This window comes from Mugil cephalus, chromosome 20, assembly GCF_022458985.1.
Source record: "Mugil cephalus isolate CIBA_MC_2020 chromosome 20, CIBA_Mcephalus_1.1, whole genome shotgun sequence".
Lineage (NCBI taxonomy): Eukaryota > Metazoa > Chordata > Actinopteri > Mugiliformes > Mugilidae > Mugil > Mugil cephalus.
Window position 1 is genome coordinate 15,372,720 of NC_061789.1, and position 142,534 is coordinate 15,515,253.

General features: G+C 43.1%; 7 protein-coding genes across 17 annotated transcripts; 2 read left to right on the top strand and 5 right to left on the bottom strand.

The window, feature by feature from the left end:
• Positions 1-31,542: 31,542 nt before the first annotated feature.
• On the bottom strand, positions 31,543-46,595 carry trip10a (thyroid hormone receptor interactor 10a). 4 transcript variants are annotated; one of them, XM_047572665.1, is made up of 16 exons: positions 46,307-46,595; positions 41,295-41,410; positions 40,605-40,661; positions 40,126-40,273; positions 39,512-39,574; positions 39,146-39,250; positions 38,902-39,030; positions 37,941-38,087; positions 37,650-37,838; positions 35,287-35,451; positions 34,994-35,017; positions 34,232-34,341; positions 33,864-33,996; positions 33,019-33,107; positions 32,803-32,936; positions 31,543-32,422 (listed from the first exon to the last, which is right to left on the bottom strand). In XM_047572665.1, exons 1-16 carry the CDS (start codon positions 46,328-46,330, stop codon positions 32,271-32,273), a joined length of 1,785 nt encoding a protein of 594 aa, XP_047428621.1. In that variant the 5' UTR covers positions 46,331-46,595; the 3' UTR covers positions 31,543-32,270. The 4 variants fall into 4 exon arrangements, with proteins under 4 accessions (XP_047428621.1, XP_047428623.1, XP_047428622.1 ...); XM_047572667.1 differs by lacking the exon at positions 35,287-35,451; XM_047572666.1 differs by lacking the exon at positions 34,994-35,017.
• Positions 46,596-46,838: 243 nt separating this feature from the next.
• LOC124997812 (hemicentin-2-like) lies at positions 46,839-79,373 on the bottom strand. Of its 6 annotated transcripts, XM_047571813.1 has the most exons (32): positions 79,193-79,372; positions 78,439-78,717; positions 78,033-78,347; positions 77,611-77,922; positions 77,403-77,480; positions 76,689-76,967; positions 76,283-76,597; positions 75,861-76,172; positions 75,653-75,730; positions 66,639-66,914; positions 66,232-66,546; positions 65,810-66,121; positions 65,434-65,679; positions 64,891-65,211; positions 64,565-64,798; positions 64,225-64,443; positions 63,811-64,044; positions 63,471-63,689; positions 57,472-57,762; positions 57,096-57,341; positions 56,553-56,873; positions 56,227-56,460; positions 55,887-56,105; positions 55,472-55,705; positions 55,132-55,350; positions 49,664-49,975; positions 49,288-49,533; positions 48,736-49,065; positions 48,411-48,644; positions 48,071-48,289; positions 47,440-47,730; positions 46,839-47,316 (listed from the first exon to the last, which is right to left on the bottom strand). In XM_047571813.1, the coding sequence occupies exons 1-32, from the start codon at positions 79,242-79,244 to the stop codon at positions 47,138-47,140; spliced, it is 7,971 nt and encodes a 2,656-aa protein (XP_047427769.1). In that variant the 5' UTR covers positions 79,245-79,372; the 3' UTR covers positions 46,839-47,137. The 6 variants fall into 6 exon arrangements, with proteins under 6 accessions (XP_047427769.1, XP_047427772.1, XP_047427771.1 ...); XM_047571816.1 differs by lacking the exons at positions 63,471-63,689; positions 63,811-64,044 and having other exon boundaries at positions 79,193-79,373; XM_047571815.1 differs by lacking the exons at positions 55,132-55,350; positions 55,472-55,705.
• Positions 79,374-79,553: 180 nt separating this feature from the next.
• On the bottom strand, positions 79,554-83,333 carry angptl6 (angiopoietin-like 6). The gene is made up of 7 exons (XM_047571819.1): positions 83,071-83,333; positions 82,099-82,568; positions 81,859-81,996; positions 81,566-81,773; positions 80,545-80,738; positions 80,103-80,373; positions 79,554-80,015 (listed from the first exon to the last, which is right to left on the bottom strand). Exons 1-7 carry the CDS (start codon positions 83,132-83,134, stop codon positions 79,831-79,833), a joined length of 1,530 nt encoding a protein of 509 aa, XP_047427775.1. The 5' UTR covers positions 83,135-83,333; the 3' UTR covers positions 79,554-79,830.
• A 1,447-nt stretch (positions 83,334-84,780) lies between these two features.
• ppan (peter pan homolog) lies at positions 84,781-91,243 on the top strand. Its single transcript, XM_047571923.1, has 13 exons — positions 84,781-85,000; positions 85,278-85,448; positions 85,707-85,808; positions 85,893-85,943; positions 86,135-86,305; positions 86,513-86,589; positions 86,851-86,958; positions 87,244-87,367; positions 87,453-87,531; positions 87,732-87,861; positions 87,962-88,116; positions 88,197-88,616; positions 90,018-91,243. Exons 1-13 carry the CDS (start codon positions 84,986-84,988, stop codon positions 90,989-90,991), a joined length of 2,577 nt encoding a protein of 858 aa, XP_047427879.1. The 5' UTR covers positions 84,781-84,985; the 3' UTR covers positions 90,992-91,243.
• A 1,460-nt stretch (positions 91,244-92,703) lies between these two features.
• Positions 92,704-95,748, top strand: eif3g (eukaryotic translation initiation factor 3, subunit G). 2 transcript variants are annotated; one of them, XM_047571797.1, is made up of 10 exons: positions 92,704-92,823; positions 92,910-92,956; positions 93,732-93,820; positions 93,953-94,012; positions 94,110-94,214; positions 94,643-94,838; positions 94,960-95,076; positions 95,176-95,312; positions 95,451-95,557; positions 95,641-95,748. In XM_047571797.1, the coding sequence occupies exons 1-10, from the start codon at positions 92,801-92,803 to the stop codon at positions 95,654-95,656; spliced, it is 897 nt and encodes a 298-aa protein (XP_047427753.1). In that variant the 5' UTR covers positions 92,704-92,800; the 3' UTR covers positions 95,657-95,748. The 2 variants fall into 2 exon arrangements, with proteins under 2 accessions (XP_047427753.1, XP_047427755.1); XM_047571799.1 differs by having other exon boundaries at positions 94,960-95,070.
• A 1,362-nt stretch (positions 95,749-97,110) lies between these two features.
• dnmt1 (DNA (cytosine-5-)-methyltransferase 1) lies at positions 97,111-108,098 on the bottom strand. Of its 2 annotated transcripts, XM_047572271.1 has the most exons (35): positions 107,899-108,098; positions 107,420-107,456; positions 106,750-106,857; positions 106,413-106,650; positions 106,230-106,302; positions 106,063-106,144; positions 105,938-105,978; positions 105,811-105,865; positions 105,626-105,709; positions 105,432-105,541; positions 105,220-105,338; positions 105,034-105,126; positions 104,792-104,943; positions 104,410-104,597; positions 104,024-104,038; positions 102,923-103,103; positions 102,702-102,799; positions 102,362-102,509; positions 102,151-102,266; positions 101,871-102,072; positions 101,638-101,771; positions 101,383-101,562; positions 100,681-100,905; positions 100,415-100,607; positions 100,184-100,274; positions 99,961-100,101; positions 99,578-99,860; positions 99,319-99,460; positions 98,990-99,156; positions 98,695-98,872; positions 98,413-98,608; positions 98,161-98,324; positions 97,896-98,012; positions 97,528-97,621; positions 97,111-97,424 (listed from the first exon to the last, which is right to left on the bottom strand). In XM_047572271.1, the coding sequence occupies exons 1-35, from the start codon at positions 107,943-107,945 to the stop codon at positions 97,387-97,389; spliced, it is 4,530 nt and encodes a 1,509-aa protein (XP_047428227.1). In that variant the 5' UTR covers positions 107,946-108,098; the 3' UTR covers positions 97,111-97,386. The 2 variants fall into 2 exon arrangements, with proteins under 2 accessions (XP_047428227.1, XP_047428228.1); XM_047572272.1 differs by lacking the exon at positions 104,024-104,038.
• A 2,616-nt stretch (positions 108,099-110,714) lies between these two features.
• s1pr2 (sphingosine-1-phosphate receptor 2) lies at positions 110,715-126,687 on the bottom strand. The gene is made up of 2 exons (XM_047571647.1): positions 125,903-126,687; positions 110,715-113,882 (listed from the first exon to the last, which is right to left on the bottom strand). The coding sequence occupies exon 2, from the start codon at positions 113,754-113,756 to the stop codon at positions 112,641-112,643; it is 1,116 nt and encodes a 371-aa protein (XP_047427603.1). The 5' UTR covers positions 113,757-113,882; positions 125,903-126,687; the 3' UTR covers positions 110,715-112,640.
• Between the last annotated feature and the right edge of the window lie 15,847 nt (positions 126,688-142,534).

A 142,534-nucleotide genomic window follows, 5' to 3' on the forward strand; every position in this document is an offset into this window, starting at 1 on the left:
GAATTACAGCCATTTTATTCCAGGTGTAACTCAGCAAAAGCAGATAGGAGCTAACAGCTAAACGGGCTCTCACTGTTAAATAAGATTCTCCACAGTCTGCTCGCTCACTGCCAAAACGGAGAATAAAAAAGATGATTGGACTCTCCAGCCAGCCGCACAGAAATAAAGTCACGGCCTACTCGGAATCCGCAGACAAATATGAAGCAGGGCAAAAGATAGCTCACCGGAAAAGTGTTTCACGATTATCATATAACAAAGTTACAGTTTGACCAGCGCACGAGGGTCAGGCACGACTGGTTGTGGCCAAGATTGGTCACAGTTTTCCATCAACAAACCTGGGTCCTTAACAGAGGACTGGGCAGGAAATAATGAGTGCACACGGATAATATGGTCTCTGCAATCAACCACCCTGAAAAATAAATCCTAGGACAATGGAAAGATGCACTCATCTGAGAAGTGAGAATGGAAAAGCTATACACTGGGTCAAAACTGAACCAGAGTAAAATAAAAAACACATTTATATTAAATGATATGATAAATTTGACCTGGAGGACAATACAATACAAAACAACAAAAAAAGAAAATGCAGTCTCAATAAATAAACGGCTCTGAAAAAGCTCATGCTCTTATCGTTTTTAAATTTTTATTTATTTTTTTTTTACTTTTCTCTTTGCTGCCTGCAGTATAGCCCTCATACCACACCAGGCAAATATTAGCCTCTTCAAAGATTGTGAGTGTGCTATTGTACCAACCAATGTTCAGACCAAGGACCTGGAAGTGCAGCGATACTCACAATACACATCCTTGACATGAAGACCAGCTCAAAGTTGTAACCCATACGACCCCTCAGATCATCTCCCGTTAATCCCCACTTGTGGCTGAGCAACAATATCTTTCTCAGCACAGGATCGTGTCGAGACTAAGATAAGAAATGGATTTAAAGTAGTGGTTGTGATTCAGGGGGCCTGAAAATATGGTGAATTAAATATATATTTGCAGGCAAACTTTTATATCTAAAGACAACAGATTCTTTTTTTTTTTTCAAATAGTTAAATAGTGATAGAGACGCGTGAAATACAACTATTAGCAACTGCCACAACACCACTTTCACTACTCTTACTAGAAAATACACTAAATAATATATTAACACAATATGTGTAAGTAGAATATGTAAGTGGAAACTTTCACTGTTGAATGCGTACTGTAACTGATTGGCCACAAATTAAAAGTGTAGTGTCAAGGTAAAAACACTGAAAATGTAAAAGATGTTAACATAAATTTGTGATGATTAGCAACTGGTTAGTATGATCAAAACTATTTGACAAAGCCTTGTCTTAAGAAAGTAAAGAAAGCCTGGACTAATATGCGCTGCTTGGAATTTCGCACAGCACAAAACAGTACACGAGCTAATGAGTTTGTCGCGTGTGGTTAATCGCGGGAAGAAACTTCAACTGGAAAACTCTCAACCATTTCACCATTTGAATATTTCATCAAAGGGGTCAGTAGTTTCTGCTAGAGAAGATTTTCTTATTGCAGAATTGTACGGGTCCCCACGGGAAAAAAGAGAGAAAAACATTAAAAGTAAAATTGCCCTGAATAATAAATAAGAATACTAAATTTGTATTTGGAGAATGTATTAACCCACATGAACCCCACACCATTAGCAGCCTTTATTAATGCAGCCCTGAAAACCAAATGGAACAGTAGGCTGCGCCGTGGCCTCGCCTGCTTGATTTACTTATTGGCTATGAACATGGATACGCACATGCACTCGAACTGATTGAGTGCGGGTGTCAGCGATAGACCGGGTTTGACAGAGTGCGTAGCTCGAGTTTCACAGACAGGAGCAGAGATACCTCCGACAACTGAAGAATTAAGAAGCAAACCCAGTCCCCACTTTAATCACGCTGCAATCCGCGGGAAGAAGGGTTTGTTTTGATGGAAACACAATCATCCGTGTGAGTGCAGCTGGTCCTGAGATACTCCTCTTTGATTAAACTGTAGCGAGGAAGCAGAGCACTCATGGTTTCTGTCCCTTCTATTCATCCAGCAGTGTAGCTACTTTCATCCTCTCACAGGCAGGCTCGCGAATGGCCCCACTCTTGCTCCACACGTCTGCTGCTCCGCTCCTTCCTTCACTGTATCATTATGCATCACCTTCCTCATTAATTGCACCCTCAGTCACACTCGGAACAACACCTCCTTCTCTTCAGATTCACAATAAACAAACTTTTCCTCAACTCTGTGCCCCTTGAGGTGATGCAGAAGCACTCTGCGCAGGGCTTTGAACATTTGTTTCCTCATGATTAAACATAACTTGCACTAAGTTTCTTTATCCCCCCCAATCCCCATATTTCATATTCACGTTTGAACTTAAAAGGGCTGCAAATGTGGCAAGTTGAGGAGATGGAATAAAAGGTTAGATTTGCTCATCTCAGAGTACCTCGCTCATTAACCGTCTTTTGAACTTTCACTGATGCAGAACCCATATCCTTAATTCTATTAGGCGTGACTTTATGAAGGACAGTAGAGTCTTTCTGAGCTGCAAACATGGGTGATTCAGTTTTATAACCCCGATGTCCTGACACCGCAGAGGCACAGAGGTGTGCAATGAGAAAGCGTGGAAGTGAATGCTCTCTTGGATCTCTCTTTGGTAATTACACTAAAAGGCTGCTTGGCAAATGAAATGAAGTTGTAGGTGTGCTGTGCCTTTAAAGAAAAGAAGGTCAGAATGCGGATACAAATTGTACATTACACCTATGGGCAGAAATGAGCAGTAAGAGTCTAACGACTCAGTATAATTGACAATAACTTTTAGAGGAAGAATGTTGACAAATGTGCAGGAAGAGACGCAACAAGCAATGTAGATACCATTCAGTGCTACCGTATCAGCCTTTTGTTGGTGTCTAAATGCGAACTGAAATAGCACATATTGTATTAATCTACTCAATATGCAGAGGAACCTTTTTAATGCATGATGGAGATAGGAACTGAACAAATTTCTGCCTTCTGCAATGGCTCATACCTATTTGCAGTTGATATTCACTTGCAAAAAATAAAAAAATAAAAATAAAAATGCCAGCAAGATTTAAATTTGCATCAGTCACAGCACATTACATTTCAGATAAAGAAAATATACTTTGGTTAATTTTGCAATTTGGATAGAGTATTCAGGAATGTTTGATTTTTCATACATGGGCTCACTGCCCACTGATGCAAGCACAAACAAGAGCTGAAATATGTGTAACACTGACCAAAAGGTCAAATTTTGGCTAACGGCAGCCTATAGGCTAATTAGCACAAGGAAACTAAAGAGCGGCAGAAACATGTGTTAGAAAGTTATTATGTCATTACCCTCAGAGCAAATAAAGTACATTTAATATGCATAGTAGATTCTGTGAGACGTGAGATTTTCTTTTTACTTTTGTGATGAGGACACTGAAGCTCTTTACAAACAATGAATTCTCTCAAAGCAGTAAAATCACATAAATTGACATGATGCTATAGTGTTGGGTTTAATTTTTGTGAATTTCATTGTAGAAATTCAAAATACCAAGTCCCCATTTGGCAAACTTAAATGTTGTAATTGTTGAATGCTGAAATTGTTGCGGTTAAAATTAGCTTATTGTTGTCAAACCTTTGCGCAAGTACATGTGACCTTAGTGATGTTCTGCCTCACATCTCAACTTCCAAGAACTACAGCTCTCGTAAAAAGTTTTTCCCTCTCTACAGATTTTGTGCATCGACAGGCAAACACATTAAAATGTGACTGATGTATGTGTCACCCTGCACATGCACCACAGCTTTAAAACTTCTGACATTGTAAGTAAATATCATTGACCATCTTGTGACAATTCAGTGTTCTGCTGGGAAACTTTTGTACCTGGCATTCGCATGGCACTCCCATAGCTATGACATTCCTTGATGTCAGCAGCCGTCCCCAGCAAGATGCAGCCTGACACAGACACACACACACAAAAATGATTTAAGAACAACTAAAAAAAAATTTAAAAACTTGAAAAAAAGCACAAAGTGTTGACCTGGCCTCCAAATTCACTAGAACCCAAACTGATCAAGTATCTGTGGAATGATCTAGAGACCCCTCCCCTCAACCCATAGGACCCAAAGGCTGTTTTGGAGGCACAAGGGAGACCTACACAATATTAGGAAGGCGGTCATAATGTTATGCCTGGTCGGTGTATATTGTCTATGTGCTCCCTTGGCCTTTGAGAATATTCAAGGTGGTCTCCTGGCAACCAGCCAGTGGTGTGTCTAAGGTGGATGATGGTGAGACTCTGCAGAATAGTTGCCGTTCCAAGCAACTCGCATGGAACTGATTATTAATGCGAATGAAGATTATGTACAGAGCTTATATTTAGCATCAAGACTGTAACTTTGTCACTCCCAGCGGATACCACAATCTCGAGGAGTGACAATGCTATAAACACAACAGATATAGACTGTAGAGTTTACAAGTTGATGCTGAGGTGGAGGTAAAGCCGGTGGATGAAATGTTTTTCACACATTATGCAGTATGGGTGATTTTTTACAGAAGCATTCCTCTGCAGCATTCCTCTACCTGAGTCTTTTAGTATTTATATGTTTTTATCGTATTGGGTTTCGTTGTATTGCGCTGCAGCACTGCAAATTTCTTCTGTGGGAGGTAAACAAAGAAACCTTGAACCTTGAACCTGACGAGACCAATTCGCAAAGCCAGGTAGCTGTTTGCATTTCTAACAGCACAGACCACAAGCTGTTATAAATGAAGAATTATGAACATATGAATCACACAGGCTAAGCACTGCTTAACCTAGTTAAATGCAGAAGGTTTCCAGATTTGGACTATGACTTCAAAGGTTTTTAAATGACTGTGTTTTTGCAGCTCATGAGCAAGTTTGGACCATTTAGACAGAACAGATTTGACTTTTTCAGAAGCGCTCCAGTATTTGTCGCAGTACTTTTTCATAGGCTGATATTTAAACTTAGTAGGACCCGATGGACGTGTTTATAGAAATAGTTCCAGGTTTCTGGCAAGGTGTAGGTGTATTAAATACTCCCAGCATTAAAAATGCAGGGCATGATGAGCACCGATGGAATATAAGCAACTTCAAAATGCGGCACTCTAAATTAGAAAGTTTGGGCGAGAGGAGTGAAGGGTTGAGTGGCAGACAAAGTGAAACCCAGGTTAGGTGAGAAGTGAGAACACTGTCACATCACAGGCCTTCCACACTATATGTCATATGACAAGATGCCGTTCTCTCAGCCACAAGATCAAACGAGATGGGAGGAGGCAGATCTCCTTCCTCTTCCTATGCCCTCTGTAGTCTTTGACAATTGAATTTGTTTTTTTTTCTTTCCAAAAAGAAAATGTCCTGTCAGGGAACACCACGGGCAATGACCAAGGGAATAGCGACTGGGGTAGCCCGTTTCACAAGATGTAGTGTTATGTGACTAAAATATGTCGCACACCAACATCAAAAGAGGCACATCGAAAGGGTGTTGCTCCAGCGTTTCAAGTGTCTCGAGGGGTGGACCGCACAGGCTCAGTCTGTCAAGTTTTCATACTGAATTAAAACTGATACACAGCGTTACATATAACATATCATCACACTTGCTGTAACTGATGTGCAGCACATCTACCCAGCCAGGGTTGAGTGGCGTTGCACTATATGGTGAACATATTCACATACTGTGAGATAATATCAGCCATCGGTGCAACCTGCTGTTTCTAATTCCCACCTGTCTCAACAGATGTTTACAGATGGCTTCACCTCAGATCAGCCCTTGTATGAGTGAGGAGCAGAGTAACACAGGCATCACACACACAAAAAGCTAAGGCTGCAAAACACTAAAATAAAAAAAACATACTGGGCAAAGTCATATATACCTGTGGTAGACAAACCTAGGAAATGAGTTTCAGGAGTAAAGGCAAAAAAACTAAAAAAAAAAAAAAAAATGTATTAGAAGAAAGTTCAACAAAGAAAGTGATCATTCACATGGACGAACACAGATTATGATTGGTGTAGGTTTTCTTAAATGGAGAACTCTGGAAGGAAGGGACTAATGGCTGGCATGGATTTCACTAAAGTGCCCTTGATTATATCTTTCAAACTAAAAAAAAAATAATAACTTCACCTCAGTGGCACAAGGGGGATTTTGTTACAACCAAGGGAGTTGAAGGGGTCAGTCTGGAAGGTGAAGATAAATTGGTTTATAAGGTTGTCAAAGAAGACTTCTTTTGAGGAGATCCCTGAGAGTCAAGCTCCAAAGCAGAAATGATGAGAAGAATCCACCAACAGAAAATGGATGGATAGAAAATGTTTGTCGTCCAGAATAGAGTGGGGATAAGTTTTTAAACCTGATCAGCTCAGCCTCAGCTACCTAGACCTCCACTGTAATCTGTTCCTGTCAGGTTGTAAAAGGAGGTGAGGACCCAGGTGCAGAACTAAAACAAACAGGTTTCAAACAAAAGGTATTTCATAATTAACAAAAAGCGCTGCACATGGCAGGTAAATACAAAACTCAAAAGAATCATGACATGGCAAAATCATGGAGGCAAGACAAATGACATGGAGCAACAACATTAGTAGATAGCATAAAGAAAGGTGACGCGACAAGGAACAAAGGGAAGACAGGGCTATAAATACAGGGCTGAGGGATGATAAGACACAGGTGAGAGCCATGAGGATAATCAACAGGGGTGAAATCAATGAACAATCAAGGGACACACAAGGAAACAGACAGGAAAACCAGAACTTAACAAAATAAAACACAAAACATGATCACAAAATAAAAGACAGACATAAACTCTGACAGTTTCAACATTTTCCTTACAGTCCCAGACCTACTTAGCTGTCACATGTGTCGTATCTCTTGTACAGTATGTTTACATAGCTGTCAAATATTTTTTGGCTTCACATCGTTTCCACCACGACCCCAGTAATGTCAAATTAGATGACAATAGACAGATTCAACAACCAACAAACTGCTGGTCAACCAAAAGGAGCAAGGTAAGTTAAGCAAAATTCAAAAAAATTAGTATAACTTTGCTGGTTTGTGCACCGTTTAGCCTGACATTTATATGAATAGCAAAATTAGTGGGGCAATTTCATTACCTGCTGACTATACTGATAGTCACCAAATGTCAAATTAATATGCAAATGCAATATAAACAAAGAGTCCAATTAAATTAACTCTGAAATAGCATTTTTATTATTGAGTCTGCAAGAATTTTCAAACCTATTGCCTATTGCCAAATTGCCAAACCTATTGCATATGAATCACAATGACATCAATGAAGATCCTGTGAGAGGCTACAAAAGCAGTTGTCGACCGAATAAATTCACAATGTTTGTATAATGATGGGAAGGGGCAGAGTGAAGAGGTTTTCAGGCATGGTTTTGTACCTCTGGCATGACATGTGATTAAAACTGTGGAGACAGAGGAGTTGATATTTTCTTAAGTCATAGACATAGACACAGACACATAGACACTGACACAGACTGACATAGATGGACTTTTTTGTCACTCAGGTATACAAAAAGTGTAATTTCATTATGTATTTTGCATCAGCTCAGCACAACATTCAAATATACAGCAACCATCTAGCTGTAGAAAGTGTAAATCTCTTAAATGTTAATATATTGTTTAGATTTATTAGTACATCTTAAATAGATTGTATTGTAAATTAATTGTACCTTCACCTCCAAACTTGAATTTATATTGCTTTTATGAATGCTCTGGTATATTTTGAGGCATCTCTCTTTCTCTGTCCCCACGTGTTTTGCCCGACGTGTTAGTTCCAATTGCGCCAATACAACCATTGTATAATTCATGCCTATAGAATACATGTTCCATCTCAAATATTGCATAAATCTTGATCAAAACCTCGAAGAGAAATCAGTCAAGAAATAAATCCATGAGGGTGGATTCACATTAATGTGATTATTTTTCAACTTGCTTTGGAAAGAAAAAATCCTACTGAAGTATGTTTTTAATAAATATGCAAAAAAAAGTTTCCACCAGGGAAATGCTGCCTTTTCCAGCCTCCTCTGCAACTTGACGGTGCCCCACCCCTGACACCTTCAGAGCCGCACAAAGTAAAGGTAATTAAAAAACAGTTGCCTCAGCCCCACCCGTCCATAAACATTGCAGACTGCACGCAACGGGCTACATTAATATGCAAATTGAAGCATGGACTGTGATCAGGGTGCTTTACTGATCCAGTTATTAAATTAATTTCCCCCAAAACAAGCAGCAGGAGCTGCTGAGGTAGTCAATGGGTTTTCCCTCTATCTGCGCATATTAATGAACCTTTATCAATTTTACATTCATCACAGCGGGGAGATGGAGGGGACTGTGCGCGATGGCGCCGCCTCCCCTGTGGCAGGCCACCACGCTCTGCAGTCTCAGTGATTCACGGGGTCGTCCATCAACCCGGAGCTACCCGGGGACACAACAGGACCGGGATCTTCATATCGCCCCGCAGCCCTCCGCTCTCAATCTGCCTGGGGCTGAGCGCACAACTACACACCGAGAGGGCATGATCGAGTTTTTGCAGCAGCAGCAACAGGTGATGTCACACGGCAGCCAAAATGCTGCAGTCTCCGAGGAGCGGCACTGACAAACTATTAAATTTGCCGGTGGTAGTAGCAGACTGCAATCCAGTGTGGATTACACACACACACATGGCTACACACTGTAGGAGTCGTAGAGTGCTACGTTATGCGACTGGACGCTGGCACGCACACACAAGAAGAAAAGAGGTCCCATTGGCAAGCCTGTGACGCTTTGCGAAAGAAAATAGAGACGACAGGCTGGTGCTGTTTCTCCTGGTAGAGACGGAGACAAACACAAAACCAGTTTTCCTCAATATGAAAACAACTGACTTCCAACAATCAAATTAGCGCGAAAAGCACAAAGACGGTTTCCTCCTGGGGACGCGTGGGAACAATTGGACTGTTTGTTTTGTTGTCTTCTTTTATTTGTGTCTGAAGTGACCTTGGGCAAAGACTGGAGTAAGGGGACATTAGCAAACCAGCAACCATCGTTATAGCAATTACCAGGAAATCACGGGGCCACAGGGAGCAATTATGTGCTTTGTGTTTACAATCCAGCATAGGAGAGTGGAAGGGGGAAACGTCTAAGAAGAGAGACAGCGGACCCAGATCCAGGAGAGGAGACAATGAAAGAGCAAGGTGGAATATTAGGCGGCAGAGGAGGCCTGCAGTCAGGTGTACGAGAGGATTCAAGGGGAGGAATTTGAATGTCGTGTAAGTGGACTCATAAGTGTATTCTAGTGAACAGCGGCGAGAGAAAGTGGTGGAACAAAATAGCCAGTAGCTCCTCTCCGGTCTCTGGAGTATGTGATAACTTGGTCCTTTGAGGCATAAATTTCAAATGTTTTTGTGTCCTAAGTGTAGCTGCAAACACTGCCAGATGCGAGTGGCGACAAGCTGGCCTGGCAACACGGACAGACTGAGTTTGGGCTCTGCTGATAAGAATGAGGTGGAGGAGGTCACGGAGCTCCCTGTATTGAGACATAACCGCCGGTCAATTCAATTTCCTTAAGGACACAGGAGTCCAAGCCGCAATCAGAACATTTCATATCACAGCCGGGCTCCCATTGCCCTTTTCCCAATCTCGGCGGAGAAGGACAGCAGAACGGCAGAGGAATGAGGGGGAGAAAAGAGAAAGAGAGAGTGTCACGAGATAGTTGTCAGCAGGGGTGGGAACTTTAAAGGTTACTGCAGTGGCCTGGAAAATCTTAATTTCCTGACAGCGTCATTGTAACCACTGATTAAGCTCCAGCTGATCTCAAGAGGGAACGATGGGAGGAACGTCGGAGAACGCACTCACAAACACTTTCAGTAAAGCTTCAGCGTTCAGACAAACAGGCCAGCGCTGACGGGATGTCGTAAAAGAGGAGAATCAGCCTCTCCCCGGCGCTTTAATTATTCATATCAGCGTGTGCTTGACTTTCAGAAGAGAGGAGGAGCGGCGTACATGGAGGCCACCCGGCGGATCAAACGCCACGCCAACAGAGGATCCAGAGACAAAGGACACGAAAGCAACCTCTGATGCAGAGGGGGGAAAAAAAGTGAGTGGTGAATGGGAAGAGTTGAGGGATGGATGAAGTACACAGACCAAATATTTATTTCATAATTGAGTGGGAGCTCTGGGGTGCCTGTGGACCTCCACAGACCCAGAACAGAATAAAAAGACTTAAAGTTAGCATCGTCTGCCTAAGATGCCTTGCTTTCTTTTGGAATTCTAAATGGCCATGATAAGTTCAACTCTCTTTTGCACTGACTCGACCTCTCTAATGAGAGGATCGTGACTAACAGAGAGAGGGGTTAGAGTTACAGAAAATATAGCAAAGTAAGGAGTGGTTCCTTAGCTAAGTTAAAAGTTAGGAGTAGAGATGGATAGAGAGGCTAACACAAGTCAGTGATAAAAAACCTGAGTTCAGGCTACAACATCTGGATGAAAGCGCTGACATAATGTGACAGAGCTGGGTTTCATAAATGTCTTTATTTTGGACGAGGAGAACAAAGCGGGGAGTTTCTTTATACTCCATCACTCTCAGTTTCTTTAGCAGATGTGCATTCTGTGTACATTTGCGCAAAAAGGAAGATAAAACGCTCATGTGGTCTGGTTGAACAAATCAACTTTGTAGCTGCGGCATGCATGTGTATTTGTGAAGAAAAAATAAGACGATCCGGCTGTCAACACGCAACAGAGTAGTTTCTTTGGACATGCGGGCTTACGCAGCATAAATCACGCTGTCGAGGCTAATTCCATGCTTTGAAAATCAATAGTACGTGGGATTTCTGTCAGACAGCGCAGACAAGGGGCCCGCACGGGTGGGCGGCGGCTGGTGTTAAAGTTGCAATAAAGAAACTGGTTGTCGAGAGAAGTGTCAACAGGCCCTTTGTCGCGGCGGCAGATTCATCAGCAGCAAAAGTGCGAGCCAAAGACGAGAGGGAATGAAGAGGTTGTGATGAGCAGTCGAGTAAAAGAAGAGCGGCTGATGAAATGATTGGAGTGCTTAGAAGTAGAAAAGGGCGATATATGGGCTCGTTATCAGGCGCCACCGAGCCAACTGCAATCATGTGTGTTTGCTTATTTAGAGTTATTCAAAAAACAAAAAAAAAAAACTCAGCCTCTGGTGGTAGAAATCTGCAATCGCATCTGTCTGAGAAATGTTTTGACCCTTCACCAGTGTTTCAGTGTCTCTCTTTCAATACACAGGTCGAAGGCTCAAGGCTCTAGTATGGATGCGACAAATATAATATCCCAAAGATGGCCCAAAATGTGCTTTTTGCCATATTTCAACACTGGCTTGCGGTTCCTGAGTCTTACTAATAACTCTTCAAAGTACGTACAGTAGAGCACCCAATGATTATGCAGTGCAGTGTGTTCCTAGTACGAGGAAGATGCGAGACACCCAACGACATTGTCACTCCGAAGACTTTTAAACAGACTTCAACAGCATCAATTCAACTATATGAAAGCAAGGTTTTTCTTATCTGCCTCCCTTTCACCCCGTACCTCCGTCCTCCCTGCTCCCCCTGTCATCTTCTTTTCTCTCGCATATGTGGTGACCGCCCGGCGCGCTTTTTCGTCCCCTCTTGGCAAGCCTTCTGACTAGCTGCCTTATTTTCTCTGTAATGTTGTCGGGAATGCGGCAAACCCTTCCGTGGGTCACTGCTTTGAGGTTTCATTGCCTGACAGTGAAAAAAAAAATAAAAAAATACCAAAATTGAAAGCAGAGAATGTTATAGAGTTTCTTTCATGCCCCGATGTGCAGATGTAGAGAGTCGGGGTGAACGCAGGAGCAGACTAAGAGCCTCACAGAAGACCTGCGCTTTTTGAAGTCTTTACAAAGAGGGAAGACAGACAGTCAGAAAATACTCATACGTGACCACGACAGGTTCAGCACTCTTTTACAACCTTCCGTCGCACTAAAACACAGCGGCTGACAGCGGCTGACAGGTCCCAACGCGGGAGCCTGCGCAGAGGAGCGCGCGTTTTCTGTGCGCATTCGAGACTCGTGCACGGCAAACATGAAATCAGGTCTGTTCCTACAGCAGCACATCACTGTCATCAAGACTTCCTTTGCATAATGTTGTGTAGCTGCTGTTTCAGGCTGCAGGGCCACGTGCGTCTTAAAATAGACATAAAAAGTGTGAGAACTATGAAACTTTAAAATGTGCCCCGTGCAGTATAGAGCGCATACTGCATGTGGCAGGAGTGCATCACGTCTATATAGGAGTGGGAGTCCATCTGTGTGATGTGGCAAGTGAAATGTGAGAGTGAGAGATTGAGGTCATCCTCCATCCCGATCATTGTTACAGATGGAAGGGTTTTTCCAAAAGGCTGCCACATCCTAAAGTGAATCTCATCATCACTGTCTCCCGCACACTTTTAAATAAGTGGTGACATTATTGGGACAGACAGCATGAAAACCAAAAGCCTTATTTCCTTAAAGAACAATAGGGTAAAAAAAAATCTCTATTTCCTGACCCCTCAGCGTCATTCATCGTGAACAGTCTTGATGTTGTTACAGTCTAAATGCTTTTTCCTCAGAGTGGATAGCCATTGTGCAAAACCAGAAACTCGAGCGCGGCCGCGAATTGTTTCCTCCTTACTTTCACAGTCATAGCTGAACAAAATCGGTTCCCGAAGCACAGCAAAAAGGTTTCTGATGAGCCTTCACCGCATTAATTAATTCAATCTATGTTTGTCAGACAGCCGTAAAAGCTGCACTACGCCACCCACATAACAATATGCCATACCATCCAGCAGAAAAACTTTCTCAGCACACCACCACAGTCTCAGATATCTAATTATAGACTGTTCTTTTGATTAACATGGCCGCTTTAAATAGGTTCTGGCCTACTTTCTGGACGTATAATGGCGTTTCTTATGTAAGTGTGCGGGAGCACAAACAAAGCAGGCTAAAGGAGAAACACATGATTTGCATTACTGTTATGTGATATGCACATCTGTGCCTCACAGGGCTCCACGGATGTAATCAACCTCCCAGCTGCTGTGTTTCCTCAAATGCATCAGTGTTGTTGCAGGACTGTGACAGTGAAAGAATGAATTGCATGAGTTTCGTACGATGATTTTCCCTTTTGTACTGTTATTGAATTTCTTTATTTATTCATCTGAGGGAGTAAAATCAATACTAGAACTTATTAGTTTCAAACAAAAGGGGAAATAGAAATCCTGATAAAAAAAAAAAAAAGCTGTGATATATTCTAATAAATAAACACTTCAGACCTGAAGCTATACCTCCTCTCGTTTTAGCAAACAAAACCACACTACACGGATAAAAGAGATATAGAAGCATCCTCTCTGTGTAAGTGTAAAATGAGAACCACAGGGGATATTCTTGGCATTGGAGTGGAACAAAGGCCCCTTACCTGGTTTTCATGGTGTGTTCTTAAAAATAAAGGCAGACATCTATATCTATAATTGGGCTGCAGATCAATTTTTCCTCTACGGCAGCGAACTGCCAGACTCTCTCCAAAAGCATCTGCACCCGCATCGGCTGCGATGTCGAGCGGAGGGGAATAAAATGATAATGGAACAGAAACACACCTCAACTTTCAATCCTCCGACAACTTAATGGAGATGTGTGATGTTAAACTTCCATTTCATCTCACCGCGGCTTCCGTAATGTTTGCTTCAAAAGTGTCTGCGAGACGTCTTGGCAGACAAATGTTGCTCACTGCTGGGGCTCATTTGAATTTCAATGCAGCGTGGAGGAAGGCAATAAGAGGCAGGGAGGTGGGGGGGAAATGTAAGGTGGCGAAGGGCGAGGCGGCAACAAGTCCAATCACACGTAGATTAGAGTCGTTTGTCTCAGTCGGCGGGGCACTCATTCAGTTGTTCCGACGCTGTTTGCTCTGAAGCAGAGCAAGTATTGATTCATCTCTCTTCGCGCCATATCAAAAAGAGCAGACAAGGACAGTGAATAAAATGTTCCCACGAAAGCCGCCGCGCAAGTGAAGACGGCGTGTGCTGCGGCACTTCTTCTAACGTAGCCGACTAAGACGGTTAATGATACAGCGCGTCAAATGGACTCTGCCACAGCGAATGAATCGCATTGCTGCAAGGTTTAACACAGAAATAAGCAACCGAGAGAGACACAGCGCTGCAGTTTCGTCAAGGCCTCAGATAATTCAAGCGCTCCAAGATTGCATCACTGACCCTGTCACAGTGGGATGGCAGCGCGGGACAAGTGGTCTTGTCAAAAATGCGCCAGTCGCTTGGGGTTTTTTTTTGTACACGGGGAGCTGTCAAAGTTGCTCAGAGGATAAGAAGATCAGCTTTTGTCCTTCAGTCTGGTGAACATAATACGGACAAATAACAGGTAAACGCAGGATGAAAAAAAAAAAAAAAGGCAACACAAAGGATTTGGGCTCCCCGGAGCTGGCGAAGCTCTGCCGCTACAGTGTTTGTCCTAGACGGCGTGGAGAAAAGAGGTGGATTATTTGCCACAGAACTGAATCCTGCCATTAAGAATCCTTTTTGTAACCGTGGCCTTCCAGACACACATGTGCATGCGTTGGGGTTGCACACGCTTGCACACGCCCCAGAGTGAGCAGGGAAAAGAAAGGGGGAAAAGAGGAGGGAGGGTGCGAGCCAGCAAGAGAGCAATTGCTGTAAATTGTCCACAGTGATACACGCTAAGTTGCTGACTCATGCACGGTGCCCAATTACATCCCAGGAAAGCCTGGCCAGCCCTTTGTGACTGAGCTGCAGTATGGGCAGCTCACACAAAGGATTTTAAGGATTTGTTTTTTTTATGTGCTCTTTTATGGAGCAGGTACTACTGGTATAGAGGGATCCCGCTGTTGACCCAGAGATTTTTATTTGTTGAATTTATATCAAACATATAATGTTTTCCGCACCCGCGGGAGGAAAAGACTGTGCACACACGCAAATAAATATACGTATAAACGCGACTGCTACGTTAGGAAGTGTAAATAGCACTGAAGAGAGTCTAAATTAACAACAGCTTCAAGCGACGCATAATTGGTTTTGGGAATGGAACGCGAAGTAAAAATAGGGGGATTAAATGTTACCAAAGTAATAGATTGTGCTGAGGCGTAGCGGAACTATTTCAAAATTTAGGGTTGGCTGGATAAAAATATGGATATAATATGAAGCCACTATGGCCCCTGCAACACAATAACCCCAAGCGCAAACTCTGGGTCGGCGTAAATTGCCACCACAACAGCGCTGCTTTATAAGTCAGGCTGTAAAATTGTGCGACAGTCTCCCCATATTGTCAGCGCAGCCAGATAACCGGGCTGTGCGCAGTCACCTAAGATGGAGAGGAATGTAATCTGTTGAATGAGACAAAGCTTTAAAATAAAACTCATTTATTTCCCCTTGGCATTTTGCTTTGTCTGCAAAAATGAGGATTTGCGGCGACTTCTCAGACACTCAGGGCCGCTGGTGAATGAAAAGAGTTATTATTCACATCACAGTGGAGTCCACACACAGAGAGCGACAGAGAGAGAGAGAGAGAGAGAGAGAGAGATTCACCGGCTTAGAGGGGTCGCTCTGCTGTAGTTGCTCATCCATTGCTTTTCTCCTGGTTGGTGTCAGGAGACCCATGATGGAAAGCCAAGAAACTAACAAAAAAAAATAAATAAATAAATAAATAAACAGGGGTAAGAGCATCCAGAGTAAGCAGGTGGGCAAATCTGACTGCACCATCTACACTCAACTCAGTAACTCCTGGAGTGTAATAACAACAGTGCAAAACCAAAGGTAGTCCTAAAAGAAAGACAAATTAATAAATAAATAAAAAGTTGTTCATCTTCCTCCTACCTTCCGCCATTGATTTCCATCATTCAGAACGGCGATGTCCAAATGGATTACTGACTGAGATGTGAAACGTGCTTGAGATTAGGAATTGATTTGAAGCAACGTCTTGTCCTCATTAATTTATCTAAGTTTCATGCATTGCATGCTAATGGGCTTTAAGGACGTTTAAGGAGCATACGCTTCTGAACTCAGCAGCGGCTTTAATTATATTAAACTGAAATAATATGATAGGAAATAAAGTTAAACAGTAGCGAGTCATCACATAATGGACATGGGCCTTCTGAGGGTGTCCTGTGGTGTCTGAAAACAGGATGACCTTTGGGTCCTGTGGGTTGAGGGGGAGGGGCCTGTGCGGATCATCACACAGAAACGTGATCAGTTTGGAATCTAGTAAATTTGGAGACCAGGTCAACACCAAACTGTTTTTGCGTGTATGCCTGGTCTGGTCTAGGTGGTTGGTACATGAGCAGAACAGCAGAACATTCTACTACCCTTCCTGCAATTTTTCTTGAATGCGTAACCTGTCAGCGCATGTCCCATTAAACACAGGATTGGTTATTGGCAATTTCACAAAAATGAAAAAAAAAAAAAAGAACAGAAATGTGAATGAAAACCAATGTTGCATTTAATTTGCCTTAAGGAAAGTATGTGTGCGCGTGAAGTGTCCATTTGGACGAATAATGGAAAAGAAATATGAATCTTGCAAGGAGAGAGAGCATGAAAAATGGGAATTTTGATCACCATCCGATATAATCTGGCTCATGCATTATGAATGAACTGGAGGAGGGTGACTGGCTCCCTAAACCATCTGCAAAAGTAGCAACAATTAAGAAACCGAAGGGGCGAATTTGCATACAGGTTTATGGATTAATTTACGCGATAAGTAGGAGTTACTTTGAGCCGAGGGTTGTTTAATTAACATCAAGAGGTTTTTCAGATGTGCTACAATAATTCCCATAATTTCAGCTGAACCATTTAGACAGCAGCCCCCAGCCTCCCCAAGCTTTAGCACCCCCACCACCCCCACCCGCCCCCAGTCATACTAAACCCAACATTATCATGTATATTTCTGAGCGAGCACAGACAAGTGCAGCATCACCACGGAAACCGCAGTCGGCTCCGAGCAAAAGTATTGCCATGGGAGCAGAAAACCTAACAATTATGGAAAATGCAGCACATTAAATATATAACAAAGCACTGAAAGTGAAGCTCCATTGAAGCCCAAGTTCTAAGCATGTATGTATTTTATTCATTGTGAAGAATATTTTCTTTTCTTTTTTCGTCGCTGCTGTTATTATTAAACTTTCTTTGTGAAATCCAATGTGGGAAAAAAAAGGAACATAGTGACAGCGGCAAAGAAGAAACTACAATGTGTCTCTAAGTGTGTGTGTGTGTGTGAGCGAGAGAGAGAAAGAGAGAGATACAGAGCAGGGGAGAGAAAAACGTTCCACCCCGTCCGCCACAAACATGATGGACTTCGCTGGAAACGCAAACTGACAGGCGTGTTTAATTCCCTTGCAATAAGTGAAAATTGAACATAGTAAATAAACACTGACAAGGCTTTTCATCAACAGTACGAGCTTATGATTAACCATCAGATTCGGTAAAGATATTAACTTATATTTATGCATGCGGTATAGTAAAAAATGGTTGCAGCTGCCGAAAACACATCATTTATATATAGAATATACCGCCTATTGCACCTAATTACAGCAAATATGAATGTTAAACTTGACGAGACAAGCAAATTAGTTGTATCCTGTCATGCGTAATTAGAGCTGATTTATTTCATTTTTTTTTGTACAAGATTCTAAAAAAGCAGTTTCATCTGAAAAATGATTCACATCATAAAGCAATGACATTTCTACAGAGTAATAAAGTTCCAGCTGTTAATCACACACTTTACTTTACATACATCCCTGTTAACAATGAGGGAAATAACGCTCACTTCTGAGTTGATGCAAAGTTAACCCTACTCCTTATGCCATGCAGTTCGTTACCCCGATCTATTTTCTGAATCTATCTGTAGACAGATGAAAGAGTTTCAGCTGTTGATGCAGAACACTGAGGAGGATGAATATTTATGCAGAGGTGCACATGGTAGCACTTCAGTGTTGCAGCAGAGCCAAAAAATGCAACCAAGTCGTTCTCCTCCCCTTTTTTCCCGTCAGCCCCAACAGCCCCTCAATCGGCCCTCTGCTAAAACCCCAAACACACCTGTTTCCCACTCCTCGCTCTGTGTATGCATCGCATGTCCTGCCCGGGCATCAGAGGCGAAGGATCCACTCATATACCCTCCGCCTTGGACACATTCTTTTGAGGAGGCCAAAAAGCCTAATCCATCGGTGAGTGAGTGAGCAAGAGTGAGAGCCCACGTGATCAGAGGAAATTCACAGCTTGCCGTTTATCCTCAGACAAAAGCGCTGGGCAGAATGAAAGCAAAATTGGAGTGCTTGCTGAAGTTGCTGAGAGGGCCCCTAACCGAGCCACAAATTGCTTTCCTCCTCTCCTCCACACAGCCCTAACATGGCTGAAGCCATACATCAATTACCAGCTACCTCAATGGAACATATCTGCTGCTGCAGTGCCTTTTCTACTTTAATACCAAATGAGTGGCGCACGTACTTCGCATGGCAGGTCTCAAACAGACGGCACTGACATGGCAGGTATTCTAAATCTGCAGCCCATCCAGGGGAACTAAGTAGTTGTTGACAACTACTTAGTTCTCGGCTACTGATGGAGAAAGCTGACAAAGGTCTGTGTAGTGGAGTGTGATTCAGCTCACTGATTGAACACGCTGCCTTCGAGCAGTAATGATTAGGTTTTGAGGCATTTTCAGCATCTCGCTTGCCAAGCAGTTTGTGTTTTATGATTGCTCTCTGTGTTCATTAGAATGAAAAAATAACCCCCTCCTCCCCACCCCCCTAGCTTTGCACAAGCGTTGTGCTCGTACTCTGAACCCCCATTCCCAGAAACAACTTAGTTCTGGGCAGTCGTCCATCAGAGTCCAAACACGGACTCATTGAGAGAGGGGAGCGAAAAAGCAGAGCCATTTCATCCAGCTTGCTACATCCAAAGCACTCATATCTTGCCTGGTTCCCTGCCAGGGCAACCAGCAATCCCAAGATACGTGCTAGTCTGTCCTCTACAGCTATTAAAAAAAAAAGTCTGATGTATGCTCCCTGCTTCCAATTTCATCACATCTGCGAGCTCCATTTGGATTGGAAATCTTTGTCTGTGCTGCTGCTGCAACCTTTGATGGACTCCAAGATAGGCAGAAAAGAGGCTGAAGATTAATACAAATTTGTAATGTATGAGGAAGCTGGAAGTGTGTAGAGAGGTAAATGATTGATAACTCACTCCTCGCACATTTAGACTAAGTTGGTTTCAATGTTTTTTTCAGGAGACCAGTAATGGTTCTTCGGGCCTCTGGGAAACCACACATCTTGTGCTTGTATGTATCATGCATCCCTGCCTACTCATTCAGTGGTAATGGAATAGCATGTCTGGGGGTTTGACCAGACGTGAAAGTGCATAGTATATACTGTGCAGGGAAGCCAATTAGCAATTTCAGCAGTTGCTTGGTGAACCAGCACGAAGCAGAGGTCTCTGTTAAATTAAAATACAAACGGGAACTTGCCAAAAGAGGAACGGAGCGCTTACAAATCACATCACGGTCACTTTAAGCACTCTGACTAAAGACGAGGCTCAAAGAAACATTTAAAAAGTTTTATATAAAAAAAAAAGGGAACTTCCTCAAGGGACACCTTAAGTGTTAGCCTAGGGTTATTAAAACACAGCACAATTGTGGGGTTTGATCTGATTCCTCCGCTAGAGACTTTTGTCTAATTGCTGTTCGCATGGGAAAGCTCCCAGCCCTTGGGCGAGTGAGCAGCGCTCTCAAAATCCTGCAGACACACACACACACACACACACACACACACACACACACACACACACACACACACACACGCCCAAACTCCTATACGAGCGAGGATCTCATTCAGCTTTCTGATTTGGTTGAAATATAGCTGGAGAGGAAGTGGATTCCTGTAATCCAAACAGTGTTTAAGTCTAACGGTCATTTGTTTTCTGGGTGTCACTGCTATTTTGTCCTGCTAGTGTGAACACATGTGTGGACAGACAAAGAAGTTCAGTTGGAATTTAACAAGTTTGATTTCTTGTTGCAAAAGGTAGACAAGCTGAGCATCCGGGGCGTGGAGAGGGCAGGCTAAGGAGGGATCAAGCTGAAACAGGAGCAGGCGGGGGGTTTCAGACAGCGACTGGAGCAGAGCGAGACCAAGGAATTGCGCAGACAGGCAGGAGCTCAAAACAGAGTCAAAAATGTGTCTCTTATCTTACATCGAGGTGCTAGAGTCAGGCAGTGTACTAACTGAACAGTGGCTACGATCTGCCAGCGGGGGGAGGCAGGGCTGAGTAGAAGTAGGCTGAGGTGATTGCAGGATGAGTTGCAGCTGGGAAGCTGCTGATGGCCTCTCCTCTGTCTCGGCACACCTGAAATCACTCACCAGACACACATACACTCAAACAGCAGCCGCAACAACACGACTGAGATACAACGAGGCTAGAGAAAGACGGGACACAATGCAAGAAAAGAGGTTTAGCCAGAAGCAAAGATGTAGGGCACCATGTCTGCAGAATTATGTCCAAGAGCAGACGCAGAGGAAAAGAAAAATGAGGGATGACAGCAGTGGTGTATATTATATTATTATTACATTGTTTCCAAGTCCATATCGCTGCTATAGGCAAACTCCTGACAGCTAGGGTCTGTGCTGCTAAATGACATGGTCAGTAGATCTTTAAAGGAAGAAAGAAATGTGTCTTTTTTTTGTATCTTATTAATCAGTCATATTTTCCAAATACTCTAAGCCCACTAAAGCTACATAATATTGTGTAAACCTACCTAAATGCATACTTCTACAAATGGTGCCTCACATTCAATCCTAACTCACTCGTAATGGAATTGTTGTTCTCACTGACAATTTTATGCTCCCGTGATCTTGTTTATCCCTGTAACAGTTTATAACTTTATGAGCACTCTATTCACTCACTGAGGCATTAATTCAATTGATATTTTAAGAGCCAACTCTGTCCATTCTTTTTTTTTTTTTACTCAGTAACAGCCTCTCATACCCATAACAGCTATTTTCTGCATAAACCCCAGGCAGCCTTGAGGAGATCGGTCCTCTCAGAAGAGGTGGGTTTGGTCAAACTTCCTTCCTGTTCAACCTTTAACCCTTTAAGATGTGAACATCCGCCTGCGCATACAAAAAAAAAAAAAAAGGAAAGCAAGAAAAAAAATAGCTTGTGACATTTGAATTACTGTAACTTACCGATGGGGAAGTTGCACTTTCTGGAAAAAAAAAAGCTAGCATTACGGTAATGATGACACACCTCTGCTGTGGGTTGGGGAGAGACGCAAGACTGAGGAGCCCCAGGAAGAGAGAGTTGTTTGGAGGAATTTGTTGGTAAAAAACAAGTTAGTCACAGCCTTGAGATGTGATGAAGGTTTTCTAGACAAAAGCACAACTTCCCAGTGTTCAGCCACATTTTGGATATTGTCAACAGCGCTAACCATTGTGAGTTAATTCAGCTAATTTGTATTGTCATTGATTCTATACGAATGAAATTTAATCGTTCTGAACTAAATCCTCCCCTGTAGTGCTGATCCCAGCTGATAAATGCCTCAGTCTAATCTCATCTCATCTATGTGCTATCATATCTGACTTGTGCCTTGGTCAGTCTTCCTGTCTATTAAACTGTCCTCCCATACAAAAACATTATGTTATGCTGATGAAGGAGTCTGCACTAATTTGTCTGACCTGTTCTCATATGAAGAGATTCACTGCAGCTCCAGTGAGGGTGAATGTGCTCCAGCGGTGACATTTAATCCATGCCAATTTATCACTGCTGCAGCCCACACCAGCAGATGCTACTGGGTGGTATATCGCTTCAGAGGGAACCTCTGGCACAGATAAAGCAAATTACCAGAGTTGTTTCCTCTTTTATTCCTTTTTGTGCATGTACATCGTGGCTGAATGGGTTGCATAGGGGTAGGAGGTGTGTCTGTTCCTATTTAAATAAAAAGTAGAGCATGGTCCTGCTGTAAACCATTGTTTGAACCTTTTATGGGTACGTGGAAGCTGGCCAAGTTTGCTGTTGTGAAGAGATACAGTAATAAATCTCTTCAATAGCCGAGGAGGGAACAGGCTTAACAAAGTTTCCTCAGAGGTTCATTACCATATTTGCTGCACAGAGAAAATGGTTGATGATTACGTGCGTAAGGCCAATGAAGAAGTATTCATTACTTGTTTACAGAATAAGCTTGCATCAAGAAACCGAGTCTAAAACGAGGTCTGTCCTGGTTCCTGTCCTGGTTCACGGGGCTAAACCTGTGAGCTGTAATGGTTCCCCCAAATCACTGCCAACGACCAGGAGGACCTTTTGCATCTACACATCATTGTGACTGATTCTCAGTTAATTCCCTGCAAACAGATTGCAAGAGTGCCTCTCTGTCTCCCACACAAAACCTTATTGAGGTTGATGCTGACATCCAAGGTGTCACACACTCAAAATGTGCACTGACTTTTGCATTCTTGCAAAACAATGTCCGCGCAAAAGGTGGCGTCGTTCAAGTTTGACTGTAAAATCTTTATGTCAGATATTTAAACTATAAATTTGTGTATTTGACACTTAAGCCTCCACTTTGTATTCATTCCTCTGTGTCGTTATAGTACATCTACAGATCTCTATCAGTGATGGTCACTGTCAAGGTTAAAGTTAAGGTTTCGCTAAGGGATTCCGGTCAGTTAAAAGGACGGGAGGTTTTTGTGCGTATGAGAGAACTCTTTGCCTGGACAGCTCATCTTAGCACTGTTATTTATTACATTCACCCTTTCATCACCCTTGAACAAAGACAACAATTACAAATTGTCGAGGTGAGGGACTGTATATGTTGTTTTTACAGGCGAAACATACACATGCTACGATACATTCTGCCTTTTCCCGTACTCCCACCTTTGTACTGTATCTGCACCTCATCCTTCCCTCCTCGGTTCACTTTCTTGTACTCCCACTCCCAGCTCTGGGCACTCTGAGGTCCATGACCCATCAGTTCTGCTAAGACCTCTAAGGGGCCATCCATCACCAGAGCAGCTTTGTAACCTGGGGATAGATTTCCTCTCCCCTTGCCCACTCATCAATCACCAGCGGCTACTGTGCATACCCAAGCAGGCTGCAGAAGGTGGGAAAGGCCAAGCAATGTCATTCACTGGGCCAAGCAGCCACTTGCAGAATTGGAAAAAAAAAAAGGAAGTATCAACTTTAACACTCAGTGAAATAACCTCAACATTGTTCTTCTTATCAAAATCAAATGAATGAATTATGGAATGAAGAAATACTACTACACCCTCTTTGGTGTATTTCTCTGTGAGAAATCCCACCAACAACTGTTTAATATTTTGATGCGTGCACACTTGAGATTGCACAGTAATCCAGGCTCAGGTAGGGGTGCTGCACGCCGTTGTGTCTTTCTGTGACCCTTGTCTAAAACCGAAAGGATGCCCTCTAAGAGTCAGGTCATCATCACTTACAGTTCTCTAAGGGGTCAAACGTGGAATTACACATCACCACGCAGCTTGGACCTATTATTAAGCGTGTTTATGGGTGGAAAGCAGGGCATGACAGCAAAATCACAGTGATGCAAAACTATGCAAGGAATTATGAAAGAGACCCAGGGAGAGCCGAGAATACGGTGGGGGTTGCCACAATCACTCGTGCTAAAGAGGAAACGAGTGCTGATGCAACGGTGAAGAAAGAGCGGAAAAAAAAATAAGAAAGAACGAAAAGCAAGTGTTTGAGAGATGGGGTGCGGCACCTACGAGAAGCCGTGTTGCCTGTCACTGACACCTACACAAAGAGGAAGCAGCGGCGGCTAAGGCTTTTGTCGAGTCGACAAAGCAGAGGCTGAGCACACTGGCTGATGGCGTTGAGTCAGACAGTGCCAGGTGTCCTTTTGACACGGGCGCCACTCCCCTAAATGACTGGGTGAGAGAAGCATGAGAGCATGGCTCCCACCAACACCCTTCCAATTAAAACCACCAATTAATCGGAGCTATTTAAAGGAGCCCATTCATCCCCGATGGCGGATGGAGGCGCGCGCCGACGAGCCGAGAGATAAAAATCGCACATCTCTGCTGTGATTTACCTTTTCTCTGAGCTGCCCTTTGGCATTACCGCTGCTTTCTTTCCGCTGCTGTGGCGCACACCTGTCACGATCATAACACAATTATGACATAAATAACAACCAAACTCCACGGCCAAAGAACATGCATCTTCTTTTATTTATTATCTGTCAAGGCAGTGATGTTTGACTTGGTGGCATGCCTGCAGAATAGCTTACCCGCTTTTGACGTAAACAATGCGAGTTAAGTAAATTATTCACATTATTTCCCTGCAGTATGCAGGCGCAGGTAGCGTACGATTAGATGAGAGAATTTTGATGAAATATTTACTGACATTCAAAATCAACAGAGAAAAGCAAACACATTATATGCATTGACATTCTTCTTCCGGCAGGTCAGCCTTCATCTCTCCATCTCGTAATAGGAAAAGAACTGCTACACAGCCGTGGCCCACTTGCACATCTCTCTACCTAGAAGGTCGCATTAGCCCACCACACCCTCTGGGCTCAGATATGATCAGATTTTGTGTGTGTAATTTCTGTGTGTGCTCAGAAGTGGCTATTAGTCTTTTGCAGTTGAAACAACTATTTGTTCTTGCTTGCACACACCTGCACAAGTATGTCCTGTCCTGGTTGTGCCACAGTTACTAGAAAAGTTAATAAATAAATAAATAAATAAAAGGTATATTGCAACATAAATGGATATGGAATAAATATAGACATAAATGGAATGCAAATGCGAAAGGAACAGAACAACCTGAAACTGCGGCACCAGCCGAGCTCTTTCATGCTCTCTTGGTCTATTTCATCTGTAAAAGCCACATTTCACAGCACCATCAAAGCTCTGGGCCAAACATCTTTCACAAGGATAAAGTAGCTGTCATGGATCGTGGCCTGCAATATATGATGTAACACTAACTACAAAGCTGATGTTAGATGCAGCGTTCCGCTGGATATGATGTGTGTTTATATAAACACCTCAAGACATAGGAATGTGTGTTCCTTTGTATGTCAGTGCCTCGCCTGCGGTTTGGCGTAGTCTGAGCCTGAGAGGAGAGTAAAACTCTGCACTTGGAGCAGTTTGTATTTGGGGAGTGTTTTCTTTAATGATTGCCTCATTTGTATTGGTATGGGTATTTGTAGAGGCTCTTTGTGTCTGTGTCACTTTTTGTGGCTTCTTATTAGAGACGCCCCCCGCCTTCTACCACTTACCCTAAATTGTGGGCCACCACAATTCTGCTTTTTGTTGTATTGGGGAATATGGACTTTCTATTTTGTTCTCCAAGTTGGCCCTTTCAGCACACTGTGTGGAGGGGAAAAGTAAAAATATCCAGTACCAAATGAAAAAGAACAATGAAAAACAGATCATGCAGTGTTATTATCCCACAACGTGTAGAACTGGCTGGCGTCACTCAAAATATTGTGTGTCTGTCACAGTTTCCCTCAGCCCCCAAAAGCATTTGTCCAAACTAGAATATACGGGGAGGGCACACATTTTGGCAGCCTGCATTTTCTCCATGTGAAAAGAGCTCATTAGCTTCCCTTGCCCTCAACTGAGCTTCCCCCGACAGAACTTCCGCTCATTCTGAAGACAATTCCCACCGCCCTCAAACCCACTCAAACCCAAACCATGTGCAAAACTGTGAGAATCTCAAACCTAATTCAGAAATACAACAGCTTAATTAGATCAGTTTCATAAGGAAAGGCATGACCTGGAGATGATACCTGCAGGGGCAAAATCAGAACAGACACATTGTCTCCAGACCAATATATTTCTCTATTGCAGGAATGTTCTCTTGTCCAACCAGTTTAGACAGAAGTAAAAGGTCTGATGAAAATGTTCAAAGTCTTAGCAACCAAACTGCCTCTCTCAGTTTATCACCTCTATTTGAGTGCAATATCTGAACTTTGTGCATACTTATCCATTGAGTACGTGCCAATGTGTCTGAGGAGCAATTATACTGAATCCCCTCCATTCCACAAATATGTCAAATGGGATGACCTCTTTTGCATGTCCTGTAAGTCAATTAAAAACTCTAATTCATCTAATTTAGTGTGAATAGATATAGGCTGAGATATACTCAACTCTGATGGGGCATGTAGTGCTCAAGCAGAGGACGGAAGCAAATGGTGTTCATTTCTCCTTTAACATCTGCTCAGTGAGCTATAAAAGTATTAGAAGGACTGATCAATTCCAACGAGTTAGGGAACATATTAATTCAAGATTAACTCAATGTTGCTGTCGTTATCAGTTTTCACAGAACTGTCTGAATATAAATTGTTGCTTTGAGTTTGCAATTGAACAGTTTATAAGAACTAAAGTTTGGCTCCTGGATAGAGTACGGTGGCCCTGAAGGTCAAAGCACAACAGCATTTCAGAAAACACAACGACATTACAGAAAACACAACAACATTTCAGATTATGGAAAGGGTAGGGACAAGACTATTTGTTTTTGACAAAATCTGTGCTAAAATATAATATGATGTGATTAGTTGTTACTGTACTAGTTACATTCAGCAGCTGCCGACATAACTGTTTTTTAAAAAAATCTTGCCGTGCTGCAACTCCAAATGTTTCTTTAAATTCGATGTTGTGTTCTTGAAGCTGGATAGGACTTTGTTTGCCAGCACAGAGTGTACAGCGAACCTTAATGTTGTTGTCTTTAGCTGAAACAAACTCAGTGTAGTGGTATTTCAGCAGTATTTCCAGCTAGAAAATGTGTGTCTCTCTCCTCCCACATTGCTGTTTAGGTTTGTGACGCTGCATGGTCCTACACGTGAGTTGTCCTCGTGCTGAAAATGTGACTTGTGTCTTACATGACATCACTCCCTCCCCTTTTAAGTCAGGAAAATGGGAAAAATAGCAACTCGCAGTGACTTAGATAAGTAACTTTAATCTTACTAATGGTTTAGAAATTGTAATTGAAAAGGACACACATATAATGTCATCCTTGATATGCTTTTGACCCATCAAGACATCAACATGTCCCTCGGAACTCTGAAGGCAAGTTGTTGTGTTTTCTGAAGTGTCCTTGTGTTTTCTGAAGTGTCGTTGTCCTTTCTGAAGTGTCGTTGTGTTTTGACCTTCAGGGCCATCGTAACAGAGTGATCTGGAGCCCCAGTGTATTTAGGTTTTAAATTGAACCCTTCACCCCTGCACCTTAGAAGTATTCAGCAGAGGTCTACTTCCACTTTTTCTCCACCACAACCACAAGCATCTGGCCCCTGGGGAATCCTGTCTCCGTCTACCTACATTATCTATGACACCATCACTGTTTGAGTCTAACCACAAAACTATTCCCCTGTGTGTTCTTGTCCATGTTTCCTTAATAAATGTTGGTTCTTCACCTACTTCATCTCTGCTTGTTGAAATGTCAATAGAGCGAAAACTAAATGAATCATCTGACCCTTTTATGTTGACCCTTTTAAGTCAGGTTATCACCAGTCAAATGAATAATAAAACACATCTGAGTGTGATGAAAGAAAATGGACATGACTGTCAGGATATCACTGTTAATATATATTTTTTTTTCCTGTTATCTGAATCTGAATTTGCTTAGGATGTCACGTCACTGTTAAGGTCAACCACTACCTGCTAAAGGTCTGGTTTGTGACGCAAAGAAAGGACATCAAGTGGCTTAGCAGAGCCTTAAAGAGTCCCCGAACATATGCGCCTGTTTTCTTTCTTTTTGTATTCATGGCTCCCTTCTACCTATTGGTAGGCTCAAAGCACTTCACAGTCACAATGACACATCTAATCGTTCGTTCACACAGGCACACTCACGTTCACACTCCAGTGCTGAGCACTGGGAGCAAGGCAGCGGCTCAGTGTGTTGCTCCAGGACATTTTGGTCCCCCACGATCAATCAAGAAAACAAAATGTTTAATTTCCTTGCTGCTACAGATCAAAATTTCCATCTCATTAACCACAAGAAACACAAGCTTTAAGACAAACATATCTAAACACAACGTTGACACCAGGCCTGTAAAGGCCTGCAGAACCTTGGTTTTGAAAAGATTTTTCATTTATTTATCTAGAAAATTAAGTTATGATTATTTAATTCTTGTTTTGAAGGAGTTGTGCAGTCTCACTTAGAGAATTTAATGACTTAATACACTGATAACTGTTTACTGGTTATATAGGATTTCCTCTCATGTTAATAATTGATGTCTGAGTAATGAAGCTGGCTGCTGCTGCGCCGTGGCAGTTTTGTGCTACTCTTGGCTCCAGCAGAGCCGAACACAGGCTCGACGGTGGAGTTAAAATACTTTTGATAAGTGAAGCTTATTAAAGGCGCTTTGGTCCCACACACGCAGAATGCCACTGGTGCGTTGGGAACAAACCTCAGCAGAATGATTGTGAGAAGACAGAAGTTGTAAACAGACAGAGAATTGGCCTCAAGCTGTGCTGCTGGAGCTAACACAAGACAGTGATTAATCGGAGGGACTTTCATTTATACAGTATGTCTAAACTAAAACTACAGGTAAGGATTTTATAAAGCAGTTGCAAAACCTTGTTGATTATTTATGAATTTCTTTTGAGGTCCACATCACAAAGCAAAGTACACAGACTGAACCTTAGATATTAATTATTCAGAGATTGTCCAACTAATCTTTTAAATTGTCTCTTCAAGTTTCTTAAAGGTGTAGCATAACCACACAGAGCTGCTGAAAAGCTACAAGGTTCCCCTCCATCATTGTCTTTTTTTCCCGGAGCATCTGCTGGAAGATTGATTTCTTAAATCTTTAATCACCTGTGGTGCAGAAGGCAGAGATATAATTGCTTTTTTTTTTTTCTTTTTTTTTTTTTTTGTAACAGCACCCACCACAATAAATGGGGCAGGTCCATCTCTTACGACTTTATGGAGAAGAATACAGCTGCTGAGTTCCTGCTAGAGAGAGTTTAAAGTGCAGCTTTTATGTCAATGACACAGTGACATTCAACTCAATGAATGTCACTGTGTCAGTGGTAGAATGTGCGCGGGATTCATTTCTACTACATCTGACTCTGCTAAAAGAAACTATAAATTAAACGCAGAAATTTAATCCACTTAATCCACCAGCAACCATTTACCAACGTCACATTCTCTCGTGGAGGATTCCGCTGTTTCGTTCTCAGATAAGGTCTGACTTCTGTGATTTTTCAATTAGGAAAAAAATTTAACTAATCAAAAAGTAAAACACTTTCTGAAATGTATATTTATTTTGACATAATGTACTAGAAAAGCGGTTTGTTTGATCCAGTTCTCATTATGAGTTCTTGCTCATTCACACTGCGGCGCAAGTGCATAATGTGCTTTCTCTTTTTCCAACATCTTTGAAACAAGTAAATCATGTTCATTAGTTGCTAAAATGATCTTGTGGCATATTAAATATGCAGAGATATGTAAGAATAAATTTAAACTGTGTGCAATGGCCATTAAAGTTCTTCTTCTTTTATCTTGTACAGTACCTGGACCAACATTTAAGCCTGGATCTCTTTGCGGGATGGACCACTACAGCAGGTACAGTCATCTGGTGAGAAAATGAATGCTGTTAAATTATCTGTTATGTGTTTTAAAAGGAAAATCTGTAATATTTCTTAACAGGTAATAAATAAATAAATAAATAAAATAAGCCTCAGCAACATCCGGTGTGTTCATTCAAATTTCCAGCCATGTGTTATTTTCGGGTCCTATCTCCAGGCATTGTCTCTGGATGATTGGGGTGTGGCCAGAAGCACTCCAAGTGCACACCAAGTGCATAGTATCTGTTTTATTTTCTGCCATATGTCATTAATATCCCCACCCGGGTGAGCCGAGGTGCCAGGATGCAGCGTCGTCTCCCGGCTGAAGGAAGCCGCAGGATGTCAGCTGGATCCAGTAGCCTTATTGAAAAGCTGACCTTTAACGCATCTTGAGGATAAAGGCTTTGCATACAAATGATGATCTGATTCCTCCGTCATCTGACCAGTCAGTCAATGCCACAGCATGCCGCCGCTGGATAACCCCCTTCAGCCGAGCGGGGCGGCATCCTTTCTCCCAGTGATTTTTTGGATTTCCTTTAAAAATGTGACGGAATAATTCATTGCTTTTAACCAGGTGCCCTGTCTTCCTCTTTACTCGTCTGCTGTTGTGATAGAGATGATGCAAAAAGTGGGGCACATGCCAATTTGGGATTGCTTAATTAGTCGTTACAAACAGTATGGTTCTGAAGCCAGAGCAATATAATCAGGTATGCAAATGCATGGCCTATATTGAAAGCATAATTATGCAGAGAGGAGAGGAGAGAGCAGCTTTACGACACTTTCCTGTGAAATGATGCAACGATGCCACCTACTGAGAATGAGCTGCATGTGCTCGCTTGATAGTCGGAGACCTCTTTTTTTTTTTTTTTAACTAAATAGGAAATTTTGCCTGTAGGTGCTGGATGCAATATCTTCTCCCCGGAAACAATGCAGTTGTATGATAATGAAGCTGCAGTCTCATTAATTCAAATCCATCAGATAAACTCTAACAACCGGCATTAGCTGAACTGTGAGAGTATTTCAGGGAAAACTGGACTCGGTGTCAATAAACAGGGACTATTACGTGGAGCGATGAGATGATCAGGAAAGCACAGGTGTCAAATATAAATACGTACCACATTAGCTGAAAGCAGAGCCTCATACCAGCCCTCATTCATCTTATGGTGCGCGGAGACGCAGTGCTCATGATCACCACCAATTCATTTTGCTGCAGTTTGCAGGTGCAAGTGATATTGATGCGTGTACACAAGTATTGACTTAAATGTCCTAGAAAGCAGGAAAAAGTATTGACTGGATTGCTCTGGGCGACAGAAACTCTTAAAGGGGGTGTTTATAGTATTTATAATTTAGCTGTAGCAAAGCAGCTTAACAATTAATTCAGTTCAGACTTTAAGTCTGTGAGCTGAATATCCCATTAGACCACTTCCAAACATGACATTACCACTTCTAACTTTGAAATGTGTTTCCATTTATTTAGTCATGAAAAACAAAGAAAATATCTTATATAAAAAAAAAGGTATATACACAATGCTTTTAACCAGAAAGGCACCAAAAACGCATGAGCTGTAACCTGAAAGGTGAATGCTTTTCGCTGGCTCCGTAGCGACGTACAAAAACAGGACATGCATCAACTTGAGAATGTGTGGATTAGAAACAGAATTGGATATTCCCAAATGAATCTTATTGAATGTTAACAATGAAAAAGCTGAATAAGCATTTGTTGTGTAGCTGAAAATATAAAAAATTTACTTATACATAAATACAATAGTCTCATATGGAGCACAACTTTAAAATGGCATTAGCTCCTTTTGCTGGCTTACAGTGTGTCTTATTGTGCATAGGAGGAAAACCATTGTAAACATGCAAATGTTTGTGAGCTAGACATTTATATTATATACACATTGTAATAAATATAGTTATGAGCACACTTAAGGCATTTTTGCCCTTGTGGCTCAGTCTGATAGTGTAAGAAAAGACCATTGAACACGCAAATAAACTTCTGTTGAGCCTGACACTTTTTATTTATACACATTTGTAATAAATTATTTTGAGCACAAGCTTCAGGCTGTGGCCGTCAGAAAAATAACAGCTACTGAATGACCTCGCTCCTGTTAAAGGTCGGATATTTACGTAAATGCTGATATGGGTGCGATTGTCTACACGGTAAAGTGTTGCATGCGACGTGCCACGATGGGAGAGCGGTCCACGCACGGTAGAACGTGGCACACTCTGTGGAAATGCGAACCGAGATGGTTCAGATATTTGAGTTTTTTTCAAGAACGGGCCTGGCTTCCGTGGAACAAAGCAGGTCAGTTTTTTTGACTGAAAAAGGTAAACAGGTGAGGTAAGTTCTCATCCTACGTATTACTGGTGTTAAAACTCAGTGTAAATATGACAGCAGCACTCTTCTTCCTCCTCTTCTTCCTCCCACGTAAAGAAGCCAATACCTCATTAGGCTGTGGAATGAGGCAAACACCTTTACCGTGATGGTTCCTAAGAGGTAAGCCGGACGTTATAACCACCCCCCTCCCCCAAAAAAATATGATATTGGAAAGTAAATAAAGTAATGTAAGCATACTGCAGGCACCATTCCCCTGACTATTAGTGATGTGGCTTCTTTGCGATTGGTCCGATGGAAGAACTGCATACAGTTTTGTGAAGGTTTAACCTTATTTTGTTTGTTTTTTTCCCTCGTTCGTCGCGTGTCCATCATTTGTTTAGGTTGATGGTGACATACGATGTGGGTATGTAGCCTTCATCCCCATTGTCCCTGCGCACACGGGTCCAACCGTCCCCTTTGTCCTCTTCTACCACGGCCAGCACCTCCCCTTCCTGCATAGAGATGGTTCCTTCACTGGAACCTGAAACAGACACAGACAGAGGTCCACTGGTTAATAAAAAAAGCTTATGAATACAGTTTATATATATATAATTTGCCATATTTCTCATTCTCCCACAACAGCCCTACCAGAGAAATATGGCAGATCAAATCACAATCTGGTACTATTCAGCTCCAACAACAAAAAAAAAACACGCTCTTTGTTAAGAAGCATCGTAGGACCACAAGGACAGTGAGGAGGTGGCAACAGGGGGTGTTTTGAGACAACAGAGGGGATTTTATTTTTAGGGACCCGTGGAGAGGTCACTGACATTTTGCCTCAAAAGGCTTAGAGCTGAGCCATCTCTTATAATCATGTGTCCCTAAACTCACTCACTCAACGCATAACAGACTATTAAGTACCGGGGAAGTTGTACATGGCTGTGCAGTTCCCAATAGGAGCGGTCAGTTCTTCATCCTCAAAGTCATCATCAAACTCTGCGTAAATGGCTTGGGAGGGATCAGGAGTGCTTTCGTCCGAGTGGGCTCCATCGGCGCTACGGAGACGACACATAACGGTGTCATGATCAAAGAGGACAAACTGTTGTTTTAATATCTAGCAGAGGAGGTTAACATTACCTGTGGACATCGAGGGCACCGTTGTTGTTGAACGTGTGGGTTTTGTAGCGCAGCGTGTCCCCTCGACCTCCTGCTTCAGCCAGCCAAACCTACACGGGCAGAGAGCAACAATCAAACGGCAGGAGAGTGAATATAAATCTCGTTCTAGAGATAATAAACGTAATGATGCAGATATTTGTCATGAGAAAGTCTTTGGAGGGTGTGAAATTAGCAGTCGCTGTTTGCAGCTCGCTCATGGATGTGCGGATACTGGTTTACACCGATTCTAAAGAGGTCCATAGAACAACAGTCGGCCACATAAATAATAAAACTGACTTGGCTTTCTGTATCTTCCCTGCTCACACTGGTCATTAAAAGATATGTCCTTGTGCAGTGGTCCTGGTTGTTCAGTGTAAATGGTCAAAATGAATTAAATGAACCAAAGCCTTATCTGTTATCCGAAGGACTCAAAAAAATCAAGTTAGGAAAGTCAAATAGCCTTCTTCGCTTCTTTTAGCAGATAATCACGTACTTTGTCAGTGTCAGTTCACAACAACAGAAAGGAGAAACGCGGCCAAAAGAAGCACAAAGAAGAAGAAAAAAAAAAAAGACTGTAACCTTAGGACAAATCAATGTGATTTGATGAACTGAACCGTCTTTAATTAAAGATTGCATACAAAGGCTGCTGTCCTGTGAGGCCACGCACAGAGAGTAGCTTAGCACAGCAAAGAGGACAGAGAGGAAACAGCTCCAACAGTTTAAACCTCCAGGTTTAAGGATCCAGTTACCTCAAAAACAAAATGTCCCAATGTCATTATAATGGGTTAGATAGATGACCTTATAATATGAATAAATGTCAGAATTACCTCATACTTGCTCATCTCTCCCCTGAGCCGCTCTATATTCTGGGATGTCTGGCCAATTTGGGACGCCAGACTAGCAGGGTCTCCCATTTGAGGATTTTTTTCATAAACATCTTTCATCTTTCCCAGCGCTTCGCTGAAAAGACACAGACAGGACCAGAGAGAGAGGAACAAGGGAGGAAAAAGTGAAACGACTTTCAGTGGAAATTGGATCCCTGCAGAGCTCAGCGGTGGGTAAACAATTCCAACACACACACAGACGCCACGGTGCTATGTACACTGCATGAATATTAAATCCACACTCCCACCAGAGACGTTCTAACAAAGACGTTTATTAATGCCCAACCGGGTACACACACACACACACGCACCTCTGGTCGACTTCTTTTTGTAACTCTTTGCAAATTTCCTCTAATTTCTGTTGTAACCTCTTCCTGCGCTGCTCTGGAGGGAGATGGGCGAAGTCCTCTGTCACCGTGGGCTGAAAGAGGTCACAGGAAGGGTGGGTTAACACTGAAATTAGCCCGATGCTTTCACAGAGGCTGTGGCAACAGAAGCGAAAAAACACCAAGCTTGTGGTTTGAGTTCAGCTCAGGCGTCAGGGATTAAATGGCAAAGTTCAGTTTGTCCGATTTTGATTCTCACGTTTGTAAAAATTTGAAATTGTTACAAAGTACTGCGTCAGCGAGCTGAACACAAACCCACCACCCACGGACTTCAAATACAATACTGCACACTCCAATCAATTAAATCAAAACAGTCATAATTTTAAAGTGCAAGATCAAAAGTGTTGTCTGAACTTGAACAAGTGACACACACACACACACACACACACACACACACACAAAAAAACAATTACAATAAAAGTGCAGAATTAAGGTTTTGCCAAAATTTGATTCAATTTGCCCTAAACCAAGCATTCCTCCCTTCCACCACCAGGTGGCCACCTTTTCAATACAAACTCCAGAGGACAAGCATTTTGCCACATAATATTATGCTGGATGTTGCATGTTCACTTCCTTGGGCACACGAACACCAGCAGAAACGTAGTTAAGCCATTGTAAAGGAAAGGTGGCCGTTTTTATGTGTCAAACATCTGAGACTCCCAACACCACTTTTGATGTAAATATTACCATGATCCTCTCTGGAGTAAACTTCTAAAAGGGGGGGAAAAAAAGTACATGTATAGGAACATCTAATCATAAACCCAAAAGTGCTTCATGCTTTCCACCTCAAAAAGACTCTCCTTTATTTGAAGGCACGTAAACATTAACAAAACTGCAAGACTGTTACTGGGTGACTATGTGTTAAAAATTGTGTTATTTGAATGAGTAACTCATTCACTCTTGCAGAGGCATGAACACGGGATGATGTGTGTGCCCGTGTGAGTGGAGCTCTTCTGGTACCACCTCCGCTGCTGACTCACCGATCTCCTGAGTGTCCGGAAGGAAGAGATTCTGGGTTTGACTGTCTTATTGATCTCCTTCAAACAGTACGACAGGGGGTCCCGGCCAAACTTGGGGGAAGGGGGTCCGTTAGCGGGTGAAGGGGGGGGTGGTGTGGACAAAGGGGTGAGCGTGGAGGAAGAGAGCTGGGACAGGGGCAAGGCCAAAGTACCAGCACCCGAGAATGCGGTATGCGGGGGGGATAAGGTGGTGTATGGGGGGGGTAAGGGGAGGGGGAAAGAAATAATTGAGGAATGGGGAAAGACAAAACAAACAACAAGGTGACAAGGGAAAGAAAAAGACACCGTCAACACCTTAAAGCACACCACGAAGCCAGGAAGACAACACTGGAGCAAACCCAGCAACATGAGCCCAAAGAGCGTAGAAGCGCAAACACAAATATCTCTTTGGCTCTCGTAAACACACATTTGAGAAAAAAAATAAAGAAAGAAAAAAGAAAAAAACAACTACACAGCAAGCAACCGACCACAGTCCACGCTGGAGCCACAGCAGCCCGACACCTGCATCCAAAGTCAAGTCAGGTTGAGGGTAGAGTGAGCCCCAGGGGGGAGAGACAGCAGGCCAACTGGATTTAACTACATTTGCATCGCTTTAAGATGTTCACAGTTCTTCACAGTCTGTCAGAGTTTTGTTGAATATCATTATCCAAACCTTTGCTGCGGTGATACACGTCTATTTATTAGGTCTCTAGGCTGCGTGAAAGACTTTAAAATCACAAGTACAACAGTGAAAATATCAGCTGCACCGTCGAGAATGAAGTCCGAAGACAAATTAAGCGCCTCGATCATTAGGAGGCGGAAAATCACGTTCACAGTTCACAACCAGCACTTATCCTGTGTCTGACCTACATGAAATATCAATTCGAACCCAAGTACAATTGTTATAAATAGCCCACTTAATTACCACAGTGGGATCTTGCACATGGATTTTTAGAGCTCGATGAATGCCCTGTGTGACCTATTAGGAAGAGGTTAACTTGTCTGGAATGAACTACTTAAAATCCCTATGTGGGAAGGTGGGGGTGGGAGCTATTAACTAAATGACACAGGAGGCTGATGGCTTCTAGTCTTCAATACCGACCGTCTAAAACAGCCCTACAACAAGCTCCCTGGAGCGAATACTGAGAGTTGGAAGTACAACACTGTTATTATGTGAGCATCTACTGGGTAGGTGCTACTTTTCTGGAGAGTTATGGGGATCTAAGTACAGGAGAGCGGTCAAGAACGGGAATGTTCAAGGGCCAGGCATAAACCAAGAGCTCACTCCAGTGAGTATAGTCAGCCTCCTATTCATGCTGCCCAGGCCTAATTGGGAGAGCATGACTGATGACACAGAGCACTGTGCCACACACATACACGGAACAGGAAGAGTGCGCAGCCTGAGCACAGCCAGCAAGACATGCAGAGAGGAGAGAGGTGCTGAACAAGCAAACACTGCAGGGAAGAATGAAGGGATCATTTAGTGCTGGGACCGGAGGAAGGGGCCCATTAGCTGGTTAGTGGTCTGCCGCTCACATCGCTAGTTTAATTTTTGGACCTCAGCAAGAGTGCTCTATTGGGATAAGATAAGATTCATGGTTTATGGTGTAAGCGAAACCCGCTCCCCCAAACGGACTCTGAAGAGCAAATAGAAAAATGTCAATATTTAAATATGCACGGAGCATAAATGTGCAGTTGGACCTGAACCAGGCGTTATTGCTTCCTAGCAAACCTGGTCATTCTAATGTTGATACAAAGATTTGATTGTGGGGCAACACATAATGCCCGGTTCTGGCAGAATAATGGAAGTAGTGTATTTGTGGATGCCTGTAGAGGAAAATTCAATGTTGTTTGGGTCCCGTGCTGATGAAGCACAAGCGCAGCAGAATGCTGACTGCCAGTTGACCTATTGGAAACCACCACAGCAGAGATAGAGAGGGTGTGGGGGGGGGGGGCAAGGTTTATTCACTCACAGCCAGGGATAGAGCCATGCAAAGGATCGTTTCTAGATGTTCTGGTGTGTGTGTGTATAGTGTGTAATATAATGGAAGAGGTTCATGCATTGTGAGCTTTAGAGATGAGAAGGGTGTGTATGCGTGTGTGTTTCGTGTGTGTGCAGTCACGACCACAAGTCCACAATGAGCGCTTTCTGTTGGTGACTTCCTGGCTCTAGCATGAAAGGAGTCACACACTAATCCGCTGATAATATTAAAATCAAATCAGAAGGAGTTTCTAACTCTACAATGTAAAAAAAAAAGAAAAAAAAAGCACACATCCGTTAGTGTGAAGCTAAGTCATTAGACCAAAATAGCACGATGTGTTCTGAGAAGAGTGAAATGTCCTACCTTACTCCTCTTGGTGAAAAGCCAAAAGTTTTTGCCCTTGTTCTTCCCCAGAAGGTCCATGGGGCCTTTAGGCGTACCCAGGCTACTGTCAGAGGAGGCTCGATTAATTCCCTGACTGTAGTCCTCAAACTCCACATCTCCAGGACGCTCAAAGCCCGACTTATTCTGTTCTATTACAACCATGGAGTCCTGTGTTGAAAGCAGTTACAGATTAGGCCAGTCAAGAGTTATTTTACCCAAAAGCTGCGATGCACATTAAAACGCATTTATCATTAACAGGGAGCGACTCACATTCTTCTCGTTAACATTAGTGCCCGCTTTAGTAATGCCTTCCAGGCACTTGCCAATGATGGGCATCACATGCTTCTCTGTGTCCGAGAACAAGACGTAGCCCTGCGCCAGCTTTCGTACTCGCCTCTCATCCAGATCCTGTAATTTCTAGAAACAACAAAGCAACACACTGCCACTATTAGAGATGAGCCAAAGCATAGCACATAATACAGTGTTTCAGTCTCATATGAGGGACAGAACACAGAATGCAGTTTAGATATTTATGACTGTAAATTTTGTTTAACCCATTGAGACCTGAGTTTTTGTTTGGTATGCATGTTTAATTTCTCCATTTCTCTTTATTTGGGATTAGTAGGACCTAAAAACTAAGCGTCGTCTTTGGACAAGACGTAGTTTTTGGAAAAAAATGATGACGCGTGTGGAAACGTGGATTATTTCACTCAATGTTATAATAAAGTCACCAATATTTTGATGTCTGAACATTGCTGTGCAAAAGCAGAATTCTAAATAATGAAGTCCCAGCGTCCTCAATTGAGTACTTGCTAATTAGCAAAGTTATAGCTTATTACTATGGACAAAATTTACACCAACTAGCATCTAGTTATGAGGATGAAAGTTTAAATGAAGTAGAATAAATCTAAATCTTAACGTCCCCATACGAGGACGCAGGGTCTCAGGAGGTTAAAGCTCTCGTACAACTATCAAAGCTAACAGTTTAGCATCTGAATAGGTGATGCAATTATTCAAAAAGTTCCTCTCCAGTTTTAAATCAACATGGGTAAATTGGTTAGTTTATTAAAATAAGAAATATAACGCTCTAAATAATAAGTATATCAATAAATATACAATATAAGGTGTTTATTTTTGTTGGAAAAATAAAGATTCTTTATGTCTAACATCAGTTCACCTCCAATAAATCTTGATGGCAGGTTTCAGTGTAGGCGACAGATGATTCACTTACATTGAAAATGAGTGGCATGTCATTGAAATAGAACTGGTTCTGCTCCTTGTTGTATTTCTGGAGCTGGGCAGCGTAGTCGTTCTTACATTCCTCTGCTACGTGTGCTCTCATGTGAGCCTGCTGCTTGGCCTGAAACCACACGAGGCGCAGACAGGTTAGCGACCGTCTGATCTTCCATCGGCTCACGCCCAGCGGTGCATAAATCTGTGTTGCGCATTTCTTCAACTTCCCATTCGCTTGCTACCTTTTCAACGTCTGCCTTTGTGGCATTGATGTCTTGGTCAGTCTTCTCTGCGTACTGCGCGGCACGCTCCGCTTCTCTCCATTCCCTCTCAAAACGCTTTTTACTCTGAAGTGGAGAAAGATAAAAAAAAAAAGACTACGTTATGGAGTTTTTACTGTTGAAATTAAAGACAGGGACAGGGCTGAGGCTTGGGGAACCACCACCGAACACTGATGGCGTCGTTTCCTCGTGTTCATTTGTTTTTACTATAGACAAATCAAGCCAACCATTTGCTTATGGTGAGTGTTTCCTCATCTTTCATTTTGTGCTCAGCCCAAACCAAACAAAAAGGTTGATTGGTCTTTAAAACTCTCAGGCCAGACTCACGCTGTCGAGCTGCTTGTACGTGCTCTCCAAATTCTGCTGGGCTTTCTTGGCCTCCATCAGATACTGCAGACATTCATAAAAATAGACAGAGTGAGAGTCAGATGACAGGCTGAGAGACAGAGAGGCAGCCGTGTGCAAGGGGCAGACAGACACAAACAATGACCTCCAACAGCTACACAGCAAAAACATGCGAGAAAACAAACAGCAGTGTGTCGGCTTTCGAGACGTAACGTCTTCGGCGAGAACGTGCACACAGCTGCACTGTTCCGCGGCGCGACGGGACAAAGCCCAGGCATTCTTCACAGAGAAATGGCACACCACTGCTCAGACCACGCGTCCCTGAGGACACTCTTAAGTAAGCCTCCTTTCCTGCCACAGCAGTGAGATTTCACACGTCCACTCCTCCTTCGCGTCTCACGCTCCGCGCTCCTCCCGGCAAGTCGTCAGGAACACGGAGCCGTGAACACACACCAGAACCAGAACACGCTACGTGCTTTTGTAACTTGCTCACACAGTGTCTTACCAGTTGCAGGGGAGGGCGCACAAGCGGGCTGTGACTTATTTATGTATGTGGCCGCAATGCAAACGTGCATTTTAAGCCTCGCCGAGCTCACCGTCTTCCGTTCCTGCTTGAGCTCTTGCAGGTACTTGGTGAGGTCGATGCAGATGTTCATCATCAGGTTCTCAGCGATCAGCTCCCTCTGCCCCGCGTAGTCGTTCATCTCGTTCAAGATGTCCAGAAACGACTGGTAGCTGGACAACCTATCACGAAAGAGGAGGGGGGAAAAGGAAAGGGTGGAGAAGTAAGGACACGGCGATGGGACCACTGATAAGATGAAACAAACGCACGGGCTCAAAGAGAAGTCAGCGGTGGGCCAAGTCGTGATAAGAGCCTCATGACTTCCTCATTCCTGCTTCCTTCCAGAGGCATTTAAATGACATCAACAGCATCCCCGCACCGCTGCGTGGCACACGTCACCAGTAACAAAGGGATTCTTCGCAGCTTAACACGTTATTTGTAGCTTGTAGCTCACGTGCGTGTAAATGTAAATCTGTTTGTTTTGCGAGGTTGCGCAGCGGAACGATGACTCACCTGCAGTCTGGCTCGTCTTTGCTGCTTCGCTTTAGGTTGTATTTCTTCGAAAGGTTCCTGCAGACAGACAGTGACAGTGGCAGTGCTTAAAGCAACCGGGGGAGACAAATATTTACATGCTCTCAATGGGACATGACGTTGGAAGGAAACCAAACTATTCTCATGTAACCACTGGATGTTTTTTCACACAATAGGAATTAAAAAAAAAACAACAGCCAAGTACGAGCATATTTAAATGCTTTTCTTCCTTCTTTCACTCTCCCCCTGACCACATCCTGTCTATCATGTGCCAGTCTGCTCCCAGTCTGCTCCCACTTCCTCTCTTCTTCTTCTGCTCCTCCTTCCCCTCTCCCTCTCTCTTCGGCAAAGCTCAGCACCAGAACAGATGTGGGCCTGCAAGCCGGAGAGCTGGAGAGGAAGCAGCATGGAGGAAGAGAAAGAGGAGCGACGCAGGAAGAGAGGGAGAACGGCTCCAGCTGGAGATCTGGGCTAGTGTTTCAGAGACTCTTTAAATTCTGTCCCAGAGCGGTCACATAACAAGCAGACGTTGCATAAACAGCCTTTTGACTTGCGCCCATGCAAATACAAGCACAAACACGCACACTGATGGATTCGAGCGGCGTTTTTCAGCACACACACACGCACACACATGAGGTAGCTGGCACGGAACACAACGAGAGCGAGGCCTACCTCAGTTGTTTGGCATAGTTTTGCTCTATCTCCGTCCTCTCCTTCACAAATTTCACATACTTCTCCACCAACTCCAGGCCAGACTGTGTGTGCTTCTCAATGATGTCATATTGGTCCTGGGGGAAGGAGCGTGAGAGACAAATAAGGAAAAGAAAAGCCAGCACACTGCAGGATTCGGAACACGCGCTACTTTTATGCAATAACTGGGATGTGCCTCTTGAGGTGAGTTGAGTTTGAGGTCAAAGGAGAATCTTGAATGAAAGGCAATAAACTAAACACGGACGAGGTTCGTTCCTGCGCGCTAGATATAATAATAATAATGCTATCCACATGTGCGCACGATCTTGGCGATGGGCTCGAGGCCCCGGCTTTAAATCATGCAGAACCTGCGTTGTTCAAGAGAGAGGACAATCAAAGGGCGCAGGGTCGCAACGCGGGTCACTACTGCTCAGGCAGGAAGATTTCATCTCACCCGTATGTAGCTGGAGTGAACTGTTTGCATTAGCAATATGAAAAGCAGCACAACCACTATTAATAAAGGTCACCATTAAACTATTTCATTTCAGTTTCGTCTAAATCTGCTGATTTTTAATTTTTTTGCATTGCGCGTTATTAAAGATGTTGCACCGCTTCCTTTTTGTCTCACTGTGAAAACGAAGCACATGACACCCCCAAGCTCGGACAAGCCAAGTCAAGTCTGAGAGGCGATACCGACGGCAGTATTTTCACACTCTACACAAAGAGCGATTGCCCTATGCTTGCTTTAGCATCTAGTTTGGGGCCATCATGAAAGGGGATTCCTGACATGCTGGGCCATGTTCCTCTGCACTCCTTCCCTTCAGGTAAAACAATAGAGACAACCCCCCAAATGAATGAGACCGCATTTAATCTAATTACAGAACACAGTTAAAAGTTGAAGTCAGGGGCCTGCAATCCATCAGCACATTAACTCCTAACCACTAGGCACTGTTGGGGTTTTTAATTTAGGGTCATTAGTTATAGAACAGAAGTAATGATAGCCGGCGAAGCCAACTTTCCAATTTCCCAAGGTGCTTGTGTTTTCTTTTCAGGAAAGGTAGCGAAATTAGCAAACGTTTGGGATTTCGGAACATTACAGCAAATGTGACCCAGTTAAAACGAAAAACGGATTTATTTGTCCAGCACAGCCTCACCACATCAACGGGACGGAAGTGTGATGCTATAACATAACATAATGTCTGCAGGAATCAAAATGCAACTGAAACACACATCATTTGGTAGGGAGCAAGAAAGAAGAATAACTACACGAGGCCTCGAACACTGCTGTCAAACGTTCTGCAGATTTTATGCAGGACTCATGCTGAGTGGCTGCTTCAGCACGCATCCGACCCCAAAAATCGCTACAAAATGCCGCTTGCGTGCCCGCCCACTGCTCCTAGCGTGCACAGTCCTGTGTGAACGAACAGACGGGTTAAACGCAGAGGTAGAATTTCCTCTTGACGGATGAATGAAAGAAAGAAAGAAAGAAAGAAAGAAAGAAAGAAAGAAAGAAAGAAAAAAATAAATGATGTATTAAAATACTGTCGCGAGCAAACTTAACAGCGTAACCGGAGAGCCTCGCCAGGCAGCGTGGAATGACATTAATTAAACTTAAACACTATTTTCTAAAATTTTAATTATAAATTGCCATCCAGTGTCTGAGAGGAGGGTATTCATCACGTTACAGAACGACTGTCACAGCACAAATGGAAAGTTATATTTCACCTACAGGTCTTGATACAGGCGTTTTGCCTAGATAACTCGGCTATTTGCATATTCAGTTTCTGAACTACTGATAGGTCCGTAGTATAGCGTATGAAAAAAAAAAAAAAAAGGTCAGCTACTTTGGAGATTGTGGAGGTGGTTAGAAATGGTTAGGTAAGATGTGTTGTGCATTTCCTTTGTGTGGGGTGGGCAGACGGTTTGCTCCCACTCAAAGTCCCATCCCAGTAGCTACACACTTTTGTATACAATACAGCTGGACAGCAATGCATAACTGTTAATGTCGAACTCAGGAAGCATGTGTTAAACAATTGCTCACACGTTACATATCGTTCATTCACTACTTAAATGATGGACTGTACTTCAGCGTACTGTATACACTTCAGTTTATCTACAATAAAGAGATGTGTTCCTTTTCGATCAACGTCCCGCTTCTTTTCTCTGGAATTAAATCAGAAACAGAGTGAAACCAATAGTTCGTTATTGGACGTGTGCCCTTTCTCGGTATTTACACCGGTGAAGAATATTTTGAGGAAGTTGTGTCCCACCGCTGGGCCAAAAAAAAACGTGTTTCACCCATTGTTGCATCCGCACTTTTCAAACCAAGGTAGGAAACAGAACCATTCTGCTTTCCTATCGATTCTTGCTTCTGTAAAATGTCAAATGATTTCTTGGGATTATAAAATGTTCTCAGGAGCCTCTCTACTCAGCCAGTAAAATCAAAATGCTTGAGAACTTAAAACTACTGGAGTACACATATATTTATAGGATATTTACAGGCTACAAATTAGTCTTCACACTTGAAAGTATTCACCAAAACCTCAATTGAGAAATTCACCCAAACAAACTGAAACACAGTTTAAGAGACACTGATTTTCAGTCATTTTAGATATATATATATCTATATATAATATATATAAGCACACACCTGATCATTCAGTAAAAATATAAATTGAAAAAATATTCTACGTTTGATACGTATTCACAGTGTTTGCTACCAAATAGCTGTTGTACACAACAGGTTTCTCAGGAGGAGCACAGTACCGCTGGGAGAAAGTTTCCCTTGTTTCCTAGTTAGCTGAACTCAAACTAGATCTCTTTTATATAGAAAAGGAAGCATTCCATAAATGTGTCGTGGTCACTTCATTCAAAAGAAGAATTCACAAAAGTGCTTGCAGGGAAATAATCAGCATCTTGTCAAACACCAGTGGCTGTCAGACTACTGCAATACATCACCATCCAAAGCCACAGTCAAAAGTATCTTTATAGGTCCCCGTAGACTGGGTTTGTACAGAACTGATTTTCATAAATCATGAAATGATTGCGTGTGTACATAGTATGCATGACTTTTAAATGGCCATAATTTATTTTGAAGAGCGAATGCCTTGTTTGTGGTTAGACTATGGCTTACACGCCTGCTTCTTCAATCCTCCTTATATGACTTTACATACAGTTTAATTGCTGTGAGTTTTGTGTGTGTGTGTGTGTGTGTGTGTGTGTGTGTGTGTGTGTGTCATTTTGAATGGGCGGTTAAATATTCTAGTTCTAAATAAGGAAAGCCATAACCTATTTTTATAGCACCGCTAAGGCAGTTGTGGTGCAACAACAAGTATCATAGTCTACGTTCAAAACTGAGGTCCCAATACTCACATCTAACCTGAGCATGCAAAGTGTACTCCACACCTCACCAGAGAGGAAGTGGCATCAAGTGGAGGGCACATAACTTCAGTGAAAGTCATCGACATACGTGTTTCAGCCCTGACTCACAAAAAAAAAAAAAAGACAGGCCAGGCCCAGCTAGACCTGTCTTCACTCACTATCACGGCTAATTCCTCGACACTGATCTCGCACCCTGCAAACTGGAGCCTTAAAATAGCTGCGGGATTAACAACAATCAGGAGACAGATGCCATCGGGCCGACTTGGCCCGAGGAACGCCTGCATAGCCAAACATTAACAAAACTAATCAAGCGTGCGGGGCTTTGTCTAACCAGACAGGTGAGGCTGAAAAAGCAAATGCACAAAACTCAGCTTTGAATAAAATGATTAGCAAGTCTCAAAGAAAGATGACTGGCTTTGTTTGTTGTTGAGAACCGAGCTTCCTCTAAGACTAGGGAAACAGCTCCACGCAAGGGGACAGGAAAGACTGTCGCACCGAAACAGAGCCTCTAATTTATACTGGGGTGCGGATGTTTCTCTGAATCGATCAAAGTAGGGCAAAACTAATTAGGCTGTTGCACCAGCATATAGGATGGAAAAGGGAAGGGGGGAAGAGGCCTAGGGGGAGATTCTGTAATGAGGTCACAACCTCCCTATCCTCTACTTGTGCACTGCTCCATTTTTACATATCCAGGTTCCCTAAGAATGTGTAATGTGACGACAGAGCATGTTTAGGTCCTGCATGGTGTCACTGCTTTGACTGTTGCATCCAGGAAGTGGCTTAGTGGTTTGCTGCTTAGTAGCAACTTGATTTGTCTGGACCTATTAAACGGGACAGACAGACAAAGCAGTACATTTTAAATAATATAGATCAACTTAGCCTAATACAATCCCGGGCCCTAAAAATGAAACGAAAATTAAATAAATTACAAAGAAATAAAAGGTAAAAGAAATGCAAGAACCACGAGGCTCATTGTCAGTGAAGCTTGCTGCCAAGGCAAATCACAGCATCTGATTAAATCTCCATGGAAGCAAGGTGTGCCTGGCTGTCAACAGGGAAGCATCCCACTGCGTACGACCCACCTCATCACGTTTAAAAAAACTTTCTAGAAGCAGAAATAGCACATTTTTTGCGCTTTGCCTTAAGCCTGATATCAAATTTCCATGGTTAACATCGTTAAGAGTGTGTCCAAAAATACATCCATCCGGGTCATGAGATATCCAGAAATGCTCGGCAAATAGTTCAAGCTTGTTTTTCATTTGGTGCTTGGTGCTCGTGTGATACAAAGTTCGCGATTCACGTTCGAAATTAAGAGGAGCCGAACATCCCGTGTGCAAACCTGGATTTTGGATTTACAGCAGCAGCATGTTGGCAGTGGCCTCCGTTAACTCTGTGTTTTAAATAGCACACTAAACGCTAAAGAAAACGCTGGGAAAAGCGCGTCCGTGAATGCACCGTTCTGCAAGCACAAGCGGGCAATTAGGCTTCAACGTCCCGCTGCTTCTCCAGACCTTTATTCCTCACCAGAGGACGCCTTGCGTTGCCCAACTCCTCAGCGTGCACCCTCCAAGAAAAATGCACAGTGCAAATTGCGAGTCAGATGATGGACTTACCCAGAGTTCCGTGCCCCAATCCATGTTCAGCTTGTTGGCCAAGCTGTCTGACTTTCCCGAATACAAAGAACTTCTCCAAAGTTATCCCCACAGCTCGGATCGGCCCTGGGAAGAGTAATCCCTGCGTGATAAATCCGACGCAACCACCGCCTACTCGGGTTTTGATTTCCTCAACAAATATTGTAATTAAGCATCACAGTTCACTGATTGACTCGAGCTGGCTGTCGTTAGTCTAGTTTGTCCAAATATTTTTCATAGCGAAGGAAACGGGGGACAGACTAGTTTTCGTATCCGCGTCACTCCCAAATCCTAATTCTTAAAGGGCCAGTGCACTGAAACACATGTTGCAGTGGCCAGTGGGTTGATACAGGCAGCTTGGATTGGTTCAAATCATATTTTTGTTTAAATCATACTCTTCTCTGTCTGATGTTCATGAAACACACCGACTGGTGCAGACATCCATAACTAAGAGCTGAAACGTGAAAATACGATGCAACTTCCTTTCCTGTTTGAAAATCAGCACTCACAGTCAGCCGCTTTTGTTCATTTATTTTTTTCTTCTTTATTAACCGCTGCAGTGTCACACAAGCACTGTAAGTATTTTAGGCCTGTACAGTTTTACACATCCAGTATTAGAAGAGAATTAAGATGCAGACAGGGGGTTTCAAGACGAAAAAGAAAGATATCAAAGTTACTTTACCAATAGAAACACAGCATTTTAACATAGGTCTAACTTTAGTGCACCTACTTGATCGTGAACACTGGCAAAGCAATACATCATTATTTTACATGTGTAACTTTATTTACAGGCGGAAAATGACAAATTACATATCAAATTAAATTTTCATTTCCCTCATTTGTCATTATGGACATGGAGATGTCTGACTGCTGGACAAAACGGTATTGTCCTTCTTTTTTCTGGCAAAGGCGTAAAAAGACCACGAATATGCTGATGGTCAAGATGATCACTGATATAATTATTGCCAGCCAAAGCCACGGAGGAAAGTGACCTGCAAAACAAACAATAATCAATTAATCAATATCAAAAAATTACACATATGTGTTCATCTGCATATATATATATATATATATAGTATATTATTCCAATTCAGAATATGTGTCAGTGTCAGTACCTGTTTCAGGAGCGAGAGGGGTTGCTTGGGCGTTCACGTTTGTCACATGAACATGGATTTGCTTAGTTATTTTGCCAAGATTATTGGTAGCTGTGCAGATGTAGGTTGAGCTGGCATTTACTTGAGTAATGCTGAGTGTGTCTGAGTCCTCCTCCAGCACACTGAGCCCATCACTGGTCCACTGAAAGACAGGAGGAGGGTTTCCCTCAGCTTCACAGTTCAGTGAGATGTCGTCGCCCTCAGCTACATCTATGTCCTGAGTATTGGATTGAATCTTGAGCTCAGGAGCATCTGAAGAGATAAACGGGCATTTCATTCAGTTTCATTTCAAATACACACATGACATGACGGTTAACTACACTTATCTAACATTTAACTGAAACAGCAGGACTTTTACTCACATTGTGCAGAAACACCGTGGGTGTTTATATATGCAGAGGTGTTTGGCAGATAAAGAGCAGAGCAACATGTCCAAAATGAACACAGGTTCAACAACATGTAGCGTGGAACAATTGTAATAAATGTGTGATGGGAAATCTTACAGTGCACCACAGTGGTGTATGAGATGGAAGTTTTATGAGGGAGGAATTTAAAATACTTATTTCTGTCATTTTAAAGATTAAAAACTTACACAAAATATTGACACGTAGCGTGTGATTGGCTGATCCGTGTTTGTTGGATGCTTGAAGTAAGTATTCTCCACTATCTTCCTTTGTCCACTGTGGTGGGGCTATGTTTTGTCCATCTTTGAACCAGGTGAGTGTGGGTGTAGGTAGTCCTTCTGGTTCACACTGGAGCTCACCATTCACTTTAACATCATAGGTCTCACTGCAGGTAAAGGAGGGCTCATCTGTGAATGTGACAATCACATCAAAATAGTCGTCAGACAAATTATGGCAAAAGAAAAGAAGGTGCATTTCAAAATAATTTGTCTTGAGATACACACTGAGCCAGGTGAGATACACACTCACATTCTACTGTGATTTGAACCGTGGTGCTGTTCGGGCCTACGCTGTTTTTAAATTCAGCTCTGTAGTTTCCTGAGTCATTCCTGCTGAGAGGAACAGATGGATTCATCACTTGATCCTCATGGTACCACTTAACTGTGGGTGGAGGGTTCCCATCAGCTTTGCAGAGCAACGTGTCCAAACTGTACTTATGTTTCACAGCATATTGTGCAGGACAGTTGATGATGATCGGAGTGTCTGCAAACAAATATCAGAATAATCAAAAACTGTTTTTGCAGATATGTTTGGCAGATTAAGTAAATAATAAATGTGTGGTGGGAAATCTTACAGTGCACCACAGCGATGTATGGAGCAGAGGTTTTATTTGGGAGGAATTTTGGTCCATTGGGTCCAAGGTGCAGCTCAGCCTGACATGTAAAAACGGCTCCATTGTTTTCTTTGGTAGGAGTGATACTCAAGGTAGAATTAAGATTTTGTGAGGTCAATACAACCAAAGAGGTGTCATTGAATGTGTCTTCAAACAGAGTTTCGTGACCTCGGTACCACTTCACTTTGAGCTTCTGCACAGGAGCCACATTGGTGATGCTACATAGCAGCTGGTACTCTTTGCCCTCCAGCATCGGACCATCATCCAGCACGGACACTTGGTCTGGAGTCTCTGTTAATAATTGGAAAAAGAAGGATTGATAAGGATGGAGCATTTCATTTCCACATAAAACATCGGATATGTGCTATTAATTAGATACTATATCATGTTGTACACCATTATATTTTATGTATGTACTGTGAAGTTTCTATGAGCAACTGGCATCATTATGTTCCCATATCAAACAATTGTAGGACAAAGATGATGCAGTGTAAACTGTGGACTTATACTCACGATATACAGTGAAGTTTAGAGATTTTTCACACTGTTTATCATTCGCAAAAGTGTAGCAGGATGCCAGGGGGTTCCAGGTGTTCAGGTTTTGAACTGTCCACGGCAGAACGGTTACATTTTCTAAACCCGTGTCTCCAACTGTGGCCTTCCAACCTAGTCCTTTATCACCTGATGTGGTGCAGTTGACTGAAACTGGATCTCCAAACCTCACCACAATTTCCGGGGGAGTCAGTGTCACCGGGCAACCTGCCATTCACAAGCAAACATATATTTCATCATTGCTTCTTTTCTGGTGCACAGTATGAAATGAGTCATAATCCAGCAGATACTCAACACAGATATTAAAAGTTAAAAAAGCCTGCGCCAGTGTCAGTACCTGTTTCAGGAGCGAGAGGAGACAAGGGAGCGGCTGCAGGGGTTGCTTGGACGTTCACGTTTGTCACGTGAACATGGATTTGCTTAGTTATGTTTCCAAGATTATTGGCAGCTGTGCAGATGTAGGTTGAGCTGGCATTTACTTGAGTAATGTTGAGTGTGTCTGAGTCCTCCTCCAGCACACTGAGCCCATCACTGGTCCACTGAAAGACAGGAGGAGGGTTTCCCTCAGCTTCACAGTTCAGTGAGATGTCGTCGCCCTCAGCTACATCTATGTCCTGAGTATTGGATTGAATCTTGAGCTCAGGAGCATCTGAAGAGATAAACGGGCACTTCATTCAGTTTCATTTCAAATACACACATGACATGACGGTTAACTACACTTATTTAACATTTAACTGAAACAGCAGGACTTTTACTCACAGTGTGCAGAAACATTGTGGGTGTGAGAAACAGGTGGTAAACTTTCACTCAGCCCAAAGACCAGCTGAGCCTCACATGTAACCTGGACTACATTATCTTCTCTTCTGACTCTGAGGGTCAGAGTACTAGACTCATTCACCGGTGTTCTGATTGTGTTGTTGAAAACGTCCGTCTTGTTGAGTTCATTGTTTGTGTACCACCTCAATACGAGATTTTCAACGGGAGCGACATCGAGGATATCACACTGCAGTTCATACAGTGTCTCATCCCCCAAAGCCTGTACATTCTTGGTGGAGAGGACAACTTCTGGGTTCTCTGTCAAAATTAAATAAAATACAAGTTTGTTAGTTGAACGTGCTTTTGATCACTGTTTTTACTGTATAAAAAAATAAAAGGTATACTTACTGTAAACGTTAATTTCAAGATGTTTGCTGCATTCATGAGAATCATCTATTTTCACTATGCACTCTGCATTCATGTTCCAGTCTGACAGTGACAAACTGAGCGTGAAATAGTTGTAATCATCGTCACCTACAGATGTATTGTTTCCAACTCTCCACAATATGTCAAAGTGATCATCATAGTGTGAGCAGTTTACATCAACATGATCTCCATATTCTCTTATTATCACAGCAGGTTCCACCTGAAGAGGAGTTGAACCTGGAGGGCAAGTGCTGTCTGCATCTGTGGACAGACAAGCGACATGTTTGATGCTCTCTGGTGGTCACAACTGATTACAAGCCCAATAAAATACACACTTTTAATATGATTAACTTCCACTATTTCGTTTAACTTCTTTTTTTCAAGAAATGTCAGTTTTAAATATCCATGGTCTAAAATGTGATTATTTGATGCTAAAAAAACACGCACACTAAAACAAAGAGACCCCGGGGAAAGCAGGGAAATGTTCTGCTCGTTGACGCCCAGATGGAAAGTTCCATACGTTGCAAAATTTCTACAAATGTTGTGCAAATGTTGAATTTGCACAACATTTGTTAACGTATTTAGAACTATCTTCAAGTATTTAAATATTCATATGCTGTACTCTGATATGGTAATCAAGTGGTTGCTATGTATATACATAGTCATTTGTGTAAAAATCTGTGTGCAGATGAAATTTTATTTCTCCATATGTTCTCTCTACCAGAACTTCACTAGAAGGTAATTCATTTACAACGCATCATTATATGGTATATATTATTAGGGTTTATCACAAATCATCGCATAAAAGTCGTCTAACGCTTAAGATCCACACAGTGCTATTTATAAAGCATCACTCACCGCAAAGTAAAAACAGGATTATGATAAGACCCAACATCCTGAGCAGCAGCATGCTTGGAGAGCATGCAGGAGGCAAGAGGGAGCGGCGTTGTTTCAGGATGGTCCAGAGACTGTCCACCTTCAAACCCTGGATACATATGAATAGTGACTCAGCATTCTCTGGCTAAATTGTGGTGACAGTTACATGAGCTTGGGTAATATAAAGGAAAACAACCTTCAACGCCCAGCAGCACAGGAAGTGAAAATAAAAAACCACACCTTGTGGTGCAACCCTCGAAAACGCCCCTTATCAGTATAAAATCTTTCAAAACAATTCTTTTAGAACATGTTTTCAAAACTGCCACAAAGAAGCTAATTGCACAGGATTTTATTGAAAAGTAAAATGCAACATGGAAAACACACAATTTTGGATTTTGGGAAATTGCAACACAAACTTGTCATATTCGTCAATGTAGTGCAGCTTCATTGGGTAATTCAGAGGTCATAGTCATGTCACTGAATTCATTTCTCACTTTATTTATTAAACAGACTCAGTGAAGGGTTGAATTGTTTGGTTGCCTCTGGATATGTCTGAGGATCATCCATAATACTCTGTGTTTGTGTCACGTGTCCAAGGAGCAACACCGCTATGTGGGTTTGATCATCATAGAAACTCATTTGAGGGAGTAGGAGCCTCCGTGGAACTCTGCCCAGTAGACCCCATCCTGATAGCGACTCCGGTAGTGTCCGCCCCGATACCACACGCCATTCAGATTGGAGTGCGCACACATGTGATACCACCAGCCTCCTTTCTGGTAATGAACACAGTTACGTGGCGACAAAAAAAAGAAAAAGAGACAACTGTTACTGACAGAAAATATGATGGAGAGGTGCTGAACAGGAGCGGAGAAGGAGCACACCTGTGTAGCCATCCTTGTATCAATTCAAAGTGGTGAAGGTCTTGTTGTTGTGCCATACGAGGGAGTCCCCAGCGCTGCTGTGGTACTGTCCTAACCACAGTCTGTACCAGTCGCTCTCTGGTTCCAGGTGGAAGCTGTCATACAGAAAAGACCGTCGCACCGAAACAGAGCCTCTAATTTATACTGGGATGCGGATGTTTCTCTGAATCGATCAAAATAGGGCAAAACTAATTAGGCTGTTGCACCAGCATATAGGATGGAAAAGGGACGGGGGGAAGAGTCCTAGGGGGAGATTCTGTAATGAGGTCACAACCTCCCTATCCTCTACTTGTGCACTGCTCCATTTTTACATATCCAGGTTCCCTAAGAATGTGTAATGTGACGACAGAGCATGTTTCGGTCCTGCAAGGTGTCATTACTTCTACTATTGAATTCAAGAAGTGGCTTAGTGGCTTGCTGCTTGGCAGCAACTTGATTTTTTTCAGGACCTATTAAACGCTGGGAAAGCGCGTCCGTGAATGCACCGTTCTGCAAACGCAAGCGAGCGATTAGGCTTCAGCGTCCCGCTGCTTCTCCAGACTTTTATTCCTCACCAAAGGACGCCTTGCGTTACCCAACTCCTCAGCGTGCACCCTCTAACACAGGGGTCAGCAACCTTCAACAGTCAAAGAGCCATTTGGACCCGTTTCCCACAGAAAAGAAAACACTGGGAGCCACAAAACTCCTTTGACATCAAAAATGAAGATAACTCTGCATATATCGTTTTTTACCTGGATGCTATGTATTAAAAAACTATAGTGTGTTGCATTTATGAAATGAAAGAAATACTACAGAGAAAACAAAACTGTATTTATGCATACATAACAGGGATTTATCCATTGTTGGCTTACCTGCGGTCGAAAAGTTCAATAAGTAGCGAGCTGGACCTGACGACGGGTGACGCACATCGGCAGTTGTGACGTTTTTTTGGGAGACAATATAAAAAAATAAACACGTTTTATTTTAATGTTACAAGATCACCACAAATTCAAATTTATATTTTTATTTTTTAAACTAACGAAGTGAAATAAAATGCATTTGAATAAAATACTCGATAACAAGGAGTAGACTATATGTGCTGCAATGCACTGTGGGAGTAGGGTGCTTTTGTTTGATGTTATGTGTGTGAGTAGTGTGGCATTCAATATCATTCGGTTGTGGCGTCGCCGTTCATTTATCTTTTTGTTTGTTTTTTACTATTGACTGGACAGTTATCGCTTTTCTAAGGCAGTTAGCGAAAGACGACTTTGATCAGCGTCCTTGCCCCGCACCGCTCGCCACGGAGAGCCGCGGCAGAGGACCGAAAGAGCCGCATGCGGCTCCGGAGCCGCGGGTTGCCGAACCCTGGTCTAGTTTGTCCAAATATTTTTCATAGCGAAGGAAACGGGGGACAGACTAGTTTTCGTATCCGCGTCACTCCCAAATCCCAATTCTTAAAGGGCCAGTGCACTGAAACACATGTTGCAGTGGCCAGTGGGTTGATACAGGCAGCTTGGATTGGTTCAAATCATATTTTTGTTTAAATCATACTCTTCTCTGTCTGATGTTCATGAAACACACCGACTGGTGCAGACATCCATAACTAAGAGCTGAAACGTGAAAATACGATGCAAATTCCTTTCCTGTTTGAAAATCAGCACTCACAGTCAGCCGCTTTTGTTCATTTATTTTTTTCTTCTTTATTAACCGCTGCAGTGTCACACAAGCACTGTAAGTATTTTAGGCCTGTACAGTTTTACACATCCAGTATTAGAAGAGAATTAAGATGCAGACAGGGGGTTTCAAGACGAAAAAGAAAGATATCAAAGTTACTTTACCAATAGAAACACAGCATTTTAACATAGGTCTAACTTTAGTGCACCTACTTGATCGTGAACACTGGCAAAGCAATACATCATTATTTTACATGTGTAACTTTATTTACAGGCGGAAAATGACAAATTACATATCAAATTAAATTTTCATTCAGTCAAGATGTGTTAAATGTCCCTTTGCCTTTTCCCCATTGGCATTATGGACATGGAGATGTCTGACTGCTGGACAAAATGGTATTGTCCTTGTTTTTGCTGCAGATGGCGTAAAAAGACCACGACTGGGTTGATGTAAAGCAACGGAGGAAAGTCAAGAGGCTCACCTGCAAAACAAACAATAACCAATATCAAAATATAACACATATGTGTACACCTGCATATTTATATATATATATATATATATATATGTGTGTGTGTGTGTAGTATATTATTCCAATTATTCCAATTCAGAATAGCTTTAGACACTACTGTCACTGTCACCCATGTGCATACTGCCCATATTCCTCTGTACATACCTGCACTTTATGTAAATAATATTTTCATTGCATTTCTGGTTAGGTGCTAACTGTATTTCCTAACTGTTGATGTTGCTACTATATTGCAATCAGTTATTGCTCTTCGGTTTACATTTCCAGTGGTGTTACCTTTCATCACTTGTGTGACAGATCTTGTCACTTTCCCAACTTCGTTCGTGGCAACACAAACGTAAACACCGCTACTGGTAGACGTGGCTCCTGTGACAGTGATGGTATTCTGGCGCCACACAGTGGGCACTGAAGCTCCGGTTGGAGTGTGGCTCCACTGGATCTCAGGAGGAGGATTGCCATCAGCGTTGCAATTTAGTGTCACATTCTCTCCCTGGATGAATTCTAAATTGTCATCTTTCTCCTTAAACTCAGGGGCATCTGTGCAAGAAAAAAAAAGTGATTTGATAAAAAGACATATGCTGCGAAAAAGTACTCAAATGACCTACATTTACAATCAACAGAACGACATTTTAAAGATTAAAAACTTACACAAAATATTGACACGTAGCGTGTGATTGGCTGATCCATGTTTGTTGGATGCTTGAAGTAAGTATTCTCCACTATCTTCCTTTGTCCACTGTGGTGGGGCTATGTTTTGTCCATCTTTGAACCAGGTGAGTGTGGGTGTAGGTAGTCCTTCTGGTTCACACTGGAGCTCACCATTCACTTTAACATCATAGGTCTCACTGCAGGTAAAGGAGGGCTCATCTGTGAATGTGACAATTGTATCAAAATAGTTGTCAGACAGATTATGGCAAAAGAAAAGAAGGTGCATTTCAAAATAATTTCTCGTGAGATACACACTGAGCCAGATGAGATGCACACTCACATTCTACTGTGATTTGAACCGTGGTGCTGTCCGTGCCTACGCTGTTTTCAAATTCAGCTCTGTAGTTTCCTGAGTCATTCCTGCTGAGAGGCACAGATGGATTCACCACTTCATCCTCATGGTACCAGTTAACTGTCGGTGAAGGGTTCCCATCAGCTTTGCAGGGCAACATGTCCAAACTGTACTTATGTTCCACAACATATTGTGCAGGACAGTTGATGATGATTGGAGTGTCTGCAAATAAATATCAGAATAATCAAAAACTGATATCTGCAGAGGTGTTTGGCAGATAAAGTAAATAATGAATGTGTGGTGGGAAATCTTACAGTGCACCACAGCGGTGTATGGAGCAGAAGTTTTATTTTGGAGGAATTTAAAATACTTATTTCTGTCATTTTAAAGATTAAAAACTTACACAAAATATTGACACGTAGCGTGTGATTGGCTGATCCGTGTTTGTTGAATGCTTGAAGTAAGTATTCTCCACTATCTTCCTTTGTCCACCGTGGTGGGGCTATGTTTTGTCCATCTTTGAACCAGGTGAGTGTGGGTGTAGGTAGTCCTTCTGGTTCACACTGGAGCTCACCATTCACTTTAACATCATAGGTCTCACTGCAGGTAAAGGAGGGCTCATCTGTGAATGTGACAATCACATCAAAATAGTCGTCAGACAAATTATGGCAAAAGAAAAGAAGGTGCATTTCAAAATAATTTGTCTTGAGATACACACTGAGCCAGGTGAGATGCACACTCACATTCCACTGTGATTTGAACCGTGGTGCTGTCCGTGCCTACGCTGTTTTCAAATTCAGCTCTGTAGTTTCCTGAGTCAGTCCTGCTGAGAGGCACAGATGGATTCACCACTTTATCATCATGGTACCACTTAACTGTGGGTGGAGGGTTCCCATCAGCTTCACAGAGCAACATGTCCAAACTGAACCCAGGTTGAACAACATATTGTGCAGGACAGTTGATGATGATCGGAGTGTCTGCAAACAAATATCAGAATAATCAAAAACTGATATCTGCAGATGTGTTTGGCAGATTAAGTAAATAATTAATGTGTGGTGGGAAATCTCACAGTGCACCACAGCGGTGTATGGAGCAGAGGTTTTATTTGGGAGGAATTTTGGTCCATTGGGTCCAAGGTGCAACTCAGCCTGACACGTAAAAACGGCTCCATTGTTTTCTTTGGTAGGAGTGATTCTCAAGGTAGAATTAAGATTTTGTGAGGTCAATACGGTGTCACCTAATGTGTCCTCAAACAGAGTTTCGTGACCTCGGTACCACTTCACTTTGAGCTTCCGCACAGGAGCCACATTGGTGATGCTACATAGCAGCTGGTACTCTTTGCCCTCCAGCATCGGACCATCATCCAGCACGGACACTTGGTCTGGAGTCTCTGTTAATAATTGAAAAAAGAAGGATTGATAAGGATGGAGCATTTCATTTCCACATAAAACATCGGATATGTGCTATTAATTAGATACTATATCATGTTGTACACCATTATATTTTATGTATGTACTGTGAAGTTTCTATGAGCAACTGGCATCATTATGTTCCCATATCAAACAATTGTAGGACAAAGATGATGCAGTGCAAACTGTGGACTTATACTCACGATATACAGTGAAGTTTAGATGTTTTTCACACTGTTTATCATTCACAAAAGTGTAGCAGGAGGCCAGGGGGTTCCAGGTGTTCAGGTTTTCAACTGTCCACGGCAGAAAGGCTACATTTTCTAAACCCGTGTCTCCAACTGTGGCCTCCCAACCTAGTCCTTCATCACCTGATGTGGTGCAGTTGACTGAAACTGGATCTCCAAACCTCACCACAATTTCCGGGGGAGTCAGTGTCACCGGGCAACCTGCCATTCACAAGCAAACATATATTTCATCATTGCTTCTTTTCTGGTGCACAGTATGAAATGAGTCATAATCCAGCAGATACTCAACACAGATATTAAAAGTTAAAAAAGCCTGCGCCAGTGCCAGTACCTATTTCAGGAGCGAGAGGGGTTGCTTGCACGTTCACGTTTGTCACATGAACATGGATTTGCTTAGTTATGTTTCCAAGATAATTGCCAGCTGTGCAGATGTAGGTTGAGCTGGCATTTACTTGAGTAATGTTGAGTGTGTCTGAGTCCTCCTCCAGCACACTGAGCCCATCACTGGTCCACTGAAAGACAGGAGGAGGGTTTCCCTCAGCTTCACAGTTCAGTGAGATGTCGTCGCCCTCAGCTACATCTATGTCCTGAGTATTGGATTGAATCTTGAGCTCAGGAGCATCTGAAGAGATAAACGGGCATTTCATTCAGTTTCATTTCAATTACACACATGACATGACGGTTAACTACACTTATTTAACATTTAACTGAAACAGCAGGACTTTTACTTACAGTGTGCAGAAACACCGTAAGTGTGAGAAACAGACGGTAAACTTTCACTCAGCCCAAAGACCAGCTGAGCCTCACATGTAACCTGGACTACATTATCTTCTCTTCTGACTCTGAGGGTCAGAGTACTAGACTCATTCACCGGTGTTCTGATTGTGTTGTTGAAAACGTCCTTTATGTTGAGTTCATTGTTTGTGTACCACCTCAATACGAGATTTTCAACGGGAGCGACATCGAGGATATCACACTGCAGTTCAAACAGTGTCTCATCCCCCAAAGCCTGTACATTCTTGGTGGAGAGGACAACTTCTGGGTTCTCTGTCAAAATAAAATGAAATACAAGTTTGTTAGTTGCTTTTAGATCACTGTTTCTACTGTATAAAAAATTAAAAGGTATACTTACTGTAAACGTTAATTTCAAGATGTTTGCTGCATTCATGAGAATCATCTATTTTCACTATGCACTCTGCATTCATGTTCCAGTCTGACAGTGGCAAACTGAGCGTGAAATAGTCGTCATCATCGTCACCTACAAATGTATTGTTTCCAACTCTCCACAATATGTCAAGGTGATCGTCATAGTGGGAGCAGTTTACATCAACATGATGTCCATATTCTCTTATTATCACAGCAGGTTCCACCTGAAGAGGAGTTGAATCTGGAGGGCAAGTGCTGTCTGCATCTGTGGACAGACAAGCGACATGTTTGATGCTCTCTGGTGGTCACAACTGATTACAAGCCCAATAAAATACACACTTTTAATATGAATAACTTCCACTATTTCATTTAACTTCTTTTTTCAAGAAATGTCAGTTTTAAATATCCATGGTCTAAAATGTGATTATTTGATGCTAAAAAAACACGCACACTAAAACAAAGAGACCCCGGGGAAAGCAGGGAAATGTTCTGCTCGTTGACGCCCAGATGGAAAGTTCCATACGTTGCAAAATTTCTAAAAAATTGTGCAAATGTTGACACCACGTTATATATTTAGAACTATCTTCAAGTATTCAAGTATTCATATGCTGTACTCTGATATGGTAATCAAGTGGTTGCTATGTATATACATAGTCATTTGTGTAAAAATCTGTGTGCAGATGAAATTTTATTTTTCCATATGTTCTCTCTACCAGAACCTCACTAGAAGGTAATTCATTTACAACGTATCATTATATGGTATATATTATTAGGGCTTATTACAAATCATTGAATAAAATGTCATCTAACGCTTAAGATCCGCACAGTGCTATTTATAAAGCATCACTCACCGCAAAGTAAAAACATGATCATGATAAGACCCAACATCCTGAGCAGCAGCATGCTTGGAGAGCATGCAGGAGACAAGAGGGAGCGGCGTTGTTTCAGGATGGTCCAGAGGTTGTCCACCTTCAAACCCTGGAAACATATGAATAGTGGCTCAGCGTTCACCGGTGTGATGGTGAAATGCTGCCGGCAGTTACACGAGCATGGGTAGGATAAAGGAAAGCAACCTTCAATGCCCAGCAGCACAGGACGTGAAAATAAAAAACCACACCTTGTGGTGCAACCCTCGAAAACGCCCCTTATCAGTATAATTGATTCAAAACAATTCCTTTAGAACATGTTTTCAAAACTGCCACAAAGAAGCTAATTGCACAGGATTTTATTGAAAAGTAAAATGCAACATGGAAAACACACAATTTTGGATTTTGTCACACCGTGGTGAGGGCGTCTTGTCTTGGGGTTGTTTTGTCCTGTCATTTCCTGTTTTATTTTGAAAAGTAACGCTCCTCTCGTTTCAGGCCACTTGCCCTTCCTCATGTGTCACAAGTCTGATTGTCTTCCCTGATTCCTGATTGTGTCCACCTGTCCCCTATTTCCCTCCATGTGTTTAAGTAGTCTGCGTTCCCCTTGTCTTGTGCCAGAGTGTTGTCGTCGTCAACCTGTTCTCGTGCTTTGCTTCATGTTTTCAACCAAAGTAATTTCAAGTAAGCCTGTGAATCCTCTCGGAGAGATAGTTTTGGTTTGTTTAGTCTTTTCTTTGTTATTTCCTCAGTTCTAAGGTTTTCCTCCATTCGGAGTGTTTTGTGTTTATTTTGTGATTTGTTTCTTCGATTTGAATTTCCTCCTTTTGGAGAGTTTTTTGTTTTCACTGATTAGATTTACGTCCAGGAATTTTTGTGGCCATTTGTTTGTCCCTCTGTGAGGGATCTCTGAGCATTCCAATTAAAGCCCCTTTGTCATCTCTGCATACTGAGTCCTGAGTTCTGCTTTGAGTCCCGGCCTGACAGATTTTAGGAAATTGCAACACAAACTTGTCATATTCGTCAATGTAGTGCAGCTTCATTGAGTAATTCAGTGGTCATAGTCATGTCACTGAATTCATTTCTCACTTTATTTATTAAACAGACTCAGTGAAGGGTTGAATTGTTTGGTTGCCTCTGGATATGTCTGAGGATCATCGATAATACTCTGTGTTTCTGTGTCACGTTTCCATGGAGCAACACCGCTATGTGGGTTTGATCATCATAGAAACTCGTTTGAGGGAGTAGGAGCCTCCGTGGAACTCTGCCCAGTAGACCCCATCCTGATAGCAACTCCGGTAGTGTCCGCCCCGATACCACACGCCATTCAGATTGGAGTGTGATACACACATGTGATACCACCAGCCTCCTTTCTGGTAATGAGCACAGTTACTTGGCAACAAAAAAAGACACACACCTGTGTAGCCATCCTTGTCTCGATTCAAAGAGGAAGTCCCCAGCGCTGCTGTGGTACTGTCCTAACCGCAGTCTGTACCAGTCGCTCTCTGGTTCCAGGTGGAAGCTGTCATACAGGAAAGACCGTCGCACCGAAACAGAGCCTCTAATTTATACTGGGGTGCGGATGTTTCTCTGAATCGATCAAAGTAGGGCAAAACTAATTAGACTGTTGCACCAGCACATAGGATGGAAAAGGGACGGGGGGAAGAGGCCTAGGGGGAGATTCTGTAATGAGGTCACAACCTCCCTATCCTCTACTACTACTACATTTTTATATATCCAAGTTCCCTAAGAATGTGTAATGTGACGACAGAGCATGTTTAGGTCCTGCATGGTGTCATTACTTCTACTATTGAATTCAAGAAGTGGCTTAGTGGTTTGCTGCTTAATAGCAACTTGATTTTTTTCAGGACCTATTAAACGCTGGGAAAGCGCGTCCGTGAATGCACCGTTCTGCAAACGCAAGCGAGCGATTAGGCTTCAACGTCCCGCTGCTTCTCCAGACCTTTATTCCTCACCAGAGGACGCCTTGCGTTACCCAACTCCTCAGCGTGCACCCTCTAAGACAGGGGTCAGCAACCTTCAACAGTCAAAGAGCCATTTGGACCCGTTTCCCACAGAAAAGAACACCAACGCCACAAAACCCTTTTTGACATCAAAAATGAAGATAACTCTGCATATATCGTTTTTTACCTCGATGCTGTGTATAAAATAACTATAGTGTGTTGCATTTATGAAATGAAAGAACTACTACAGAGAAAACAAAACTGTATTTATGCATACATAACAGGGATTTATCCATGGTTGGCTTACCTGCGGTCGAAAAGTTCAATAAGTAGCGAGCTGGACCTGACGACGGGTGACGCACATCGGCAGTTGTGACGTTTTTTTGGGCGACAATATAAAAAATTAAACATGTTTTTTTTTTAATGTTACAAGATCACCACAAATTCAAATTTATATTTTTATTAAAAAAAACTAACGAATTGAAATAAAAATGCATTTGAATTAAATCGATAACAAGGAATAGACCATATGTTCTCCAAAGCTTTGTGGGAGTGGAGTGCTTTTGTTTGATGTTATGTGTGTGAGTAGTGTGGCATTCAATATCATTCGGTTGTGGCGGCGCTGTTTTTTTTTTTTTCTTTTCTTTTTTTCACTAGTGACTCTACAGTTATCGCTTTTCTAAGGCAGTAAGCGAAAGACGACTTTGATCAGCGTCCTTGCCCCGCACCGCTCGCCACGGAGAGCCGCGGCAGAGGACCGAAAGAGCCGCATGCGGCTCCGGAGCCGCGGGTTGCCGAACCCTGGTCTAGTTTGTCCAAATATTTTTCATAGCGAAGGAAACGGGGGACAGACTAGTTTTCGTATCCGCGTCACTCCCAAATCCTAATTCTTAAAGGGCCAGTGCACTGAAACACATGTTGCAGTGGCCAGTGGGTTGATACAGGCCCACAGCTTGGATTGGTTCAAGTCATATTTTTGTTTAAATCATACTCTTCTCTGTCTGATGTTCATGAAACACAACGAGTGGTGCAGACACTCATAACTAAGAGCTGAAACGTGAAAATATGATGCAACTTCTTTTCCTGTTTCAAAATCAGCACTCACAGTCAGCCGCTTTTGTTCATTTATTCTTTTTTTTCTTTATTCACTGCTGCAGTGTCACACAAGCACTGTAAGTATTTTAGGCCTGTACATTTATTTACACATCCAGTATTAGAAGAGAATTAAGATGCAGACAGGGGGTTTTAAAACGAAAAAGAAAGATCAAAGTTACTTTACCAATAGAAACACAGCATTTTAACATAGGTCTAACTTTAGTGCATCTGCTTGATCATGAACACTGGCAAAGCACTACATCATTATTTTATATGTGTAACTTTATTTACAGGCAGAAAATGACAAATTACACATCAAATAAAATTTTCATTCAGTCAGGATGTGTTAAATGTCCCCAGCCTTTTCCCCATTAGTCATTATGGACATGGTGATGTCTGACTGCTGGACAAAATTGTATTCTCCTTGCTTTTTCCGCCGATGGCGTAAAAAGACCACGAATATGCTGATGGTCAAGATGATCACTGATATAATTATCGGCAGCCAAAGCCACGGAGGAAAGTGACCTGCAAAACAAACAATAATCAATTAATCAATATCAAAATATAACTCATATGTGTACACTTGCATATATATATATATATATATATATACATATATTATTCCAGTTCAGAATATCTTTAGACACTACTGTCACTGTCACCCATGTGCATACCGTCCATATTCCTCTGTACATACCTACACTTTATGTAAATAATATTTTCATTGCATTTCTGGTTAGGTGCTAACTGTATTTCCTCGGCTCTGTGCCCGTACTCTGCACAATGACAATTAAGTTGAATCTTATCTCATTCTCAATACTTGTAACCTGTGTTGCAACATCAACATGAGTTACTGCTCTTCGGTTTACATTTCCAGTGGTGTTACCTTTCATCACTAGTGTGACAGATCTTGTCACTTTCTCAACTTCGTTCGTGGCAACACAAATGTAAACACCGCTACTGGTAGACGTGGCTCCTGTGACAGTGATGGTATTCTGGCGCCACACAGTGGGCACTGAAGCTCCGGTTGGAGTGTGGCTCCACTGGATCTCAGGAGGAGGATTGCCATCAGCGTTGCAATTTAGTGTCACATTCTCTCCCTGGATGAATTCCACATTGTCATCTTTCTCCTTAAACTTAGGGGCATCTGTGCAAGAAAATAAAAAGTGATTTGAGAAAAAGACATATGCTGCGAAAAAGTACTCAAATGACCTACATTTACAATCAACAGAACAACATTTTAAAGATTAAAAACTTACACAAAATATTGACACGTAGCGTGTGATTGGCTGATCCGTGTTTGTTGGATGCTTGAAGTAAGTATTCTCCACTATCTTCCTTTGTCCACCGTGGTGGGGCTATGTTTTGTCCATCTTTGAACCAGGTGAGTGTGGGTGTAGGTAGTCCTTCTGGTTCACACTGGAGCTCACCATTCACTTTAACATCATAGGTCTCACTGCAGGTAAAGGAGGGCTCATCTGTGAATGTGACAATCACATCAAAATAGTCGTCAGACAAATTATGGCAAAAGAAAAAAAGGTGCATTTCAAAATAATTTGTCTTGAGATACACACTGAGCCAGATGAGATGCACACTCACATTCTACTGTGATTTGAACCGTGGTGCTGTCCGTGCCTACGCTGTTTTCAAATTCAGCTCTGTAGTTTCCTGAGTCATTCCTGCTGAGAGGCACAGATGGATTCACCACTTCATCCTCATGGTACCAGTTAACTGTCGGTGAAGGGTTCCCATCAGCTTTGCAGGGCAACATGTCCAAACTGTACTTATGTTCCACAACATATTGTGCAGGACAGTTGAGGATGATCGGAGTGTCTGCAAACAAATATCAGAATAATCAAAAACTGTTTTTGCAGATGTGTTTGGCAGATAAAGTAAATAATGAATGTGTGGTGGGAAATCTTACAGTGCACCACAGCGGTGTATGGAGCAGAGGTTTTATTTTGGAGGAATTTAAAATACTTATTTCTGTCATTTTAAAGATTAAAAACTTACACAAAATATTGACACGTAGCGTGTGATTGGCTGATCCGTGTTTGTTGGATGCTTGAAGTAAGTATTCTCCACTATCTTCCTTTGTCCACCGTGGTGGGGCTATGTTTTGTCCATCTTTGAACCAGGTGAGTGTGGGTGTAGGTAGTCCTTCTGGTTCACACTGGAGCTCACCATTCACTTTAACATCATAGGTCTCACTGCAGGTAAAGGAGGGCTCATCTGTGAATGTGACAATCACATCAAAATAGTCGTCAGACAAATTATGGCAAAAGAAAAGAAGGTGCATTTCAAAATAATTTGTCTTGAGATACACACTGAGCCAGATGAGATGCACACTCACATTCTACTGTGATTTGAACCGTGGTGCTGTCCGTGCCTACGCTGTTTTCAAATTCAGCTCTGTAGTTTCCTGAGTCATTCCTGCTGAGAGGCACAGATGGATTCACCACTTCATCCTCATGGTACCAGTTAACTGTCGGTGAAGGGTTCCCATCAGCTTTGCAGGGCAACATGTCCAAACTGTAGTTATGTTCCACAACATATTGTGCAGGACAGTTGATGATGATTGGAGTGTCTGCAAATAAATATCAGAATAATCAAAAACTGATATCTGCAGAGGTGTTTGGCAGATAAAATAAATAATGAATGTGTGGTGGGAAATCTTACAGTGCACCACAGCGGTGTATGGAGCAGAAGTTTTATTTTGGAGGAATTTTGGTCCATTGGGTCCAAGGTGCAGCTCAGCCTGACACGTAAAAACGGCTCCATTGTTTTCTTTGGTAGGAGTGATTCTCAAGGTAGAATTAAGATTTTGTGAGGTCAATACGGTGTCATTGAATGTTTCTTCAAACAGAGTTTCGTGACCTCGGTACCACTTCACTTTGAGCTTCCGCACAGGAGCCACATTGGTGATGCTACATAGCAGCTGGTACTCTTTGCCCTCCAGCATCGGACCATCATCCAGCACGGACACTTGGTCTGGAGTCTCTGTTAATAATTGAAAAAAAGAAGGATTGATAAGGATGGAGCATTTCATTTCCACATAAAACATGGATATGTGCTATTAATTAGATACTATATCATGTTGTACACCATTATATTTTATGTATGTACTGTGAAGTTTCTATGAGCAACTGGCATCAGTATGTTCCCATATCAAACAATTGTAGGACAAAGATGATGCAGTGCAAACTGTGGACTTATACTCACGATATACAGTGAAGTTTAGATGTTTTTCACACTGTTTATCATTCACAAAAGTGTAGCAGGAGGCCAGGGGGTTCCAGGTGTTCAGGTTTTCAACCGTCCACGGCAGAAAGGCTACATTTTCTAAACCCGTGCCTCCAACTGTGGCCTCCCAACCTAGTCCTTTATCACCTGATGTGTTGCAGTTGACTGAAACTGGATCTCCAAACCTCACCACAATTTCCGGGGGAGTCAGTGTCACCGGGCAACCTGCCATTCACAAGCAAACATATATTTCATCATTGCTTCTTTTCTGGTGCACAGTATGAAATGAGTCATAATCCAGCAGATAATCAACACAGATATTAAAAGTTAAAAAAGCCTGCGCCAGTGTCAGGACCTGTTTCAGGAGCGAGAGGAGACAAGGGAGCGGCTGCAGGGGTTGCTTGGACGTTCACGTTTGTCACGTGAACATGGATTTGCTTAGTTATACTTCCAAGATTATTGGTAGCTGTGCAGATGTAGGTTGAGCTGGCATTTACTTGAGTAATGTTGAGTGTGTCTGAGTCCTCCTCCAGCACACTGAGCCCATCACTGGTCCACTGAAAGACAGGAGGAGGGTTTCCCTCAGCTTCACAGTTCAGTGAGATGTCCTCGCCCTCAGCTACATCTATGTGCTGAGTATTGGATTGAATCTTGAGCTCAGGAGCATCTGAAGAGATAAACGGGCATTTCATTCAGTTTCATTTCAAATACACACATGACATGACGGTTAACTACACTTATTTAACATTTAACCGAAACAGCAGGACTTTTACTCACAGTGTGCAGAAACATTGTGGGTGTGAAAAACAGACGGTAAACTTCCACTCGGCCCAAAGACCAGCTGAGCCTCACATGTAACCTGGACTACATTATCTTCTCTTCTGACTCTGAGGGTCAGAGTACTAGACTCATTCACCGGTGTTCTGATTGTGTTGCTGAAATCGTCCGTCTTGTTGAGTTCATTGTTTGTGTACCACCTCAATACGAGATTTTCAACGGGAGCGACATCGAGGATATCACACTGCAGTTCATACAGTGTCTCATCCCCCAAAGCCTGTACATTCTTGGTGGAGAGGATAACTTCTGGGTTCTCTGTCAAAATTAAATAAAATACAAGTTGCTTAGTTGCACGTGCTTTTAGATCACTGTTTCTACTGTATAAAAAAATTAGAAGGTATACTTACTGTAAACGTTAATTTCAAGATGTTTGCTGCATTCATGAGAATCATTTATTTTAACTATGCACTCTGCATTCATGTTCCAGTCTGACAGTGACAAATTGTGCATGACAAAGTAATCATTGTCACCTACAAATGTATTGTTTCCAACTCTCCACAATATGTGAAGGTGATTGTCATAGTGGGAGCAGTTTACATCAACATGATCTCCATATTCTTTTATTATCACAGCAGGTTCCACCTGAAGAGGAGTTGAATCTGGAGGGCAAGTGCTGTCTGCATCTGTGGACAGACAAGCGACATGTTTGATGCTCTCTGGTGGTCACAACTGATTACAAGCCCAATAAAATACACACTTTTAATATGAATAACTTCCACTATTCCGTTTAACTTCTTTTTTCAAGAAATGTCAGTTTTAAATATCCATGGCCTAAAAATGTGATTATTTGATGCTAAAAACACACACACACTAAAACAAAGAGACCCCGGGGAAAGCAGGGACATGTTCTGCTCGTTGACGCCCAGATGGAAAGTTCCATACGTTGAGCAAAATTCCGACCAAATGTTGACACCACGTTATATATTAAGAACTATCTTCAAGTATTTAAATATTCATATGCTGTACTCTGATATGGTAATCAAGTGGTTGCTATGTATATACTTAGTCATTTGTGTAAAAATCTATCACCACACCCACTCTATGCAGATGAAATTTTATTTCTCCATATGTTCTCTCTACCAGAACTTCACTAGAAGGTAATTCATTTACAACGCATCATTATATGGTATATATTATTAGGGTTTATCACAAATCATCGCATAAAAGTCGTCTAACGCTTAAGATCCACACAGTGCTATTTATAAAGCATCACTCACCGCAAAGTAAAAACAGGATTATGATAAGACCCAACATCCTGAGCAGCAGCATGCTTGGAGAGCATGCAGGAGACAAGAGGGAGCGGCGTTGTTTCAGGATGGTCCAGAGGCTGTCCACCTTCAAACCCTGAATACATATGAATAGTGGCTCAGCGTTCACTGGCTAAATTGTGGTGACAGATACATGAGAAAGGGTAGTACAAAGGAAAACAACCTTCCCCCACCGGAACAGGAAGTGAGCATACAAAACCACACTGTGTAGTTCAACCCTCGATACAACACGAGACAACTCCCTTTCTCATTTTAGAATAATTTCCTCTATCTTTTTGAACATGTTTTCAAAACTGCCACAAAGAAGCTAATTGCACAGGATTTTATTGAAAAGTAAAATGCAACATGGAAAACACACAACGTTGGATTTTAGGAAATTGCAACACAAACTTGTCATATTCGTCAATGTAGTGCAGCTTCATTGAGTAATTCAGAGGTCATAGTCACGTCACTGAATTCATTTCTCACTTTATTCATGAAACAGACTCAGTGAAGGGTTGAATTGTTTGGTTGCCTCTGGATATGTCTGAGGATCATCCATAATACTCTGTGTTTCTGTGTCACGTGTCCATGGAGCAACACCGCTATGTGGGTTTGATCATCATAGAAACTCGTTTGAGGGAGTAGGAGCCTCCGTGGAACTCTGCCCAGTAGACCCCATCCTGATAGCGACTCCGGTAGTGTCCGCCCCGATACCACACGCCATTCAGATTGGAGTGTGATACACACATGTGATACCACCAGCCTCCTTTCTGGTAATGAACACAGTTACCTGGCGACAAAAAAAGAAGAAGAGACAACTGTTACTGACAGAAAATATGATGGAGAGGGGCTAAACAGGGGCGGAGGAGGAGCACACCTGTGTAGCCATCCTTGTATCAATTCAAAGTGGTGAAGGTCTTGTTGTTGTGCCATGCGAGGGAGTCCCCGGCGCTGCTGTGGTACTGTCCTAACCACAGTCTGTACCAGTCGCTCTCTGGTTCCAGGTGGAAGCTGTCATACAGGAAAGACCGTCGCACCGAAACAGAGCCTCTAATTTATACTGCGGTGCGGATGTTTCTCTGAATCAATCAAAGTAGGGCAAAACTAATTAGGCTGTTGCACCAGCACATAGGATGGAAAAGGGACGGGGGGGAGAGTCCTAGGGGGAGATTCTGTAATGAGGTCACAACCTCCCTATCCTCTACTACTACTACATTTTTATATATCCAAGTTCCCTAAGAATGTGTAATGTGACGACAGAGCATGTTTAGGTCCTACATGGTGTCATTACTTCTACTATTGAATTCAAGAAGTGGCTTAGTGGTTTGCTGCTTAATAGCAACTTGATTTTTTTCAGGACCTATTAAACGCTGGGAAAGCGCGTCCGTGAATGCACCGTTCTGCAAACGCAAGCGAGCGATTAGGCTTCAACGTCCCGCTGCTTCTCCAGACCTTTATTCCTCACCAGAGGACGCCTTGCGTTACCCAACTCCTCAGCGTGCACCCTCTAACACAGGGGTCAGCAACCTTCAACAGTCAAAGAGCCAAAGATAACTCTGCATATATCGTTTTTTACCTCGATGCTATGTATAAAAAAACTATAGTGTGTTGCATTTATAAAATGAAAGAAATACTACAGAGAAAACAAAACTGTATTTATGCATACATAACAGGGATTTATCCATGGTTGGCTTACCTGCGGTCGAAAAGTTCAATAAATAGCGAGCTGGACCTGACGACGGGTGACGCACATCGGCAGTTGTGACGTATTTTTTTAGGCGACAATATAAAAAAATAAACACGTTTTATTTTAATGTTACAAGATCACCAAAAAAAATCCATATATTTTTTTTTAAAACTAACGAAGTGAAATAAAATCCATTTGAATAAAATACTCGATAACAAGGAGTAGACTATATGTGCTGCAATGCACTGTGGGAGTAGGGTGCTTTTGTTTGATGTTATGTGTGTGAGTAGTGTGGCATTCAATATCATTCGGTTGTGGCGTCGCCGTTTATTTATCTTTTTGTTTGTTTTTTACTATTGACTGGACAGTTATCGCTTTTCTAAGGCAGTTAGCGAAAGACGACTTTAATCAGCGTCCTTGCCCCGCACCGCTCGCCACGGAGAGCCGCGGCAGAGGACCGAAAGAGCCGCGGGTTGACGAACCCTGGTCTGTCAAAATATTTTTCGTAGCGAAGGAAACGGGGGACAGACTAGTTTTCGTATCTGCGTCACTCCCAAATCCTAATTCTTAAAGGGCCAGTGCACTGAAACACATGTTGCAGTGGCCAGTGGGTTGATACAGGTCCGCAGCTTGGATTGGTTCAAATCATATTTTTGTTTAAATCATACTCTTCTCTGTCTGATGTTCATGAAACACAACGAGTGGTGCAGACATCCATAACTAAGAGCTGAAACGTGAAAATACGATGCAACTTTCTTTCCTGTTTGAAAATCAGCACTCACAGTCAGCCGCTTTTGTTCATTTATTTTTTTCTTCTTTATTAACTGCTGCAGTGTCACACAAGCACTGTAAGTATTTTAGGCCTGTACAATTTTACACATCCAGTATTAGAAGAGAATTAAGATGCAGACAGGGGGTTTCAAAACGAAAAAGAAAGATATCAAAGTTACCTTACCAATAGAAACACAGCATTTTAACATAGGTCTAACTTTAGTGCACCTGCTTGATCATGAACACTGGCAAAGCACTACATCATTATTTTACATGTATAACTTTATTTACAGGCAGAAAATGACAAATTACACATCAAATAAAATTTTCATTCAGTCAGGATGTGTTAAATGTCCCCAGCCTTTTCCCCATTTGTCATTATGGACATGGAGATGTCTGACTGCTGGACAAAATGGTATTGTCCTCGTTTTTTACGCCAATGGCGTAAAAAGAGCACAAGCATGACGGTGATGATGGTCAAGATGATTGCTAATGATAATGTAATTATCAGTGGCAAAACAGACAGAGAAAAGTCAGGAGGTTCACCTGCAAAACAAACAATAATCAATATCAAAATATAACATATATGTATACACCTGCATATATATCTATATATATATATATATAGATATATATATTATTCCAGTTCAGAATATCTTTAGACACTACTGTCACTGTCACCCATGTGCATACCGTCCATATTCCTCTGTACATACCTACACTTTATGTAAATAATATTTTCATTGCATTTCTGGTTAGGTGCTAACTGTATTTCCTCGGCTCTGTGCCGTACTCTGCACAATGACAATTAAGTTGAATCTTATCTCATTCTCAATACTTGTAACCTGTGTTGCAACATCAACATGAGTTACTGCTCTTCGGTTTACATTTCCAGTGGTGTTACCTTTCATCACTAGTGTGACAGATCCTTTCACTTTCCCAACTTCGTTCGTGGCAACACAAACGTAAACACCGCTACTGGTAGACGTGGCTCCTGTGACAGTGATGGTATTCTGGCGCCACACAGTCGGCACTGAAGCTCCGGTTGGAGTGTGGCTCCACTGGATCTCAGGAGGAGGATTGCCATCAGCGGTGCAATTTAGTGTCACATTCTCACCCTGGATGAATTCCACATTGTCATCTTTCTCCTTAAACTCAGGGGCATCTGTGCAAGAAAAAAAAAGTGATGTGAGAAAAAGACATATGCTGCGAAAAAGTACTCAAATGACCTACATTTACAATCAACAGAACGACATTTTAAAGATTAAAAACTTACACAAAATATTGACACGTATCCTGTGATTGGCTGATCCGTGTTTGTTGGATGCTTGAAGTAAGTATTCTCCACTATCTTCCTTTGTCCACTGTGGTGGGGCTATGTTTTGTCCATCTTTGAACCAGGTGAGTGTGGGTGTAGGTAGTCCTTCTGGTTCACACTGGAGCTCACCATTCACTTTAACATCATAGGTCTCACTGCAGGTAAAGGAGGGCTCATCTGTGAATGTGACAATCACATCAAAATAGTCGTCAGACAAATTATGGCAAAAGAAAAGAAGGTGCATTTCAAAATAATTTCTCCTGAGATACACACTGAGCCAGATGAGATACACACTCACATTCTACTGTGATTTGAACCGTGGTGCTGTTCGTGCCTACGCTGTTTTTAAATTCAGCTCTGTAGTTTCCTGAGTCATTCCTGCTGAGAGGCACAGATGGATTCACCACTTCATCCTCATGGTACCACTTAACTGTGGGTGGAGGGTTCCCATCAGCTTTGCAGGGAAACGTGTCCAAACTGTACTTATGTTCCACAACATATTGTGCAGGACAGTTGAGGATGATCGGAGTGTCTGCAAACAAATATCAGAATAATCAAAAACTGATATATGCAGATGTGTTTGCTAGATAAAGTAAATAATGAATGTGTGGTGGGAAATCTTACAGTGCACCACAGTGGTGTATGGAGCAGAGGTTTTATTTGGGAGGAATTTAAAATACTTATTTCTGTCATTTTAAAGATTAAAAACTTACACAAAATATTGACACGTATCGTGTGATTGGCTGATCCGTGTTTGTTGGATGCTTGAAGTAAGTATTCTCCACTATCTTCCTTTGTCCACTGTGGTGGGGCTATGTTTTGTCCATCTTTGAACCAGGTGAGTGTGGGTGTAGGTAGTCCTTCTGGTTCACACTGGAGCTCACCATTCACTTTAACATCATAGGTCTCACTGCAGGTAAAGGAGGGCTCATCTGTGAATGTGACAATCACATCAAAATAGTCGTCAGACAAATTATGGCAAAAGAAAAGAAGGTGCATTTCAAAATAATTTGTCTTGAGATACACACTGAGCCAGGTGAGATGCACACTCACATTCTACTGTGATTTGAACCGTGGTGCTGTTCGTGCCTACGCTGTTTTCAAATTCAGCTCTGTAGTTTCCTGAGTCATTCCTGCTGAGAGGCACAGATGGATTCACCACTTTATCATCATGGTACCACTTAACTGTGGGTGGAGGGTTCCCATCAGCTTTGCAGGGAAACGTGTCCAAACTGTAGTTATGTTCCACAACATATTGTGCAGGACAGTTGAGGATGATCGGAGTGTCTGCAAACAAATATCAGAATAATCAAAAACTGATATCTGCAGATTTTGAGATAATGATTTGGATAGACAAGTAAAGATTAATTAAATTTCGCTTAAATTAAATTAAAATATGCAATTGATTGGGATCGTGTGATGTGATATTCCACATTTTTGTCCATGGCTTTTCTCTTAACATGATGTGTGGAGTCTTGAATGACTCCTCTTAATATAGGCTCACCAGGTAAGGCATTATTAAATACAAGCAAAGAAGAAAGTGCATTTCAAAATTTTAACTGGCTAGATCACAATTTATATTTGAGTGTCTGTTCGTCGTTTTTAATACTTGTATTCCTGGTTTGAGAGGAAATCACTCATCTCAGTACCATTAATGTGTTCCTCATTGGAACTGTCAAGTCTTGTCCACAACAATGGCGACGTAGATCGTCTGAAATATCAATATCAAAATGTTGATGTGTTGCAAAGAATAATATGTGTGTGAATTTAACACCAGGTAAAGTTTATTGAGAATTATACATTTCTATTTAAAGTAAAACAAAATTGACCGTGTGATTGGCTCCTTTGTTGGATTGATAGTTCTCACTATTCTTGTCACTGGGTGAGTTTCCACTGACAGGTAGTGGTGTAGTGCCTTGGTTCCACACACCTTACTTAACATAGTTCACTGCGTAGATCATTGGATAAATCCATCAAAATAGTCGTCAAAATATGGCAAGAAGAAGTTTCAAAAGTTTGGAACACCTGACCATGCAATCACATTTCGGATTAACGTTTGCACGTGTTTAAATTCGCTCTGTTGACTTCTGCTGAAGCACAGATGATTCCACTTCTCTGTACCACTTGGGGTTCCATCAATGTTCTTTGCAATAAGTAATAAGAATGTGTGGTGGGAAATCTTACAGTCACCACAGCTGTATGAGCAGAGGTTTATTTGGGGTGAATTTAAAATACTTATTTCGTCTTGTAAAATTAATCACACACAAAAATGACATTTTCTGGATGGTATCCTTTTTTTGGATGCTGATAATATTCTCCACATTTCTTGTACCTGTGATGGGGTCTTTTTGTTGGTCCTTTGAACCAGTGAGTTGGTCGGTATCCTTTCTGGTTGACATTTGTCCACCTTAATCATCATAGGTCAGATGGTACGGTCCCCTGTGAATTGGCATTGTATCAAAATGACGGCAAAAGACAAGAAAGGTTTGATGATGTGCATTTCAAAATAATTTTGAGAAACTGAAGCAGGTGAATGCAACTTAATTTTACCGTGATTTGAACCGTGGTGCTGTTCGTGCCTATGCTGTTTTTAAATTCAGCTTTGTAGTTTCCTGAGTCGTTCCTGCTGAGAGGCATAGATGGATTCATCACTTCATCATCATGGTACCACTTAACTGTCGGTGGAGGGTTCCCATCAGCTTTGCAGAGCAACGTGTCCAAACTGTACTTATGTTCCACAACATATTGTGCAGGACAGTTGAGGATGATCGGAGTGTCTGCAAATAAATATCAGAATAATCAAAAACTGTTTTTGCAGATGTGTTTGGCAGATAAAGTAAATAATTAATGTGTGGTGGGAAATCTTACAGTGCACCACAGCGGTGTATGGGATGGAAGTTTTATTTGGGAGGAATTTAAAATACTTATTTCTGTTATTTTAAAGATTAAAAACTTACACAAAATATTGACACGTAGCGTGTGATTGGCTGATCCGTGTTTGTTGGATGCTTGAAGTAAGTATTCTCCACTATCTTCCTTTGTCCACTGTGGTGAGGTTATGTTTTGTCCATCTTTGAACCAGGTGAGTGTGGGTGTAGGTAGTCCTTCTGGTTCACACTGGAGCTCACCATTCACTTTAACATCATAGGTCTCACTGCAGGTAAAGGAGGGCTCATCTGTGAATGTGACAATCACATCAAAATAGTCGTCAGACAAATTATGGCAAAAGAAAAGAAGGTGCATTTCAAAATAATTTGTCTTGAGATACACACTGAGCCAGGTGAGATACACACTCACATTCTACTGTGATTTGAACCGTGGTGCTGTTCGTGCCTACGCTGTTTTTAAATTCAGCTCTGTAGTTTCCTGAGTCATTCCTGCTGAGAGGCACAGATGGATTCATCACTTTATCATCATGGTACCACTTAACTGTGGGTGGAGGGTTCCCATCAGCTTTGCAGGGCAACATGTCCAAACTGTGCTCATGTTCAACAACATGTTGCATGGGACAGTTGATGATGATCGGAGTGTCTGCAAACAAATATCAGAATAATCAAAAACTGATATATGCAGATGTGTTTGGCAGATTAAGTAAATAATAAATGTGTGGTGGGAAATCTTACAGTGCACCACAGCGGTGTATGGAGCAGAGGTTTTATTTGGGAGGAATTTTGGTCCATTGGGTCCAAGGTGCAGCTCAGTCTGACACGTAAAAACGGCTCCATTGTTTTCTTTGGTAGGAGTGATTTTCAAGGTAGAATTAAGATTTTGTGAGGTCAATACGGTGTCATTGAATGTTTCTTCAAACAGAGTTTCGTGACCTCGGTACCACTTCACTTTGAGCTTCCGCACAGGAGCCACATTGGTGATGCTACATAGCAGCTGGTACTCTTTGCCCTCCAGCATCGGACCATCATCCAGCACGGACACTTGGTCTGGAGTCTCTGTTAATAATTGAAAAAAAGAAGGATTGATAAGGATGGAGCATTTCATTTCCACATAAAACATTGGATATGTGCTATTAATTAGATACTATATCATGTTGTACACCATTATATTTTATGTATGTACTGTGAAGTTTCTATGAGCAACTGGCATCAGTATGTTCCCATATCAAACAATTGTAGGACAAAGATGATGCAGTGTAAACTGTGGACTTATACTCACGATATACAGTGAAGTTAAGATGTTTTTCACACTGTTTATCATTCACAAAAGTGTAGCAGGAGGCCAGGGGGTTCCAGGTGTTCAGGTTTTCAACCGTCCACGGCAGAAAGGCTACATTTTCTAAACCTGTGCCTCCAACTGTGGCCTCCCAACCTAGTCCTTTATCACCTGATGTGGTGCAGTTGACTGAAACTGGATCTCCAAACCTCACCACAATTTCAGGGGGAGTCAGTGTCACCGGGCAACCTGCCATTCACAAGCAAACATATATTTCATCATTGCTTCTTTTCTGGTGCACAGTATGAAATGAGTCATAATCCAGCAGATACTCAACACAGATATTAAAAGTTAAAAAAGCCTGCGCCAGTGTCAGTACCTGTTTCAGGAGCGAGAGGAGACAAGGGAGCGGCTGCAGGGGTTGCTTGGACGTTCACGTTTGTCACGTGAACATGGATTTGCTTAGTTATGTTTCCAAGATTATTGGCAGCTGTGCAGATGTAGGTTGAGCTGGCATTTACTTGAGTAATGTTGAGTGTGTCTGAGTCCTCCTCCAGCACACTGAGCCCATCACTGGTCCACTGAAAGACAGGAGGAGGGTTTCCCTCAGCTTCACAGTTCAGTGAGATGTCGTCGCCCTCAGCTACATCTATGTGCTGAGTATTGGATTGAATCTTGAGCTCAGGAGCATCTGAAGAGATAAACGGGCATTTCATTCAGTTTCATTTCAAATACACACATGACATGACGGTTAACTACACTTATTTAACATTTAACTGAAACAGCAGGACTTTTACTCACAGTGTGCAGAAACATTGTGGGTGTGAAAAACAGACGGTAAACTTCCACTCGGCCCAAAGACCAGCTGAGCCTCACATGTAACCTGGACTACATTATCTTCTCTTCTGACTCTGAGGGTCAGAGTACTAGACTCATTCACCGGTGTTCTGATTGTGTTGTTGAAAACGTCCGTCTTGTTGAGTTCATTGTTTGTGTACCACCTCAATACGAGATTTTCAATGGGAGCGACATCGAGGATATCACACTGCAGTTCATACAGTGTCTCATCCCCCAAAGCCTGTACATTCTTGGTGGAGAGGACAACTTCTGGGTTCTCTGTCAAAATAAAATGAAATACAAGTTTGTTAGTTGCACGTGCTTTTAGATCACTGTTTCTACTGTATAAAAAATTAAAATGTATACTTACTGTAAACGTTAATTTCAAGATGTTTGCTGCATTCATGAGACTCATTTATTTTCACTATGCACTCTGCATTCATGTTCCAGTCTGACAGTGACAAACTGAGCGTGAAATAGTCGTAATCATCGTCACCTACAAGTGTATTGTTTCCAACTCTCCACAATATGTCAAGGTGATTGTCATAGTGGGAGCAGTTTACATCAACATGATCTCCATATTCTCTTATTATCACAGCAGGTTCCACCTGAAGAGGAGTTGAACCTGGAGGGCAAGTGCTGTCTGCATCTGTGGACAGACAAGCGACATGTTTGATGCTCTCTGGTGGTCACAGCTGATTACAAGCCCAATAAAATACACACTTTTAATATGAATAACTTCCATTTTTCCGTATTACTTCTGTTGACGCCCAGATGGAAAGTTCCATACCTTGCAGAATAAAGACCAAATGTTGACACCACGTTATATATTTAGACGTATCTTCAAGTATTTAAATATTCATATGCTGTACTCTGATATGGTAATCAAGTGGTTGCTATGTATATACTTAGTCATTTGTGTAAAAATCTATCACCACACCCACTCTATGCAGATGAAATTTTATTTTTCCATATGTTCTCTCTACCAGAACTTCACTAGAAGGTAATTCATTTACAACGCATCATTATACATTTTCTAAACCCGTGCCTCCAACTGTGGCCTCCCAACCTAGTCCTTTATCACCTGATGTGGTGCAGTTGACTGAAACTGGATCTCCAAACCTCACCACAATTTCAGGGGGAGTCAGTGTCACCGGGCAACCTGCCATTCACAAGCAAACATATATTTCATCATTGCTTCTTTTCTGGTGCACAGTATGAAATGAGTCATAATCCAGCAGATAATCAACACAGATATTAAAAGTTAAAAAAGCCTGCGCCAGTGTCAGTACCTGTTTCAGGAGCGAGAGGAGACAAGGGAGCGGCTGCAGGGGTTGCTTGGACGTTCACGTTTGTCACGTGAACATGGATTTGCTTAGTTATACTTCCAAGATTATTGGTAGCTGTGCAGATGTAGGTTGAGCTGGCATTTACTTGAGTAATGTTGAGTGTGTCTGAGTCCTCCTCCAGCACACTGAGCCCATCACTGGTCCACTGAAAGACAGGAGGAGGGTTTCCCTCAGCTTCACAGTTCAGTGAGATGTCGTCGCCCTCAGCTACATATATGTCTTGAGTATTGGATTGAATCTTGAGCTCGGGAGCATCTGAAGAGATAAACGGGCATTTCATTCAGTTTCATTTCAAATACACACGTGACATGACGGTTAACTACACTTATTTAACATTTAACTGAAACAGCAGGACTTTTACTTACAGTGTGCAGAAACACTGTGGGTGTGAGAAACAGACGGTAAACTTCCACTCGGCCCAAAGACCAGCTGAGCCTCACATGTAACCTGGACTACATTATCTTCTCTTCTGACTCTGAGGGTCAGAGTACCAGACTCATTCACCGGTGTTCTGATTGTGTTGTTGAAAACGTCCGTCTTGTTGAGTTCATTGTTTGTGTACCACCTCAATACGAGATTTTCAACGGGAGCGACATCGAGGATATCACACTGCAGTTCATACAGTGTCTCATCCCCCAAAGCCTGTACATTCTTGGTGGAGAGGACAACTTCTGGGTTCTCTGTCAAAATAAAATAAAATACAAGTTTGTTAGTTGCACGTGCTTTTAGATCACTGTTTCTACTGTATAAAAAATTAAAATGTATACTTACTGTAAACGTTAATTTCAAGATGTTTGCTGCATTCATGAGACTCATTTATTTTCACTATGCACTCTGCACTCATGTTCCAGTCTGACAGTGACAAACTGAGCGTGAAATAGTCGTAATCATTGTCACCTACAAGTGTATTGTTTCCAACTCTCCACAATATGTCAAGGTGATTGTCATAGTGGGAGCAGTTTACATCAACATGATCTCCATATTCTCTTATTATCACAGTAGGTTCCACCTGAAGAGGAGTTGAATCTGGAGGGCAAGTGCTGTCTGCATCTGTGGACAGACAAGCGACATGTTTGATGCTCTCTGGTGGTCACAACTGATTACAAGCCCAATAAAATACACACTTTTAATATGAATAACTTCCACTATTCCGTTTTACTTCTGTTGACGCCCAGATGGAAAGTTCCATACCTTGCAGAATAAAGACCAAATGTTGACACCACGTTATATATTTAGACGTATCTTCAAGTATTTAAATATTCATATGCTGTACTCTGATATGGTAATCAAGTGGTTGCTATGTATATACTTAGTCATTTGTGTAAAAATCTATCACCACACCCACTCTATGCAGATGAAATTTCATTTTTCCAAATGTTCTCTCTACCAGAACTTCACTAGAAGGTAATTCATTTACAACGCATCATTATATGGTATATATTATTAGGGTTTATTACAAATCATTGAATAAAATGTCATCTAACGCTTAAGATCCACACAGTGCTATTTATAAAGCATCACTCACCGCAAAGTAAAAACATGATTATGATAAGACCCAACATCCTGAGCAGCAGCATGCTTGGAGAGCATGCAGGAGGCAAGAGGGAGCGGCGTTGTTTCAGGAAGGTCCAGAGGCTGTCCACCTTCAAACCCTGGATACATATGAATAGTGACTCAGCGTTCACTGGCTAAATTGTGGTGACAGTTACATGAGCTTGGGTAGTATAAAGGAAAACAACCTTCAACGCCCAGCGGAACAGGAACTGGGCATACAAAACCACACTGTGTAGTTCAACCCTCGAAACAACACGAGACAACTCCCTTTCTCATTTTAGAATAATTTCCTCTATCTTTTTGAACATGTTTTTAAAAATGCCACAAAGAAGCTAATTGCACAGGATTTTATTGAAAAGTAAAATGCAACATGGACTACATCTAATTTTGGATTTTAGGAAATTGTAACACAAACTTGTCATATTCGTCAATGTAGTGCAGCTTCATTGAGTAATTCAGAGGTCATAGTCACGTCACTGAATTCATTTCTCACTTTATTCATTAAACAGACTCGGTGAAGGGTTGAATTGTTTGGTTGCCTCTGGATATGTCTGAGGATCATCCATAATACTCTGTGTTTCTGTGTCACGTGTCCATGGAGCAACACCGCTATGTGGGTTTGATCATCATAGAAACTCGTTTGAGGGAGTAGGAGCCTCCGTGGAACTCTGCCCAGTAGACCCCATCCTGATAGCGACTCCGGTAGTGTCCGCCCCGATACCACACACCATTCAGATTGGAGTGCGCACACATGTGATACCACCAGCCTCCTTTCTGGTAATGAGCACAGTTACCTGGCGACAAAAAAAGAAGAAGAGACAACTGTTACTGACAGAAAATATGATGGAGAGGTGCTGAACAGGAGCGGAGGAGGAGCACACCTGTGTAGCCATCCTTGTCTCGATCCAAAGTGGTGAAGGCCTTGTTGTTGTGCCATGAGAGGGAGTCCCCGGCGCTGCCGTGGTACTGTCCTAACCGCAGTCTGTACCAGTCGCTCTCTGGCTCCAGGTGGAAGCTGTCATACTCAGCAAACACCTGCCGACCCTGCCAGTCCTCCAGGGCCACCCGCAGCTTATAGCGAGCCTGTTTAGTGAGCCAGTAGAGGTGTTCCAGGCCGAGCCAGTACTCTCCATCGAGGTTCCCGAAGCCTTGCTGTCACACAATACACAGGTTTAATCTTCATTTGCAATAAGTTCATCTACATGAAGACATGCTGAATACAAATTGGTGAATATGCAGGCCCTCCCTAATATTAACTGCCAATATTAAGAAATAATATCAGCTACTGAAGGTTTTCCAGACTTTAAAGGCGTACGGAATCACCTTGTACTGCTCCCAGGTCCTGAAGAAGTTGACGGATCCATCCTGTCTCCTCTGGATGACAGTCCACCCTCCCTGAGCCTGACTCTGCTCACACCACGCCTGCAGGAGACGGTTGGCACTCTGCGGGCGAAGCAGGTAGATCCCACTGGTGGTCTCACCTGATTCCAACACATGTTGGCAGTCTCGCCATGGTCCTGGATCGTTTGAAAATGTGCAACCAACCCAGGGTTAGAAAAGATATTTACAGATACACTGCATTTTGTAATGTTTAAGATGTGGATGAATCCAATACTATTAACAGTATGAAAATGCAACAATAGTATTTGTGGCCAACACCTCAGTCTTTGAAATCCATTGCTGCTAATGGACAACAGGAACCATACATTTTATGAGTGGAACTGAGATAGAAATCTGTGAATTCTCATGTCAAAAAAAAAATAGTCCTGCTCACAGAAGGATTTGAAATCCAGTTTTAAAAACAGGAAAAGACACAGATATTGCAATGTTATCTGCTTGTTTCCTTTCTGGCACATGTTCAGTGTCTCATGTCACAGTGCTAAGTGTGACATGTGGGATAAATGATGAGTGATGACTGTACAGAAAATGTATACACAGGGGGAAATCTCCCACACTGAGAGATAACGCTTAATGGTCTGCTGTGGTGAGCATGTTCTCACGGACAGGATGGAGTAATATGCACTCTGTAAAAATTACAGTGAAGTGTTGGGTCACACACACACTTTAAACATTCCAGCCATGCAGGTCTACACCAGAAGTGCCATTTAAACATGTTCCAGTGCATCTTTATTAAGAAGCCCTCGGCTCTGTGATTAAAAAAAAAAAAAAAAAAAAATGCTGGCTGTTTTTTGTTTTTTTTTTGGTCAGTGTTTATGCCTTCCCAGATAGACAGGACCAGCAGTTCACTGACTCCATCAGCCTCTGCTGCTTATCTAAGCAGTTAAATAACTCTGGTTTGGGCGATATCAGCAGCTGCCATGAGACGTGTTTTACATGGATGTACCTGGAGTTTTTGTGACAGGGAAGCTAATGACGGGTAGGTCAGTAGGAGTGTTGGTGGTAGTGGTGGGGAAGGAATGAGTCCCCACTCTTTTTGCTTCCCGCAGAGGAGGAGCACTTTGGTCCCTTTGAACATCATTGGTCATTTCGTTGGGCTCTGAGCTGTAATTAGGATGCACATTAGGCTGGCTTTTTGGTGGTTCAGTCGTCACCTGTTCAACACAAAAACAATGCACCATTCTTAGCCCTGCCCACAAACCCAGTATATCTCTATATTTCAGCCAATTTGTTTCCTACCAGAGAGGACTGTGTGGATTCCCTGCACTGGCACTGCTTTTCCAGGCGGGCAATAAACTGGTTCTGGGAGCTCATCATGGAGGTGAGGGCTCCATATTTCTTCTCCAGCTCTCTGTAATTATTGGAGACCTGCAAAGCCTGAGATGCCCGCCCACCCACAGCAAACATAATGATGAGTTGAATAATGATTAAGACAAAACACTAATCACACTCCAACTTGGACAGCAGTTCTCTGCTTACCTGTGTTGTAGCATTGAGTAGGAGGTTCTCCAGCCTTTGCTGCTCCAGTGCTTTGTCTTTCTTGTGTATGACCTCCTGTAGCAGTTGGGCGTAGAGCTTGGTAATGCGTGAAGTCATGTTGCTACTTTCCTTTCTCAGGGTTCTCACCTCCATGGCAAGGGCCCCCTCCTGCTCCAGTTGGACCTGGAGCCTTTCCATCTGTTCCTGCTGCCGTTTGAGCTCCGCTCGCAGCGCTGCTACCTCAGACTGGTTGGTCGTAGCAGGCGGTGTGTTCAAACACAGCGCCCCTGTGAGCTTTTGCTGTGGAACAATGAACGTGTAGGAGCAACGCCCCGCTTTTATGTCTGAAGAGCGCGATGAACGTTTATCGCCATCCTTTCGTCCTCCAGCTTCCACACAAAGCGCCAGGAACAGAGTCAGACCTATTGTCAGTGTCTTCTCCATGAATCTGTGCAACTTCTTATCAGACCCTGTAGTGAAGGATGAGGCATGTAAAGCAATCATTCAGAAAGCTTTCGGACACTCTCTGACACAATCAAGGTATTCAAGGAATTCCTGCTGTTCTTGACTGTTCACCAGATGTGTCCTTGCAAAGTTGAAGAACACACATTTGCCCCCTGGCTTAAACTTAGCAGATCAACAATGAAGGAGCAACGGTCAACACGAACCAGCCAGAATCAACAAACTTCCATGGCCAACAGAATAGCTATAGTCACACATCCAGCCACAACAACCATGGTCAACATCATAAACAGTGCAAACACTGACATCTGACTCAGAAATATACAACATTCTCACTAAAATACAGATACCAATTGAAGTTGTCCGTATGTCAAACTTATTTTTTTTTCTCACTGTTTTGTTTTTTTTTTCTGATACACATGATTCAAATAAATGCTGAACTTTTAGATTTGGCTAAAAACATCCCAGTTTACTCTTACAAAGTGATGAATATATGAGACCATTACTTACTTCCAAACGAAAACAGTTTTGGATGCCCTTTTTTCATCCAGTGCGTCGCAGCAACTCTTAGCATGCCCCAAAAACGTAAAATAATAATAAAAATTACATGTTCAAAGATTGTGAAGGGTTACATGAATGGACTATTGCACGTGGTCCTCTGTAAATGCTGAATGGAAGGTTAAAAAGGTGTAGGTCAAAAATAAATCTCAAGAAGAATCGGATTGGCAGCAAAGTTTAACAAGACTAATTCATGTCCGGAGTTTCTGTCTCAAGACCTCTAAAGAAGACAGCTAATTACAAACTGTCCTAATGCCGCCGCCTCCCCGTTGTTTAGATGGGGGCTCAGTGCAGGAATCTGGGACGTCTCCTCCCCCTATCTTCAACCACATAGCCTCTATGCCACAAAGAACTGGTGCGGTGTGATAATGCTGTGGCATCTTTTGATTTATGGCCTTTGTTTTCTGGTATGGTTTCCATGCTCATGTGGACTTGCTTCAATCTGAAAGACGGTGTTCAACAAGTCCAATCAAATCAAACATTTTTGTGAACCAGTCACATAGGGACTCTGTTGTGTCCTCTAACAATTCAGGGGATGTTATCTTTGATCTAGCGCTTTAGTGCACACTTGTGGTTGAAAATCTTTTTTTTTTATCCAATCTGGTGTGGTTATAAAACACATATAACCCAACAGCAGTGACAAAAAACCTAACAAAACAAAACTAACACTTATCCTAGCCAATGTGGTTGTTTGTTTGAGGTGGAAACAGATGCTTCGAGATAAGTGCAAGCATTTCAATTTAAAAAAGCAAATAGAAAACAGTATGCTGCTGAATCTTCAAATGCTATTTCAGCTGCTTGCGCGTTGTGTGCGCACTGAAATTCCATGCTACATTAAACTGTGGAGGCCTACGTTTGAGTACCAAAGCTCTAGATGAGATCAGTGACACATTTCTCGTAGCTGCTACAGAGCGGGCCCTCAGGAGGTTGAAGTGCGACTTTTCAAAAACCACACCTAAAACTGAAGACATTTTGTACAGAAAAGGTCAGTTACTTAGAACACTGCAGCAGAAACCACAGAAACACATTACAAGTGCTGCCAAGTTTAGAATATCTTTCGAGTATTTTTAAACTTTAACGTTGTTTATTTAGTCGGTGCTTTCATTTCAGGGATAAATGTTGTAATGTGGGCTGGAGTAAAACCTTTGTCCGTAGACGTGTTATATATATATATATATATACATATCCGTAGACGTGTTTTATATATGTGTGTGTGTGTGTGTGTGTGTGTGTGTATTTCGAAATATTGTTCTAAAATTTATATAAAGTTTTAGAACACTCCAATATTTCTAATGTATGCAGCATTAGCCACAACATTGCACACCACACCAGTACAGTTCTTTGAGGCATATGGGTATATGGTTACATATGACACAGGTGGATTAGCGCCCCCTAACCTACTATGTTGTTATGTGGCCTGGAGTAAAACGTTTTCTCAGCAGACGTGTTGTTTGAAACAGTCTATTTCGCTTAATAAGACAAGTATTTTTTATTTTTTTTAGAAGCAACGGAACGAACTCGCTCATCCGAGTCTAAACAGTTTTTCGTTGTCAAATTTTCCGCTTTATTCTTTCTCCACACATATCAGTTTAGGTAAAACCTTTCTCCAGCTCACGTCACTAGAGTACGGACACATTAGTGTGTAACACACCAGTCACAGAAGCACGAACATATTACAGTGTGACACAGAGTAGCACAGCCATGTGGACGGTGTCGCGTTGACTTCGAAGTTGATGTTTTAGAGCTGTTGTTGTTTGTGTTTTGTCGAAATAATGAACGAAGGCGCCGTCGGCGGCTTAAACATAGTGTACCAACAACTACTGTGAGGTTGTTGACTATATTCGCCAGCTGTACATCGAGCTGAATAATGGGGAAATCAAAGGTACGTACTGTGTGTGCCAGCAGGTTAGCCGATAACGTTAGCTTAAACGGCAGTTGTTGAAAACTTAATCGTCGTTCGTATGTGAAAATACGACATATGTGCAAATGTGTGGCTGTGTTGTAGTTGGAGATTGTCATATGGCCTTCCTGGGGTTGGCTTAGCTCCGCGGTGAAATATCTTAACGCTAGCTAGCGTTTTCTCAAAGCTAACCTGAAAGTCTGTGCCACACTATAGCATTTTACCTGGATGATTAATGTGTAACCATTGTGCTTATCAGACCAAGAACCAGAAGAAATCCCGATCCTTAGCCAACCATGTGGCCGAGGAGACGTATGGAGCAGTGCCCCACTCTTTCGTGTTTCATCGGGGCCAGGTTGGAAAAAACGTGGGTGATCTCATCGTGGACGTACGGAGAGTTATGGAGCCCTACACCGCGGAGTCCCTGAAGGTCCGTACGGGAGAGCTTCATCGGCTGTCTGCGCTATAAAAATATATTATTAAAAATAATAATAATTAACTGGCCAATGTTGTTGCTTTAGGCAACTTGACATGTCCCAATGGAACACGTGCTTTATTCGAACTTTTTTGAGGTATATATCATAGTATAGTTGTTGTACACTGATTGTGTACATGTGTTTTCATGCGCTTTTTATATATATATATATATATATATATATATATATATATATATATATATATACACCAGGTCAGGAAGAAGAACGTGCTTAAAGACTTTGTGGCAATAGCAGGACCACTGGGAGTGACACACTTCATGATCTTCAGTAAAACACCCAGCAGTGTCAACATGGTGAGATCATATACATTAGGACAGCCACAAATTTTCCACATTAAGCCTGTTATCAGTCTAACAACGCGTCTCTTCTCCTTGCAGAGACTCGCTCGACTTCCCAAAGGCCCCATGCTTCATTTCAAAGTCCTCAAGGTAAGCACTAACCCGTGAATATAACATGTGTTTAATGAAATGAAGGGTTCAGATGATGATTCTTTAAAAAAACGTGATTGTCAAGTGATGTTTTTCAAAGTAAACGCACTGATGCACCCAAATGACTAATTATCAGAGTCCCCCTTAGTATTTTTTCCAGTTTTGTGAAGCCTTTGTGACTTTTCTTTCAGTATTCTCTCATCAAAGATGTGGTTTCGTCTTTGAAGAAGCACAGGATGCATGAGCAGCAGTTCACCCATCATCCACTGCTCATCCTCAGTAACTTTGGAACGGATGGCATGCATGTCAAACTCATGTCCACCATGTTCCAAAACATGTTTCCTTCCATAAATGTGCACAAGGTAAGCTTTGTAAGAAAAACTTTGACTGTTGTCACTATAATTGTTGTTAAAACTTTGTTGACGTGATGAAAGTATAGTCTTCTGACTTCATGTGAAGATTGTCAAAAGTAAACGCTTTCTGATTTCTCCGTCGGTGACATGTTTGGCATCGTGTACATCTAACTTTGAATTCTGTTGAGCAGTTATGATTTTATTTATTTTTTTCAGGTTAGCCTGAACAACATCAAGAGGTGTGTGCTGTTGAGTTACAACCCAGAGACACAAGAAATTCAGTTTCGACATTAGTAAGTAAATATAATTTCTCAATGATTGGTTTATAAACACGCATGATAAACTAAACTGATTATATTAAAGTTATAGGTTTAATCTTCAGTAAAAGATTCTATTAAATGATTGTTTGGCTCACACGATGACAGACTTTGACTTGATTGTTTGATGATGTACGTCCAAAGTAAACGCACTGATGGGCCTCAACGCAGTACAGTAAGGTTTATTGTTGGTTAAATATCAAAAACTGACCATTGATTTTTGTCCCCACCCTGCAGCAGCCTGAAGGTGGTCCCTGTGGGCATGAGCCGTGGAGTCAAGAAGCTCATGCAGGAGAAGTTCCCCAATATGAGCAAGTTGGAGGATATTAGCGAGCTGCTGATGAAGTAAGTAATTCTACACGTTTCTGTCTGTACCTGCCCGGCCTTAGGCAGATGGGTCCCTCCATATGAGCTGGGTTCTGCTCAAGGTTTCTTCCTACTAAAAGGGAGTTTTTCCTGGGCACCGTTGCCTTCAGGGTTGCTCTGGAGGTTGCATGCCTGTTTTTGTTGAAGTTATATAAATAAAATTGAATTTGACAGTAATGCACCTTGAAGAAACTTAGATTTTTGGCTAGCTGTTGTCCAACCTGTGTTGTTTGTTTTAAAATGTTGTGCTCTCAACATTCTCAGGAGTGCAAACCTTTCAGAAAGTGAAGCTGAACAAGACGGGGAGCACAACATAACTGAACTGCCGCAGGTCTACTCCGGAAGAGGCAACATGACGTCGCAACAGAGTGCTGTCCGTTTGACCGAAGTACGTGTCCATACTTCATGTGAAATTATTATTTCAGTGAGTGGTGCTTGGATGGCAGTTGAGTATTCAGTTGTGTTGCCCTTAGATTGGTCCTCGAATGACACTGCAGCTGATGAAGATTCAAGAAGGGATGGGCGACGGCAATGTCCTCTATCACTCTATGAGTGAGTACACGCCTTTTCTAATGAAATAATGTCTCAATGGGATATACTGAGATGTGAATGATGACAAATACAGTATGAATTCTGTGATATATTCTCTAAAAGTAAACGCTTACTGATGCATCTAGAGCTCGCTTGGTTTCATGTGCACCAGACACACAAGTGTTTTTTAATGGAGATTTTGTTATATGCCATCCTTGCAGTCTCCAAGACAGAGGAAGAAATACAGGAGATCCTGAAAAGGAAGGAAGCCCAGTTAAAAGAGAAGGAGAATCGCCGAAAAAAGCAGGACCAGAACATTGCTCAGAAGAAAGAGAAACGGGAAGAGCACAAGTAATATGCCCCTAAAATAATTTGATTGTTTTATTTAATTCATTTTTTGTTTGTTTGTTTTTTTGGTTGAAGTTAACATTTTTTTTGCTCCTCTTGATAGGAAAAAAAGTCTGGAAGGCATTAAGAGGAAACGGGCCGAAGCTGAAGATGACAGCGAGGTGGAGGATCCAGGGATGGAGGACGATCGGGTCATCGTTGAATCCGACGATGAGGTCGAGTACTACAGGCAGGCTGTGGGAGAGGAGCCGGATGAAGGTGAGTAATACTTAATGTAGTGTAAGCCATTAGCTAAGTGCTTTTGAATTCATTATTAATTTTTTTTCCTTTTTGGGCAGACATGTTCCCCACCGCCAAAAAGAGGCCGCGCTTACAGCACTCAGAGAAGTCTCACGGGCCTACCAAGAAGAGGAAACCATCTGCTGGTAAATCATCATGGAATGGCACAGATAATAAAGCAATGAGAAAGGGTCCAGGAGGACAGCACAGAGACAAAAGAGGAAAAGACCAGCAGAAAAAAGGATGGAAGAAATCCAGGGATGAGGAGAAACCCTTTGGAAAGAAAATGAAACCTACAGGAAAGGCGTTCGGAGCAAAGAGAATGGGAGATGGGGGAAATAAATTTGGTGGGAAAAGGAAATTTGACGGCAAGAAAAACAAAGACAATTTCAGATCTAGAGATCAGAAAGGCAAGTCTGGGTTCAAGAAGAAAGGTGCAGGGACAAAGAGAGGCTTCACACAGAGGAAGGGAAAAGGCTGAAACGGTCATCATCTTTTCTCTGAACTTTTGGTGCAGTACTGTGCTGAAACAGTAGATGGCAGCAAACGTTAATTTGTTTATGTTTGTTATGTAAAAACTGTTTATTAAAAAAAATGAACTGATGGACTAGTCTGACCATGTTACCTTTCTCTCAACTATATTATCATCAGGACCAGAAATGCCTGATATGTTTGATAAATCTGTTCTACAAATGTGTTTATTATATACCATAATCCATCTTGAGTTTTTGTTGTTGTTGGTTCTCTATAATTATTATGCAAGCACCTTTCCAAATCCAGTAAATAACTGAAAACCAAACGTCATTTGTATTTGTTGCAGAGGGCAACCCGTGGGTGTAATTATCACTTTGTAATGGGGTTTGCCGCTGATTCTTTTTTTTTTAGGCTACTTGTCAGCGAAGATCAACGCAACACCAGTGACTGTTCACCTTTTTGATGGTTATGTATTAAAACTCCCCCAAAAAACATGTGAGGAAGTGGTTTGAATCCGGAAGCTTGGAGGATGTGCCTGAAGTTTAAAGATTTCGAACAGTTGCAGCGTTTCTTAATTTGCACAGAGGAAAATAATTGAAACGCATGCAGAAGAGATGCATTTATACAAATTGCATTCAGAATTGCAGCTGATTGACAGTGATTTTTTTGGTTTACAAGCAATATTTCTAGCTGTTCTTGATGCAAGTGATTAACAGTCTGCTCAGACGCAAGTGTCAGACTACTGATAAGGCAGCGGTTGAAGTTAATTGCAGTATGAATAATCTTTGAGATCAAAGCATAAAAGAATACAAAGAAACTCTGCATACATAAAACAGCCTGGGTGCAATATATTTTCAGGAAACGAAGAGGTTCAAGGCTGCTGCGAATTTAAGTGATCGTGCATGTTACATAGTTGGGGGGTGTGGAGACTCTTGGGCTTTTCTGAGAAAGCTAGTCTCACATCAGTGTGCCCTCACGCATGACCCTGGGCTATGTATCGCCTGCTCGTTTTGCAAATTTGTGGCGTCACCACAGTTTTCCTTCCTCAAATTGCGAAAGTGCGAAAGGCTATGAGGAACTCATAACATGTAAGCGAGTCCTTGGCGTCTATCAGATTGTTAGGTGAGAAGCGTGTCACATTTTCTACTCAAAGAAATTAACGGCCAGGATATATCTTGTCGTTAGAGCGCGCTGCACATTCGGTAAGTACACATAATCGCATATCTGCTTTTTTGATGCATCAAATAAAATCGCATTTACAACTACTGCATGTATATATATATATATATATATATATATATATATATATATATATATATATATATATATATATACACACACTGCATTGTTTAGGCTGTAATTCAAATGACATCTTCATGAAATGTATTTTTTATTTTCTGGTTCAGTGCGGACTCTGACTCTGTTCAGTCTCTCTAACGGAAAGCCAAAAAGCAAGATGCAGAACTTCTCCTTGTGTGAGAAGTTTCAAATCCACGTTCTGCCCTCTGTGTATGGGGTCGAGTTCTTGGTGGCCCTCGCCGGAAACCTGTTCGCCCTGTGGCTGCTGGTGACCAGAGAAAGAAGAAACTGGCACACGGGTGTTGTCCTGTCCTGTAACCTGGCCATCAGTGACCTGCTGTACGTCCTGACTCTGCCCTTGCTGATTGTCTACTACTCGCTGGACAAAAACTGGATTTTTGGCAACGCCATGTGCAAAATCGAGAGGTTTCTCTTCACCTGCAACTTATACGTGAGCATCTTCTTCATCATGGCGATAAGCGTGAACCGCTGCGTGGCCATCCTTTGCCCCTTCTTCACCCGCTCCTACGTGGAGCCGGCGCACGCCAAGGCCGTCAGTGTCATCATCTGGGTTATTGTAGGCGTCATCTCCTGCCCCGTGTTTAAATTCGCCTCTGTTTGTCAACATGGACACAAGACTCAGTGTGACTCTTTCTGTGGCCAGATTTATGAAAAGGACCACTTCACCTACAAACTGTTTCTCGCTGTGTTCGGGTGCCTGGTTCCCTTCTTTGTCACTTTCGCTTCTTATTGTGCAGTCACTTGGGCGGTGTGGAAAAATGCCAGTGTTACCGCACTTGAGAAGCGCAAAGTGGTCCTGCTAGTCGTATCGGCGATTGTGCTGTACGCCGTTTCCTTTGTGCCGTATCATTTCTCGCAGCTGTATCACTTATATCTCAGACTGAAGCATACCAAGAGCACTGTCTGTTGGGTGTACAAATCGTACCAAGTGTCAAAGGGACTGGCCACTTTGAACATGTGTATTCACCCAGTTCTTTACATGGCTGTGTTTGACAGTATGAGAGTGGCATGCTGTGGGAAGAGTACAGACGACAATATCGGGGAAACGGTGAGAAAGTAGATCTGCTGCTTAGTTGCATCTGTGTATAGGACATCCTTATATTTTTATACTGAAATGCTCAACAATTTTTTTTTAAAAAAATGTTTCTATCCGTCTGAAGTCTTGTATTACTTGCTGCCTGTTCTGTATAGTTAACTTGATAATGTAACCAGCTGCAATAAAAACATAGAGATAATAGAAGATTTGACTAATCAAATGATCAACTTCCGCTCTAACTCATATCGGGAATAAATGCTGGACTGGAGAACTGTCGCTAAGTGTTTTGATTATGATGCACAAAATCCGCGTTACCATAGTTGGCGTGTAATCACAAGCGTGTTGGGTCGTCACAGAAAAGCGCGTTCGTTTACGCGCCTAATGAGACAATATGTACGCACCGTTGCGTAGGTTGAAAATCAGCTGCTTAGTTGTTTAAGCAGAAGTGGTACTTTTTTTTAAAAAGGGCAACGTCTTACTTCACAAAGAGAAGTCAGCGTCACAAGTATTTGTACCCCTTCGGAATTTTCATTATTTCTGCATTAAAAAAAATAAATAATTTCCAGGTAAGGAGAAATAAATTTAAACAAGCGAGACAAATATATTATACTCTTGTGTTTAGTTATCAATAAAAAGAAACATTTACACCTAGCATATCTGTCAAATGCACAAGTATGTGATCCTTCTGTATTCAGTATCTGGTGTGACCTTTTGCAGCAGTAACGGCCGCTAAATGTCTCTGATGACTTCTGATCTGTCCCCTGCAGCTACTGTGAGAAAGTTTAGTCTATTCCTTAATAGAGAACTCTTTGAGTTCTGAGATGTTGGCGAGTTTCCTCACATGCACCGTTTGCTTCTGGTCCTTCACAACGTTTCTGTTTTACAGGACTTTGACATTCACATACATTAATTCACTATTCTTTTGCTGAACAGCCTGTGTGCTTGGGGTCATTGTCTCGCTGCATGGCTCCTCTTAAGATTTAGCTCACTGACACGTGTCCTGTCATTTTCCTCAAGAATTTGCGATGACAACAAGATGTCCTGGCCCGGATGCAGGCCCATACAAAGTAGTTACCACCCCTAGGTTTCACGTACAGGTGAGATTACAATGCAGTGTTGTTTAGTCTCCACACACAAGCCTCTCATTTAAACTGAATAATTCTCATTTGGTTTCATTAGTCCACAAAACATTTTCTCTATTGTCTTGTGAGTGACTTGTCCACATGAGGATTAGCAAACTGCAGATGGGCAGAAATGTTCTTTTTGGATAATAGAACCTTAGACATGTCTAGCTCATGTTTATTCTTATTCTCATTTTCATTCTTAAATTATGTCCCAGCACCCCTTTGTCTATGATGAGATGAGAAAAAAAAATCATCACGATAGTCGGATGTATGTGGTTTAAACATCTCCAAAAAAGAGAGACAGGGGATAAAGTGACGTTGTCTCTTAACTTTATTGACCTTTACATCTTTAAGTTTGTTTTGCACTTTCTGTTCCTACTTCATCTTCTCATTTAAATGCAGCTTCTTCTTCTTCTTCTTCTTTCTTTCTTTCTTTCTTTCTTTCTTTATTTTATGAATGACAGCTTTGTGACACAGTAGTTTGACAGTAAAGCACCCCTAAAGCTCTGACCCTTAAGTGTGTGACTATGTCTTTGTGCGTGCGTTTATGGTATAAAGCGATACTCTTAATGTGAAGTTCCCCGCTCCCCATAAGCGTCCTACTTTTATTGTGAAGTTACAGTTCGGGGAAGTGAGAGAAGAGGCGCCGCGGCTAGGCTAAGCTAGGCTACTACTGCTCCTCAGTGCTGAAACTACATCAGCTGAGAAGATGCCGTCGATTGAATACGACGAGTGAGTGTTATTAGACCGCTATACTAACTTACACTATGCCCCGGACATCCATATGTCCTACTATTGACTCTTTGTCTCTCTTCCAGCTCCAAGCCCAGTTGGGCAGACCAAGTAGAAGAGGAAGGCGATGAAGGTAAGGAGCTCGTTAGCCTGGTGCCCGGCTAAAGGAGGCCGACTCGGAGACTTCCACCTCCACGTGGTTCTCGGCCGATTTAGAGTGTTATATCCAGTAACGTTTTGGACACGTTAATACTTTAAAATCGGCATTTACGCGTTTTAGCGACTGACACGGTGATGTGCGGTTTATTAAATGTGTTACTGACATATGCCGCTGCCTGTAGGCACTGACGTATGCAGCAGGGTCTGTCGTTGGCTAACAGTTAGCATGCTCCGTTAGCACAACGTCCCTGGCGGCAGTGAGACACCAAGAAAATAATAAACCAGGGGTTGTCAACCTCATTTTAGTTCAATTTCAGTCCATGTTGATCTCAAGCCGGCCCGACCAGTAAAATAACAGAATAATAATCTATAAGTAACGACAGCAAATTAGGAGAATGTTACATTTAATAAACTAGCCTTGGGGGTGATGAAAATGAAATTTCTTAAGATGTACAATTTGGGGCACATTGCTGTCTGCTGTTTAGTTACTTTCATTGAAAAATTGCAATCTTCTATGTAATTTTCATACTTTGCAAGTTCATTTATGCATGTGAACTTTGCCATTTTAGTGGGAAGTAATTCCTGTGCCAGTTTCTATCTAAATATGTTAAAAACTTCTGGGACTTCCCATTACAGTCTGGCATAGAAGTGAAAAGGTAACTGTAAAAGTAGCGGTTGCAGAGCCCACGCAAACAATGCCTACTGACTAAACGTTGTGGTGATGGGTTTTTTTGTTGTGTTTTTGACAGGCACACTGCCATCCCCCAAGGAGACCATCAAGGGGAATATCAAAACCGTCACGGAGTATAAAATAGATGATGATGGAAAGAAATTCAAGGTAATTACAGGTTCAGTTTGTTCACTGATGGTTTGTGTGTGATTCTGTCAGTGACTGTTGTTTTAAAAAGAAAATGTCCTTTATTCATTTATATTCTTGGGGTTTTTTTTTGTTTTGTTTTTTGCCTGCTAGATTGTGCGGACCTTCAAGATCGAGACAAGGAAAGCCTCAAAAGCTGTTGCCAGGAGAAAGGTTTGTGTGTGCATTGAATTTATGTGTAACTGCACTTTACCACAAATTAAACAGGATTAATTGAGGTGACACGGTGTTTTTTGCGGAATCCTTTCAGAATTGGAAGAAATTTGGCAACTCTGAGTTCGATGCGCCGGGCCCTAATGTTGCCACCACCACAGTCAGCGATGATGTTTTCATGACCTTCATCTCCAGCAAAGAGGTGAGATTTTTCACTGTGCAGTTTCTCACGCCACTCTGACTACTCTGACTACTCTGGGCAGTACCGGTGTTGCGTGAAAGAGTGTTTTTGCAGGTTCTTGCTTCCTGTTGATGTGAGACTGCACTACCAAACCTCAACCCAACAGCCCACAAACATGTACCCGCAACCCACAACAACTGTTGTATTTAATTGGCTGTTCACTTCACACTCCCCTTCAGTTTAACAGCCTGTCTGTGATCAGGTTGACCACCATGCCCTTATTTTTTAAAGTCGTGTGTGAGTTACTCTAAATGTGTGATTTTAGTTATGGTTTTATTGTTGATTGTGTCTTGATGAGAATTGTCTGACTGTTCTCGGTGAGCCCTGTCAAAGAAGAATTTCTGTCACCATTTGGGATTGAACTTCTGAACCTTATTTGCTCTTTTCAGGACTTGAATGCTCAAGACCAGGACGAGGATCCCATGAACAAATTGAAAGGACAGAAGATTGTGTCTTGTCGTATCTGCAAAGGCGACCATTGGACAACCCGCTGTCCGTACAAGGACACTCTGGGCCCCATGCAGAAGGAGCTGGCTGAGCAGCTCGGCCTTTCCACCGGCGACAAGGACAAGCCTGCCAGCTCTGGTACCACCTGCTCACACTTCTCTGTTGTTACGCAGATGCTGGTCCTTAGTCGTCAGCTGTTCCTAAATTTTACCTGCCGTGATTAATGTGGCCCCCGCTTTTCCTTCCTTTCTTTCACCAGCGGAACCGGAGCCGGCGCAGCCTGCACAGAGCAAGACCGGGAAGTACGTGCCCCCGAGCTTGAGGGATGGAGGCACACGAAGAGGGGAGTCCATGCAGCCGAACCGCAGAGGTGGGTGTACGTTGACATACTTGCCGCATCTATTAATCAGCAGCGTGTGTGTGTGTGTGTGTGTGCGCGCTTACATCTGACCTACATCTGATCTACATCTGACAGCTGATGACAACGCCACCATTCGCGTGACCAACCTGTCGGAGGACACCCGTGAGACTGACTTGCAGGAGCTCTTCAGGCCATTTGGCTCCATCTCAAGAATATATCTGGCCAAGGACAAGAACACAGGGCAGTCTAAGGTCAGTGATCGTCTGGCAGAGACCCAGAGAAAAGGGTTTTTAAAGTGAACAACTGTAAGATTCAAAATTAAAGCAGAAAACATCGACCAAGAGTCATGTTAATGTTTCTCATCAACTACTTACTTTTTTTTATTGCAGGGATTTGCTTTCATCAGTTTCCACCGTCGGGAAGATGCAGCCAGAGCCATCGCTGGAGTGTCAGGATTTGGATATGATCATCTTATTCTCAATGTTGAATGGGCCAAGTAAGTTAATTGTGGATTTTATCAGCTGAGCGGCATGTTTTATTTTTGGCTTTGTTGCCATCCTAATTTTCCTCTCTTTGCAGACCTTCAAACAACTGAGGAATTCAACGAAATATACTCCAGATATTCCAGGAAGATGCCAGATTTAAATGCGGTAAAATATGGCTGTGAAATAAAGAAAATTGTCACAATTTCTTTGTCTCAGTTTTTCTTTGTTTGGGTGATTTTTCACGTTTGACGCACAAATCTGGGATTCATCAATTTCTTCTTACCTAAATTTTTCCCTACTCCGCGAACTAATTTAGAACTCCCTCAGACCATGCGTACGCACAATTGATGAAAGAAATTTCCTTGGAAATGTTAACACACACTCTTTTAAATAAATACATACTATATTAAAACTTAAATAATCGGAAAAAAAGCCTTTAATCATAACAAAAATTGAATTTACTAATGTATGGACCAAACATAAACCCCATGTCATCCTCATAATTTATTATTACAATTATAGCAATTCAGTTATACTTTAATTTTACAATAGAGTAGACCATATGAAAATGTTCAAATGTTTGTAGTGCTACGACTGCGCATCTGTAGTTGATTTCATTGATTAATTGGCATGGAAGATATATAAAGGAGTCCAATTTACCTCCAATGACGTGGAGAGATGGCAGATCTAGCCTTGCTGGAAGATATCGCTGCCTGTGCATTCAGGAGAGAGCGAATCTTCAGGGACCGTCCAAACATGTTTGATGAAAGTGAAGAATGGCTTATGAGCCATTTCCGACTGCTAAGGCATGTGTTGCTGGATCTGTGCAGTTCCTTGGAGCAGCATCTCCATCACCCGACACACCGCGCTCACCCTGTACCTCTTCAGGTGCGTGTCCTGTCTGCCCTCTGTTTCCTGGCTGCAGGTACATTCCAGAGGGAAATAGTGCGTCAGGCTGGGATTTCACAACCCACTCTGAGAACATAATTGGCCAGTACGCACGTGTCATGAGTCCGACGGTAATATTGCGCAAGTACTTGTTTTTGCGAAGAGTAAGAACATTTCTGCGCATATATTAGTGAATGAGGCCCAACATTAAAAAAAAATTAGTGTCTTGTATGATTTGAATTTTTACCAGACACATTAGGTATATTTTCATAGTATCAGCCTGAATTTTACTACTTTCACTACTATAGGATTGGAAAGGATGTCAGTGGTATCACCAAGTCGACATGTTGCGTTATAGTACAGTCATCTGCACTTTGACTATTCTAGTACAGGGGTCACATTATTCACCATCTTAGCTTTTCCACTCACCATGTTAAATGGCTTGATTAAAATGTCACCAAAAAAAAAAATCCACAAAAATACATACACATTCTACTTTAATGCACATGACATCCAATAGTCTGTTCCCTTTAATTTCCTGATATAATTAAAGCACCTTTTGAGACTTGCTGACCAATCAGTTGTCTCAGTAAACATGCAAAAGTTCAGTAAGGCTTAACTTTGTCTAAAATGTCTTTCTAGAGACTATTATGAACATTCAGACCAGACCACACCATTTTTCATTTAAGAATTTTAATTACATCAAATATGATTTGATAAGAGCTTTATTTGAAATATTACATATAAAAACTACAATGTGTCCCACATTAGATGAACATTTAACAACAAGATTAAAAGCACATTTAAAAGTCAGCATGGAATGGTACTACACAGAATGTCCGTAATGGCCACTTAGTGACTCAGTTGAAAGATTACTTGTTTAAAAGAAATTTCCCAACATAAAGCATCAGGATTTATAAAAACTGATTCTTGCTGGAAAGGGAATGAAGAACTAATCGGAGACATCCATCTTCTCTTGTTTGATGCTCTCTGTGGAGGGATGAACACACACATTTGAATAAGGCCTTCTGTAGTTTAACGTAACAATCAGGGGAAATAAATAAACATGTACAACTGAGACCAATTAAGTCACCTGTCGCTTGTTCTTCCTTCATTCTCTCCAATACACACTTCTTTATCTCCAGACCTATGGCCCTGGAGAGTGGAGGCGGCACAGCATTTCCAACCTGGAACGCAGCAACGGAAAGAAGCAATTACATAAGCTGGCAGAACAAGCAGCATTTATTTGGAACCCTGTTCCTTAATGCATGTTTATTTTATTAAGAGCACTGCCTCTGCAAAAGCTTCACAGATGAAATATGCTATGAATCCTTATAGTTTTGGGGTTTACATATATTTTGTACGACTGAAATTAGGCAGTGCAGCTATTTTCTAACTACATTCCACATCCATTACTAGCACAAATATATTAAACACCTCCACTTGTCCTTGTGCTCTTACCTGTCTGTGTTTATCCAGGATGTTTCCAAAGAAGCGGTAGGTGTCGGGGAATCCCTGAGAGCGCGCACACTCCCTCACACTGACCACTCTGTGCTGTTCAGGATGCAGAACACGGCCCTGAAAACAAATGAGACGGTTAGGATCCAAATCTACTCATTTGATTCATGTTCATAAATTTAAAGCATTCCCTAAAATTACTGCTTAGACCAAGCTACTCCCAGAATGGGCTCCTGGCTGAAAATGATGAGTAAAAAATATGATCTACCTGTTTGCCCATGGGCTCAGGATTAGTGACGGTTGTGCTGAAGAATCCGTCCCACTCCAAGCGGCCATAGAGTCCGGCCCAGTGATTGTGGCGGTTCCCAGTGTGGGGCAGACACCAGGGGATCAGGGTGTTGAACTGCCTGTCTGCAGGGTCGCACGGCTTCCCTAAAACAACAAGAAGGAAACATAAGCGATGTCTGGACACTGGAGACCTAAGCTCTGTCGTTTCCATAACATACTAGACGTAACATACCTCCTGCACAAGTGCAAACACCTCTGAGAGCACCCGTGCTGCTGCGTCCGTTCTTTTTATCAGAGTGTGTGTAGCGCAGTTTCTTGGTCATGGTGCCGTCTTTGAGACGAACCTCGATGTTGGGCAGATCCCTCCAGTCGGAGCCTGGAGCCAGAGGGATGTGACGCATGCGACCCTCGACAAGGGCGCTCATGTCCTGAAAGCACAGACCACGTTGTATGAAGTTATCATTTATCCACAGCTGTTTAAGAAGTGAGCTTACGTTAACACATCTGAGCTCACCTTGCAGATATGATCTTTGAGGATGGGCTGATACTGCGTGCCTCTGATCTGTCTCTGGAACCAAGACTGTGGTTCTCCATTGTATGAAATCTCCAAAGCAGCTGCACCGTTGCGAATCTCAGGCAGATCAGACATGGTGTCCCTGACAGTGATGGTTCTGTAGATTCCACCATTACCTCTGTGGGTAGACAGAAGATTTAGTCTGATATCCCTCACATTGATTTCCTTCTATTCTTTACAGATTTGAAGTCTGCAACTATACATAAACAGTGCAAGAGAGAAAATTTGACATTACCGTGTGACATTACTGACGTATTTCTTTTCGTCCACCACCACGCTCAGAGAGCAAGCTCTGGGAGCGAACACGTGCAGAGGTTCGGGGTAGCGCGGCAGCTTTTCTCCAGGAGCTGCAGCGAGGATGATTGCCCTGCGGCGGGTCTGGGCCACGCCGTACTGGCCGGCCTGATGAGAGGAGCAGAAATGATCGACTTGGTGATCTTGTAAAGCCTGAAGTTTATTTTAGTCATCTTAATTTCAGGATGACATTGCCATAGAAGGATGGACCAGACATTTGACACAGAAAAGAGATAGTATATAGCATAGTGTCTGTATAGTAACACCAACCTGAAGGACACCGAAGGTACACTGGTAGCCCATTCGCACCAGACAGCGTAGAGTCAGCTTCAGGACCATGGAGTTTTTGAATGAGACAAAGTTCCTCACATTCTCAAGCAGGAAGAACTTGGGTCTGTAGTAATCACAGTAACTGGAAGAAAGAGACAAGTCATTTTAAAGTGTGCAGTTAAAGGCTGCACTGACGAAAATGTACAATATCATGTCATCTACGGGAGCAAGGCAACAATGTCTCATTACAAACACTCACCTAAGATAGGAGACCACAAGTGAGTTCTTGAACTTGGAATAAGTGCGAGAGTTGAAGCGGTTCATCCCACTGAACCCTTGACAAGGAGGGCCTCCGCACAGCATCTCAACGTCACCCTTCTGAGGCAACTTCTGGCCGAGAGAATTCGTCTTCTCGCCAGACATGACCAACTTAAGCAAGACGTTGCAGTCCTCTGTGAACACCGTGGTGCCGGGGTTGTTGAGCCTGAAGGCCTGCGCTGCAGGTTCCCACATCTCTATGGCCCAGAGAGTCTCAGAGATACCTGAAGGCCGTGAGCAGACAGGTGAGGTTTGAGCATTTTACTGAGAAATAAAGATCAGGTTGTGCATTCCTCATGCAAGTCACATTTTGTGCGCATTTACCAGCCTGGTGGAAGCCTTCAGAAAGTCCACCGCAGCCAGAGAACACATCCAGTGTGCGATATTTGGGAACTTTAGGTTTCTGTGGCTCTAAATTAGAGTCCTGTTGTTCCTGTGCAGCCGATGACTTCCCTTTGCCTTTACCTTGAGCGACAAATATTTACCGGATTATAATTTCATTGAGCCTAAAAGCAGTTGTAGAAAATGTGCATGTTTGCCTCGTTACCTTTTCCTTTGCCCTTTCCTTTCCCTTTATGGACAGCAGAGCGGGCATGATTTGGAGGATCCTCGAAGCTTTTTGATTTAGCATTATAAGCCTGAGACAGTGGAATGGGTAAGAATAAAAATATTAAACATGGCAACTGCTTAATAGGTCTTAGGCAAGTGTTACAAAGTGGAAATAACTTTAATAAGCTACAATACAAACAGCTGTATATAAAAATATGAACAATTATACCTCCAGGAAATAGAAACGATCAGGTCCACCACTGGAATAGTCCTGGACCGATTCATTCAGGTCTTCTGCGTATTCTACTTGGCAGTGTCCGATCACCTCAGTCATGTTGACCGTCACTTCTTCATCGCTCCAGTACAGCTGATTGATGTCTGTGTGGTAAGTAGCTTTGACACCTTTGTGAGTGTTCTCAGGCCTTGGAGAGTAGACAAAATCCAGTTAGTTATGGTCATATGCTCAACACAAAATAACAAATTTACAGCTTTTACCTGTAGAACTTGTAGAGTCGCAGTTTGACCTCTGAAGTGTCGGGTTTGCCGTTGCTGCGCCTGTGACAGAAGATCTCCTTGATGCGGCCAACGCGGAAAGGCTGTGGAGCGTCCAGGTTTGAGCCCTTGATGTAGTCTGAAGACTTCCGGTAATACTCAGGATACAGATCCTCATCCACATCTTCTTTTCTATGGGAGCGCTTCACTGGACTGGCTGGTTTCATGCTAAGAGCCAGAAAGAGACAGAATGAAACCAATTCCTATTGTTTAATCGTATCCATTCTGTCATAGCTTTCAAAAATATATAGATTTTTCCATTGGTATTATATAGAATAATTTTGTTGCAAAAATTAAATGTGCCACATTTCCAGTCAAAACAATAATCTTGAAGGAGTGTGGTCTGAATAAATCAAACATTAAAAAAAAAAAAAAAAAAAAAAAAAAAAAAGTATTAACTCCAATGGATTTCTTAAATTGATTATTTTTGATGCAGTGCACAAATACCTGCTTGACTAATAAACTTAGCCGTCAGTCTGTTCACGTTTGTTATGAAGGACCTCTGGTGGCGCAACGCTGAAGTGTAACTCAATACATTTATTTATATAAAATCTACATGTGTTCAAGATTTAATGTGCATTCTTGAAAAGTTTTGAATCCATAAGTGGGGAAAAAAAAAAAAAAAAAAAAAATCATTTCATTCACCTGAAATTAAAGGCGTCAGGAGGCAGGTAGACGCCGTCTCCCACCTTGAACTGCTCGCCCTTATAGCAGACTGTAGCATACAGAGACTTGTTATCACGATCTTCGTCCTCCAGGGGATCAAATACGCGAGGCTCTTCTTGTTCCTGTCTCTCTTTAGTCCTGACACAGCTTCCACAGAACCTTAAGGAAAAGCAAAAGAGTTAAGAAAAAGAAAAGACCACGAGCACTGCAAATGCACATGTGGACAGCGCTCACCTGAACTTGCAGTCTTCTGATGCAGAGGTCTTGGGGGGCGTCTCAAATCGAGCAAACTCGGTGTCGTACCAGAACTGATAGAAGAAACTCTTCCCATCATCCTCGATTACCTTGAGGTCGTTATCCATGCCACCCTAAAAAAAACAAAAAAAACAAAAGGAACCATGGATGAGGATGAGAATAAAATACATTTATAAAATAAAAGTAACTTGAAAGCTTTCAAGTTATCATACCTCCATAAACCAGTTGTTAGATGGGGCTTTATACATGACATTCACTTTGCCTTGGACATAATTGAGCAGCATGTCTTCACACTCATCCACAATGACAAGCTCCAGTGGATCAGAAGACTCTCCAAGAACGGTGTGAATCCCACGAAGGAACCAGTGGGCATGGAACATCTTCCCATTATTGTCTTCCCACAACGATGTGATCCTGGAGAAGAAAACTTTCATTAGATTTACACACTTCACAATAAAACGTTAAACAGGAGTTTCTTTTCAAATGTCATACCTAGCCAGATACAGAGGAATGGATGGATCCTCTGAAGACAGTGAGACACAGTCTCCCACCTCCAGCACTTCATCATTCACAGAGACCTTCTTGTAGTACTGCTTCTTTCCTACAGTCTGAGAGAGAAATATATTTTGTATGTTCACTGATACGTTCTCATGCATGCCAGGAAATAATTTATTTTCTTCCTTATTTGGCATTGATCAAATACCTCAACAGGCTCTCCGATCCAGGAAAGTTTGCACTCCGTTTGCTTCTTCCTCTTAGCATGAGAAACCTTTTTGGGCTTCTCCACTGGAATATCTTCCTCCTCGATGTTTTCATCATCTTCAGCCTCCTTTACGGCAAGGTTTGGGCATCTAATGGATTGGTTGAAAATGAAACAAGGAGTACAGACAAATGTTCTGTCATTTTAACAGAATGTTACATGTAAACATTATCCTTGAGGCACATTCGGCAATACACAGAACTCGAGAACACTAAACGTTTAAGAACAGAGAATTTATAGGGACAGATGAAAGACTGTAGAAACTACTTAGCAGTGGGCTCACCTTCTCTGTTTACAAGCTTGCTTGCTTTTGCCACTTCCTCCAAATTTGATCATGTCCTTGCAGGCTGCACACTTGCCACAATCAGGTGACTGGCAAACCTGAAGACAAAATAAGGAAACCGCATTGAATCCAGTTATTAAGAATTACAAATGATGCAAATGAAATGCCCATTAGACACTGCTAATGAAATGTGTCACACTCTCTTAAAATCTGAAAATTACCTCACAGACACCACAGCGCTGTCTTTTGGCTCCACTTTCTTTATCATTTTGCTCAATCTGATCTGAGAAGAAGGTATCGAATATCTGGTAAACCAGTGTGGTAGTGGTTGCTTTTGTTGGTCCCTTACTGTCCTTTTCTATCTTTGTTGGGTGGCGAATAGCTTGTCTTCTGGCTGCCCTCCTGTGGGGGGAGAAGAAAAAACAAAAGGATGTTTGTGCCATCTAAAACCTCTCGTCTGAACACAAATGCCTGATGATATGTGGAAAGATGACATTATGAAGCCCCTGGGCGTCAACACACCACAGCATCAGGCCATGCAACATTGAGCAAACAAAACTATACACAGTAAAAAGGTACAATGCAGAGTTGAATGTAACTAGAAATAACATCTCCTCTAAATTGGGGAATAATCTGGCGTGAAAGAAAAAGCCATCACATATCAAGTCCCAAAAAACATTTGTAGAGGGTTTAAAGCTCATGTGGATTTTTCTTCATGCCCTGTAACTTAATGACAAGCTTTGCTGTAGGACGGCTCTTGAAACAGGTCGACATTTCTTCTGCTAAAAGCAGTTTAGTCGGTGTCACTAATCTATGGAGAACTTCCACTTATAGAAAGCATTAATTTGGACCTTCACCTTTGGACTTAATCCATAGTAGACCTGTCCTGGAACATCCCATGCCTTCTACAGCCAATTGGACAGTGCTGCGAGTGTCAGTTTTAGCAAATTGCACTCAATTTAACTGCAGATACATGCAATGAGTAAAAACTCAGTATACACTATTATTATAATCCTTTTAATCCTACCGGGGTTTTGATTAATTTATAGAACAGTTGTGGTCGAGTCAGAATATCTTATGGTCCACACTCCCAGGTGTCAGAGAGATTTCATAAATGACAGAAACTAAACTATATATGTAAATAAAATTCACAATGTAAAGCCAAAATATATATTATATATTAAAAAAATAATAATTAAAATTAGAAAGAAAATTGTTGCATGAACTCTGGTGTCTTGCCCTTTTTGTCCAGTTTCTAAATGCTTCACAATAAACACACCACCAAACAAGCTAAGGATGCATTCACAATGAGGCCTACCTACCAGTACAGCAGCATGCTGCATTAGGAAACGTCAAAGGAATGTTAGACATTAGGGACAACAAGGAGTGAGGAGCAGAAATACAGGCATGAAATTAAACTTTGAACTAAAATGTACTGAAGCATGTGCTGCAAAGGAGCAGGGGAAATTGAGGCGTCTTCATTTAGGTTAAATATGAAGCACACTGCTCATATTTCTTTAGCACACAGCAGTTAGGCAAACATAATGAATTGTATGAATCAATCGTTTCAGATATTTCCAGCAATATTTCCAGAACGTATGCCGTGCAATATCAGGAGTCTGTTTATTCACAAACACACAGTCGTGCTTCTGGGTCTTCCACGTCAATACGCCAAGATTGTTTTACATTAACACGAAGCAAATTGTACCTCTTTCCTAAAGTGACTCCTGCAAGCTTGATCAGGTCTCTCATGCAGGGAGTAACAATGATGGGTTGCTCATCCGAGTCACCGGCCTCATCGTAGCTCTCCACCTGCTCCACCACAAACTGGGCATGGCGCAGCAGCGTGTCTTCTGTGAAGCAGTTGAAATTGAGCCCTGCAGGAGGAACAGTTGTCTAAAGGCAGCAGAAACGAGAATCGATTAGGATTTTATTGCATCAACAATGGTTATGCCAGTACAATTAAACTCGTCTCAGCGACTGTTTTGTTCTTCATTATGTTGTCAAAGAGATCACCAGTTCACTGCTATATTCAGACATTCGTGTAGAGAAAGGTTCGGCTCAAGTTATAAATCTCTTTGGGACCTCACCTCAATCTTGTTGAGAAGGTCCTCATAGGACACGTCAGGATTCTTCTGGAGAAATTCAACCACTATCTTGCTCATGTAGATCTTCTCTTGCATCAGTGCAAAGATGGGAGCATACTCCTCACTGGGATGCATCAAGATGTAATCTGCAAATGCTGAATAAGGAAACATACAAATAATTGTTAGAAGATCACATATACAGATGAGAAAATAAATACAAAGAGGACACTTTGAAAGTTTGTTACCTGTTGTGAAACCAATTAAGGCCTTTTCTCCACCGTCAAAACCAGTGATCCACCAGGCATTGATGGGGCCAAGCTTTTTGGCAGGAACACCACCTTAAAGAAAAATAATGTTGCAAATGAATCATTTTCATTTAGCCCCGACAACCAAGAAGATGAAGTTTCTATTCCTGATGCGCGTTTCCATACCATCCAAGCAAGGGTTGTCATCATAGATGGGTTTGACAACACAGCTGAAGTAAAGCTCAATGTTCTTCTCAATAAGTCCAGAGTCAAATGGACAAAGATGGCCACGCTTGTCATAAACACTGGAAGACACGACATAATTTGGATGAGTGCTGGAATACAGAACTGAAAGTGCAAGATGACACTTATCGGAGAACTGATGGAGAATTTCTAACCTGAAGTTTGTGATCTTGTGCTGTGGCAGGTCATCATAGCTCTCAAATCCGTCCTCGTTTGAGTCAAAGAGAGAGAGGCGCTCATCTGTCAACATCTCTGGCTCATCCAGCTAATATGCAAACATAAAAACAAAACGTCAGATCTTAAAACTTATCGTAAAAAAAATCCTGCAAAAAAAGTGACAAATCCTCACCGCATTATCAGGATCCCCTTGAAAGAACTTGAGGTCTGAGTCATCCAAATATTGTCTGCAGTCTTGACATTTGGGGGGTGGCGTCTGATAAAATATACAAAATATTATAGTGGCTAGATTAATACAAAGTACGGATTATTGCATAACATGTTCACAGCTATGACACAACAGAATGAATGAATTACCTTTGCTGTAGAAACGGGTTTCACAATCTCACTCTTAATTTCCTCTGGAGCAGTCCTGCATAAAGGTGAGTGTTAGCACATCAACTGATGACTTCCATTATCAACGTTCAGAGGGCAAACGACTTACTTATCATCAGACTCCACTTTGAGACGTTTCTCCTCCCGAGACTGCAACAGATTTGCAAGTATGAACAGTGTTAGTTACAGACTCTGAATGCTCAACATTTAAACAGGACCAGCACAACTCATCACCTCTTCTGTCTCTTCTTCTTCCTTCTGATCATTTTGACCATTCACAGCTTCTCCATTCAAGTCTTCTGACTTACGCTTTTGACTGCAAGACCATGAAAACAAAAATTCTTGTTATGAAAAGGGTTTTAGTCAAATTTTCTTAGAAGTATAAGGAATAAGATACGTACACTTTGGAGAACATTGACATGATGGTTGGCTGCTTTCCACTGTTCCTTGTAACCCTGGTACTGGCTGGAGACTCTGCAATATAAGATTTATTTTCTTGGCATCATTATATGCCTATGAATTTGTGGGTCATTTCCTTTGTGAAAAATAATTAGCATGATAAATGAAAGAAATCTCAAACGTACTTTTTGTGTCAGAGTTTGCCTTGCTTCTGCGTCCACCCTTCCCTTTTGTAGCAGTGGGTGACTTAACAGCTTCCTCTTCTTCGTCTACGCCCATGGATACATCTTCATCTTGATCTTTGTGGGAACCATTTGTGTAGCCATTCGTCTTTCCATTCTGCTCAACGCCATCAACATGTGAGCCATTTTCAACATGAAGCTCTTTTCCCAGCAAGGCTTTCACCTTAGAGATATATACCTCCTGCAGATAGTAAGTGGTGTACACCAGAAGTTAGATAAGAAATAAAATGCACTGCAATTAAACTATGAATACCAATTTGCATGTCCTAGAGTCACTGACCATTGAGATTTCTGAGCTTTTCATTTTTTCCTCCAGGCTGGTCAGCTGGTCTTGAGCATCAACATGTAGAAAATCCTGCACCAAGCTGAGCTTTTCTTTCACATGATCCTGAAAAGAAAAGAATAGTCAAAAAGGTGAACTTCAAAACAGCATACAGCTTTTACTCACAATATAAAGATAAATCTGACCCGATGTAGCCCCTACAATCACTCATATCTTCAGAACGGCTATTGGCTGAAACTAACACCCAAAGGGTAAAATTTTTTTTCCAACCAGCAACTAAATAGTTGAAATCTGACTTGCACCCGTCAATGTTGCAGCACCGAATTGTTCATGAACGACTCCCTCATAAAAAGAGCAGCACCAAGACTCAAGCCTATGAATCTTTGTGACATTTTAGTAATGAGAGATTAAATCCTGTTTTTTTTTTTTTTTTTGCATGACATGACATTTGCCATCTGCAATGTTACTCCATTTACTACAAGTAGTAACGACAGATTCTTTGATTGGCACATAATTAAAACAGTCACAACAGCTTGTATTTGAGGGGTCACTTCAGCATAGTCATTTGACTTCCACGGTGACTAACTTGTTTGAAAAGAGTAGTGAGCATCCAGGCAGGTAAAGTGCTAGCAGGTACTGAGCTGCATGTAGTACATAAAGAACTCACCTCATCTGAAACTCCGTCCTTGTCCAGCGTCTGCAGCCTGTAAACAAAGAACATGTCACAACAACCGTGCGGTCAGTACGGGAGAGCTACTCGTCTAAGAGCACACTCACTGTCGCACAACAGAGATAAAAACCACTGTGCCAACGACTTAGGAGAATCATACAAATAACACAACTTCCTGATTGGCGCCAAATCTCAAACGCTGCCCAGGCTAACAATGCTAAGTGGCTAACGTTAACGGACTATGCTCTGAATGCAGCAGCAGCAGCCGCGGCTGTCAAGAGGCAACGAGCTACAGCTAGCTACGACCGCTAGTTAGGTGATGGACACGCTCAAAACAACAAGGTAAGACGTCGAGAGTGGCGTGGTTGAGTTTAGTGGCTTATACTGCCGCTGTGGCTTTTTCAACCAAGACAACAAGCCGCATGCTAGCTCCATTATTAACCATCACTGGCAGTTGTGTTACATCGTTACTGTACCTTTTCCTGATATCGTCTGGCAGAGACAGGGACGTCCTGGACGGCATTGTAAAGAGCTATCTAAAACTGTAGGACACACGCGATAAAACTGGTTAAAAAGCGTAAAAACAATGTTCAGGCCCGCTGCTGTTGCCCACAGCACTGCTCCACGGAGACTGCCTGTCGCGTGCTGGTTCCTGCAATGGATGCTATATGCGATTTGGGCGCGCGGGCCGTCTTTTCGCGCGGAAACCAGGGTGTCGTGGACCGTACCACTCTTGTCATCAACGGGTAAAACATTTTTAACGTTGGCCCTAATTTGTCTCTGCTGAATGAGACATTTGTCGTGGGAAAAATAACTTTTTTGTTAATTTAATATTATACATATCATGTATGAGGCTCGCATGTCTGTCACGTAATTGTTTTATGAAATAAACACAATGTTTTGGAAAAGAACAACTAACGTGACCTACCCCTACTGTTTGATAAATGTTGAAGTCAACTGACCAGGCGGAAGCAATCTGAATATGGTTCGCTAATGAGTAACAACAGCTGTGCATTTGTGTTTGGGAAGTGTATGTACCTTAGCTGAATTAAGTAATTTAATAAATGACATTGTTGTTGTAGTCAAAAATAATCGCTGTGGATGCTATAGTTTCCAGTCTTACGGTAATGCATGTTTATGTTTCAAATAGTGCCTGAGTGATATTATTTATTACGCCTGTGTGTAGGCAAAAGTTATATATTAAATGTTACCGGTAGTTATGATTTCATTCGACTCTTCTAGGACCAGACCTTTGGTCACAGAACCTTCCAAACTCATCTTGTGGAGACTATGACTGTCACAAGTCTTCCCCTTGTTTTTTGAGTTTAAACAGACAGCATACACCGATCAAGCATAACATTATGACCACTGGCTGGAGAAATAAATAACACTGACAATCTTGTGAGAATACAGTGTTCTGCTGGGAAACTTTTAAACCTGCCATTTGTGTGGATGTTAGTTAGTCATGTACCACTCACCAAGACCTGGTCTCCAAATACACTAGATCCCAGACTGATCAAGTATCTGTGGCATGATCCACAGACTCCCCACCCCTCAACCCATTGGACCCACTGACAACATTGTGCTGCCTGACATAGACCCATGTCCATTCTCCGATGAGTTACAATTGTTTTGGAGACCCAAGAGAGAGCTACACAATATTAGTAAGGTGATCATAATGTTATGCCTGATTGGGGTGTATTTGTGCATATAGCATATATTTATAATTATACGATTTTACTGATTATATCATATTTAGAGTTCACACTGAAAGAATTTTTTTTTTCTTTTGGTTTTTCCACCTAACTTCACTCTCATCTCATTTGCACACCTGATTCTTCCTGCATTTGCACAATCAGTCCGCTCTCATTCCATCTTCCTCACACTGTCTCTGACAATCACAGACATATTGTATTTAGCTAGAAAATAACACATAATCTGCCATCATCCACAACTTGGACATAACAACGAAATTAAATAAACACCCAATAAAAGGAATAAACTGACCCATATCAATTTTTATGCATATAATAATTAAATACTGGATTTCTGCTGGTTGCATTGCATATCCTATAATAATAAACAAAATAGTCCATCACCTTGCATCTTTGACAGTATTTGGACAAAAAAAATACAGATTTAGAATTGTATTATCATTATTATTATTATTATTATGAAATAAAAGGATTGTCTAGGTCTAAATTTTCCTCTGGCTTGTAGGTAAACTGTTGGGAAAACGTCTTTCAAATATAGCCAGCCATATGTATATTTTACCACAAGGGGGCACTATATCACTAGTAAAAACAATAACCACAAAAAAGAAATCTTTTTTAAGTTGCCACGGGTTTGATTCTTCTACCCGTCAATATGTAAACCCACCAAGACCACAACTATGGTTAGTTCAGTCAAATTGAATCTAAAGGCTTGTTATGTCATATTTTATTACTTAAGTTATTTAACGTTTATCAGTTTTGTGTGCATGTGAGTGTACTTTTGTTGGATTTTAATTAGTTGCTTGTTTATTTGTTTTGTTTTGTTTGTTTGTTTGTTTGCTGTTTTAGTTTTTTTGTGGTCAGTCTTTACTTATGTAGTATTAGGGTAGATAGAATAGTACTTTAAAATATTCCAAACCCTTCCATTTCCCAGGAATAAACTTGCGTGAGTCCTGTGTGTGATGACTTGTTTTTTTTATATACACAATTTCACCTACAGGTTTCTGAGTCTGATGTAATATCCTGCAGGGCACTGGAAAGACTTGGCAGATTTCCCAGCAGCGCAGCCTCCTGGGGCTGATTCAGCCAGTGTTCCCACCCAGGAATCCTGGACGTCTGACAGGAAACAGGCCCAGCTCTCTCAAGGCCGCTATAAGTCAGCCTCTCCCCTCACCCCAAGTCTCCCCCTTTAGCCGAAAACCTCTCCTGGGGCCTTTCTTTGTGCTTCTCTCAGACAAACTATCTTCCAAATAGTCTTCTTCACCACACCCCATTTTCAGCCTCCCTGCCCTCTGCCCAGCTTCCCATCGTTGTCCTGTCTTGCTTTAGCCTTTAAGCAATGAAATAATTTTATTGGGAAACTGAGCCATGATTAATGCCCACGCAGCACTCGCACGAACAATTTCAGTCTTTCAAGTTGAAGCTAGTGGTTTTCTGACCTTGTCAGAGCATGTCTGGATTTAATGCTTCATTTTGAATACATCTCAAATGTAGGCACAATGAGAAAACATCTCAGGGCCTGTAGAGGAGTCATAGCTGCAGTCGAACTTGTTTACAAGTCAGAATAAACCCGAAGACACTTTTTTTTTTTTTCCAGTATTTCATTTATTTTATAAAACAGGAATGCAATTAACAAAATGCTTGTGTACCTACATTAGTGTTTCAGATTGTACCAATTTAAGATAGGCAGCGTGCTACTGGACACACAAGGCTATTGCACACGAGACATGTCATACAACATCAAATCATACATACTGTACAAAGATACATACATACTTACAAACATACATAGTTATTCATATATTTATCATAACAAACATCCGAGTCTGACATACTATGAAGCCAAAGGTACACAGATTAAAGCACCTCTCCATTTGAAAAAAAAAAAAAAACAACTGGGCGAAAGGAAACATCTGAAGCTGCCAAAGTGCTTTTCACCATTTCTACTTGGCCATCTAAGTATAAAAGTCAATATATAGAACACTTGACGGAGAGAATATCTTTAATTGTGTGTCTGCAGGAAGAAGGTTAGTGTAATCCCGAACAACAGGAACCGGACAATTAAAAGCAGGACTTCCTATGGTTGAAGGAAGCTGCATGTTGTAGGCCATCAGAAAATGAGGACGAAGCCGATCTCCCACGGCAGCAAATCCCTCTCCTTTGCACCAGAAACCAGATCTTCCCCTATTTCATAGGGGCGTTGAGGGGTCTTTGGAAAGATGAGATGCGCTTTTGTCTTAAGTTGCACGAGGCATGTGGCTAGCGAATTAAACCAGGACGTTCACTACCAATTCTTGTTCACTGCGCTATTTATGACTTCACAGTGAGAGTGACCTACCCTGTTCATCCCACTCTCTGCTTGTCAGTGACTTGGTGATTCAAATGACGACCAATAATACTGTCAACAACGGAGCACGAGCCCCAAACACTTCATACATACATTCAGCCTTATTTTTTTTTCTTTTCTCTAAGAGGAAGGCATAGCCGGAGGTGGCACGTTGCTGCTACGTTGCCACAACACTGTCGAGATGCCAGCCCAATTTTGTCAAAGCTGCGGGACAGCTGTCTTTGAGTAAAATTCGTCAGTGCCAACTCACTTAAGGAAATGTGCCCTTCTGATTAGGCCTTCCTCCACGGAAACGTTCAACATACAAAAGACAACAGTAAAAGCAAGAGGGACAGATTATAAGGACAAATGAGGGAAGGGGTGTTAGTGATGGAAGTCAGAGCTGGAATATATCATACACATTTAGCGCTTACATCAGAGTTAGATTTTCATGCATTATATGTTAGCAGATTATGCAAGTTTGTTGTAGTTTATCAAATGGTTTGAAAAAAGGTTACATAGGGATTATATAGCCCTGGTTTTGTCAAGGGTCTGCTTAGTAATTTGACTTCTTTGGAGTGCTCAATTATGCTGATAACTGGCTCTGGCTCTGGGCCTAGAGTGATGTGGTCAAACCTTAAAAATGACAACAATCTCTACAGTAATCTACAAAGTGCAATCTTGCATTGACACAGTTTTTCTTGTTCTTTGAAAGGTCCAAATAAGTCGCCATAACTATGATATAATGCATGTTATGTGTCTCTTTTTGTCCAGGCCTAACAGGGGGTTTACATGTTTTGAAAGAAAACCGAGTTGATAGGCATATACATGAGATTGGTCTGCTCCGCAATAATCAGTAAAAGTACCATCATAAAAGCTTTTTTTTTCACATTTCTGCATGTTTTCGCTAATGACATTGGTTGCCTCTTGAAACGTTGAGTATTTACCCCTGCTGCATGGCTGATTGTGAATTCACACAGTTTTGGATTGCAAGTCTGCAATTATCCGTCTCATTAGAGAGAAGCAACCCGGTCTCGGTAGACCTCTTAGTCCCAGGGTGAGCTTTCATCTCTTTAGATGTCCATCCATCCCACTGCAGTCTCTCCACTGGATTTCATATGTGCACGTGCTCTCTGTCCCTCTCTCTCTCTCTGTCTCGCACAGCCCTCGGACGAGTTTGTCAGACGCAGGTAGTGCAGTCTTGCATGATTGGTGTGGTCTGGTGTTCGTGTTTGTTGGTGCAGTGTTCCAGAGAGCTGGAGCTCTTTAGAGGGACCAGACAACGGTCAGAGGGCCGCCCGCTGTTCAGCACGCCCCAGCAACACAACACACGCAGGAACTCCTTTCTCATGTCTTTGCTGCGCAGCGTGTAGATCACTGGGTTAAGCGCCGAGTTCAGGGTGGCAAAGCCGAAAAAGATGTTCGCGTCGGAGAGAATAGGGCAGGACTGTATCTTGCAGGATGAATCTAAGAGTAGAATGGTAAAGGCAGGCAGCCAGCACATAATGAAGACTCCCAGCACTATTGTGACAGTTTTCAAAAGGGCATAGGCTTGTGAGTTGGCTGCTTCCTGGTGGCTGGAACGGACAATCAAGTAGATCTTCACATAGAGGATGACAATAGAGAGAAGAATGAGGCTGAAAATGGTGACAACAAAGAGGATGTATATCTTGGAGTAGAGTGGCAACACGGCTGAGCATTCAGAGAGGTTGTTAATGCAGTTCCAGCCAATGATGGGGAGGCCTCCGAGCAGGATGGAGGTGACCCAGCAGGCTCCTATCAGGAGGAACATCCGGCATGTTTTGTTGGAGCCGTACACCTTGACCTTGGTGATAGCGATGTAGCGCTCTATAGCTATCGCCAGCAAGCTGAAGACTGAAGCAGCCAGGGCAATGAACGCCGTGCCTTCCCTGATGAACCACTGCACGGGCACCAGCTCAAAGGTCCTTGAGCCGGACAGAAAAATGTTGGCTATGTAGGCTGAGCCTGCCAGCAGGTCGGAAAACGCCAGGTTGCCGATGAAGAAAAACATAGCCGAGTGGAACTTCTTGTTGCGGCAGACAGCAATCAGAACCAGTAGATTTTCTAGGATGATGATGGTGCAGAGGACCACGATGACAATGTTGAGGGTGGTGAGATGTTTTTTGTTCTCAATGATTTTGTCGAGCTCCTGGGTTGTCATGTTCTTGGCAAAGGCATAGTAGGAATGGATCAGAGTCCGATTGTAGTACTGGGAATACTTGCTCTTCATGGTGACGGGGTGGCAGAGCACAGCGGCTTTACGGCAAAGATTCATTCACACAGTGGAGTTGTGGAGAGCGTCTATGCCAGTAGTTGTCGCCCTTAAGGAAAGGACAGGAAGAGGACCGGGAGGGAGACTGTCTGTCCCACAGTCAAGTCTCAGGAGCTTAATGTGGGTCACCTGCAAACACAAAAAAAGACAGAGGCCTGCGTTACTGACAGAGGAAATGTTACATTGTTTAAATAAACAGTCACAATGCAAACATACACTTTTCGCAAAGCAGCATGCTTGCCAAGTGTAAGCCTAAAGCAAAATACAGTGTCCAGGCAACAACCTGTTCCTCAGCCCGTGAAGGGGAATCTAAACATTTTTTAGACTTAACTTGAAGCAGGCGCCGTGGTAATGGCCCAATGTCAAAGCCGGAAGGAACAGAACTGGCCTCTAAAATAAGCTGTAGAAAAGGAACTTCCTTTATCAGAAGACTTTTAAATACCCCGACAGATTAAGCAGATTCAAAATGAGGAGTTGACATTCACATTTAAACACATACAATGACACGACAGAAGAGAATGACCTGAAAGCCCACGAACGCAACCCTTGCAGTTTGTTGAGGTCTGGAAGGAAGGAAAAGTAATAATCCTGTGGCTCACGGGGGCTTTGTGTGTTGTCGTAAAAATACTCTGGGAGAAGACTTAAATCCTCTCTGAGGTACAACAACATGCAAAGGTCTTAACTTTTTTTTTGCATGGGGGACCCACACAGACAGAGGTCATCTTCAGGTAAAAGAATAAAGGCTCCGTGAGTGCCGGGGCTTAGGCGAAGACCAGCGCTCTCACTCTGAATGGGACATTCCACTAACCCAGTTCGAGCACTGGGCTGTCAACACATGGCATTGTTGTGGTAAGCGAACCATTCCACCTCAGTGAGCTACCTCTTGAAGCTTCAGCATAGCTCGTGGATCAGCCAGACCTCTTCATCCTGACCTACCCAACCAGCCTGTTCAAAAGAGCTCACCACAAATCAAACAGATACCCGAGAGGACGAGGGCCTGAAAAGCCCTGAAAGACTTGATTGTGGAGTATCAGAGTGTCGCAAGTTTACGAAGTCGGTCAGGTAATTCTCACTGTAGTAATGAATCTGATTTCTTTGCGTTCAGACAGATTAATTACCAGTGTTTTTGTTATTGTAACCCACCAAAAGAAATGAACTAAAATTTAAACCTGTAAACTCCCAACCTGGGGTCAAATTACTCGTTTCAAGGAGAAACCTAAAAACCAAACAAAACTAAATGGGCTGCAGCTACAAGGCTGGAAACAAAGGAAAGTTGGAGGCTCTGGAAATCTAATTAGAGGTGGAGCTGGTGTATTAAACCTGTCTGAAGTAACAGGATCCCTCTGCAAGCCAGCTCTTAGGGTAATTCAATACTGATGCTTCCTTGTCTTCACCGGCCTGGACGGCTGCAGACGCTCAAAAGAAAAAATTGTGGAAACTGGGCCCGGATCTCTTCTCTACCAAACCCGAGAGACTAACAGATAAAGACGGAGCGAGACAAAGCCAGACAGAGAGCATGCATGTGGAACGGCATCTGGACACAATGGCAGGAATCTGAGACATCGGCGTGACGTGCGCACACACATACACAATCCCACTGACGCGATGCACCACAGGATTTTTGCACATGCATAAAGTCTTTCATCACGCACACGCACACACACTATGTATTTCTGATGAAGTTTATCATAGTTACCTAAATTAAAAACCACAAGAACCAGAAGAATTTCATTTAATAAAAATAATAATAAATAAAAACAAACAACAAGAAAACAAAAACTACCTGAAACTAAAGCCTGTGGTGACTAAATTACACAGGAAACATCTTTGCCAACACAAAAGTATTGGTTCATTTATTTTAGTACTGAAACATGAGACAATTTCCTTTAAGCAAAAAATAAATAAATAACACTGAGAATAAAACTAAACTAAATTAAGCAAGCCTAAATCCAGTGTCATCCAGGAAGATAATTGTATCTCTACTGAACTGCAAACAAATTTAAGACGTGACAAAAAAAAAAAAGAAGAAAAAGACAACTTCTGCATCTGCTGTAGCAAAGTAGTTGCCTGCATGCAGGCATGCTGAGCACAGAGCTGCTATTGGCTGCTTCCTCGAGCAGGAACAAAGAACAATAGTCTCCTTCAGCATGCATAGCATTGGCCTTCAGCCTCAATAATGGGACAGCACGCTTCCATTTGGCCGCGGCAACAGTATCATGGCAGTAATTTATTTACAGCCGAGCGCTCCCTTATCGAAGCGTTGTATCAGGACGGCTTGTCTCCTCCCTATCCTTTCTAGCTCCAATAATAGACACAAATTGGAGGCTTGAGCTTGAGCATGTGCGCCAACTGCACTGAGGTGATTGCATTAGCTTACTTTACTCCTGCCTGTAATGATTTTATTCACTGCAGGGACCATTCCTGGATCTCCACCGTCTGAAGTCTGCTCAGACAAAAAGCTTGGGCTTTCTCTGAAACCCTGCCAGTTTATTTATTCTTATTTCTTTTTTCGGGACAGTTGTCTTTCCATCTGTTGTGTAGACAGACTCGAGGTCCTCCTGTCACCACGGAGCCGTCGGCGTCTGTCATCAAGGGATTTCACTGCATGTGGGAAACTTGACAATCTGGTTTGCCTACAGGCCTGTCTAGTCGCGGCGCGGCCCGGCCCGGCCCTGCCCTGCCCCTCCACCTGCCGTGTGCCGTTCAGGTGTTTCCGCGGCGATTGGTCGGCAGCCGTGCAGACTTCCTGCAGCCTAGCCCCTCCCATCCTCCCACCCCGTCGCCAAAGCCGTGCCCTGCGCTCGACCCAGGCGTCACTGTCAAGCCTCCGCCACGGACATAACACGTTGTCAGAAATGTTTTCATGCCGCGGCAAACAGTGATTCGCTTCCTGACAATGAAAAGGGTAGGGCAAAAACAGCGACCCCTTCAAAAAAAATTACAGTATGTCAATGCAATAGATAGGAATATATTAACATTAGTTAGGAAGGGTTAAAAATACACTATATATATATAAATAAATATATAATATATATAATATAAATATACACTATCCTTTACCTTTATCTGGATTGCACAACACCTGACTACAATTTTTTTGTATATCCAATTCAACTCTATGCAGTTCTTATTCAGATCAATCTAGACCAAGCATTTAAATGCACACTCTAAAAGTGCATGCAATGTGCAACATGAATTCTTTCAATGTGTAATAATTAGCCTACCAATCTGCACATTCACATCTACATATTACATATGCGCAGAAACCGGAGTCACGTGTATTTGATACTGCGCGCAATTGCAGAGGTGCGAAATGCCGAGTCTGTCTGGTTAATCTTGTCAAAGAACAGCAATGTGGGTGAAGGTGTAGCAGGGTTTCAGAGAGACAACATGTCTGGATTTCACGGCAAAGCTAAAACAAGGTTAGAGGTAACGACGACAAACAAGTGCGGATACAGGAGGTTAAAAACAAGTTACAGATAGACAAAGGAAGTCACACAAGAGACAGGAACCTCATGGAGGGCACTGCATGAGAACGATTCTAAGATTGTAATCATGATCAAAAGTGCTTGTCATTATCTGAAGGAAATTACACAAAAAACTGATACTTTTCACACTGACTTCATAGCGTTCACAGATCCGCTTGCTCTGCAGATACATTTTCGTGTGAGAATTTTTATAACATGCATAAGATATATGGGTGCCGCTGAAAGGTGATCTCTTGTTTTCTAATCCGTAGAAGCCCTCCTCTCCGTCACGGGACTGACAGCTGCACAAAAGCCTCAGGTGTTGTTTTTTTTTTTTTTTTTTTCAAAAACACTAAGCCCCAATTAGCAGAGCGTCTGCCCACCGAAAACCAAGGCAACGCCGCCCCATTAGCACCTGCTATGTGTTCCACTTTACTAAAACCTGGCTCCGCTTTCTATGGAGGGGGGGGGGCAAAAACACAGCTCCTTCCTATCGTTTCTCTCCGTTCACACACACCGTCTCACTCACGCGTGCAATCTTTCACTATCGCTAGATAAGACCTGAGTTGGACAGTTAGTTTACATTTGCATCTTATCTGGTTCCCATTCAAATTGTGCTCACTGTCAGTTTGCTGGTGAGATTCGCTGAGTGCGTGCCGCTGCTGAGCAGTTTGTGGTCTGACACATCCTGTAACGTTCTCCCTCCAGCTCCTCCATACAACTGCAACAAAGCAAAAATCCAGACTCTTGTATTTCTGCATAGCATCTGAAAAAGGGCAGGAGTGTGAGAGACTGCAAAAGTGTAAATGTGGACCTTCTTCTGTTTCAGACTGAGACGCGAGGCCTCCCTTCCTCCAGTAATCTCTCGTCAGTCTCACGAACAGCCAGAAAGTTATCCGCGGCATACACAGAGAGCTTCTGATTTGTTCTTTCCTGTTCATTAATATCGCTGTTTATGTTTGAGAGGACTTTGCTGCAGATGCGAGCGAGGTCAGCCTACATCTTTCTTCTTCCGCCCACTCTCAGAGTCCGGGCATCCTGTAACTGGCCCGGATTGTCTGGGCCTTGTGGAAGTGACGCATTATGCCGTCCTTGTATTTTCTACGCTTCTCCACACTGGAGATAAAACTTTGTGAAGAGCAGAACTCCCACGGAGGAAACTTCCACTATGCAAAAGCACAAACAAGTAGTCAGAAATTCTCACTAGAGATGTGTTAGCATGCCAGATGCCCAAGAGATAGCACGAATACCACCACAAGTTTAAACCACTTTTACCACAGTAGCTCAAAGGAAATGACAAAACCAACATGCTGAATGTTCACAAAACTCCTGCAGTCATTCAGGAGTTTCCATTTCTTAAACCTTTTGAGTGATGACATTTTAAGTCTTATCACTGACAGCTCAGTGTTTTGTTATTGTTCAGGGATTGGACTGTGTGCGCCGGTCCGCTGGCAGGTGGCTGCAGTGCCTCTTTGCCGCTCAATCAATCATTGAGCCCCAGGCCTCTTCTGTGTAAAATCTTTTTTTTTTTTTTTTTTGTTGCATCGACACAGCAACGGTATTGATTTCTCATTGGCAGCTTCCAGGAATACACATTAATTTTTCCACGATACTGAAACAGGAACGGGGAGGATTTATGTTGTAACCACGATATGACTGATCACGCACACTACAGTCACGCACACTGACTGTAGCAGAACGGTTCCCATTTAGCCAGGACAAACGTATCTCTGTCACAGGCCACGCTGCAGACAAGCTCAGTGATGGGGGCGATGCCAAAAACAGTGAGCGTAAAGATAGACGATATGGGAATAACGTTCGAAAAAATACATGAGGTCAAATTACACGGTTAACCTCAACGTTCTACAAAGCAGAAGAACTGTTACCCACTGTAGAAACGGTTTTGAAACCTCAAAAATCAACCTATTACTAGATATTCACGGCGCAGTCACACTACACCGAAAAAGGAGCCACAAGTGTTAAGGACGCTTGCCCACTTTTGACATATTTTGACGACATACATGCAGCTGTACGCTCGCATGCAAACACAGGAAGTCGAGGTAACAGGATTCGCGGAGACAGAGAGGCTGACACATTCTGGCAGTGATTTCCCACACCGTCCTCGACGTGACAAGAACAAAGGTGCAGGTCGCCGACCGTGGCGGGGAGACGTGCGCGACTAGTCGTTTTGAAACACCAGAAGTTCATAAAAACCAGCAGATGAACAAAAACGAAAGGTTTTCAGGGGAAGTGCAGACGAGACGAAGGTCAGGACAGAAAAAATCTGAGACGGGGGTCTGCAATATCTCACACTTTTAGAGGAACTGAGAGGAGACAACTACATTCACAGTGGTCAGAATATGTTTAATACTGGCCTTGTGAGGTCACAAAAAAAAAAAACAAAAAAAAAACAGAAGTGTTGCAGAATCACTGTCTGTCATACCTGCATCATGGCACTGATTGAAAGGCAAAGAACAAAGCAGTTCCGTTTTACTGACAAATTAAACGGTTCCCTCTTGTGTTTTCGCGCTTTGCTCATTTGCTCACGGCAACATCTAGCAAACCTTCCTCTCTCTTTGTTGGCTTTTACGCTAACACGGCCGCGCTTCATTAAAAACCCACATATAAGCTGCTAGATATTAGGGGAGTGGTTGTCCCCAATACACGGGGCTTCATCATATAATTAGGGATTACCCTTTCGCTCGTCAAACTGTTTGACAGTTTGGGTACAGCCTCTTCTGAGGGTTCTAGTCTGTCAGCTCCAGTAAGTCTGGAACAAAATGAATGTTTTTGCGCTTGTTTCGCACAGTGACTTGTGTTATTTTGTTCTCCCCTCTCCAGTCAAGTCAGCTCTGTAACTTTGTGTTGCTTTATTTATCACAGCTGCTCGATGTGTTGCTGGGTTCCTAGAATAGCAATAAGAGGAGCTGGAGACAAAGAGCTGTGTACAAAGCAGGGCATCATACAGCCTCGGGAACCATAACTCCCCCCCTCCCACTGCCCTCACCCCCTCCCCCCTCCCTCCACTACCCCAATGGGGGGGGTGGGGGATCTCCAAAGGCAGTTACTGTAATACATTTACCCTCATTCATTCCTGTCAACTTAAGTTGTGTTTACCGATTATTATTCTTTTTTTTTTCTTTTTAATATCGCTCTATTTTGCATATTTCTCCGTCAGTGCCGACTCCCTAATTTGCACAACCACATCGTCCCCAGCCTAACACCCACCCCCCTCGCCTCATATATTTCCAACTTCACCGCAGAGATCAAAAGACGGGGCCACAAAGAGGCGATTAAACGCACATCAAGACGGTTTTATTTAGCTCACATCTGAAGCAGACATGTACATATAGCCCCCCATTAAAGACTTCATTACGGCGCATACACTGCAATCAACTTTTGGTTCAGGAAAGTCTGGGGCTCTACGCTGAAAAAAAAAAAAAAAAAACGACAACTCATGCCTCATGTGTTAACCAAACGTTGCGGATGGCAGAGATAAAAAACTGTTGTTGTTATTAAAATGTGGGGTTATGTTAATGCATTTACATAAAGGATGTGGCTCTGCTGTGCAAACTGTCCTAAGGTTTGCTCAGCATGGAAAAAGTACGTACCCGTTCTCAGAATTCATGAGGTAACCCACGATATATATTCTCAACATAACAGGTTAACCACGAGACGCTCTTTATTGACACATTAGGCGACCAGTATGTTACGGTTAACATCACGGGCATCGTCGCCCACGTTCTCATCTTATGTCGGGTGTTGTTTTGAAGGCTACCAAACTCTTTGAGCGATGCACACTGGCGTGGGGTGTGCAGAAAAAGAAATCAAGTTTGCTCTGACTCCCCTGATTCAGAAACCTTGTGTCTAATGGCTGAGCTGTTCTTGATTCAGGTTTCAGTCACTCCCACGCCACTTCCCAAGTTCTTGCCTTTACAGCGAGGTCTCTCCTAATGAATGGTTTTCAATTCTCGTCGGGTATCCATTGTCCCACCTCCCTGCTCCTCTTCTACTCTACTGCCAGGCCTTGAACTCCACCCCTTCTCAGGTGTTCTTGCTTCGCTGGGAAATCACGAGGATGCCGTGAGAGAACTTGCAATTGTTTGCTGCTGCGTATGGCGTGCCAGTGAACACGAGACGTGGCGGCACACATCGGCGCCATGGCCGTGACACTCGCGTTAGTTCCACTGGCGCTGCAGTGATTTTGACGCGCTGCACGTCTCTTCAGCAATAGGACCGGCGCGCCAGGGGTCGCCGACGCAAGGCAATAGGAGAGGGCGCTGGTGATAAAGCAAAGCACTCCGCGGTGGAAAATGATAACGTCTACACAGGCCGACAAGCAGGGGCACAAAGCCACCCTGATTGCTTTTGCCTAGCGCCCACTGATAAGATGGATATATTGATGGAGGGCTTCCATTTCTCCCCACGGCCCAGTATAGGAAAAACAACTCCAGGCTGCTCTGGCAAACCCAGATCCATTAAGCACAGCTCTGTTGTTGGAGAAAAACACGGTTGCCTGGAGATTGAACATTGTTGTGTCCACACAGTCCTCAGTCGTATCCCGGCGTTTTACACAATTTAAGACTCTGCTGCTTTGAAGGAGTGTTTCTTTAAATAATAATTAAAAAAAAAAAGTCCACTATGTCGTGAAAAAGTGAAAGGAATGAAAACATTTGTGCAATACAGTTACAGTCTATATTTAAAGACTTTTGAGTGCGCACAGAGAGAGGTGTCAAGTTTTGTTTCCTGCCAAATATTACACATGCAGAAGGGTACTGTGAAGGGGAATGTCTTGACTATAACGAGGCTCATCTAAAATGGACACGTTTTAGCGGTTGTCATTTAAGTAAACAGCATCCACTTCCACTGAATCGGCCTGTTCCAACTGAGCTGTCTGGCCCCTATCGTGACCCGCCTTGTGTTTGGCTGCAAGTTAATTCTGTCATGGAAATACTTAAGCTAAGGCCTTCGCAGGATAAACAATCTTAATAGCAATTTCTAACGCGCCTCACGGTTTTGTCTTATTTTTATAAGTCCGTCAGTGATTAGAAAAATCCAACGAGCAAAAGAGCTCGTTAGAATGAAAAACTTTCGGTTCCAGATAAAAATAAATGGCTCCAACAGGCTCCCACTGGCTGCATGGGGCAATTTAGAATCCAAGAAAACGGTCTCCAGCTTACTTCTGGTTCTGGGGAGGTGGGGTGTTGAAGTAATCATGCTGAGTTTTCCAGCTGCACAAACAAAGCTGACTGGATAACAAAGACTTCCAAGAGAGGAGAAAAAAAAGAAGAGGAGGAGGAGGAGGAGGAGGTCTCCAAAACCACAGCATCTTCATGTGTACCTGCTCCAAGATTTCTCTGGAGCAAGCCCCGAAAATGACCAAGAAATCAGGAAACCGCAACATGACCACACTGATTAAGCTTGCCGCTGCAACAGACAACATGAGGTTGCTCCCATTCGGTTCATAAATCAAACTGCGCGACCTAAAGAGAGGCTGCAAAGTGCCGCCTTTCCCATCCAAAGCCGCAGCAGTAACCAGACGCCCCTGTAGTCGGTCTACTTTTTGTTGTCCCTCAAAGACGTTTCAATGTTGCTGCCTGCGAAGCAGCGCGACGAAAAAAAGGGCGAATCTGAAAACAATTTTCTGCACTACTTCCAACTGGCAGCATTCTGGAGCACGGGGCTGATCCAAGCTTGAAAGGCGGGAGAAGAAGAACATACTTATCCCCGCACGGGGAAGCATCAGGAAATCCTGGCATGCTGCTACAAGCATCAGTGCCTGGTCATGGGGATCGTGTAGTTTGTCCAAGTCCCTCAAGTGGAAAAGGAATGTAACAGGAGACTTTAAGGCTAATGTGTTCTTTCGCTGAGTGAAACACCTTCCTCAGATGGTTCGGAGTCACTTTTTGTTTTTTCCTTTTAATCCACATCAATATCCAAATCACTTTAGGTAAATGTTTTTACCAGCGTGATTTTTATAACTCAGGGAGGTTACTTAAAAAAAAAAGAAAGAGAGGGAGAAGGAGTGCAAGTAAGTGTGTGTGTGTTTCTCTACCTGTCAACACAGAGCGAGCACATCCCGTTATCAGGTGTGTTTACAAAATGGCTAAAAAGCAAAGGACGGCGCATTCGTTTCTCTGATCTGAGACAACCCCAGCTACTGGCTGTGAATCAGCAAGTACACGCTGTCAGCTGTGTGTTGTGACTTGCGCCTCAGCAGCTCGCGAACAGAAGGCGTTTATTTTGTTCCAGCTGCCACACCCAGGGAAAGTGTTTTTCTGCAAAGGGGGAGTACCAGCTACAATTCTGCAGCGTCTGTGGAGCCCACATGGTCCACAGGCCACTATTAATATCAAAGAGAAATCACTAAGGAAATGTATAAACACAAGCACCGTCCTCTGTTATCTGCCGCCGCTCCTGTTCCCCTTTTTTTTTTTTAAACAGTATGCATGTATGCGTTGACCTCTGGCTGGTTTCATTTAAACAGGTAAAAGGCGAGGCGCCTCTGGCAGGTTAGCCCTGTGATCTCCCAGCCTTGTTCCCCATCTGATCTGGCCGAATAAAGTGGCGAGTACAGACAACAAAAGAGAAGTCGGCTTCCCCAAGGAAAAGCCTTCTCCCTGCTTCCTGTGAGCAGGCCGCTCCCAGGCCTGGGCTGAAACCTGAGCATCCTTCTGGGATCTCCACCACCCACCCAACCACCAACCCACTCACCCACCCATTCCCGCCTTCAACCCCCCAGTGACCCGTTCCATTAAAAAGAAAAAAAAGTCCCACAAATCTAGTTCCCACCATGGAATTACCATTAATTTATTTATCCGCCTGTTCACTTATAGATCTATTTATTTACTCAGCTCATCTATTTGTCTTTATTTCTCACGCTATCTTCAGCAGCCCCATTAAGAAGGGTCCAATTACAGCAGCCCTCTCGCAGAAGGACACAGTGAGCCGGTTCAGCGGCACACAGATTCTGAACTCATGATGTAATGGGCCGAGCTATAAGCTATAATATAGACCCCTGAGTCTAATACCATGTGTGCCCGATGTCTGTGGCCGAAGTCTGCATGTACCCCGATGCCAATAAGTCGACACTCTTTACGGCAACCATAGGTTACTCGTGCCAACAATGAATATGGTGAAGGGGCGAGTGAAGGAGCCTGGCGATGGCCCTTGCTGGTGCTGTGTTGTTCAGGTGCAATGAGCCGTGCGGTCGCATGTGTCAAACACAGATGGATGTGTGTCCGTATATGCCCCGTCTCCAGCCGGTCCAAGACACGCTGGGAGGAAAAGAACCCGAGTCCACGAGTCCAAACCAAGCCGCTCTTGCCCAACACCAGCATCAGCAAACCCCGCCGACAGGGCTTTCAACACTTGACCGCCCTGTCCTAACACCGCGCGCAGTGCTTCCTCTTCACCCTTCACTACTGTTGTTATCACAGGAAAGCGGCCAACCAGCCTCAATGCCAGGGGTTTCGCAGCTTCCGTCTGCATCTGAGAATTGGCTTTCGCACCTTCATATCTCAGCCGGGACCTCAGATAAAACGAGCAGAAGTCTGCACAGATTAGACGGCCTCCTAATGAGCGCCACGCAGAGCAGACTGAAAAGCAGAACGAGCACAGGGCAGAGGAGGATGATGGATGGATGCTTATCTGGGCAATAAACATTAGTTCCTCTACCTTATCACCTTATCTCACTGTGACTTGAGGATTCTCCCAGGAAGCCTACTGGACTGCTGACACCTATGCATCCTCCTTTTGGACAGAATGAAACAGCATGCGCTCTTCGGTACGATCTCTGTGTGGTGATAAAGGGTTCAACTTTGGAATTAGTTCCACTTTGCACATAAAATGCAACTAATGTAAATGTGGACCTCTGAGTATTGGGACCATTGCGAGGTAAAGCTCTGGACAGGTTTCCTCTGAGCAACTCTGCACGAGATTAACTCCGGTACACGGGGATAATGGGAGCTTTTGTCTTATTAATACATCCTCTCAATACAATGGTTTCTTTAGAGTGACGGATGAACAAGCCTCAACAACATCGGAGAGGTCAGAGCGGGGCGGGGTGAGGGGTGCACAGCAGGCTGCGCAACGGCTCCAAGAAACCCTGTGTGGTTGCGTGCGCGCCCGTGGTGCTCACAGCTCAACTCGGCCTCCAAACAACAGCTATACAGTTTACATATGATAAACCAGACAGCAGCCACCCCCCACCCCCTCTCCCACACACACACAGATAGACACACACATATACCCCTCCTCCGCGATCTGCAGCTGTAGCCATGCGTGTTAATATGTAACACAGCACAATGTCGTTCATAAAAACATTAAAACGAGTGTTTAACAGATGCAACTGTCACAACCCAGATATCCACCGCGGCCCACTGTGTTTCTGCTCGTGGCAAATACACGAGTAGATATGTTTTTTTTTTTTAAATACGCTGTACGAATTCGTGACTCAAGACTTTTGTCTACTCTCTGCGCGCTTGGATGATCGCTAATCCACCAAAGAGAACACCCAGGGTTTTTTTATTTATATAATTATTACTTTTGTTAATCCCTATCGTAAAACCCCAATAGTTGAAACTTTAGTGTCTGCCAGTGGAGATATAGATCCTTTTGTTGGGTTCCCGTAGCGCATGCGGCCACACCAACAGCATTTTGAATATAGTTGCCATTACTTACCCCATGAGAGATATCGTAGAGACCGGCGAAAGGGCTGTTGGAGAAATATTCGTCACCGAATGTCCCCACGTGTGGTCACCAGACTCTGAGAATGCTGCCTCGGGGTTCGACGCTCCCCTCTTCTCCGGGGTCGTGAAGCAGCGGTGACAATCAAAACTTTGGTGAAGGGCTAGACGGCGTGTCTCGTCTAGTCGTTGGTAAATCCATCCAGGCTGCCAGTGTGCGTGCGCCAGAGCAGAAATCGTGCAATCACAAAAAAACCCGCCGATTCCAGTGAAAACGAAGAGTGCTACCAGACTTTTCTCACTCTCCCACTCTCTCTCTCTCTCTTTATGTATATATATGAAAAGAAGAGTACGGTGTTCACCTTGTCCTTTCTCCTGCCGTGCCGTTCTTAGGAAACAACAGTTCTTAGGGAGGCGCGTACACAATACGCGCTCACACACCCACGCACAAGAGACACGCACGAGAGGCAACGCGTGGAGCTAGTGGAATTGTCACAAACTCACACGGCGAGTCTCGCTGTCGAAACGCAACAACGGTGCAGATATGTGGACGGCAATTAATGCGGAAAGCACTTTTGAAGCTCGATCTGTGGACGTTTTCCCCACGCAAATTAGGTCCAGATGTTGTTAAACCTCCTCACTTCCCCTCTTCTCTCTCTCTCTCCCTCTCTCTTTCTCTCTCTCTCTCCCTCTCTCTCTCTCTCGGGCAGATCCCAGCATGAGCCCACGTTTCCCCCCGAGAGCAGAGACATGCAGCTCAATGGCAGCGAAAGTCCTTGCGTGACATTTGATTTGGATTTGACTCATTTTCATTTTGGTGTTTTTCCCCTCAGGTGTGCATGGATACAGCCCAGGTGTAAAGAGGGAGGAGGGTAAGGCGAAGGTAAGTCAGGGCTTGTTAGTCAAGGCAGGTTCCTGTGAAAGAGCCACCCCCAGAGGTAATAATGTCTTCACAGTCATTATGTCGAAAACCAGAGTCATCCCAAGTGGGCATGATGTCATGTGTCTGCGAAAAAGAAAATGTTGTCATGGATACTTAGCTCACCACTGGCTAACGTGGTGCAGAAATTTGTAGAGCGAGGGACAGATATTTTAGCTGCAGTGCAGAGATATTTCTCCGGTGAACATGTGTGAAAACCGAAAGACTGAAAGAGCGAAACAGCTGTGTGACTGAGACAGTAACTTTCACATGTTTTTCCCCTAAATGTGGCCGCAATCCAAGAGACAGGAAGGAGGTGGCACTTCTTCAAACGCACACATGTCACAGTTTCTGCTCTGTGTCATCTACCTGACTAGACTGACGTCAGCACACTTCGCTCCTCTTCACACATCCCACCTAGGGGAATGAGACAACCCAGGTAAAAACACAACAAAAGTTTCAACATGACTCTTCGGTGCTTCTGGGCTCTTCCAAAGTGTTTCAACAACTTTGACTCACGCCATGTCTGCTGTTGGTTTACTGGTGGGGGGGGAGAACAAGATTGTGTAATCCCCTCTCACCATGTTCATCCCTGCCTCCCCCGCAGTATATGTGGAAAGTATTCTTTTTAAAGAAAAGGAAGAACGACTTGTGAAAAACAAAAACATCAGCTTTGTGACACTTGTGTTGGCAAATGTTTTCCACTCGCAATCTCAGGAGACTGAGCTAACTTTCAATGGTTTAACGGCGCGTCCGGAGAAGCCACCCGTCTGACTTTCGGCCTCGTCCTCGGCGGCAGTCGTGGCGGCGGCGGCCTGAATGAGCAGTGGGTGTGCGGCAGACGGGCTTTATGGACTGACGGCTCGCTGTCAGCAGGTTTATGATGGGACGCTTTCAGGGGCCGCTACCATTAAAAGCCGCCCCACCGCTGTGTCTCTCACTGGCTCTTTAGGGGAGGGGTCAAGAGGCTGACCTCACTTCCTGCTGGGGCTCCTCACAAGCATTCCATTGTCTGTGAGAATGTGCATGGACCCGGGGGACTGTGCACATCTGGCAGCTGTTATTAGCAACCTCCTGTACCCGGCCTTCCAGCCCCGAGGAAGACTACTGCGTGCGCTAGAGGATGTGCTCCCCGAAACACACACTAAGCCGTGCTGGATTGTGTCGTCGTACCTGGGCGGCCCTGAAAAGAGAGTTACGGCAGTTGCTTAAACCAGAGAATTTGGTGCGTTAATTCCTGAGCTTTGGGGTTTTGTGCTAGAGTTTTTTGTGTTCTTGTTTCCGCTATCATCATACACAAATAACAGTGAAATTGTGAGTCACACGCCCAAGAAAATTGTTGTTCCTTCAAAGAGGCCGGGTTCACATTTGTAGTTCACTGACAACACAACTGTTTGATGTATATAGAAGATTGAGACGGGCTGCGGTCACTGAACCCCCATCTGAACTTATAAAAGTGCCTCTGTGAGCAGGTCGTACGTGACGGAGCGGCAACAGAAACTAGGGTACCAAACCTACAAAGAGAACATCGTTTGCATTACTCATCTTTGTAGCGCTTTGTTTCGAAGACCTACAAAACCCCAAAAGGTGAAGTGGTCTGTGGAGAGTTCCACAGTTCTGTGTTCTTACTTTTAGATTCAGGATTGCAGTGGGGAAGTCGTTAACAGTAAAGCCCGACGGTTCTCGGGATCAGTCATTTTGTAGGATTGGGGACTTTCCATCCCTTGTTTGTCCACATTTCTGTAGAATATATGTTGCTACACAGATGCAGCTGTCAATTTGTAATTATGTTGTATTATGTATGTATTGTATTATGAAATGAGAGTAACCATCCTTTGCCCAAACCTGCCACGGTATGCCTCTCTCTTTTTCTTTTCTTTTTTCAGTAGTGAGTCACTGATGTGTTTTTCGGTGTAGTTGTAAACAGAAAATGCATAGAAAGTGAACTCAGCTAAATGATTCGCTTCCTCACTTCCTCTTAGGAATTAAAAAAAAAGAAAAAAAACATGTAGATATAAAACAGTCTGTGGAAATCTTCCTCTTTTTTACACATGTTCAGATAAACATCACATGTGTATTTTTAGAGCGCATGAATGTTCTTCAGATCCTCTGCGTCAAAGTCCAGTCTGGACTTTTGTGATCTGGATCTGCACGAGAAACTCTGGCACGAGAAACAGCAGCCACCGTTGCTTTGTTTGCGCTTCAGTTGAACAATAAGGAGGAAATGCATCATTAAAACGCATCTTTGGTTTAAGCCGCGAGATCAAAAAGTTGTAAGCCTTTGTTGGGAATCGTTAAAATCTATGATCTTGGGCTCTGTGCACGGTTAATTGGCACAGCACTTACCTAAGAGCAAGAGTGCTGCCTGGAGTCGGGATGGCTTATCTCTCTCCGAACACTCCAAACAGTCGGCTTAAGTGCCGGCTGTGCCACATGTTTCTGCTGTTCACAGGTTTAGAGGAAATCCATCCTCCCCCTGCATTCACTTCCCCACAACCTGCAGAGTTATCTCGCTGCTTATCTCTGAGGAATCTGGAAACTTTTTTGTGACACAGAAGAACTTGATCTTGTGTGGCTCTGGCTCCGTGTCTGCTTTCAGGTCATTTAATCACACGTAGAGGAAATTAAGTGTCGCTGAAAATGTGAATTGCGGTTTAACCGTCACCATGTACTTCTTCATGTGTGGCAGTTTTATTCTGTATTTGTGCAACCCCAAAAAAACAAGAACGTATTTATGTATTTTTCCATTCTGAATTGTCTGCATTATTTGTCTCTGGTTGAGTGTACTCTCTGGAGCCTTTTCAATACCCGTTGCTCCACCCAAGCGTGCCTCACAGGAGTATAAAGTTACCTTATTTTTACAGTATGGCTTGAAACGGCCTGTTCCCATGGTCCAGTCCTGCACTGGTCTGTGAACTGGTTACCACGAAAGAGTGCTAGCTGATGGTAAAGTAAAGGGGCCCACATGTTTAGGGAATGGGAGGTGAAGGATGGGGAGTGGGGGGGGGCGGGTAAGTCATGACTTTTGTGGCTTCCTGTGGATTAGGACGGTGTTTATAGAGTCTTGCTGAAGTACCCTTAGCAAAACACATTCAGATCCACACATGCATTATTACAGCCACTTTAATGACTGACATAATAACTGAAAGTTAGTGTTTTGTGCCTGCTACAAAGCTGCAGCTGGCACAAAGCGAAAGAAGGTGATGGAACCGTTGGTCTGTGGTCAGTGTGGCAGTTGAAGTTGGCGCGTCTTTTCTGTCGTGCCAGATCACGACAAAGAGATGGCATCTTGCAGTGCCACAGAGAGGATTCCCTGTCACTCAATCTCCAGCTGTATTAGAAAGAGGGCACGACTAAAAAGCTGTTGTTTTGACCTGAAACCATATGGCAGCCATCAGTGTCTCTTCTTGCGCTGGCAGAGAAACCCAATCCTGACACTTCTCACTAATTTACTCACCAGAAGTTCAAGAGGTTAGTCACAGAATTACATGTGCACGCTTGTGTGCGTGTGCGTGTGTGTGTATCACGGATGATTTCTTCTTTTTGCATTCGACACACAGAGCAGCCTCTGCAGACTCTGCATTCAGTCTGTGCGAACGGTCATGAGACGCCGTTCGCCGCTCTGTCAACATGTGTTATAGCCATAGCCCGGGTCTGCTCTCCCCCTCTTGACCTCTGGCATCGACGCAGACTTTCAAAGGGCGCTACGTGCTCGCCGAGGTGAGGGCAAAGTTTTGCGCGCAGATGTCTCACACCAAAAATAACGAAAACAAAACAGATCCGTCCTCTTTTGTCTTCTCATGCGTAAAGTTTCTAGAGGAGCCAGTGGAGCGGTACGGTTAAGGAGTGAAAAAAGGAAATAGAACAGAGATGGACATGTGTAAGCAGACGAAGGAAGGAAGGAAGGAAGTGAAATTAAGTTGGTCAATAGACGTTAAAATAAGCTTACACGTCAAACACACACTATTGGAGAAGCTTTCTATGTTGCACGGCTGAGAAGAGACTGCTCAATATATCTTTGCCAAATTGAGTTTACGAAAAAAACACTTGTCCTCATACGTGCGTTAAAAGTTGCACACTTCCTTCCCGGATTAACCTGAGAGAACGCTGGCGTTCAGTCGTCATCAGGGTCATCAGATAAGAAGGATCTGGGTCAGGCCATTACTTTAATCCAGCTGTAACCCCCCAACCCCCGCAGCCTCGGTCGAAGCCGGACAGTCGCGGGGGCCGAGGCACGCCGTCGGAGCGGTAAAATGTATAATAAAAAAGAAAACAAAGAGTGCGAGGAGAGTTGGCAGGAGGGCAGCAGGGGTCGAAATCTCACACCCTCCTGATACGGCCTGAAGCACATTTGTCTTTCGAGGTGACAAACACACACAAACACACACGCACACACACACAGGGAGTGAGACCAGAGTTTGAGCAAGGACAAATTATTTGTTGCCAGAACCACAAGCACATATGAGGTGAGGAGGGAAGCTCAACTTCTTGTTCCAGTATTACTGTAAGTCACTTTGTAATAAGGCACTATTGCAAATCACTGTTAATGTTTTAGTTTTATTTTTTAGTTGTTTGATTTTCATTGTAACACTCCAAATCACCTTTGACCCGGAGAGTAACCATGTCAGGTTTATTGACTGCACACACTGCTGCCTCCCCTGTGGTCAAGGTCCACACGCCACCCGGGAAGCAGCGCTTTGATCAGCGCACTGAGCACATTCTTCCCATCATCGTCTCACTTCCCTCCCCGGTGTTTATTATGGGATGCAGCTGGAACACCTCCAGCCGCTTGGAGACCTCACTCCGTCAAGGCCGCGCTGACAAAAAAAAAAAAAAAAAAAATCCCTCTCCGCCGAGCCAAGGATGTTAGGAGATAGCGCAGAGGCGGAACCAAATCGCATGTTGATTCCTCCACGCGCTGTAGAAGCGCAATATAAACAATACTTCAAAACAACAACAAAATAAATAAATAAATAACCGCAGCTTGAGATTCCGCAGACTTGCTCAAGAATTGGTGTCGCGTCCCACATGCAGTGCAAGAACTCATCGTTAAATGATTGTTAAGCTAGTTAATAAATTCTGAGCATCACTTTTTCCGCTCTGAAGTCCATTATGAGACACGATGACTCGAGTACAACGCCCTCTATTCAATTCATGACTGAATGCGCTTCAAGGAGCCCTAACGTCAGTGGACCTGTCGGCCCCAGAGGCGCACATCTGTGAGTGAGGCTTTCACATGATGATGGCTGTTAGCTCATGCAGCTGCTTGCCAGCTGGTCTGGTTCTGCTTTGAGCTCCGTGAGTCATGCCATTAGAGTTTCAAGCCTGCGCCGGAGGGATAAAGAGACTGCTTCATTATCTAATTTGAATGTGCGCTTGATAGGGAGCGCATCCACCGTGAGGAGCCCCGTAAACCAGGACTCCTTCCAGCAGTTCGGGAAGCGCGGAGTCGGGGGGCGCTGAAGCGTTCGACAGTAAAAACGTCGAAGAGTTTGGCAACGGTCAGAGCTGCCACAGAGAGCGCCCCGTAAAAACTGACAATATATCGCTGCTGGACAACAAAAAGAAAATGTGGCTTCAATTAACGGCTCGCACAAATTCTTCTGTGACTAGCAGTGATCTCACAAAGCTTCAGCAGACTGAATGGGAAAGCACATGCCTGATATTGCTTCATGGAGTTGCATGCGCACAATTAACAGACAATTTTTATAGTTTTCTAAACAAAGATTGTCAGGCGTTGATAACCTCGTCTCATATTTCTCTGGGGATTCCCAGGCAGAGGGAGAGCAGGAGGATACCTACGACTAACTGTGGAACTTTAAATCTACTACTGTTTTGAAGAACTGTACAGTTCAACTCCAACTCTGTACTTCAGGGCGGTGGCTAGCCACTTAACGTTTCACACGGCTGATCTCTAATAACATGACTAAACTGTCTTGGAGTAACGGCTGTTAATCCTCAAAGGACTTGGGCTTCGAGTCAAAGCGACTCGCAGAAGGAAAAGAAAGAAAATCAGTATCTCGACTCCCGCTGAGGTAAACTGATTTAATGGCCCCCGTGAAATACTGCTCTCCTGGCTTCGGACCAGTCTTGCGCCCTAACCCCTTCCTCCGTCGGGCCGCCACCCCCACAGAACAGCCCCCGAATTCCAGGAAAAGTTGCAACAAAGTTCTGGCTCTCGTAAATCAGATTTCCCCCCTCCCCGGCCGCTCCCGTTAGACCACGGAGGGAGAAATATCATCCCCGTTTCCTTTCCTCCGACCCCGCTCACGGCTCCACCCGCCGTCCCCCGCCGCTGTGTCAGTGCGGCCAAAGTTAGCAGATGAGAACTTCCTCGCTACCTTTACCCTAAACAGGCCTGTGTTGCACTCAGATCTTTTACGGCCCCATCTGTCACGCCACCGTGGCGTCAAAGTCATGCTGCTTCAATCGGTCTTCCCGCTTTATTTACCTGTTAGTCTTTCCGCATGTGGCCACGTTGTTGTTAGACTTTTATTGCCCGCAATTCGCGACAATGGTGCCAGTCAAGTCTGACTGACTGCCATGGTCCTAACACTCATTTAATAGCGATGGAAAAGAATGTGGCCAAACTCTCCTGCAGGGGAAAGTTGCTTGTGTTGCAAGAAATTTCATAAATAAATGAACAGCGCGGAGAAAAAGAGAGAAGAAAAGAAAAACGGGGGAAATGCTCCAAGTCACATTGCGAAAAGTGTTACTTTTATTGATCGGCCTGGGCTCCTTCATACTGAAAGTAGCGTGTGACTGTGGCGCTGGAGCCCAACCCATGCGAGCGGCGGGCCTGTCCCTGCATGCCCATCCGATGCAGGTGAGCTGATTAATACACAGGCTGGGATTCAATTCTGAATAACAACATCCATCACACGGCTCCATTTCTGGGACGGCACGGCCAAGGGCTCTGGAAGGAACTCGCCGCACAGCTCTCATGAATAGCGCATAAACAGAGAACATCCGTAAACACTTCAGAGGACTCTTTGGACTTTGTTCCAAAGGGGGTGGGTGGGAAGAAGGGACGCAGAGAAGGGGATTGAGACAGAAGGCCAAGAGAGTGAGGCGCTGCAGTTGATATCCCCTCCATGGCGGCCTGGGCTGGGAGGAGCAACATCAGGCTGCCTCTGTTCTCCTTTGGGACGTTCTGCTTGTACAAACAAACCGACCCCGGGCCTCTGGTCTAATGGGAACCAGACCTGCTCAAGGACCAAATCCACTCTCTCTCTCTCTCTCTCTCTCTCTCTCTCTCTCTCTCTCTCTTGCCTGTATGACCAACGCTCCGTCAACACACACTCCAGCTGAAGGACGCACTTCAATTATCCCAAACAGACCTGAAAATATTCCCCTTTCCTTTCCCAAGTTTTTCCCACACAGCACACAACAGTTCACGGTGTCCCGTGTTCCTACATCAGCGCTGACCTTTCGTGACCCCCGTGGCGTCCAGGCCCATGCGGACCTGCCGGCACCCATCCCCATGGACGCACTTTCTGTCGCTTTTTCGCTCGCCGCCACGCCTCAGTCCTTCTCTTTCCCTCCTATCTATATTTGTACTCTTGAGTTCTGCCTGTTTAGATTTCCTCGGCATGACGAAGGCAGCTGGCTCGGGACCGGGAGGCACCGCGGCGACTGGCCGGGCGCTGAAAGAGAGCAGCTCTTCCCTCGCTACAAAGTCTGAATGTTCTCATTGTCAGGGTTCAGAGTTTATCAGTGAATGTCCTCCCAGTCTCGCTGGTGTCTCTGTCTGAATGTCCCGTTTCACTAAAGTATGAACATTGGCGCGGAGTCAGGGGGAGAGCAGAAAGGGCTCTTAAAGCACATAGAGCCTCCACATTGACTGCGCGTCCGATGCAGAGGGGGCTGACTGTGATACGGCCTGGTGACACCGGGTCTCACAGGCATGCGGTGCAGCTTTAGTCGCATCACTTTATCACCGCATTCTTCTGAACGAGGAGTCGAAAATGCATGCCAACACTTCCATCTGCCCCTTTTCGTTTGCTGCTCTGCTGCGTTTGCACGCGCACATACCATTTTCGAGGCTTAAAAGCCTTGTGCGTGTCAAAACCAGTAATTGGGTCGCCGATGCCAAGTGCGTGGAAGTACAGCAGATTTATTGACGAGAATGGACTGTGTTTGAAGAGCTGGAAAAGAATTCCCAAACACTGAACATGACTGTTCAGCTCTGCCTCCCTCCCACACATCTGGGTACAAACCCGTCAATGTTCCCGTAGGCAAAGATCTGTGATGAGCTGAGTCGCTAGCCCGGCTTATGTTCATTTCACACCCCCACCCCCGACACATGGTCCACTCCCTCCGCTTGGTTTCTGTCTGGTCTTGTGAGCCGCCCTGAGCTCCCAGCGTTTCGCAGGATTCGATGGGATTTCTCGCAGCGCTTGCCTTCTTGCGCTGTGCGAGATGGGAGTGGCGAGGCCCAGATGCCAAAAGTGTTTTTTTCTTTCTTTTTTTTTCTGCACAGTCAGCACAGAGCGACAACAAACGTGTTGCAACTTAGTCACTCGTGGCCCCCCTGAAAGTGATTAAGAGCAGGTGTTGTGTACAGGATGTGAAAGACATGCATATATAGCCTGCCCTCGCATTTGCTAGCTTGCACGAGTGGCCCTGCGTGCTGGCATGACAGAGCTCCAGGTCATATCTACAGTAACTAGTGACTCATTGATCTGCAGGAAACATGTACTCTCATGTCACACTGTTTTGATGGATGAAATGAAACTGGATCGATGCAGTAACCTTAAATACACCCCTGAACAAAACATCCAGCGTTTTCTAAAACGTTTTCCAAAGACAACTTTTTAAAATGCTCCATTAGGTTGATGTATGCTGTGTTGATGTGCAGCAATGAAACCGTGTTGTGCGGCTTTGTATTTTTCAGTCCCAGTGAAACATGCTTCAGTCTTGCAACATAACCACAGAGAAATCTCACACACTGTACTATGCTCTCTGTAAGGAGATCAGGTGGGTGTGTCTATCCAGGGGTTGACTCGTGTTGGTTTATATTCCCACTGATGTCATTTGTTGAGGCAACAGAACTTCAGCAGGAAGAGACGGCTAAACAGTCAAGGTCAATGACCCGCATCGGGGAAAAAGCCACCAATCAGTTTGCGTGCCCCTGACGCTTCGAATTAATGATTACTCCGCGACGAAGGACACGAGGGAACAGAGCTGTCTTTGTCTATCTACGATCACGCACCACATCTTTCACCATTAGCGATTAAATGCACACAATGTCTTTCGTCATTTGCTAAAAGCCCTTTCCTCTCCTTCTCCTTTCTCTTCTATTTCAGTTCTCTTCCTCCATATTGTTCCACTGCCACGTTGCGTGTTGCATTTGGAGCCGGGGAAGTCGGGACACCTGGGCCTGCACATCACAATGTGGATGTGGCACGGGTTCACAGTGAGAAACTATTGAATGCATGGATTCCACACCCCCGTGGCCCCGCAGCGCTCCCCCTATTCTGAATCAAATAGGCAGAGATGTGTGGGATTACTCTCACAGGATGAACTTGAACCCTCTGACTTCCTGCTTGCTGATGAGGTCACCGGTCTCAGTGGGAGTGTCTGCGAAAAGCCTGCTCAATAACAGCCGGCTGACGGCGGGGCCAGGCGGGAGAGGGCCGATAAGCGGGGGTAGATGAGTAGATGACAGGCTGATGTGGGGGCGAAGGACGGGGGAGGAGGAGGAGGAGGAGGAGGAGAGAGGGGACAGACTGTCCAGGCCTTGTCTCTAGTGAGCCTGAGGCAGTTGTTGGCAGAGAGGACGCAGAACTCTCTTAAGAAACGACGAGGGAGGGAGCGCGAGGCGTACGCATCCAGGAAAATCTCACAAAGTCACAAAAAAACGGTTCCTCAGCCTTCTGACAAAACACTTTTATTAATAACACATGAGCTAGTAAGCAACTGCTACTTGAGGCGGCGCATAGACCGAGAAGACTCTGCGCGTTAACGCAGGGGCTCGCATGCAGCCTACATTGGCCAGAATGCTTTGCATCATCCCGAGGGCGGCCTCGCTCATGACGAACAAAATGAGGCCTTCGGCGAGCCACATGATCATCGGTTGAGCCATTACAGCTGTCACGTTGTTACTAAAAAGCGAAGGAAGGGTCTTGTATTTCCTGTGAGATATGACTAACTTGTGCTTATCACATGCTGCTCCCCGACAGCTACCCTGCCTCCCGCTCACTCTCAGCTGGTGTCACAGTGCCCTTGATTAAAGAGGAAGCTGCCTTTGGTTCCAGTGAAGGTCATGTTGCTCTGAGGGAACTCCTGTTCCCTATAAGCACCACAACCTAAACTGTGAGGCTGACAAAGGAGGGGGGGCACCTGGTGCGCATTGCCGGAGGCTGCGTCCCTATAGGTAGGGGAAGGAAGGGAGGGGTCGGACGGTGATCTTACACACAAAGCCATCTTGTTTCAGGCCACGCTCAGATGGAGCTGCGCTGTTGCCAAACGTTCGGAGCTCCACATCCTGCTTCCCAGTGAAAGACCCAGTCTTCAAACAGCTCGCACGAACAAAGAGCCATACAGGCCATGTGCGCGAGCACCCATGCGCACCCCTCCGCTCGGAAAAAAGTAGCTCCTTCTCATTATTATTACTGTTCTCACTCGGTGATGCCCCCTTTTAGTCGACTCCGACTATTTCTCATGGGCTCACGGTTTCATAATCTAATCTCTCACAAAACAAGGCAATTAAGTCGTTGCCCATATAACAAACACAGCTTGGTCAAAACACACTCACTCCCCAGTCACCGTCTCCCCATGTCTCACCCTCGGGCAGCAACAGCGTAATGCCTTCCAGATGTTGAGATGCTGTATTCTCTGGCCCCACCAAGCCTTGGAAGTCAGTGCCCCTCTCTCATGGTGTTAATGGTGCCCAGGAGGCCGTAGAAGGGGGGGGAGGGAAGAGCGGGGGGAGGTCATAAGACTTTTGCAAGCTCCTGCTGAGCCTACAAAAAAAGATCCTCAGGATACTTTCTCTTTCACAGGGTAATCACTGATCTGTCTTCCCTTTATATCGATCGGCGGGGTTTCAAGCGAAATGCTTTATGAGGAACCTGGGTGTGGTTTTGAGAAGACATCCTGCAGCCCCGGAGAGAGGAAGGTGTGCTTACCGACAGGATAGCAAAGTCCTCCGCAGCTGCTCTCTATCCAGTTGGGTAATGGCGGAAAATACTATTAGGTTTCATTTGTCTGCATCCCTGGGATGGGCCTTTTGGTATCTTGTGTCAGCTGCTCCTCATCAACTTATTACAAACAGGCCCTCCTTCTCTTCCTCGGCCTGGTTCACTGACCGTAAAAAAATCAATGACTAATCTCAAGAGCTGGCTTGTGTTACCGTCTTTTCCTCCGTTCTCTCCCCGCGACCCTCTCTAAGTGTGTCTCCGTCTCAGATTTATGTTGCATATAATATTCCAAGCTTAAAAGGTCAATCATGAGGGCCCTATCTGTTTCTCAGTATGGACTCTTAAAGTCCCAGGGATGCGGTAGATGGTTGCAATTCCTCAGGGCATGTTTATAACACTGATAATGCTTTAAAACCAGAGTCGATCTAGAAACTGTTATTTATTTATTCCCATGCGCTATAGACGTTCGCGGTTGCCAGATGATTACATTCAAGCGTCAGTGACAATGGACTACCTCCAGAGACGGCTTGTGGGTGTTTCTGTTATTCTGGCAGGGACACGGCATTCGACGCGCACTAAAGTGGCAGAGGAATGGGACGGAGAGGGAGACGACACAACAGCGGTTTGGCCGGCGAGCGGGTCCACGGAAGGCCACGAGCGTGCCCCAGACTGAAACCCAAAGCGCAGAGGGTGAGCAAAGGGGAGAGAAGGAAAAGGCCTGTGAGAAAGTGTCCATCTGCAGCACATGTTGGAGACGGCCCAAAACAAACAGGTTAAAATTAGACCACAGAAAGACAGCCAATTTGTGTGTTTAAAGTTCTTACTAACAGAGGATTACCGTGTAACCATTTCAAAGGTCTGAGAAATTGTCAATTCCGTGGTTTATCCCGCCATAACAAAACCAATCAGTCCTGTGAGGGGTACACCGCTGGCTAAAGCACGTAATGCCACGTAATGGCTGCCACATAATGAAGGAAGATAGCACACACAAAATGTTCAGAAACACGTGTCACGTGTATAAATTACTTCTACTCTTCACATTCACCTTCCCTCAAACACTCACTTACACATAGTGAAATAGTTTAATGATGTGTCTGATGATTAAATGCAGCCACCTTCGCCTCATATTTTGTTCTCTGTTGTCAATAACCAGTGAGGCAACAGTGAGTTTTAAGGAACAAAATATGTGCCTTTCTCTTGGTGGTAAAAGAAGACTACTAGTCAAACCGCAGCCTGCAGAACTTTCTCTCTGAGCTCTGCGGTGTGTGTTCACCTAGTTATATGAAAAATTACCAAATCAGCCTTTGAAGTGCCTTTCCATTTCCTGCCGAATGTGTGAAAAATCTGACTAGCACCTTTGTCTTTTCGTATTTATGCTGTCACACGCAAAAATTAAATAAAGAAAATGCACGCGCCGTCTCTATAGTCCAGAAAAAAAGAGCACGGAGGCCTGCGAGCGCATGCGAGGCCCTCTCTCTTGCTTGTCACTAATAATGATTAATTCAAATGAAATCTGACCAGCAGGAAACCCACGTTTCTGGGCAGTCGCTTTTTTACTTGCTAATTGGGTTTGAGCTTTGTTATGGCTTCAGAGTGAGCGCATGTGGTCGCTGCGGTTGCCACCGCGAAGGTTTACCAAATCCATATGATATACGAGGTTTTGCAGCAGCCCCCTCGTGCCCTTTCCCAAAAGACACATCTGCCCCACAAGCTCGCGCAGAGCCGGAGGAGATCTAACTTGTGGTGACTTGACACGATGCTGCCATCTATTGGTGATGAGCGACCAAGTTTTGTTTGGGGATGTCATAAACCAATCTGAAGCCGTTGTCACAATAAATATACACATTTTTGTTTGATAACTGATTAAATCTGTAATGTGTATTTCATAGTTAAACAATCTAAAGAGGTGGGTTATATGCTGCAATTTGCTGTGTTGACTCCAACTCCAGGGGGAGCCAGAGATTAGTGGTGTTAATGGCTTCCATGATTTCGTCAGTATCAGAGCCTTGATGGATTTTCAACAGTTCGACATGTGTTTCTGTTTCCACCAGAGGCTGCATTTTAGATCATGGACCAGTGCTGTCGGTAGGTTTCTAAGGTATCATGCAGATGCTTTGGAGCAAGCGCACCCAGATGACGTAAGGAGGGTATGGTTGCTCTGATGGAAAGAAGAAAAAAATATTTGCATTTTATTGCTCCCAGAAAACATGACATCATATTTTCACAAAGCACATGTTCCTCTCACACAAAGTTTTCTTAAACGTAAAACAAATCAAACCGAGGCTAGTGCAAGTTTATGTGTTTGCTTTACGTTCTCATATTCATATTGCTTTCATATTCTTAACTCGCTAAAAGAGCTGATTGAAACCATATAAGTAACAGGCAGCCGCTAAACATTTCCATATGGCCATGATGTCACTCTTTACGTTGCAGAGCAATCATCCTCTCTTGGGGCCGTCAGGAGGGAAACGTGTGTCCCGCTATTGTGCTTTTTCAGCTTTCGCAAAATTGTTTGAAAGAAAGATTGTTTGAAGAAAAAAAAAATCCCTTCCTTCTCAAAATCCAGCCAAGTGATTCACAGTTTTTGCTCCAGAGTGATTGCCCCATTGTACAAAACTAAATGAGTCATATTTGTATCTCTGGAAGTCAAGTTGACTATTTTGGAACATCGTCATATGTCCTTCTTCTTCTTCTTCGCTTCTTCTTTCCGTGCCCGAGGTTTGGCACGGACACCAGCATGTAACTCAAACTTTTACAGATGCGCCATTGAAAGTATCCTGGCTGGGAGCATGACCACCTGGTACGGCGGTACAGCAGCCAGAGCTGCACGAGAGCTGCACGAGGAAGGCAGGGCGGATCCTCTTTGACCCCAGCTACCCCAGCTGTAGAGTATTTACACAACAGGCGGTTGTGGAGCAACCACACTCAAAGCAGCATGTTCAGGGACAGTTTTTTATCTACAAACCATCAGGGTAATGAACAGCTAAACTGACACACACACACGCATGTCACTATTTGTAGTATTTTGCTTCTGCGAAGTCGTGTGGGCTCCGTGCACCAAGAATTTCATCGCTGGCGACGATGCTGCATTGTTGTTGTTGAGTATTTGACAAGAAGGAATCTTGGACCTCTCGGTTGATTTTTATGCAATCCTGGAAGGGGAAGGTTGTTCTTGGCCTCCCCCTATGACTCAGCTGGCCGCTAGGGCCCCAGGAGAGTGCCTCTGCTTGCGAAACAATGGGACAAATCAGTGTAATCACCGTGAAGGGATAGCTTTGGTCCCAGGTCTTTCAGGTGCCATTAGGAATAACACTCCTTCATTACCAAGTGAAGGGAACAGTTGCTTTTTAAAGGTGACAGGAAAAAGACAGAGACGGAGAGAAATGCAGGGGAAAGCAGAGGGTGGGGTAAATTAAATCAAAAGAAGGATTTAGGTCACCGCCGGCTTCACGAGCCAGAGATCCAAGTGCGCTCAGAGAGACCTCAAACACAAGATGTTGAAACCCTCTCTTTAAAATGACGCAGCATTAAAAGCTCATGAAGAAACCTCTTTCTCGTGACAAGAAACCGTCCCAAAGTAAATAATTACCATCTCATCCGGACATTTCCACACTCATATTTTTCCTCAAAGGCACCAGAGCAACAGAACCACACAATGCCATGGATTCTCAGGTAGTCTTTCAGGGTGGTATCCTTTGCCTCACCCACGGGCTTGCACGAGGAAATGTAAGCAAATGCAAATTTTAATAACGTTTCTCCTTTTTTTAAGATGCTAAGCCATCGTTTCCAGCGATGTCACATCGATGGAAATGGTGTTCAGTAGCTTTCTATAAGTGGTAAATGTGCAGAGATTTAACACCGCCCAAGATGCAGAGCGCAAGGTCATCAGACATGCCCCTACTTCTCACGGCCGCACGTTTAGAAAGTCAAATTTCGAGCGCAGCTCGATTAAACTGTGCATGTAAATGCACTGAATTATTCTTTCTAAACTTTGCCTACTCCACGTAGTAACCTTCACTAATCACACGGTTCCAGTTTGTTATCTGTTTCCTGCATTCTTTGTGTTTAACCCTTTATATTTCTATCCCTAATTTATTGTATTGTGTCTCTTCAAGTTCCTCACAGACCAAGATTATGTCATCATATCATTTACTTAGATATTCCCAAGGAAGGTCAGCAAATCATTGTCCAAGGTTCTGCAGATACAGAGGCAAAGGCCTGCAAATCTGCTAGTAGCTTCCAGACTGCACTCTTTTAACATGTGAGTCTTTTACATGGTTGCATGTACAGTGTGTTAGACTGGTATGGAATGCTTTCTGTAAACTCTGCTTCCTACAACATGATAAAGATTTGTCTGGAATTTTGCAACTGTTGACCTTATGTACTGTATGTACTGTATGATATCCTTCCCAGGAGCACACACAAATCCTAGAAATGATCTATGACGGGGTTAATGAAGGCTACAATCCTTGGTAGTTAAATTCATCTTCAGGAGTACTGTGGCATGTCTTCATTTTCTGTGGAAGTCTGTGAGGCCTGCACAGAAATCAAGCTAAGATGGAGA

What these genes read in the sequence shown, in the direction of transcription:
- trip10a (XM_047572665.1), bottom strand. Translation starts at nt 46,330, where the DNA reads ATGGATTGGGGCACGGAACTCTGG. An exon ending in TCAAGCAGGAACGGAAGACG is followed by an intron (nt 39,575 to 40,125) that starts GTGAGCTCGGCG and finishes GAATGTCTGCAG; the next exon opens with TATCTGATGGAGGCCAAGAA. An exon ending in GAGAGATGAGCAAGTATGAG is followed by an intron (nt 33,108 to 33,863) that starts GTAATTCTGACA and finishes CTGCCCGTGTAG; the next exon opens with GTTTGGCTGGCTGAAGCAGG.
- ppan (XM_047571923.1), top strand. An exon ending in ACACCGCGGAGTCCCTGAAG is followed by an intron (nt 85,449 to 85,706) that starts GTCCGTACGGGA and finishes TATATACACCAG; the next exon opens with GTCAGGAAGAAGAACGTGCT. An exon ending in CACCCAGCAGTGTCAACATG is followed by an intron (nt 85,809 to 85,892) that starts GTGAGATCATAT and finishes TTCTCCTTGCAG; the next exon opens with AGACTCGCTCGACTTCCCAA.
- angptl6 (XM_047571819.1), bottom strand. Translation starts at nt 83,134, where the DNA reads ATGCTAAGAGTTGCTGCGACGCACTGGATGAAAAAAGGGCATCCAAAA. An exon ending in TACTCAATGCTACAACACAG is followed by an intron (nt 81,997 to 82,098) that starts GTAAGCAGAGAA and finishes CGGGCATCTCAG; the next exon opens with GCTTTGCAGGTCTCCAATAA. An exon ending in CCCTGTCACAAAAACTCCAG is followed by an intron (nt 80,739 to 81,565) that starts GTACATCCATGT and finishes CAAACGATCCAG; the next exon opens with GACCATGGCGAGACTGCCAA.
- LOC124997812 (XM_047571813.1), bottom strand. Translation starts at nt 79,244, where the DNA reads ATGCTGCTGCTCAGGATGTTGGGTCTTATCATAATCATGTTTTTACTT. An exon ending in CCACAATGTTTCTGCACACT is followed by an intron (nt 76,173 to 76,282) that starts GTGAGTAAAAGT and finishes TTATCTCTTCAG; the next exon opens with ATGCTCCTGAGCTCAAGATT. An exon ending in GCTACGTGTCAATATTTTGT is followed by an intron (nt 49,976 to 55,131) that starts GTAAGTTTTTAA and finishes TTATCTCTTCAG; the next exon opens with ATGCTCCTGAGCTCAAGATT.
- eif3g (XM_047571797.1), top strand. Translation starts at nt 92,801, where the DNA reads ATGCCGTCGATTGAATACGACGA. An exon ending in ATGATGGAAAGAAATTCAAG is followed by an intron (nt 93,821 to 93,952) that starts GTAATTACAGGT and finishes TTTGCCTGCTAG; the next exon opens with ATTGTGCGGACCTTCAAGAT. An exon ending in GCCGAACCGCAGAGGTGGGT is followed by an intron (nt 95,077 to 95,175) that starts GTACGTTGACAT and finishes TACATCTGACAG; the next exon opens with CTGATGACAACGCCACCATT.
- s1pr2 (XM_047571647.1), bottom strand. Translation starts at nt 113,756, where the DNA reads ATGAATCTTTGCCGTAAAGCCGCTGTGCTCTGCCACCCCGTCACCATG.
- dnmt1 (XM_047572271.1), bottom strand. Translation starts at nt 107,945, where the DNA reads ATGCCGTCCAGGACGTCCCTGTCTCTGCCAGACGATATCAGGAAAAG. An exon ending in CTTGTGGTCTCCTATCTTAG is followed by an intron (nt 99,461 to 99,577) that starts GTGAGTGTTTGT and finishes TCTTTCTTCCAG; the next exon opens with TTACTGTGATTACTACAGAC. An exon ending in TCCTGGATAAACACAGACAG is followed by an intron (nt 97,622 to 97,895) that starts GTAAGAGCACAA and finishes GCTGCGTTCCAG; the next exon opens with GTTGGAAATGCTGTGCCGCC.